The sequence below is a fragment of the Coptis chinensis genome, chromosome 2 (genome assembly GCF_015680905.1).
Source record: "Coptis chinensis isolate HL-2020 chromosome 2, ASM1568090v1, whole genome shotgun sequence".
In the NCBI taxonomy this organism is placed as follows: Eukaryota; Viridiplantae; Streptophyta; class Magnoliopsida; order Ranunculales; family Ranunculaceae; genus Coptis; species Coptis chinensis.
In genome coordinates, this window is record NC_141457.1 from 86,075,015 (window position 1) to 86,218,009 (window position 142,995).

The window sequence follows — 142,995 nt, forward strand, 5'->3', positions numbered from 1 at the left end:
ATGAAAATTTTAATATAAGGGGTTATTTTCAGTATGTGTGGTTGTTTCATATTGATCCCACCTTCCCAACTTGTTTGGGGGTGGTTTTATCAATTCAAGCTTTATTTTTATATAACCCTACTGTTAGAATTTATTGCGGAGTCAAGGTGAAAATATGGCCGTTTAGGCATATCTATGAGTGAGAATCATTGTAGGATGAAATCTAGATTAAATAGGTACATTCAATCATATAATCAACCTAAAAGATACTGGGTTTGAATTAGAATCAAGAAAATGAGTTGTTTCCGTTTTCGGGTTTGGAAATTTTAGGATTTCCGGAAACTGTCGTAATTAGTTTTGGCAACTTTCCGACCCATTTTAGCAACTTAAAACCTATATAAACTTGATACAATCTATCCTCACAACTCACACTACACCTAAACTCCATCACGCACCTTTCACACCCGCGATTCCCACGTTTCGTCTCCATTTCTGCAAATCTGCTTTCGGGCCGCCAGCGTACGGAGGAAGCCGCTCGCTCTACACTTCGACGAGAAAATTTTGCTTTCGAGGCTGGCCGCCAAGTCAGCAGCGACTTCGGGCTAAAACACTGGAATTCAAAATACAAAGATGACTTCGGCGCCCTAGTTAGTTAAGCTTTCAGCGCCGACTTCCGTGGACCAGAAATTTTTCAGTTTTTTCGGCGTAGTACCCGGTTGTTTTGCAGCTGTTCGAGGCGTAGTTTTGAGATGACATCTCCTATAATAATACCGAACAGTCTTTTCGAAGATTTGTTCCAAAGCACTACTACTTACGGTGCTTGGTTTTGTGAGGTGATCACATCGTTGGTGGGAACCTCTTATGGTAAGACCGGTGAACTTTATTCTCCAAAGACTTGCATCTTATTTTTATAATAACTGCATTTTCTTTGAGAGACGGGACGGAGAATAAGTGTTCTCCATCAACATTGACGATGAACCAATGGAAATTACGAGGTTCTTGCTAGCATTTGTGCTTGGACTTGCTATGCCATTTGAGATACAAGACCCATGGTGCTATTGGGTCGATAATATGCATGTCTACACTTATGAGTCTTTGCCGCGAGGCTTATGGGGCAGGCATTTTTCATTATTGAGGACCAAGGGGACTATAACGCGTTGCCCTTGGTAGCTTTGTCCATGAATATAGGAACTGTTATGTTTTGGATTATGCTAAACATTTTAGGGAATGGCGTTTTCTTACGTGAATGGCGCCACTTGCAGCGTTTTTCCTTGCTTTAGCCACGGGACGGTTCTATGACCTTCGAACTTTGATGTCTAGTTTAGCACGAGCCTATACCATGAGGCATAAGTACCTTCTTATGCCTGTTCTAAATTCGCGTATTATGCTATGTTTCTTTCTTTTTTTGTACGTTTCACGGATTGGATTAGGGTAGACGGTGCGACCCACCAATAGTATTATTCGATCTTTTCCGTGCAATGACTTGGCAAAGGGTGGCGGATACAACCTCACCGGGTTGCACCCTACACCCCATCGGACCAAGTGGCACTTAATAGGTTAGCAACCATAGATGATAAATGGCGTGAAGCACGGCAAATTATCATAGCATGGCAGGGGCTTGAAGGAGCCTCACTTCTTTATAGAAGTAGAGGATGCCGAATATGACGAATAACGATTGGGAGTGGAGGTAAGTTTTTTAGTTTACGTTAGTGTGCGCTTATGTCCCAAGCAATTTCATTCTTTTAACCCCATAATGGGTAGAACTTCATTATAGAGTTGAGTCAGTTTTATTTCCTATATTAGTGCGTTCTAACTTTGTTTTGCAGATGTTTCGAATTTCCGCGGCGTTTCAATGGTATTTTTTTACTACCCTCTTTATTTAAATGCTTTGAGGACAAAGCATGCTTCTTGTTTGGGGGCATAGAAACACGTGTAATTAAGACATCTGCTAGGATATAAATATATATAATATGCATTTGTTTTCTAGTTAAAATTTCAAAAATTTAAAAATATAAATAAATAAGTTATGCTATACACTTAGGAATATTGGTATTGTTTCTTTCTCCATGCTCTTAACAATCTAGAAGTCTCACGTAGCTTTTGCGTCAGAATAATTGTTAGAAACTTAGGTTAATATATAGGTAATAATCTTTACATCTATCTATAAATATATTACATGAGTATCTATGATTGTTAGCGATAAGAAGTTTTCTGAAATCTAGGCTAGAGTACTTATTCTACAAATCTGTGAGAATATAGCCTAAAAGCCTTATATGAGTGAAACATTTGAGAAATGACACAAGGGAGAAGTAAAATCGGATAGAGAAATCACACGCCCACTTGCTTGATCACTAAACCATATCCTAAGCGAGAATTTAGGCCCTCTTTTGGATCGATATAGCCAGAAATTCAAACCTATGAATTATTTTCCGCTAATTAAGCCCCGACTGAGCCTTTCATTAGCCCTTCCATAAACCACAATTCCTTTACCCATTTACAAAAACAAAAAAAAAAAAAAAAATAAATCAACCTACCCAATTTAGAATAAGTCGAGAATAGAATGATGAAGAAAGAAGAAAGAAAAACACGTGTAAACAAAAATTAGTTAGTGCTTCAGAAAATAAAGAAAATAAGTTTCCATCCAAAGAAAAGAAAAATAAAATATAAATATAAATAAAATAAAAACTCCAAAAATAGAATAAAAGGGAGTCAAAAGCCAAAGAAAAGAAAAAGAAAAATATGGCTAAGGATGGAAACAAAGTGTAGAAGCAAAAGTAAATAACAAGGTTTTCTCTAGTTACATAATATGAAGACTCTATTATCTCAGACTTGTCCTTTAGAATATCCATTTCCTTCCTTCTTAAACCATCTCCTAATCCCCGTAACACCTAATAAAGACCTCTAGCTCAATTAGGAATAGGTTAGTGTGATAGTAAGTGGTAGATGTGTTTGATCGACTCCGGCTTCCTGTGTGTCATTGAGATTGTAAGGTAAAGTGTGCCCACTGTACACTGGAGTAGCGAAACTTGAGTGGAAAAATCAGAGTGTTGTTTCTTGACTATTATTGTGAGAACCTACTTAAGGGGCTTATTCCGAAGTTCTCGAGAAACAAACACCGCTAAACATTTTATAGTACTACTCATTTGTGTATATGTTTATTGTAGATGATGGATTATTATGCATATATTAACTTAGGTTTCTGACTTGGTTATTCTTATTCAATTGCTAGAGAGATGTATAGATAGTTGAGCATGAATAAGGAAACAATAGTTTTATTTTCTTAGTCGTTGTAGTATAGATGAAGTTTGTGAGTACCTTCTTTGGAAAACTCTCACGAGGCTATAACTTCGTCCACTAGGGAATTCCTAGTGGTTTAAAGGCCTTGTTGCATATGGTCAATGCAATCACACTCGATGAAACGAGTAGTTAGAACTCCATTTTTGGTCACTTATTCTAATTTCTCATCTTTGCTTGAGGACAAGCAAAAAAATGTTGTTTTGGGGGTGGTTTGATAAGAGCCCAAAATTGTAGTTTTAACCCCTTAATAATCATCTTGTTAGACCAATTATGTGAATAATAAGTAAGAGTTAATACTGATTACGTGTTTTATGCATTTCGGGCTTCAAAGTCCATTATGTGCAGAAATGTGCCACTTTAGCGAGATAAAGGAGCAAAAGTCAGCAGAACTTCCGAATGCCATATCTTTGGACTCAAACCTCGGATTGAGGCCTACCTTATGTCAAAACGACTGGCTCGGAAAGAGCTTTGCAATGGTCCAAGGCTTGACCCAATAAGAGGAGCAAAAGTGGACGAAAAGTCTGTGGAAGCCAACTGCAGCTGAAGAGGCCTTTTTGGACTGAAAGAATTGGGTTTTGGGCCTGATTCTCTGGCCCAAAACATGGCTCCAAGCCCATGCACGATTTTTGGATCTGGATGGATAAAAACAAAAGCTTGCCTCATTGTTAATGGCAGTGAGGGGCAGTTAGGTTAGGTAGATAGTGAGACCTTGATTAGTTAGCCTCCATTAATTAGTTTTAGAACTTAGTTTAATTAGTTTCAATTCATTGTATTAGATTAAACCTTTAAATCTTGTTCTTCATTTGATTATATCAATAAAGTAGTATTCTTTATCAATTTCGATTTTGTCATTTCCAATTCTAGATCTAATTTCAATTCCTGTCCTTATTTCATTGTAGTCATTAATTTAGATTTCATTATTGTTTAATTAAGTAAATTTCAATGCTTTATATTATGTTTAGATTTAATTTAAATGGAAATGATTGCCGAATGATTCAAGGCTAAACCTCCATTAGAGGGGGTTGAGAAACCTTGATGAAAGCTTGATTCCAATTATCGGAGATTGTCGTAATTTCCTTTCCACTCTAGAAAACGTTTAGTTCACCATGAGAATGGGTTTAATCGTTCACATGCTAATTATTAATTGGTAGAAATGCCATGTGTAATTAGGGATTAGGAAGAACCGATTGTTAGCGTAGCGATTCAATTCGGATTCACGACGACTTCGTCGCTAGTGGATTAAGTTGAGTTAAGGTGGAATCAATCCCCTCTAACTCCTTAACATCGAATCAACGTAGCATTCCCTTAGTTGTCGGATAGTCGACTAGTTGCATTTAGGTGGGTAGTGGCATCGTAGTCTAATTCCCCTTCGTAAAGCTCTCATTGACTTAAGACTGATTTCTTAGACTTAGAAGACAATCCATGCTAGGGAACTAGGAGTGGAACGAACTTCCTACTCCACTTAGTGCAATTCGCATCGAGAGTAGAAGATTTGATAATAGACTAGTAAAAGTCTAGTTTTAGTTTACTTACGGATTGAATTCATCGTTCATTTCGTAGGTAGACTATTCATTTTACTTTTATCAGGGTGGGATGTTCGTTTTTCCGTACTGGATTGTTCAACTTTCTATTTGTGTTGTTTAGGCCGTTTAATCGTATTTCGATTTGGGTTGACATTATCTATGAATTTAGATTCATTCGTTTGCATAACTTACGTCATGCACGCACTTCGAATCATTTTCTATCTTCTTATATGTCATCCACGGTTGGAATAGAGTGTTTTAGGGTTCATTGGATTGGAAATTCTCTCCTAATCATTTTCATATCTCATTCACAAAAATCGGACCGGTAATGAAGCGGCAATTTTAGTTTGAAGTTGCGCTAAAAATCGAATTTTTTTGGGAATTGAATTGGGCTTGGGCCCAAGCCCACAGTACAACCCAAGAATGCATCGCGTTCTTCTTCTTCATCTTCCCACTTCCGCCATTAACAACTTTCAAACCCTAACATAAAAAAAACAAACCTCAATACACCGACGCCCATAATACAATCCCAACTTCAAATCTTCTCCAAAACATTCCTCCACCAATCCTAACACTTTCCACCACCGAAAACCACCAAAACTCAAAGAATTTGGAACTGCTGCGCAACCACCGTGCCACCAGCACTGTTTTGTTAGTGAGGGAGTCTAAAACTCCATCCCCACATTCAATTTAAACCCCCAAATCGTCCTAAATATTAAAATGGCTCAAAGACGTAGGATTTTGCCGGAGCACGCGTTTACTGCCTACCACTTCGGGTCGTTTTACGGTAACGAGATGGTTAGGAGAGATTGGAGTGGTTTGTGGTACTCGACAGACGATTTTTACCACAAAGATTTGGTCCGACAGTTTTATAGGACGAGGGAGTTGAATGGGAATAGAATTTTTGTTAAGGTGACTGGGAGGAGGAGAGAAATATCTACTGGATTGTTGGTTGAAATTTTAGGCATTCCGCCTAGACGCCATCTCAATGCCACATTACAGGATTCCCAATTTACTGGGGTCGAGCCTTTGATGAACGCGACTGTTTCGAAAGGGAACTACAATGCGAGCTCGCATTGTGTTCGCCAGTCGTCTCTCAGAACCAACCAGCTGGTTGTAGCTCAGTAGATTGGTTGGAATGTCATTGTGAAGGAGAAAGTCAGCGACATCGGTCTGAACTGCCTTCACGTTCTATGGATACTCCAAGAGTAGAAGTATGAATTCTGTATTTTGGAGTTTTTGAGTAACATGATTAGGGGAGTTGGGAAGAGTATTGCACCTCTCTCTGTTTTGATAACGAAGATCATGATGACCTTGAGAGCGACTCCGACGTCTGATAGAATTTGCCTGAAAGAGCACCGAAATCCTAATATTTATACGGAGTGTATCCAAAATGTTTGGAGGTTGCCTGAAGATAGGGTAGTTGAAGAGAATGAGGAGGACACGACATGTTTTGATGCTGATGCCTTGGAGAGGTGTAGGTCGGATGCAGAACGCATGACTGTGATTCATCGTGGCATGCGTTCTCTCAATACTATTTGCGAAGACCTCGGACTCGGCAGGCTACCATGCATCATAACCGAGACTTCGTGCCCAAAGACGAGGATGGCGTTAAGGAACAGATAAGGGCGAGATGGAAGCTTCAGGCGCAGTTCGAGACAATATACTTGCACGCTTTCCCCCGGCGGGTTCTTTTTCGAGGGAGCGATCCGTGAGGAAGTCTGGCGTCGTCGCCAGGGGCGGATGGTTACGCCCATCGGGAGCTCGGGGAGCCATCACCTTTCCATGTGCCTTCCACTACCAGCAGCGAGTAATTTAGGAATATTATGAGTTGATGTTGTTTTGTATTTGCTTTTTATTTACTTCAGATGTTAATTTATGAATTCCATAGTTAAATTTGAATTTGGTTGTTAAATGTTGTGTGAATTTCAATTTTAATATAATATGGTTCTTTTCAAATTGTGCATTATTTTTATCGTTAATCCCACCTTCCTGAATTGTTTGTGGGTGGTATTATTTACTCTAACATGATTTGTGATATGATCCTCCAGTTTAGAATTTGTTTTGGAGTGGGGGTTGAGAATATTGCCGATATGGGCATGGCTATGAATAGATATTGTGGTTGGATGAAATCTCGATAAGTTAGGCAGTTTCTATCATAAATTCACTCTAAAAGATATTAGGGTTACTTTAGAATCAAGAATAAGAGTTGTTTTCAATTTCGGTTTTGGAAATTTTTTGTTTTCGGCAATTGCCTTAAAGTTTTTTGGCAACTTCCCGATTCGTTTTAGCAACTTAAAACCTATAAAAATTTCATTCATTCGACACTCATAACCAACTGATAATACGTAAAAAATGACAGTTTTACTAATGAATAAAGCGATGAAACTCTAAACGCAAATAAAACTAAAACTGAACTATACTCGTGATTATCAAAGATTTCTACTCTTGATACTATTGAAGTAGAGTTGGAATAGAAGATTCGTTCCACTCCTAGTTCTTTGAAGGTACTAATGTCCATTAAAGGTATTGTAGAATGCTATGGTCATTGCTACGGCAAGCCATGGCCTCTATCCATTTAGACACGTAGTCCACGACAATTAGAATATAAATGAAACCGTGGGAAACTGGAAAGGGACCCATGAAATCAATGCCCCATACGTCAAAAATTTCTATCACCATGATTGGATTTAATGGCATCATATTACGCTTCGTGATTCGCCCAAGTTGTTGGCAACGAATGAACGTCTTGCAATGCACTAGGGCATCTTTAAAAAGAGTAGGCCAATAAAACCCACATTGAAGAATTTTAACAGCTGTTTTCATACCACTAAAATGGCCACCACACTCTTTGTCATGGCAAAATGAGAGAACCTCATTATATTCCCATTGGGGAATACAACAACGAATAATCTAATCCGCACAATACTTGAAAAGGTAGGGCTCATCCCAGTAGTATAGCTTAACTCTGGCCAAGAACTTCTTACGTTCATTTCTCGACCAATCATAAGGAATAACATCAGACGCTAAATAATTCACAATGTTAGCATACCATGGTGCAGAAAAAATAGCATACAGATGCTCATCCGGAAAAGAGTCCGGTATGGAGTCAGAATCACTATCATCGTCGTTTATAAGTCTAGATAAGTTGTCGGCAACTACGTTTTCGACCCCTCGTTTGTCCTTTATTTCTAATGTGAATGCTTGCAGGAGAAGAATCCATTGGATTAATCTCTGCTTAGCATCCTTCTTTGCGATAAGGTACCAAAGGGCTGCATGGTCCGTGTAAACTAGAGTCTTAGAACCAACCAAATAAGGACGAAACTTATCTAAAGCATAAACGACAGCTAAGAATTATTTTTCAGTAGTTGTATAATTCCTTTGAGCATCGTTTAGAGTTTTACTAGCATAATAAATATGATTGGATTTATTATCTAGTTTCATCCCAAGGCGGCACCAAGCTGCATAATCACTAGCATCACACATGAGTTCGAAAGGTTTAGACCAATCGGGAGGTTGTATAATGGGTGCAGAAGTTAAGGCGGCTTTTAAAGTTTCTAAAGCCTATTTACTGTTAAAATTAAAATCGAAGATGGCCTCCTTTAAAAGCAGATTAGTTAACGGCCTAGCTATTTTCGAAAAATCTTTGATAAAGCGCCTATAAAAACCTGCATGGCCAAGAAAGGCTCTAATATCACGGACAATCCGTGGTATAGGTAGAGTCGCTATCTTATCTAGTTTGGCCTTATCTACTTCGATGCCATCACTAGATACGATGTGACCTAGTACTATGCCTTTTTTCACCATGAAGTGACATTTTTCCCAATTTAAAACGAGACTTTTCTCTTCACATCGTGTTAAAACTTTAGACAGGTTAGACAAGCATTCAGTGAAAGAGTCTCCATAGATAGAAAAATCATCCATGAACACTTCCATAAAACGCTCTACCATGTCACTAAATATATGAAGCATACACCGCTAGAAGGTACCAGGAGCATTACAAAGGCCAAAAGGCATTCGTTTATAGGCGTATGTTCCAAAAGGACATGTGAAGGTAGTCTTTTCTTGGTCATCAATATCAATAATAATTTGGAAATAGCCAAAGTAGCCATCCAAAAAATAATAAAAAGCATGACCAGCTAGACGTTCAAGCATCTGATCTATAAAGGGTAAAGGAAAATGATCATTTCGTGTCATGGCATTTAAACGTCTGTAATCAATACAGATCCTCCATTTCATAGGACCATGCGTGGCAACATATTCACCCTTGGCGTTACGTACCATGCTAATCCCTGATTTCTTTGGAACTACATGAATTGGACTTACCCATTCACTATCAAAGATTGGGTATATGATACCCGCATCGAGTAACCGTAAGACCTCTTCCCTGACCACTTCTTTCATGACAGGGTTTAAACGACGCTTAGGTTCGCGGGAAGTCTTTGTGTTATCCTCTAAATGGATACGATGAGTGCACACATTAGGGTCAATTCCCTTAATGTCGGCTAGGGACCAACCAATCGCAGAACGATGTTCCCTAATCACCTTGATCAACCGTGTCTCTTCCTCCTTAGATAACAGAGAAGATATAATTACCGGATGACTACCATCCGGATCAAGTAAAATATACTTTAACTCAGGAGGAAGAGGTTTAAGCACCGGGGTGGAAGGAATATCGATAAATGCTTCTGGAGGGTCCTCATCTTGAGTAATGAATACTTGCTTAGGCAGCAGGTCTTCAAACTTTGTATATGGAGCACCCGAAGGGTCTACGATTTGTGTAGACTCGAAGATAGTGTTGACTTCCTCTACGTAGGAGTCATCGACAAAATCTGAACTTCCAAAAGAAAGGAATTTATGTATATGGTTTTCTGGAAACGTGTTATTAAAGTAATCTTGAGCTAAGCTCTCGATCATGCTAACCTCTCCATCTATAGACGAATCTGGTAACTGTTTCATCATTTTAAAAACATTTACCGCAACAGAAAGATGGCCAAAAGACAAGGACTTCGAACCATCGCGGCAGTTTATAAGCGCATTGGCAGTCGCCAAGAAGGGACCCCCTAAGATGATCGGAACAGAGTCATTAGCGACTTCTGTATTGAGGATAACAAAATCAATAGGATAGTAGAAATCCTAGACCTTAACAAGCACGTTTTCAACCACACCCTTAGGGTGCTTAATAGATCGATCCGCTAATTACAACGTCATTTTAGTAAGTTGCATCTCTTGTAGACCTATTTGTTTGTATAGATAATATGGGAGTAAGTTAACACTCGCCCCCAGGTCTAGTAAAGCGGTCGTTGTGTGGGAATCTCCTAAGGTGCATTATACAGTAGGACGACCAGGGTCCTTGTACTTAACGATTTCATTGTGTTCCATTAAAGTTGGAAAATGTTTAGTTAAAATAGCGTCTTTAGGAATATTTGTCTTACGCCTTTTAGTGCATAACTCTTTAAGAAACTTAGCATGGTGAGGTAATTTTTTAATTGCGTCCAGAAAAGGTAAGTTTATCGTTCGATTTTTAAAAACTTTCCTAATCTCGTCGAAGTTTGTATCCCTGTTTAACATAGTTAATTTTTGGGGAAACGGTGGTTTCTCTCTATATTTAGCGTATGGATCAACTGGATGTCTAACCTTTGCTTTCTGCTTCTTAGGTTGTGGTTTAACTGGTACCTCTACAGGGGTAGGCTCTTCAGTTTCTATTACGGTATCTAGTACAATCTTCGGTGTAGGGACAACTGGTGGGGTAACTATAGGCATAGTTCCTTTGTTATCAACCACTCTCCTAGAACGGAGAGTGGAGATGTCATTTAGCTCACCTACATTTTTATTTTCCGTACTAGTATTACCATTTACCTCAAAGGCTGTGTTTGTTATTTTAGGATTAGCAATCGCTTGACCTGGAAACACACCTTTGGGTTGTACTTTCTCGTGAGCTAACTGTTGTAAGGAAAGTTGGATGGCTTGTAGAATCTGTTGTTGAGATTGCATAAAGGTATCAAAACAATCCAGTTGTGGAGTAGTATTTGCTACTGGTTGTGTGACAGGAACTATGTCACGTTGATTATTAATGGGTGGATTTTGGTAGTTATTATTTACCGGAACGATACCTCTATTAGTATTATAATTATTATTGTTATAATTATTATAATTACCCTGACCTTGTCCTTGTCGTGGTTGAGTTTGGTTGCTATAATGATAATTACCCTGACCTTATCCTTGACCTTGTCGTGGTGGGCCTTGGTTATAATTGTTTGCTAGCCTAATATTTTGATAATTAAACCCTGGAGGTGTTACTTGATGATTATTTCTCCAACTGAAGTTAGGATGTTGTCTCCAAGGGGAGTTAGGAATAGGAAAACTATTAATCGAGCAAACATTATCTTGTTGTTACTGTTGTTGTTCATAGGCGAAAGGACAATAGGAGTCGGGATGCTCTGGACTCAAACATAAATTACATGGATTGGAGTTGACATTCATGACTGGGATAGGCGTTTGTTGAATAGAAATAGCCTCTACCTTTTTAGTTAGAGATTCGATTAAATTTTTAAGTTCCGAATAGAGTTTACTCTCAAACATACCGTGGCCTTCTTTTGTTGTAGAAGAACTAGCGCCAAGGGAGATATCATCACTACCCCAGCCAGTTATTATTACACTTAGTTTGATCTTCTAAAAATTTATAAGCCTCTGAGGCTCCCTTACTTAGGAAACTACCCACATTCATTATGTCAAGCACCTCCTTGTGGTGGTGTAACAATCCCTTGAAAAAGGCATGAACTAGCATGTCTTTCACGAGGTTATGGTGTGGAGACTCTATAAGTAGATCGGTGAAACGATTCCAAGCCTCTGAAAATGATTCATGAGGATTCTGTCGAAATAAATGAATCTTGGAAAGCATTTCATCGGTCTTCAGTGGTGGGTAAAAAATTTCCATAAACAGTTGAACAAGTTTAGCCCACGAGTCCACAGAATTTTTGGCTTGGGCGATTAACCAAAGAAGACGCTTTATCGGCTAAAGTGAAGAGAAATACCCTTAGTTTAATTTGTTCAAAGACCAACCGTAGGATGGTGGAATATAGTAAGGACTTGGTCAATCCTACGCGTAATGTAAAGCCGATAAGGCTTTTCATGGTCTAACCCATGAAAAATGGGTAACAAATTAAATATATTTGGGGGGATTTGGAAATCCCCCACTAGGTCTGATAGAACGATGCAAGATTTAAGGCTATCGTTCAAGGCTTTGTAAAAGTCAGGGAGAGGAGACTCTCTTTCTTCAGCCATTACTTCAGGTGGTGTGTGTGGTATATTAGTTAGAGGTGTAGTGAGTGGTATACTAGAAAGGCGTGTTTGTTGACGTTGCTTGTTGATTACGTTAGGCATTTTTCTTCAGCCAGACTTTAATATCATGTAAGGCTAAGCCAATCTTAACGAAACATAACAACACTCCAAACAATCCTGATATGCTAGTATGAACCTCTAACAGGAGATGCGAGGTGTGGAAGAAAAGAGTACCTGAATGCATCTTTGCTTCGCTTATGAATAGTGTCTTGTTTACGCGTGCTCAGTGTGTATAACAAGTTAAAACACTGAAAACTATGAAGAAATGGAAATTTGAAACAAACCTGTGGAAATCGGGCAGTTTCAACAAAGGGCGTAGGTCGCACTCAAAATAGGCCTAAGTAGGGCGCAAGTAGCGCTCAGGTTCAAGCTGGAGTTCCAGGTGCTTGGGTGCAGGGCACGCTCCAATTTAGACTTGGTAAACCTCGAGGTCCAGGCGCTTTAGCGCGGGGGGCACTCGTGTTTTGCCTTGGCAAGGCGCGGGTCGCGCTCAGCCCAAAAGTGGATTTCCAAGCGCTTGTGTGTGGAAATGGAGGAGACCAGATCCTCATTTTCGTGCATGGGCTGAGGGTCCATGTTCTGGGCCGGAAAATCGAGCCCAAAGCCCAATTTCTTCAGTCCACAGGGCCTTTTTCAGCTGGCTTTGACTTCAATAGACTTTTTTGCTCCTCTGATTGGGTCAAGGTTTAGACCATTGGAAAGCTCTTTCTGAGACAGTCGTTTTAACATAAGGTACACCCAATTCCGAGGCCTGAGTCCAAAGATATCGATCTTGGAAGTTCTAATCGACTTTTTGTCTCAAGTTTTACGCGGCCCGTCTTGGCCTTTAATCCCAGAACTTCTTAGCAACCAACCTTTGCTCCTTTGTATCGCTAAAGTGACACATTTCTGCACATAATTGACTTCAATGCCTGAAATACATAAAAGCACGTAATTAGCATTAACTCTTATTTATTACTCGCATAATTGGTCTAAAAGTATTATTGTTAAGGGGTTAAAACTACAGTTTTGGGATCTTATCAAACCACCCCCAAACAGCATTTTGCTTGTCCTCAAGCAAATATGAGAAATTAGCATAAGTGACCAAAAATAGAGTTCTAACTAATCTCGTTTCCCTGAGTGCGATTGCATTGACCATATGCAACAAGGCCTTAAACCCTTAGGAATTCCCTAGTGGACGAGTTATAGCATCGTGAGAGTTTTCCATTGAAGATACTCACAAACTTCATCTATACTACAACGACTCAGAAATAAAACTATTGTTTCCTTATCTATGTCTCAATTATCTATACATCTCACTAGCAATGAATACATAATAACCAAGTCGACACCTAAGCTAATATATGCATAATAATCAATCATCTACGAATAAACATATATACAATGAGTAATACTATGAGATGAACTAGCAGGTCCGTTTATGAAAACTCGGAATAGCATCCTTAAGTAGGTCCTCACATAAATGTCAAGACAAAAACCACTCTGATTTTTCTGCTCAAGTTTCGCTACTCCAGTGTGCAGTGGGCACACTTTACCTTACAAACTCTATAACACACAAGGAAGTCGAAGTCGATCAAACACATCTGCTACGTACTATCACACTAACCTATTCCTAATTGAGCTAGAGGTCTTTATTAGGTGTTGCGGGGATTAGGAGATGGTTTAAGAAGGAAGGAAATGGATATTCAAAAAGAACAAGTCTGAGATAATAGAGGCTTCATATTATGTAACTAAAGAAACCTTTGTTCTTTACTTTTGCTTCTACACTTTGTTTCCATCATTAGCCATATATTTTTTCTTTTTCTTTTTCTTTGGCTTTTGACTCCTTGATTCTATTTTTGGAGTTCTAACTCTTTATTTTCTTTTCTTTTTTATATTTTTTTTATTGGGATGGAAACTTACTTTTCTCATCTGAAGCGACTAACGAATTCTTGATTTCAACGGTTCTTCTCTTTTCTATTCTTCATCTCTATTCTCAAACTTATTCAAAGAATTGGGTAGGTTGATTTTTTTATTTTGTTTTGTTTTATAACAGGGTAAAGGATTTGTGGTTTATGAAAGACTATAGAAAGGCTCAGAGGGGGGACTAGCGGAAAATAATTTATAGGTTTGAATTTATAGCTATATCGATCCAAAGAGGGCCTAAATTCTCGCTTAGGATATGGTATAGTAATCAAGCAAGTGGACGTGTGATTTCTCTATCCGGATTTTACTTCTCCCTTGTGTCATTTCTCAAATGTTCACTCATATAAGGCTTTAGGCTATATTCTCACAGGATTTGTAGAATAAGTACTTTAACCTAGATTTCAGAAACTTATTGCCAACAATCATAGATACTCATGTAACATATTTATAGATAGATGCAAGGATTATTACGTACATATTAGCCTAAGTTTCTAAAAACTATTATAATCCAAAAGCTACGTGAGACTTCTAGATTATTGAGAGCATAGAAAAAGAAAACAATACAAATATTCCTAAGTGTATAGCATACATTTTATTTATATTTTTAAAATTTTTTTTTTGAATTTTTTTTTAACTAGAAAATAAGAGCATATTATACATATCTATATCCTAACAGATGCTTTAATTACACGTGTTTCTATGCCCCCCCCCCCCCCCAAATAAGAAGCATGCTTTGTCCTCAAAGTATTTAAATAAATAGGTTAGAGAAATACCATTGAAACGCGTGAATTTCTGGAACATCTGGAAAATAAGGTTAAACATACTAATATAGAAAAGAAAAAATGACGCAACTCTATAAGAGTTCCACCCGTTATGGGGTTAATGAGAAATAATTTGCTTAGGACATAAGCAGACAGTAACTGAAATAAAAACTAACCTTAACTCCCGTTCAAGCATTTTCCTCATTTCCCTCTCCAAAGAGAGGAGGTTCCTTCGCATCCTGACATGCCATGATAACTTGCCAAGCCCGCCGCCGTGTGTCATCAACTTGTGCTAACCTGTCTAGTGTTACTATGTCTGATGGGGTGTAAGGAGCAACCAAATGAGGTTGCACCTGCCATCCCAACCAAGTCATTACTAGAAATGAGCGAACCACCCAATTGGTGGGTCTCATGACTTTAACCCTTTTCCAATCCGTGAACTGGGTACAGAATTCAAGTAGACAACTGAGCATGATGCGGCAAACCAAAATAGGCATAAGAAGATACTTATGTCGCATGCTTTGGGCTCTCTTAAGACTAGCCACTAATACTCGGGGAATGTCATATCGGCGACGTCCCTCAGCTAAAGCAAGGAAAATGTCACCAGCGGTACTATTTGGAGAGCTAAACTGCCAATCCCCTAAAATATTCATCAGGATGAATAACATAGTGGTGCCTACATTTAGGGACAGGCTGCCAAGGGCTATGTTGTAATGCCCTTGGTCCATTACACGAAATACCCCTCCCCATAATACTCATGGAAATATGTATAGTCATAGAGGTATGCATTATCGGTCATATATCCCCACGTGTGAATAGGATCAGGTATTGGTATTCCCGAAACTAATGCTACCACATACTTATTGAATTCTAGTGGTGTGTCATCAATCGTGACAGAGATTTCTTGTTCTCCATCCTAGTTACAATAGAACTTAACATTATTGTAAAAAAATTCAGTAAGCTTAGGTGAAAACGAGTCGTCTTCACTTACCAGAAGATGCCTCCATCCGAATTGCATGATCCTCTCACGGAACCAATGTCCATAAGACTCGCTCCCCAACAAGTGTTCGAAAGACTGCTCCAGTATTACTATAGGAGAATTCATCACAAAACTACTCTCTAGAATAGCTGCAACGATCCTGGAATAACCCACAAAAAATTGGAATTTTTCTTTGCCACGGGGTTCTGGGCGCGGGGTGCGCTCCACCTATGCCTGGGTAAGGCGCGGGGTGCACCTTGGTGATTTTTGAGTTCCAGGCACTTGGGCGCAAGGCGCGCTCACATTGTGCCTGGGATGGGCGTGTGTCACACTCATGATGAAAACTGGAATTCCAGTGTTGTGGGTGCAGGTCGCACTCATCTCAGGGCTTGGTAGGCGGGCCGCCTCGATGAAATTGTCGGCGATTGCCTAGGGCGCGGTAGCGCCTCCAATGGGCAGTTGGCGTGCTCGAAAGCTGCTGATAATGCTAAAATGGATAAGAAAGATGGGAATCGTGGGAGTGAAAGGTGAGAGATGAAAGTGAGGTGTAGTGTGGCTTGTGAGTGTAGAATGAATGAAGTTTTTATAGGTTTTAAGTTGCTAAAACGAATCGGGAAGTTACCAAAAAGTTTTAAGGCAATTGCCGGAAACAAAAAATTTCCAAAACTGAAAACGGAAACAACTCATATTCTCTATTCCAAAATAAACTTAATATCTTTTAGGTTGAATTTAGGATAGAAACTGCCTAACTCATCGAGATTTCATCCTATCACAATATCTTTTCATAGCCATGCCCATATCGGCAATTTTCCCAACAATCATTGCAAAATTATATAATAAATTGGTGGTTCATATAAAAATCATGCTAGACTAACTAATAACACCCCCAAGCAATTCGGAAAGGTGGGATTAACAATAAAACAATGCACAATTTGAAAATAACCATATTATATTAAAAAATGAAATTCAAACGACATTTTAACTACCGAATTTAAATTTAACTACTGAATTTTAAAAAAACTTAATATCCGAACTAATAAAAACAATAAAAACAACTAAATAACATTGAAACACCAAATTTTTCGAAACACCTAGCCACGTGATGAAGATAGACCCTAAGATGGAGATTGGGCCTGGGATGAAGAAGGGCCCGAGCCATCCGTCCTTTGACGACGACGCTCATGCCTCTCAGACTCATCTGAAACAGAACCCTCCAGGGGGTGGCATGCGTCGTAGAATCTCTACTTGGAACAGGCGTTGTGCTTCCATTGCTGCTTTCATTTCTGCATATTGGGTATTGTGACGCTGAAGGAGTGTCTCCATGTTACACAAGAGATCCTCCTGACCCTTTTTGAGGTTTTCAAAACTCGTTTGAAGGTTCTTTTGTTTATTTCGAATTATAATCTGCCTATCCCATACATCTTCACAAATAACATAAATGCAACGCACGCCAGTATGCAACACTGACATGCGTTCTGACTCAGACGTACACTTTTTCAAGGCATCTTCATCCAAGCATGTCATGTCCTCCATTTCCTCATCCGAATCAACCAACCTATCCTCCAGCAACGTCCAAGTCTTTTGGATGCACTCCGTATAAATAATTTTATTTGAATGCAATTTCAACATAATCTGCTCAGTTCTTGGTTTCCCCAAGACAACATTATCTTCGTAATTAAAGCAGGGAATGGTGCAATACTCTTTCCAACTCCTCTAATCATATTTATCAAAAACTCCAGGATACAGAATTCATACCTTGTATGATCAGATTTTCTCACTACTGACTTCTTCTCTCTTCACCTCTTTCTTTTCTTTTTCACCCTTGTCTTCTTATACTTCATAACCGCTAACTGCTTCCCGATTCCACGATCTCCACCTCTCCCTTCCATAACCGCTAACCGTCCACTACGGCCTCAAGTATCGCGGCCTGTATCCTATGCTCTCACTCTCTGGTCTTTTAAGTTACCTCGGTCTCTGGGACATGTCATCCCCATGGTCATGAATTTGGTAGATACAAATTCCCCCTCTCGGCCCCCCGAACCTTGTGAAGAACTTCGTTAGGGGGTCCGAGATATCCTCAATTTTATTGATCCGCGGCCCCTCCTTCTCTTGCTTCATGATATCAGCGTGTGCTTTATCTTAACGGGCACGTGCTTGCTCTACCCTCTCACACGCGTGCTTCGCACGCCTGCACGCGTCATGATTACCTACAGAACCTGACTCCTCGTTCTTCGATATCCACGTGGCGCCCATCCTCTGGTTCATTTCTCTTGGCTTTTGGGTCGTACCCCCCGAAAAATTACTCTTTTACCCCTGATGCTTCAAATCCCGCTCAAACCCCCAAACCCTTCATCTTTCCCATTATTCCTCCATCCTTCATTCCCCAACCTCAGCACCTCTCTCCCTTCTTCCTCTTCCTCTGCTCTCCTTGTCCCGTTCTTCTCGTTGGCATCTTCTTCCAGTGGTCCTCTTACCGGTTACTGTCCCCGTCTTACACGCTTTTTCTTCCTTGCTTACAGCTACGTTGAAAGTCAGGTTTGCTCTTCTTCCCTTTCACTCTTTTCCATTCTTGTTTTTTTTTAGTTTCCGATCACCGTTCACCTCTTTTCCCCGCCCATTAGGCTTTGTGCTATCGTTATCTTGATCGCATTTTTGGAAATCACTGCTTCTCTGCCTCGCCCGCTTTCGAATCTCATGTCTGCTTCGGAGTCTTCGAACTCCCCCGTCGTCCGATCTGATCGATCGGACACCCCGCCCTCTAGATCTAGTAACACCATCGCAAACGGGTCAGAGTCCCCCACCTCCGGGTCGACAAGCCCTGCCGCTATCCCCTCTACCTCGGGGAGATCGTTTAAGCTTCCCCCACCCCCTTCATATTACCGCAGACCCAACCTAGACGCGGTCAAAGCCGCTTACGGCATCCCTGATGATGTGCTGTTAGAGCATGTGTCGGGCATAACTCATTTTCCCCATCTTGTAGAACCGCAGCGTGGGGGGCACGGTCGTTCTGATTGGGCAAATAGTGGCCGGCTTAAGGTTCCCCTTGTCCTTGCTTGACGTAGAAGTATGCAATCATTTCAACATTCCGCCATGTCAAGGCATTGGCAATTTATGGCGTGTCATGTACGCTGCCAACTTTTACAACAAAACCAACTCTCCCCAAATCAAACTCCGCGATATCATTGCCCATTACTTCATCAAAAAGAGTACCAAGTTTGGCAGTGTAGGCTATCAATCCTTTTGTAGTCGTCCGCGGAAGAAATCTTTCATTCTTCACATCACCACCTCTGATAAAGTGTGGCACCATTACCCTTTGTATGTGTCCGGGAACTTTCTGTCAGCGGACATACCTCCTGAGGTTTCTCTAAGGCACTTACACTTCCTCAAGAGCGGTAAGTGTAGCTGATCGGTTGGTGTGTCCTTGTACTTATTCTTCTTCCGTTCTTGACATCGCCGCTAACTTTCTTTGTCACAGGTTGGAGGCCCGATTCTCATTCCCAACTTTACAACGGCGTCTACTCCGCAATCTTCCAGAAACTCCGCGATCTGGGAAACGACCAGTGCGGCCTTCTAGGCATTGATCCTAAAAAAGCCACTCCGCTCCTTCTAGACCCAACCCTCAAAGACTTCGGCCCATACCAAGGCCCTTTCTACCGTCTGCCTCCACCTAAAGAGAGATTACCCAAACCTTCTCCCCAAGACTAAGAAGAGGGCTACGCCAAGAAAATCTCCCATTCACAAGCCGAGGCCCTAAGAGCCCCCAGACGGTCCAAAACCTCTACCGCTACTACTCGGACTCCATCCACCCCAAAGCAGGTGTCCCCGCTCATATTCTTCCCCTTGCCGATTGGGAGGGCGATTTTGCGATCTCCAACTCCCCTCCGCCCACCCAGAACATCGATGTCAACAAACTCAAATTGTGGGACAGCGACCCTGAAGATGAGCAGACCGACTCGGCGACGCAGGGGCCACCCGCCAAGAGATGCAGAACTGCGGGCAACACCTCCACTCCTGCTACCCCATCCGCCCCAGTCGCTGCGGCCCCACGGCCGTTGGTCCCATCACACTGTCATGGCAAGGATCCCGTGCCCGTTGGGCCTGAAGTCTGGCATCCCGAGTTCAAGGCCAGGGATCGCCCCGTCACCACTAGAGACTCCGCTTTAGACAATGCTGCGGTGGCTGCCTCTCTGTTCTTCACCCCCCATCTTCCACGAGATCAAGCCTACGGCGACTCGGGAACGTTTGCTGCCCATCACGCTGCTATCTACACTGGGTGGGAGAAGGTGAGTCTCATCTTGATTCTCTTGACTTGCATCCTTACTTTGTGTCACATCTAACTTCCCTTTGTGTTCAGCTAAGCCTGGATGTAGGCTACGTCATCCGGGGATTGACCAACACCTTAGACACCCTGGAGACGGTAAAGCAGGAGATCCATGGGCAGGACGGCTGGAAAGCAAGATATGCCAGGCTGGAGAAAGAGCGCGATGATTCTCGTATCGCGGCTCTCAAGGCACACAACGACAATAAGGCCACGGAAGGGGCTCTCCGTCAGCAGATAACGGACCTTCAGGCTAAACTGATTAGTGAGAAGGAAGCAATGGAGGCCGCCGCGCAGACCACCCTTGACCGGTCCCTGGCAGCTGCCTCTGACCGCTTCCGCGCTCTGGCAGAAAAGAAAATTGCTAGAGAACTAAAGCGTCAGCTGGCCGAACTCACCGCCGCTGGGAGACTTCTTCCCTCGCCGCCCCCTGCCCTTGATCAAGCCGCCGAACCCCCTGCTACCTCCCCCGGCTGCCGAAAAGGAGCCGGCAGATCGTATCCGGTGGCAAACCGATGAGGTGGTGAACATATCCGAAAGCTCGCCCCAGAAAGAGATGCTCGAGGACACCTCTACTCAAGCACCAGCCGAGGAGCAGTGATCGGAGTTCAGCCCTTTGTTTTACATCTCAATATCTTTTGTACAAGTACTTGTTTTTTACTTGTTGTTCTGGATACTATGCATGCCCCGTATTTCTGGGTGTTCCCAGCGGGCTCATGCCTTTGCCAATCTCGATGTATTTCAGATATTTTTGTGCAATATGTTTTACCAACTTGCTCATTACGCTTGGCTATCTGCGATGATTTATTTTTGGGGCAACACAGTTTGCCCCAAAATTTGTTCGGACCATCTTGATCCGCAGATGGCTTCCCATCTCACCGTCTCTGGCAGTCGTGAGGCTATCCTGGGGCAGCTCAATTTGCCCCCAGTTGGTTTCGGACCTCGTCGTCCGTGAAGGGCTTGTCCCCTCCGTTATCTCTAACAGCCGTGAGGCTCTTTGGGGGCAGCTCAGTTTGCCCCCAGTTGGTTTTGGACCTCCTCGTCCACGAAGGGCTCGTCCCCTCCGTTATCTCTAACAGCCGTGAGGCTCTTTGGGGGCAGCTCAGTTTGCCCCCAGTTGGTTTTGGACCTCGTTGTCCGCAAAGGGCTCATCCCCTTCGCTGTCTCTACAGCCGAGAGGCTGTTGGGGGCAGCTTAGTTTGCCCCCAGTCGGTTTGTGTGTTCACGGCCATTATGCCACCACATTCTTTGGTCTCAATTTTTTGATTCAATGACAAAGATGGGTGACACAAAACATCATCATACACTCAAATGATACTCTGGTGATTCAAGAGCTTGTTTTTAATTAAAATAACACTGTATAAAGCATCACTCATAAAATTTCTTCAACATTCTTATGTTCCAAGGTCTCGCGATGTCCTCCCCCTTCGCAGTCTGCAACCGATAGGTCCGGCGCAGCGCCCTTCGACCCGCGATTGTATGGCCCCTCGGTTGGGGGCCTGACTTTCCGTCTTTCTCTTTTCTGGTGGCTGGGGTCACTCTTCTAAGAACGCGGTCCCCCACCTGGAACTGCCGTGGCTTCACCCTCTTGTCATATTGCCTCTGCAATCTCCTGTGGTATGCCTCCAACTTGATGCGCGCCATATCCCTCCTTTCCTCTGTAAGGTTCAAGTCCGCAGCTAATATAACTTCATTGACTCCTTCTTCTATGGCTCTGGTTCTAGTTGTTGCCTCCACCATCTCAACGGGAATCACCGCCTCCACTCCATAGGCCATGGCAAATGGCAACTCTTGAGTGGAAGTTCGTGGTGTGGTTCGGTACGCCCATAGCACCTGATTCAACTCGTCTGCCCACGCCCCCTTTCGATCCTCTAACTTCTTCTTCAAATTATCCATTATAGTCTTGTTAGAGGATTCTGCCTGACCATTCCCCTCTGGATTGTAAGGAGCTGAGAATCCTTGCTTCACCTTGAATGCTTGGAGGAATTCACGTACTTTGCCCCTAGTGAACTGAGTACCGTTATCTGCAATTATGGTATGCGGCAGCCCAAATCTGCAAATTACGTTTTCCCACAAGAATTTCTTGACTTGCTCCTCCTTAACCTGCTGCAGTGCCACACCCTCAACCCATTTGGTGAAATAATCCGTCGCGGCTATCACGAACCTTCGTTTGCCACTGGCCAAGGGGAGCGGTCCAACGATATCCAGCGCCCACATGGCGAAAGGCCAAGGGCTAAACACCTTATGCAAAGACTCAGCAGGAGCGTGTATTAGCGGTGAGAATCTTTGGCATTTCTCACATCTCTTTGCATACTCCGTTGCGTCTCGCTTCATGTGCGGCCAAAAATACCCTTGAGATAATAATCGATGTGCCGTCGTCCTACCCGCAGAATGACTCCCACAATCCCCCTCATGAATCTCACTCAAGACCTCTTCTGCCTGTTTACGCCCAATACATTTCAATAACGGTCCACTGACATTGCGTTTGTATAAATCATCATCTATCAGAGTGTATCTTTAAGACACCTGTTCCATTCTCCTTCTCTCCCGTTTGTCCTCGATCTCTGACCCCGCAAGAAAACTCTTTATGGGTTCCATCCACCCTGTCTCTTTCTCGGTGACTCCCAAAACCGCTTCACCCTCTGATGTACTTGGTTTGCTCAGCACCCTAATTTCAAAGGCTCTGCCTTCGGTTCCTGGTAGCACCGCCGCAACATATGCTAACGCGTCGGCGTGTCTGTTCTCACCGCGGCCCAGGTGAGCGAATTTGATCTGAGTAAACTTGCTAGCCTTTCTCTGTAATAGTTCTAAATATTTTGCCATCCTAGGGCACCGGATCTCAAACTCTCCGTTCATTTGACATATTACCAGGTTGGAATCTGAATACACCGTCAATTCACTCACTCCGAGATCAGCGGCCATTTCCAACCCTGCTATCACCGCCTCGTATTCTGACTCATTATTCGAAGCTGCGAACCCCAACTTCATCGACAATTCTAACCGGTTATTCTCTGGTGTAACCAACACCACCCCGATTCCACTTCCGATGTCGGTCGCGGATCCATCTGCGAAGACCCTCCACCCGTTTCTCATATCCCATGGGTCGAATGGGTCATGACTAGGATCGCCCTCTCGTTCCATAACCATTTCTTCTCCCCATGTAGGGTCCTCGGCTGGGAATTCTGCCAGGAATTCTGCCATAGCCTGTGCCTTCTCTGCGGTCCTGATCTGGTACTCTATGTCGTAAGAACTCAGCACTACCGCCCACTTCAACATTCTTCCTGACTTGTCCGCTTTCAAGGCCTGTTTGAGTGGCAAGTTTGTCACCACCACTACTGAGTGAGCATCGAAGTACGGTTTTAATTTCAAAGCTGAGAAAACCAACGCCAAAGCAAATTTCTCGATCCTGCTATTTCTGGTTTCTGCATCTAACATGGTCTTGCTCTGAAAATACACCGGCCTCTCCGTCTTGTCCACCACCCTTATCAACACGGAGCTGATTGCGTACTCTGATACCCCCAAGTATAGATACAGTTTTTCACATTGCCCTGGTCGCGACAGGATAGGGGCTCTTCCCAAATAAACCTTTAACTCCTGGAAAGCTTTTTCACACGCCTCGGTCCATTGGAAGTCAGTTGTTTTCCGCAAGAGTAGGTACAGAGGTCTACACTTGTCCGAAGATTTTGAAATGAACCTGTTGAGAGCCGCGATTCTTCCTGCCAACCTCTAGACCTCCTTCACATCCTGGGGTGATTGCATCTCTACCAAAGCCCTGATCTGGTCCGGATTTGCTTCTATTCTGCGGTATGTGACGATATAACCCAAGAACTTTCCCGACGTCACCCCAAAGGTGCATTTGTCCGGGTTCAACATTAGCTTGTATGTCCGTAGTATCGTGAACGTCTCCTTCAATCCCTCCAGATGTTCCTCCTCGGTCATACTCTTTTCCACCATGTCGTCTATGTAGATTTCCATTCCCCTTCTGATTTTGCTCTCAAACATCTTCTCTCCTATCCTCTGAAAGGTAGCCCCGGCGTTCTTCAAGCCGAAAGGCATTCGGGTATAACAGTAAACTCCCCCTTCTACTATAAACGCGGTTTTGTCTTGGTCCGGCTCATACATGAACACCTGATTATATCCCATGGACGCGTCCATGAAAGAGAAGAACTTAAACTCCGCAGTTCGATCCACCAACTCATCTATCCGCGACATTGGGTAGCAATCTTTTGGACATTGTAAATTGACATCCGTGAAATCGACACACATTCTTACTTTCACTTTCTTTTTTGGAACCGCGACAATGTTGGAGAGCCCTTCCGTGAACTTGCATTCACGAATAATCCCCACCGCTTTCAACCTATGTATCTCCTCTCGTATCCCCTGCGCATACTACGGCTTTAAGCCTCTCATCTTTTGCCGGATGGGCTTGGCCCCTTCTCTCATATGCAACCTGTGACAAGCAAATTCTGGATCCAGTCCCACCAGATCCTCTACGGACCATGCGAACACATCGTTGTTCTCAATCAACAAGGCGGTCAATTTTGCTTTCCAACTCTCCGGCAAATCGGCCCCAATAGACACCAGTTTCTCTTCTTCTCCAGTACCTACGTTCACTGTCTCAACCTCATCCATTGTCTTGGCCCCCACTGGCACTTCTGGGGCCGTTACCGCGATCTGTGATTGCTACGCCTCGTGTCCGCCCTCTTTCCGTGCCCCCTTATCTGGTGCGCGGATCAACTCTCGAACCACCACCTGGTGTATTTTCTGAGCCGCGGCTTGGTCCCCTCTTATCTCATACATTCCTCCCTTAGTCGGGAAACGGATCACTTGATAGTAGGTGGATGGAATTGCCTTCATCTCGTGAATCCATCTTCTTCCCAGGATTGCATTAAATTGCGAAGTGGAGTCCACGACCATGAAACGGGTGAACACCGTTATCGGACCTGCAGTTACTGGTAGCTCCAGTTCCCCTATAGGTTCGGTCATGCTACCGTTGAATCCAAACAGATTGGTCCGGGGAGGCTTCAATTGTTTCTTCTCAATGTTCATTTCCTCCATCGCACCGCTAAACAACAAATCAACTAAGCTTCTGCAGTCTATTAACACCCTTTTCACCATGTAGTTACCCACTGCTATTGTTATCACCAGCGCATCCTCGTGGGGAGAGATTACCGCTTCCAGATCCTTTGGCGTGAATTCTATCTTCCCATCCCCTTCCGTGGTTCCTGGAACTGGCCGCGGAATACTCGAGACCTCATTTATCTGCTGTAAGCTGGACGTCCTCCTTACTTTGTCCCTGTGAGCATTCCTTCCTATTGTTTCCCCACTAAAGATGACATTGATGGTTCCTAGGATCCTCGCTACGGCTGGCGCTTCTTTGACCGGATGTGCCTCCCTGATGAACTCTCTCAGCAACCCCTTTTCTATCATTCTCTCTACCAACCACTGCAATGCGAAACACTCATTGGTTCTGTGGTTTCGGATCTTGTGGTATGCGCAAAACGGCTTCTCTTCCAATTCTCTAGGCGTGCTTCTCGGACCTTCAAAATACTGCATCCCTTTGATTAGTGGCAATATCTCCTCTAAAGTTTTGTTCAAAGGAGTTGTCGCTATATCGCGGTATGGTTTTCTCTCGCGAATGTCTCTCCTAGCCATGTCTCGACCTCTCTCAGCTTTGTGTGTCTCTTCCCTGTAAGATCCCCCCTCACAGGCCGCAGCTTTTCCTCTGTCTTTCCGGTCGTTCTGTCCTACACTATGCACTGATTTCTCCGTCTTCCTAGGCTCCTTAGCAGTTCTCTACAGTATATCCTCATATCGTATGTACTTCTCGACCTTTGGATACAACGCATGTAACGTCATGACTTCGATTTTGGATACAGATTCGTGGACTCTAGTACCCTGCTTCAACCCATGCTGGAATGTTATTACTGCGGTGTGCTCATCCAAATTCTCCACCCTCAACGTCTCCTCCTTGAACCTACACAAAAATTCCCTCAGTGTCTCGGCAGATTTCTGTTTGACATTGAAGAGGTCCGCGATATCCACAACTCTCCGTTTCTGATGAATGAAATGGTCCACAAATGCCTGTTCCAACTCCTCGAACTTATTTATACTGCGTGACGTCAATCGGTAATACCAATCCGAAGCTCCCCCTTTCAGACTAGCGGGGAACATCATGCAGCGGAGTTCGTCATATTTACTCTCTTGCCACAGCGGCATCTGGCGCCTAAAGTGGTGTAAAGTGGTCCAGCGGGATCACCCTTCCCGTCATATCGCTCGAACCTCGGTTGCGTAAACCTCTTCGGTACCTCGGAATTCCAAACAGAATCTGCTAGCGGGTTCTGATTAAGTCCGGCCACCACCTTCTTCACCGCCCCTTGGCTTTCTTTTTCCGCCGCCCGACTTATTTCTCTATCCTTTTCAATCATTGCCTGGATCACCTCTAGCGTGACCCCTCCCTCAAGATCACCTCTTGGCCCTTGAGGGGCTTCCTCGCTCTGTTCCCCCACCTCGCAATTCTCTAGCTCTCTAGTCCCCTCCCCTCTTTGTGTAGTTTCCCTTTCTCTTCTAAGATCTTCATTCTCCTCCCTCAATCTCGCTACTTCTTCCTGCAAGAGTCTGGTTGCCTCCGCCGTCGCGTCTTGAACTTCCTCTGGTGTTTCTTCCAACTCCACACTCAAAGCCTCTCCCTCATCGATTCCCTCTCTCACTTTTTTTGGTCTCCCTCTCCCTTTCTTAGCTATCGTTGCCATCCTATAACCCTTTCTTATTGTCTCTAAATCGTAGGTCACTCCGGCGATCCCCACAGACGGCGCCAAATGTATGATCAGATTTTCTCACTACTGACTTCTTCTCTCTTCACCTCTTTCTTTTCTTTTTCACCCTTGTCTTCTTATACTTCATAACCGCTAACTGCTTCCCAATTCCACGATCTCCACCTCTCCCTTCCATAACCGCTAACCGTCCACTACGGCCTCAAGTATCGCGGCCTGTATCCTATGCTCTCACTCTCTGGTCTCTTAAGTTACCTCGGTCTCTGGGACATGTCATCCCCATGGTCATGAATTTGGTAGATACATACCTCTTCTCTTACAATATCCAGATAACGTGCAGACATGTCAAACCGATGTCGCTCACTTTCTCCTTCCCAATGACGTTCTTACCAATCCACTGAGCTACAGCCAGTTGGTTGGTTCACAGAGATGACTATCGAGCACAATGAGAATTCGGATTGTATTGACCTTCCATGAGAGTGTCGTTCATCAATGCAGGAACTCTAGTTTACTGGGATTCTTGCACGGTGGCGTCGAGGTGGCGTTCAGGCGTAATGCCTAGAATCTCAGCCAACTTCTCTCTCGATAATTCTCTCCTAACCCCAGCCACCTTCATGAAAACTTTTCTACCATCCAACTCTCTCTTCTTATAGAATTGTTCAGCCAAATCGGAGTGGTAGAAATTATTTGTCGAGTACCACAACCTATTCTAATTCCTCCTAATCATCTCGTCACGAAAAAACGGTGCGAAGCGGTCGGCCGTAAAAGCTTGTTCCGGCAGAATTCTTCGTCTTAGAGCCATTAAAAGTTTTGAATTGATTTGGGGGTTTGTATGTGGTGTAGAAAACGATGTGAAATAACCCTACTTAAAAAAAACGATGGTGGTGGGAGTGCTGTTCCGCGGCAGTTCAAATATTTGTGGTTTTTCTCTAATTTTCGGTGTTGGGGATGGTGGTGGGAGTGTTTTGGGTAAGGTTTTGAATTTGGGCGTGGCTGTATTTAGGTTTCTCTTTTGTTTTTTTTTATTTTAGGTTATGGTTTTGAATTTTGTAATGGCGGTTTTGGAAGGTGAAATCGCGACTGTTATGTTGAAGATGGAGACGCATGTGCGTTGCACGTGTGTGCGAGATTGGGCCCAAGCCCAATTTGATTTTTCGATTTTTCGCACAACTTCAAACTAAATTTGTCGCTTCGTTACCGGTCTGATTTTTGCGAATGAGCTATGGAAATGATTAGGAGAGAATTTCCAATCCAATGATCCATAAAACACTCTATTCCAACTATGGATGACATATAAGAAGATGGAAAATGACTCAAAGTGCGTGCGTATCGTAAGTTATGCGAACGAATGAACTCTAATTTCATAGATAATGTCAACCCAAATCAAAATACAATTAAACGGCCTACGCAACACAAATGGAAAGTTTAACAATCCAGTACATAAACGAACACTCCACCCCCAAACAAATTTTTGGCAACGAAGTTTAGAAAATTTGTTTTAAAAGCGGGTCTTTTAAAGTCAGATTCCTGAGACTTCCTAAATTACTATTTTTATGATTTTAACAATTTTTATTTTTTATGAATAAGATTTAGTATAAGAAAAACAATAAAGCAATAAATGTATAATTCACACCATAGAAGAACATGACTCAAAATCCGAGAAAACATGCAAGAGTGGAAAATGTGAATTATGTTTAACGTGGACTTAGGATCTGGTACTTACAACCACACACTCCATAAGGAGGGCCCGGTTACCTTAATGGTGCACTTACCAATATATGGAAATGAAATGAAGTACACTAATGAAAAAGGTCAGTCCTCATAGACAGGGTCCTGTAAAAGGACTTCCTCTACATCAGGGGACAATAGCTCTCGAAAATATTTCAACCGTTGGCCATTGACTTGAAAAGGTACCTTGTTGTCCTTGGGATTTACCAAAGTGATTGCCCCATGAGGGGTGACTTGATAACTTAAAAGGACCGGACCAACGGGTTTTTAATTTCCCTGGAAAAATATATAGACGGGAGTTGTAAAGCAAGACTTTTTGACCTACCACAAACTCTTTACACAAGATTTGCTTATCATGAACACGTTTCATGTTAGCTTTATAATCCTTCGCGAGATCATAAAAATCACTACGGATTTCTTCAAGCTCATTCAATTGCAACTTGCGCTTTACACCCACCTCATCGACATTGAAGTTAAGGCTTTTTATAGCCCAAATAGCACGGTGCTCTAATTTAACAGGCAAATGACAAGGTTTCCCAAATACAAGTCTAAAGGGAGACATACCTATAGGAGTTTTGAAAGCCGTCCTATATGCCCATAAGGCATCAGATAGACGCTTTATTTGACCAGTCTTTCCTATCAGAATTTACAGTTGTTTCTAATATCTTTTTTATTTCCCTATTAGAAACTTCTACTTCTTCGCTAGTTTGTGGATGATACAGAGTTGCTACTTTGTGTGTAACTCCATACTTTTTCGCTAGAGATGCAACAACTCTGTTGAAAAAATGTGTTCCACCATCACTAATGATGGCTTTGGGAATGCCAAATTGACAGAAAATATATTCTTTAACAAAAAACACAACTGTCTTATCGTCATTCCTACAGCAAGCCATGGCCTCTATCCATTTAGACACGTAGTCCACGACGACTAGAATATAAATGAAACTGTGGGAAACTGGAAAAGGACCCATGAAATTAATGCCCCATACGTCAAAAATTTCTACCACCATGATTGGATTCAATGGCATCATATTACGCTTCGTGATTCGCCCAAGTTGTTGGCAACGAATGCACGTCTTGCAATGCACTTGGGAATCTTTAAAGAGATTAGGCCAATAAAACCCACATTGAAGAATTTTAACAGCTGTTTTCATACCACTAAAATGGCCACCACACTCTTTGTCATGGCAGAATGAGAGAATCTCATTATATTCCCATTGGGGAATACAACGACGAATAATCTGATCCGCACAATACTTGAAAAGGTAAGGCTCATCCCAGTAATATAGCTTAACTCTGGCCAAGAACTTCTTACGTTCATTTCTCGACCAATTATAAGGAATAACATCAGATGCTAAATAATTCACAATGTCAGCATACCATGGAGCAAAAAAAATAGCATACAGATGCTCATCCGGAAAAGAGTCCAGTATGGAGTCAGAATCACTATCATCGTCGTTTATAAGTCTAGATAAGTGGTCGACAACGACCACAACTACGTTTTCGACCCCTCGTTTGTCCTTTATTTCTAATGTGAATTCTTGCAGGAGAAGAATCCATCGAATTAATCTCTGCTTAGCATCCTTCTTTGCGATAAGGTACCAAAGGGCTGCATGGTCTGTGTAAACTAGAGTCTTAGAACCAACCAAATAAGGACGAAACTTATCTAAAGCATAAACGACAGCTAAGAATTCTTTTTCAGTAGTTGTATAATTTCTTTGAGCATCGTTTAGAGTTTTACTAGCATAATAAATAACAGTGGATATATTATCTAGTTTCTGTCCCAAGACTGCACCAACTGCATAATCACTAGCATCACACATGAGTTCGAAAGGTTTAGACCAATCGGGAGGCCGTATAATGGGCGCAGAAGTTAAGGCGGATTTTAAAGTTTCAAAAGTTTGTTTACAGTTAAAATTAAAATCAAAGATGGCCTCCTTTAAAAGCAGATTAGTTAACGGCCTAGCTATTTTCGAAAAATCTTTGATAAAGTGCCTATAAAAACCTGCATGGCCTAGAAAGGCTCTAATATCACGGACAATCCGTGGTATAGGTAGAGTCACTATCTTATCTAGTTTTGCCTTATCTACTTCGATGCCATCACTAGATACGATGTGACCTAGTACTATGCCTTTTTTCACCATGAAGTGACATTTTTCCCAATTTAAAACGAGACTCTTCTCTTCACATCGTGTTAAAACTTTAGACAGGTTAGATAGGCATTCAATGAAAGAGTCTCCATAGATAGAAAAATCATCCATGAACACTTCCATAAAACGCTCTGCCATGTCACTAAATATATGAAGCATACACCGCTGGAAGGTACCAGGAGCATTACAAAGGCCACAAGGCATTCGTTTATAGGCGTATGTTCCAAAAGGACATGTGAAGGTAGTCTTTTCTTGGTCAATAATATCAATAATAATTTGGAAATTGCCAGAGTAGCCATCCAAAAAACAATAAAAAGCATGACCAGCTAGACGTTCAAGCATCTGATCTATAAAGGGTAAAGGAAAATGATCCTTTTGTGTCATGGCATTTAAACGTCTGTAATCAATAGAGATCCTCCATTTCATAGGACTATGCGTGGCAACATATTCACTCTTGGCGTTACGTACCATGGTAATCCCTGATTTCTTTGGAACTACATGAATTGGACTTACCCATTCACTATCAGAGATTGGGTATATGATGCCCGCATCGAGTAACCGTAAGACCTCTTTCCTGACCACTTCTTTCATGGCAGGGTTTAAACGACGCTGAGGTTCGCAGTAAGTCTTTGCGTTATCCTCTAAATGGATACGATGATTGCACACATTAGGGTCAATTCCCTTAATGTCGGCTAGGGACCAACCAATCGCAGAACGATGCTCCCTAATCACCCTGATCAACCGTGTCTCTTCCTCCTTAGATAATAGAGAAGATATAATTACCAGATGACTACCATCCGGATCAAGTTGAATATACTTTAACTCAGGAAGAAGAGGTTTAAGCACCGGGGTGGAAGGAATATCGATAAATGCTTCTAGAGGGTCCTCATCTTGAGTAATGAATACTTGCTTAGGCAGCAGGTTTTCAAACTCTGTATATGGAGCAACCGAAGGGTCTACGATTTGTGTAGACTCGAAGATAGTGTTGACACTTCCTCTACGTAGGAGTCATTGACAAAATCTGAACTTCCAAAAGAAAGGAATTTATGCATATGGTTTTCTGGAAACGTGTTATTAAAGTAATCTTGAGCTAAGCTTTCGATCATGCTAACCTCTCCATCTGTAGACGAATCTGGTAACTGTTTCATCATTTTAAAAACATTTACCTCAACCGAAAGATGGCCAAAAGACAAGGACATTGAACCATTGCGGCAGTTTATAAGCGCGTTGGCAGTCGCCAAGAAGGGATGCCCTAAGATGATCAGAATAGAGTCATTAGCGATTTCTGTATCGAGGATAACAAAATCAGCAGGATAGTAGAAATCCTGGACCTTAACAAGCACATTTTCAACTACACACTTACGGTACTTAATAATCGATCCGCTAATTACAACGTCATTTTAGTAGGTTGCATCTCTTATAGACCTATTTGTTTATATAGATAATACGGGAGTAAGTTAACACTCGCCCCCAGGTCTAGTAAAGCAGTCGTTGTGTGGGAATCTCCTAAGGTGCATTGTATAGTAGGACGACTAGGGTCCTTGTACTTAACGATTCCATTGTGTTACGTTAAAGTTGGAAACTATTCAGTTAAAAAGGCGTCTTTAGGAATATTTGTCGTACGCCTTTTAGTGCACAACTCTTTGAGAAACTTAGCATGGTGAGGTAATTTTTTAATTGTGTCCAGAACAGGTAAGTTTATCGTTAGATTTTTAAAAACTTTCCTAATCTCGTCGAGGTTTGTATCCCTATTTAACATAGCTAATTTCTGGGGAAACGGTGGTTTCTCTCTATATTTAGCGTATGGATCAACTGGATGTCTAACCTTTGCTTTCTATTTCTTAGGTTGTGGTTTAACTGGTACCTCTATAGGGGTAGGCTCTTCATTTTCTATTACGGTATCTAGTATAATCTCTGGTGTAGGGACAACTGGTAGGCATAGTTACTTTGTTATCAACCACTCTCCCAAAACGGAGAGTGGAGATGGCATTTAGCTCACCTACATTTTCATTTTCCATACTAGTATTATCATTTACCTCAAAGGCTGTGTTTGTTGTTTTAAGATTAGCTATCGCTTGACCTGGAAACACACCTTTGGGTTGCACTTTCTCTTGAGCTAACTGTTGTAAGGAAAGTTGGATGGCTTGTAAAATCTGTTGTTGAGATTGCATAAAGGTATCAAAACGATCCGGTTGTGGAGTAGTATTTGCTACTGGTTGTATGACAGGAACTATGTAACGTTGATTATTAATGGGTGGATTTTGTTAGTTATTATTTATCGGAACGATACCTCTATTAGTATTATAATTATTATTGTTATAATTATTATAATTACCCTGACCTTGTCCTTGACCTTGCCGTGGTGGGCCTTGGTTATAATTGTTTCCTAGCCTAACATTTTGATTATTAAACCCTGGAGGTGTTACTTGTTGATTATTTCTCCAACTGAAGTTAGGAAGTTGTCTCCAAGGGGCGTTAGGAATAGGAAAACTATTAATCGAGCAAACATTATCTTGTTATGACTGTTGTTGTTCATAGGCGAGAGGACAATAGGAGTCGGAATGCTCTGGACTCAAATAGAAATTACATGGATTGGAGTTGACATTCATGATGGGGATAGGCGTTTGTTGAACAGAAATAACCACTACCGTTTTAGTTAGAGATTCGATAAAAATTTTAAGTTCTGAATCGGGTTTCATCTCAAACATACCGGCGGCTTTAACTATTGTAGAAGAACTAGCGGAACGAGAGAAATCGTCACTACCCCCAGTTATTATTATGCTTAGTTTGATCTTCTAAAAATTTATAAGCCTCTGAGGCTCCCTTACTTAGGAAACTACCCCCATTCATTATGTCAAGCACCTCCTTGTGGTGGTGTAACAATCCCTTGAAAAAGGCACGAACTAGCATGTCTTTCGCGAGGTTATGGTGTGGACACTCTATAAGTAGATCGGTGAAACGATTCCAAGCCTCTGAAAATGATTCATGAGGATTCTGTCAAAAGAAATGAATCTTGGAAAGCATTTCACCGGTCTTCAGTGGTGGGTAAAAATATTCCATAAATAGTTAAACAAGTTTAGTCCACGAGTCCACAGAATTTGGCACTTGGGCAGTTAACCAAGACGTCGCCTTAGCGGCTAAAGTGAAGGGAAATACCCTTAGTTTAATTTGTTCAGCACTAACCGTAGGATGGTGGAATGTAGTAAGGACTTGGTCAATCCTACGCATGTGCTGATAAGGTTTTTCATGGTCTAACCCATGAAAAACGGGTAACAAATTAAATATATTTGGGGGGATTCGGAAATCCCCCACTGGGTCTGATAGAACGATGCAAGATTTAGGGCTATCGTTCAAGGTTTTGTAAAATTCAAAGAGAGGAGACTCTCTTTATTCAGCCATTACTTTAGGTGGTGTGTGTGCTATATTAGTTAGAGGTGTAGTGAGTGGTATACTAGAAAGGCATGTTTGTTGACGTTGCCGGTTGATTACGTTAGGTGTTTTTCTTCGACCAGACTTTAATCTCATGCAAGGCTAAGCCAATCTTAACAAAACACAACAACACTCCAAACAATCCTGATATGCTAGTATGAACCTCTAACAGGAGATGCGAGGTGTGGAAGAAAAGAGTACATGAATGCCTCCTTGCTTCGCTTATGAATAGCATCTTGTTTACGCGAGCTCAATGTGTATAACAAGTTAAAACACTGAAAACTATGAAGAAATGGAAATTTGAAACAAACCTGTGGAAATTGGGCAGTTTCAGCAGAGGGCGCAGGTCACGCTCAAAATAGGCCTAAGTAGGGCCCAGGTAGCACTCAGGTTCGAGCTAGAGTTCCAGGCGCTTGGGCACAGGGCGCGCTCCAATTTAGCCTTGGTAGGGAGCGTGTAGCGCTCAGGGAAAACCTCGAGGTCCAGGCGCTTCAGCGCAGGGGGCGCTCCTGTTTTGCCTTGGCAAGGCGCAGGTCGCGCTCCACCAAAAAGTGGAGTTCCAGGCGCTTGGGCGCGGATCGCGCTCCAATTTTGCCTGCCCAGGGCACGGGTCACGCTCCGTGTAATTCTTTGAGGATTATTTTTAGTGCTGAAATGGACAACCACAGTTAGAATCAAACAAGGGTGGGTGGGCTATGCTACTTCGGAAAACTAACAATTCTACAGAAAACAATACTAAAGTGAACTAAGATGGCAGCGGCGCCATTTTATAATACATAAAAACTGATAGTTTTACTAATGAATAAAACAATGAAACTCTAAACGCAAGTAAAACTAAAACTGAACTATACTCGTGATTATCAAAGATTTCTACTCTCGATACTATTGAAGTAGAGTTGGAATAGAAGATTCGTTCCACTCCTAGTTCTTTAGCGTTCAAGTTTCCTACGACTATCAATCATACCAAAGTCAATGAGAGTTTTACGAATTATACTACAAAATGTTACGGAATACTAAAGTTTGAATCTAGAATAAGAATTAAGGGGGAATTGAATCCACCTTGAATCCAACTTAAGAAACTAGTATAGATTGTTGTAATCCAATTCTTATATTCTTACAGTAAGAATTGGTCGTTCTAATCCCTAATTATACATGGCATCTCTACCAATTCATAACTAGCATGTGAGGACGTCCACACATTCTCATGGCGAATCAACGACCTTCTAGAGTAGAATAGACTCTTACAATGATTCTATACTACACAATCAAGTTTTCATCAAGGCTTTATCAAACCCCTCTAATGGAGGTTTAGCCTTGATTCATCAAACTATCATTTCCATATGAAATTGAATACGATATAATATAAAGATTCTACCTTTATTAAATTTAACTAAACAATAATTGAAATCTAAATTAACAACTAAGAAATCATTAAATAACAAGAATCAAAATCAATCTAAACAATCATTAAATAACAAAGATCAAATTTAACAAGAACTAACTATTTTATTTATCTAATGAATGATAAACAATGATTCAATACTGAATTTAAAACAAGAATAACAACTAATTAATTAATTGGCAAACTAGATCTAGAACTAAGCTTTAATGGCTACTCTAATGGCTACCTCTATCCTAACCTAATTGATCCTTAAGAGATAAGTCTTGTTTGTGGAAATGGAGGAGACCAGATCCACATTTTCGTGCATGGGCTGAGGGTCTATGTTTTGGGCCGAAAAATTGAGCCCAAAGCCCAATTTCTTTAGTCCATGGGGCCCTTTTCAGCTAGCTTTGAATTCAACAGGCTTTTCATCCACTTCGGCTCCTTTGATTGGGTCAAGGTTTGGACCATTGGAAATCTCTTTCTAAGACGGTCGTTTTGACATAAGGTGCGCCCAATTCCAAGGCTTGAGTCCAAAGATACGATCTTCGGAAGTTCTGATGACTTTTGTGTGATGTGTCTGCCCGTCTTGGCCTTTAATCACAGAACTTCTTAGCAACCAACTCTTTCTCCTTTATATCGCCGAAGTGGCACATTTCTGCACATAATTGACTTCAATTCCTGAAATACATAAAAACACGTAATTAGTATTAACTCTTATTTATTACTCGCATAATTGGTCTAAAAGTATTATTGTTAAGGAGTTAAAACTACAGTTTTGGGCTCTTATCACCCACACTACACCTCACTTTCATCACTCACCTTTCACTCCCACGTTTTCCATTTTTCTTCTCCATTTTAGCAACTTATCAGCTCAGAGCACGCCAGGGCCCTAGTGTAGCGCTTACCTGCGCCCTAGGCACTATCAGCCAGAATTTCATCAGAGCACGACCAGCTAAGCGGTAGCGCCCATCCCAAGCAAAAAGTGGGCGCGCCCTACGCCCAAGTGCCTGGAACTCAAAAATCACCAAGGCGCACCCCACACCCTACCCAGGCATAGGTTAAGCGCACTACTGAACCCCTCAAGGCGGTGAAAAATTTCAATTTTTATGGGTTGTTCGGGATCGATCGCGTACCTGTTCTAGAGAGTAGTTTTGTGATAACTTTTCCTATAGTAATACCGGAGCAGTCTTTCGAACACTTGTTGGGGAGCGAGACTTATGGACATTGGTTCCACGAAAGGATCATGCAGTTCGGATGGAGGCATCTTCTGGTAAATGAAGACGACTCGTATTCACCTAAGCTTACTGAATTTTTTTACAATAATGTTAAGTTCTATTATAACCAGGATGGAGAACAAGAATTCTCCGTAACAGTTGATAACACACCACTAGAATTCAATAAGTATGTGGTAGCATTAGTTTCGGGAATACCAATACCTGATCTTATTCACACGTGGGGATATATGACCGATAATGCATACCTCTATGACTATACATATTTCTATGAGTATTATGGGGGAGGGGTATTTCGTATAATGAACCAAGGGCGTTACAACATAGCCCTTGGTAGTCTGTCCCTAAATGTAGGCACCACTTTGTTATTCATCCTGATGAATATTTTAGGGGATTGGCAGTTTACCTCTGCAAATAGTACCACTGGTGACGTTTTCCTTATTTAGCTGAGGGACGTCGCCAATATGACATTCCCCGAGTATTAGTGGCTAGTCTTAAGAGAGCCCAAAGCATGCGACATAAGTATCTTCTTATGCCAGTTTTGGTTTGCCGCATCGTGCTTAGTTGTCTACCTGAATTCTGTACCCAGTTCATAGATTGGAAAAAGGTTGAAGTCATGAGACCCACCAATTGGGTGGTTCGTTCATTTCAAGTAATGACTTGGCCGGGATGGCAGGTGCAACCTCATTTTGTTGCTCCTTACACCCCATTAGACATAGTAACACAAGACAGGTTAGCACAAGTTGACGACACACGACGGCGGGCTTGGCAAGTTATCATGGCATGGCAAGATGCGAAGGAACCTCCTCTCTTTGGAGAGGGAAATGAGGATGATGATTAAACTGGAGTTAAGGTTAGTATTTATTTCAGTTAGTGTTTGCTTATGTCCCAAGCAATTTATTTCTCATTAACCCCATAACGGGTGGAACTCTTATTGAGTTGCATCAGTTTTTATTTTCTATATTAGTATATTTTACCCTTGTTTTGCAGATGTTCCAGAATTTCACGCATTTCCATGGTATTTCTCTACCCTAATTATTTAAATACTTTGAGGACAAAGCATGCTTCATGTTTGGGGGGGGGGGCATAAAAACACGTCTAATGAAGGCATCTGTTAGGATATAGATATGTATAATATGCACTTGTTTTTATAGTTAAAAATTCAAAAAAAAATTAAAAATATTAATAAAAAGTTTATGTTGTACACTTACGAATATTGGTATTGTTTTCCTTCTCTAGGCCCTTGATAATCTAGAAATCTCACGTAGCTTTTGTATTATAATAGTTTTTAGAAACTTAGGTTACTATGTAGGTAATAATTATTGCATCTATCTATAAATATGTTACATGAGTATCTATGATTGTTGGCAGTAAGTTTCTGAAATCTAGGCTAGAGTACTTATTCTACAAATCCTGTGAGAATATAGCCTAAAACCTTATATGAGTGAACATTTGAGAAATGACACAAGGGAGAAGTAAAATCCGGATATAGAAATCACACATCCACTTGCTTGATTACTATACCATATCCTAAGCGAGAATTTAGGGCCCCTTTGGATCGATATATCTAGAAATTCAAACCTATAAATTATTTTCCGTTAGTCGCCCCTCTGAGCCTTTTTTTAGCCTTTCATAAACTGCAAATCCTTTACCCTATTACAAAACAAAACAAAATAAAAAATCAACCTACCCATTCATTGAATAAGTCTGAGAATAGAGATGAAGAATAGAAAAGAGAAAGACCTTTGAAATCAAGAATTTATTAGTCGCTTCAGATAAGAAAAGGAAGTTTCCATCCAAATAAATAAATAAAAGAAAATAAAAAGTTAGAACTCCAAAAATAGAATTAAGGAGTCAAAAGCCAAAGAAAAAGAAAAAAATATGGCTAAGAATGGAAACAAAATGTAGAAGCAAAAGTAAAGAACAAGGGTTTATCTAGTTACATAATATGAAGCCTCTATTATCTCAGACTTGTCCTTTTTGAATATCCATTTCCTTCATAGGTCTTTAAAAGTAATTTTTTTCTATGAAGCAAATTCTTGTTGTGTGATACTAGGGATGTAAATGGGGTGGGTTTGCCATCTCTGACTTTAATTTCACTCTCTATACCTGTAGTGGCATGATACCGTCTGGAAATAGCATGGGGATTTGGGCCGGACTTAACATAACCAGGGGCCGACATGGCACTGATTGGGATGGCAGCGCGGTGAGGTGGGTCATGTCGAAACCCTACACATGGAGGGAGGGACCATGAGATAGGAGACAGTGGAGGGTTGAGATGAAAGGAGAGTGGATATAAAAAGAGAGAGAAGAGAAAAAAAGTGGAGGAAAAAAAAAGAAAGGAGGCTGACCAAGAGAGAAAAGGAGAGAGGTCTTGAAAGGAAGGAGGAGGATAGCGGTTTGTAAAGGGTAGTCTAAAGAAAGGGTTTGCCCTCACTATTTTTTGTGTTGTAACATTTTTTCGGCCGTCTGTGGGGACGACAAGATAGAAATGGCACCAAAGAAGGTGGTGGGTAGGCCCCGAAAGAAAGAGAGCCTGAGACAAGCGCCGGAGGGTGGTGGAAGAAGGAGAGGGAGGGAGGGAGGGAAGAGGAGGAGGAGGCGGTGGCTGAGAGAAGAAGTGGGAGGCGAGAGAGGAAAATGAGGGCTGAGGGAGAAAAAAGAGAAGGGAGGAAGAATCTGGGAGTGAGACGAAGAAGAGGAAAACGGAGGGAGAAAAGGGAGGGTGAGGAGCGAGGACCGACCTGGTGGACAATCCGGTGACGGATTAACAAGATGGAGCGAGTCCAACAAATGATTAACAAATGCAATGAGAGGCGAATCTTCAGCGGACAAAGGGCCCAAACGGCGCGGCCGATCAGTGGTGGCGGGGTTGAATCGCGACCCCTTTGGCGGATGATATGGACGTCCGAGGTACCAAAACGCTTCAACCGGCCGAGGTTCGAGAGGTATATGGCCGCGGGGACCGGCAGATCACATCCATCGCCAGACAGGCAGATGCCTCTCGGCAAGAGCGAGGCAGGTACGATGGTCTGCGGCGGTGCATGATGTTCCGGCCAGCCTTAAGGGTGGGGCCTCCGACCGGTACTATCGATTACCCTCAAAGAGCATAACGAATTTCAAAGAGCTAGAAACGGGCATTTGTGGACCATTTTATACATCGGAAGAGGAGGGTGGTAGAGACGCGCGGCCTATTCAATGTTAGACAAAGATCCGCGAGTCGGTCGGAGTATTTTGTGTCGCTTCAAGGCGGAGACCTTGAAGGTGGAAAATCTGGACGAGAGAACGGCGGTAATAGCATTCGAAAGGGGGCTGCGACCCGGAACAGCGGTCCATCAATCTGTGGCTAAGAACGAGATTGCGACCTTGCATGAATTGTACCCGCTGGTAGAAAAATACATCAGGTACGAAGATACCATGCAGAAGGAATCGAAGAAGGGAGGCAAGACAGTATCAGCAGTGGAGAAAGGGGGAGCGGTAAGACTGGGGGAAAAGACCGGGGCAAAGAGAGATACCGCGGACAATCGTCGAGGCCGGAAAGAGGGAGGGAAGTAGTTCGAAGAGAACAGAGAGAGAGGAAGCCATACCGCGAATTGGAGACCGTCCCGCTGGTGAGACCGTTGAGTGAGATATTGCCGTTGATAAAAAATGTGCAAGGATATGAAGGGCCGCGAACCACTCCGGCTGAAATGCCTAACAAGCCATACTGCGACTATCACCAGGTGCACAATCACGAGACCAACGACTGTTATGCCTTAAAATGGTTAGTCCAGAGATTGGTGGAGAAAGGGATGCTGAGGGAATTTGTGGGTGAACCTCAAAATAGGGGCGAGGGTCGCGGTGGCGGGCGAATCACGGGAACTATAAATGTTATTTTCAGCGGGGAAGCAGCGAGCCATAATGCCCGCGAGACAAGGTCGGAAGGATGAGTATCCGGCCAGTCAATGAGTCACACCGAGGACGAGATCTGAGAGGGACAATGGAAGAGACAATTATATTCTCAAAGGCAGACCTCCGAGCCCGTGGACACACCGCATGAGGATCGTTGGTTATTCTGATAGCGATGGGTAATTATGTGGTCAAAAGGGTTACGGTAGGCTGCTTGGCGTATGCCGTGGATTTCTTGTTGGGGCCTTAGAGGAGATGAGAGAACCCGGGGCAAGCGAGACCTCCGTGAACAAGCTTTATGCGGATTCAATGGGGCGTCAGCGAACCTATGGGGAACTCTTCTTTGCCGCCGGTAACAGCGGGGGCGATGGCGGTGTTCTCAAGGTTTATGGTGGTCGATTCCGGCTCGATACAACGCGCAACAGGGAAGGAGATGGATACATGAGATGAAGGCGTCGCGTCGGCGTAAACTATCAAGTTATTCGATTCCCTACCCCGGCACCTATGAGGTCCGAGGAGATCGATGGCATCAAAATAGTCACGAGAATACAATCAAAAAGGATGTCCATGAGACCGACGGAGGATGAACGGCGAGCTCGGGAAAAGAGGGCGCAAGCAATTGAGTGGGGCCGTGGAAGAGGCGGAGCAAGCGCGGTGCCCAAAAACTTTGGATGAGATAGAGGCGGTAAACTGGGGGGGGGGGAGGAAAGAAGTTCACGTCGATAGGGTCGAGTTTAGCGGAGGAATGGAGGGAGAAACCCGTACAATGTTTGGTGAGAAACAAAGGCGTCTTTGCGTGGGGATAGAGGATATCACTGGTTTAGATCCGAATTAAGCTTGTCATCGCCTGCACATGAGGGAGGGGCGAAGCGGGTGAGGCGAAGATGAGGGGTGTGAGACCAAATCACGGCGGAAGGAATCGAGAAGAAGTTATCGAGTTGAAGAATCGCGGGTATTATAAAGGGGCGTGGCATTCCGCGGTTGGTTGTCAACATAGTCGCGGTCCCAAAAGAAGAATGGCAAGGTCGGGATGTGTGTGGACTTCACGGATGTGAATTTGGAGTGCCAAAGGGGTTATCCGATGCCGCGAGTTGACGAATTTGGTAGGCGGAGACGGCGGGGTTCGGCGTGTTCTCATTTATGGGCGCGCGTCGATGGGGTACAACCGGTGGCGATGTATGGTCGGACGGGAGAAGACCTCGCCGTAGTGGAAGGAGGCACCCTCGCTACACGAGAATGCCGTTTGGGTTGAAAAATCACGGGGCCCCGTTCGGCGCTGGCGGAGAAGATGAGGGCAAAATTCGCAAAGGCATTGAGGTATACATCGATGATATGGTGGAAAAGAGCATAATGAGGAGGAGGAACATTCGGAGGGTTGGAGGAGGCGTTCGAATATTGCGGACCCACAATTTGAAGCTCAACCCGAAGTGTACATTTGGAGTGACCACGGGGAAGTTTCTAGGGTACATTGTGGCGGGCGAGGATAGAACCAGAACCAGGCAGATTAGGTCCTTGGTAGAGATGCCCTCGCCCATGAGACGATAAAAAGGAGGTCGGTGGTTTGGCTGGAAGAGTCGCAGCTCTCAATAGATTCATATCGAAGTCGTCAGACAAATGCAGGCCGCTGTACCGACTGTTGAGGAACTCCGCGGATTTCTCATGGACAGCAGAGTGTGAGCAGGCATTCCAGGGGCTCAAAAGGTATTTGGGGGAGATCCCATTGTTGTCGCGACCGGAAGAGGGAGAGAAATTGTATCTGTATCTCGGGGTCATAGATTACGCAGTCAGCTCAGTCCTTGTTCGAGTAGTGGATAAGATAGAAAGACCGGTATACTTTTGAGCAAGGCGATGTTGGATCACGGAAACCCGGTATAGTCGGCGTGGAGAAATCGCCCCGCCTTGATATTTTTCGCCCCGAAACTAAAGCCCTACTTCGAAGCACACTCAGTGATCATGGTCACGAACTTGCCCCTTAACAGGGGGCTCGAGGGGCGAGAAATCGGGGAGAATGTTGAAATGGGGTTTGTGATCTTTGAGTGCATATGAGATCCGGTATCAAGTGAGGACCTGCGGAGATTCGAGCCCCGGCCGAGTTCTTGGCGGAGTTCCCATGAAGGACCCTACAGGGGGGGAGGAGATGGTGTTGGAAAATGAGGGAGAAAAGGAACCGGGATAGCGGACCCATGGGGCCGGGTAACGGTTGGAAGTGTTTGCCGACGCAGATTGATACGGATCTGGCGGATGGAATAGGAGTAGTATTGGTTACACGGACAATACAGAGCTAGAGCCGACGATGAGATTGGGGTTAGCGGCATCAATAACGAAGGCGAGAATATGAAGGCGAATCGCGGGCATGGGAATGGCGGGAGGACTTGGGGGGTGAAGGAACTCACTGTGGTAACTCGATTCAATTTGGTGGTGTGTCGGCGAATGGTGGATTCAGCGGCCGCGGTGTCCAGGATGGCGAGATACTTGGAGGTCCCTACGGGGGTGAGGCGTCGAAGTTCTCGGCGGTCCGGTTTGTACATTTGAACCATGGAGAGAACCGCAAATCCCGCTGATGCCACAGCATATGTGGCGCGACCATGCGGGATCGGAAGGAAGAGGACTATATAGAGGTGAGAAGCTGGACGGAGCCGAACCTGAGGAGGAACCGGTGGAGGTCATGAACACCATGAAGCGGCGAGGGGTGGATGTTGCCCATCAAAGCGGTTTTGGCGAGGGAAGGGAGAATGTTGATCGAGGGGAGAGGCGAAGGTTGGAGCAGACGGCTTCGGAGATACACCTTGGTGGGGGGAGAGTTATATCGGAGGAATTTCAAAGGGACCTTTGTTGAAATGTTTGGGGGCGGGGCGGCTCGGGAGGTGCTTTCGATGGAGTTACGAAGGGGATTGCGGGAGCCACTCGGCGGACGACAAGATGACCGCACTGGCGGCTTGCGAGGTTACCGGCCTCACATGAAGAGAGACGCGGTGGAATTCTCCAAAAAATGCGAGAAGTGTCAGAGATTTTCTCAGTTGATATGGGCCCCAGCAGAGCCGCTGCACAGTGTGTCTAGCCCATGGCCATTCGCGATGTGGGCCCTCGACATAGTAGGACCGCTGCCCATGGCCCGCGGCAAAAGGAGGTTCTTATTGGTCGCGACTGATTACTTTACAAAGTGGATTGAAGCCACAGCGCTGCAGCAAGTGAAGGAGGTGCATGTGATCAAATTCTTGTGGGAAAACATCATTTGCCGTTTTGGGTTGCCCTATGTGATAATCGCGGATAATGGAACCCAGTTCACTGGCTCAAAGGTTAGGGGCTTCCTGCAAATGTATCACATCAAACAGGGATTCTCAACCCCATATAACCCCGAAGGAAATGGGCAGGCGGAGTCCTCTAACAAAACCATACTCAACAATCTCAAAAGGAAATGGAGGGCAAAGAAAGGAACACGGGCCCGACGAACTAAGTCGAGTACTTTGGGCCTATCGGACAACCCCGCGAACGTCCACTGATGAGACCCTTTCGCATTGGCATATGGAGTAGAGGCCGTGATACCAACCGAGATGGTGGCGGCGACCACTAGGACCGCAGCTGTGGAAGATAAGTCAAATTGGGGCATTTTGGCTAGAGACCTGAACTTGGCGGAGGAAAGGAGAGACCTGCAGTGGGCCGATTGGAGGAATATCACCGCCGCTGCGAGGAAGCGATCTGGTAAAAGCTTCGAGAGTGAGGAGATTCGCGGTGGGAGACAAGGTGCTTCGGAGAGTGACTCCCAGCACCAAAAAGGCCAGTGAGGGGAAGTTGGGCCCGGCTTGGGAGGGGCCCTACGTGGTGGTCGGGATAGGGGGAACCGGCACCTACAGGTTACAAACTTTGGAGGGAACAGCGGTGGATAAGCCGTGGAATGTAAGGTTGTTGAAAATCTTTCATGAGTAAATGTAATGAGAGAGACTGAAAACTGCATGAGCTATTTGTACATATATAAAACCGTAGCACTTTTGAGGTGAACTATTATTGTTTGAGTTTTGAGTTTTCATTACCCTCGAGAGTGAAGGAAGGGGGGGATGAGGCCCCAGGGGGCGAGGTCAAACCTTAGAGGGGCAAAAAGGAGTTGCCACCCTAAGGTAAAGTCTCTCGGGGCGGGGTGGGGCGAGTCACCCTGATCCCCGGAAGATTGGGGCAGCGGAAGCAAAGAGGCTTCCGCGCAAGGCTGGAGAGTGCCCGGAGGTGGAGAGAGCGTGAGCTCAATCGGGGCGTGGGGCGGGCAAGTCAAACATCCCCAACCGGCGGGAGGGATCGCTTAACGGAGGCCAGTTTTACTAGGACAAATACACACACAAAGAAAAAAAAATGCAAGGAGGCAGAAACAATTAGATAAAAGGAGCAAAACACAACATGTGCATCCCGGTGGTGGGAGGGAAAGTACGATAACCGATGGCGGAAAGAGTATGACAACACATAGCATTAAAAGACGCCTAGCCAGGGCACAAACAGGCTATATTCAAGGCGCAGTACTTTCCAGAATCACCGAATCGGCGGCTTCTTCTATGATTAGATCCGCTGCCATGTCTATAGCCTCGGCTACCCGTTCAGCGGCGTCCCCCCCGGAAGCGAGTCCCGCGACCGCACAGCGACCTCGGATAAGCGGGCGATGGTGGGAGCTTCCGGAAGAAGCGGCCTTCCTTGGTGAGGCGGTCAATCTCCTCCCGACGACCTTCTTGGCCACCCTCTACTACCGGCACAGGCCCGGTAGATATCCCGGAGCTTCGTCCATGTCGGGCCTCATCTTTGCGATGGAGTCTTGCCGAGCTTCTTGGTGCCGAGAAAGGGAGTCCGGCGGCGGCGTGCTTCTCTTGAAGGACTTCGCTGGCGGAGGGCGGCAGCGTTCATATCGCGCCAGTGGGCGGCCTCTGCGGTCCTCAGCTCATCTTGGGCCCGGAGCTTGTCCAGGTCCGCGGCCGAGTTCTTCTCTGCTAGGTCGGCCACCTCCTTATCAAGTTCATCGATCCGCGCCCTGGCACCAAACAGGCCGCGGATCATGAAGGATATATCCAAACTCATCTGAAGAAGGGAACAAAAGTCAGAACACTCAAAGAGAGAGAAGAAAGAGATCAAATGCAAAGAAAGTAGTACCTTCTCCCAACCGGTGTAGAAGGAAGTCCGGTGGGACTCAAAGGAGCCACCTTCGGCGTATGCCATATCTGCGGGGAGGTGAGACCCGTAGAACAGGGAAGAAGCCACGGCAGGGTTCTTCAAAGCTGAGAATCCTTGACCGTCAAGGTGCGGTTCCGGAGCTTGAAGGAAGGGCAAAATGGAGGAATGGGCTCGTCGGCCTCCTTGTCGGTGCGGGATGCCACCTCCTTCCCGGGTCGCTGTTCCACTTGAGAAGGCGCGGTAGGTGGGATCGCGGCCTTAGATGGAGGGCCTTCTCCAGGGTCGGAGGGCCGTGGCCGTTTTGAGGCTGGGGGAGGAGATGGAGGAACAATGGTGGATTGGGGGGCAGCGGCTACAACGTCCTCATCCGAGTCGCTATCAAAGAGTTTGCGTTTGTTAGCGCCCATGCTGGAAGGGGGAGAAGAGGTGGAAGAGGAATGAGACGGGGAGTATTGGTCTTCCCAAGTCTTCAGGGAACGATACGGAGTGGGGGCTGCGGAGCGATGAGCGGTATGGCGAGCAGGGGGGTTGCGGTGTGAAAAGTCGGCGGTGCGGCGTTTTTTCTTGGGGGGAGAAGTGACACGGGGCTTTCTTTCTTTAGGGGGGGGGGCGAAAAAAATGGGGCGCTATATTTTCCGATGGTTGCCAACTCTGGATCAGATAGTAGGGGTAGCGGCGGTGGGCGGGTCAATTCGAAAGTATCCGCGACCGAGCGGCGCCCAAATCCGCGGATCTTACGGAATGTCGAGGAAAAGATGTTGTCGTAGAGTGGTCGCGATCGAAGTCGGGCCGCCAACCTGAAAAAGACAAAACAACAAGTTGGATTATAGCGAAAGACATATTTCAATGGGGATAGATAAAGAGCGGGACTCACCATGGGGAGGAAAGCGGATGATGGAGGTTCAACTCAGTGGAAGGTCAGCGGAGAGGAATTTTCCGGATATGTAGAGAGGGTAATGGTGCCACAATTTGTCGGAGGAAGTGATGCGGAGGATAAAGTGCTGTTTTTTAGGGCGGAGGCAGAATGAGTGATAGCCCACACTGACTTCTTTGGTACTCATCTTGAGGTAGAAGTGGGCGGCCATGTCGCGAACCGTTATCCGAGGTACTTCCGAGCGGTTGTAGTGGTTCGCGGCATACATGACCCTCCAGAAGTTGCCAATACCTTGGCATGGGGGGATGTTAAAATGATTGCACACCTCGACATCAAGACGGGTGAGAGGCAATCGAAGGCCGGCGACAATCTGGCCGACCGTGGCCACGAGACACCCTGGCTTGTGGGGGACCAAATGTGGGTAATAAGTTAAATCAGGCACGTGCTCTAAGATGACGTCAGCGGGTATCCCGTAGGCCGCTTTAACAGCCTCAAGATTAGGTCTACGACTACGTGGTGGTGGCGGCGGAAGGGTAAAGGCTTGCCCGGAGGTAGAGGGGGCCTCGGTCTGGTCAGGGGCAAGGCTGCGGTGTAAGGAGGAGGAGGAGGTGGCGGATCTAGAGACAGACATCGAGGACAGGGCGGAAGACACACAGTCACAACAAGGCAAAAAGGGAAATGAAGATGAACAGTTTCAAACACAAAGAGGAAATGCGCACTATAACAATTAAAGGAAGCCAGAGAAAGAAGGAGACCAACCTGAGGAAAAGATAGAGCAACCGGAGCAAGAATGTCAGCCACAGGATTTGAAGAGAACAACCGAGCGAGCGACCGGAGCTAGGAAGACAGAAGAAAGGTGAAAGAAGAGGGGAAGAGGAACTGGAAGACGAAAGAAGGGCTAAGTGAGAGAGAGAAGAGAAATCGGGCGGGCTTTTTATAAGAGGGGGAGGGCAAAAGGGTAATGGCAGGGGTGCTGAAATCGAGGGGACACCCAAAGGAACCAGCCAGTGAAAGACACGTGGAGGCACACGAAACGAAGAGGCAGAAGGTGAAACCGCATGAACACTCATGAATCCAGCTGTGATGGGAAGAGGGAAGACCACGGTCGGCAGGAGGAAGGTAGCAAGCTCTCGACTCCCCGATGGAGATATCATCGCGGACTCGAGAGGGGGCATCTGTAGTGGCATGATACCGTCTGGAAATAGCATGGGGATTTGGGCCGGACTTAACATAACAGTGGGGGCAGCGCACGCACACCAGATTGGGATGGCAGCACGTGGTCGCGGTACGGAAACCCTACACATGGAGGGGAGGGGACCGCGAGATAGGAGACAGGTGGAGGGTTGAGATGAAAGGAGAGTGGATATAAAAGAGGAGAGAAGAGAAGAAAAAAGTGGAGGAAAAGAAAGAAAGGAGGCGGCCAAGAGAGAAAAGGAGAGAGGTCTTGAAAGGAAGGAGGAGGATAGCAGTTTGTAAAGGGTAGTCTAAAGAAAGGGTTTGCCCTCACTATTTTGTGTTGTAACAATACCCACCCCACCCCCCATTAACCAACATAACCAAAAAAAAATTATACTTATAATCACCTAACTAAACTATTTTTCTTCTTTATATTAAAAACCCTTCATAGATTTTGCATTAGCCTAGTGGAAAATTGGTCATGGTTTTAAGAATGAGGTTTTGAGTTTAATTTATAATCTTGCAATATTTTGATAAATATACATAATATAAATAATATATGCAAATTATATACAATACATACTTAATTGAGGCGGGGTCGGGTAGGGGAACCCAATCCCCGTACCCGCCCCATACCCGCTTGGAAAGAGTCGGGGATTCTCCATACCAACCACATTAGGGTCGGGTCTTCATGGATCCCCGTCCCCATGGGTAATATTTACATCCCTATGTGATATTGTATATTGGTGAGAAAGGCGTACATGTACGTACAAGAAACCTTTTGCGCGAAAGGTTGGATCTTAATTTATTTGTTGATTAGGGTTGGCAAGGGGTTCTAAGGACCGACACTCACTTCACTATTCTATTGGAGTGTTTGCAAGGTCTGAAATTTTATTGAAAACTGTGAAGGGTGGGTAAATGAAAATTTTGATTATCTTATTTTAGTTTTATAGAACCTTAATTGTTTATTTATTTATTTTTATAATCTTAATGAGTAATTTGTGCAACTCTAGTTTTATGCCTAAGATTGTCTATAATTCTTTCTTCTAGGTGAATTATTTTCCTATATCCCACCTAATGGTAGTTGCTCTGGTGGTCTCAAGCTAGTAGGCACACATTTTAGTTACAGAGAAGGAAATCGATTAAACACTCAGAAAAAAAAATCATTTTTTTTGTAACAATTTAAAAAGTTAGGCCATTTTGATTGCCAGAGCAATATTATCTTTACGGTTGACATCTAATTAATAATTTATATTACAATAATTTTGTAAGAATCTTATATTAGTAACGTATACAATTTTACCTTTAAAAGTCTGATATAATCTACGATTATTTCTTCTAGTTGGCAATCTCTTCTCTGCATTGCACCTAATATCTTTTGCTGGTTTTGAGAAAAACGAATCCAATTACTGAAAAGTAAACCCATTAATTAAATACACAAAATTGCATAAAAAACACTCTGCTGATCCCAGAAGCTTTTTTCTCTTACTTTGCTCCCATTCTATATGTTAAGTATATGTAAGAATTTCAACATAAACAATTTTGTACATAAAATTTGATATTCATACTCCATATATAGAGCTACAAACTATGTTTATATCAGACTTTTTGAGGTGACACGTCTAATTAATATGTGTGATGACTCACGTACTATCTAGATACAATAATCCCAAATGAGAGGTATTGGCGTAGGGAAGCCAAAAAAACCCACTTGTCCGTCTGTACACTTCATTACAAATCAATTTTTATTTTTTGGCTTCCACTAACACCACAACAAATTATGTTTTCCAGTTTTCCTCTTTCCCTTTCTTAATTTGTTCGGCTCCCACTATTTTGCAGTATACAAGTAACTTTTTATGTTCAATTACTGCTATATCAACCCATATTGGTATTTTGGGCCTAGGTTTTGACTTTTGAGTAATTTCTTTTTTTTAAAAAAAAATTGAAATTGAGTCCTAAACTAGGGAGACTAGAAAAGTCCTTGGACTATCAGAAACTCTTACTTATACTAAAAATTGAGTGAGACAAGTAAGCACACTACCTAGTTTGTAATTCTATATTTAACTATAAAAAAAAAAAGAATTACAAGAATAGAAATAAGTACATATTTCCCAGAAAATTTGCATTAGCCCAATTCTCAAAAGGCACACCATCATTTAAATAATTATAAACTCCACTACTAGTTAACAAGTCTCAAAGCCTCTATGGCTTTCACAAATTCATCATGAGTTGAAGCATAAGCGCAATCTATAAACAACTTCTAAATGTAGGAACGCCTTGTATCCATGCTTGAGACTTTTGATACTACGTTCTTTTTTAGATGCCAAAGGCAGAAACTATGGTATGAGTCAGGAGAAACCTTTGGGATATTTGTAACCTGCCCATGATGCCTATCAGAAAAATATATATATAATTCTCCTTTGAGGCGAAACAACCTTCTTCAAATTCTCTAAAAACCACTCCCAATTTGCGTCATCCTCTAAAACTACTATTCCAAAGGCCAATGGAAATATCCCTAAATTAAGAATTGGAATACTTAGTAGCAATCATATTTAAGTAACAACACAAAAAAAAAATGTACATAATTTGATGCTCAATTATTAAAGCATAATTACAGACTCTATAACTAAAACATCTTAAAATGAATTTTGAACATACCTTGATCAGCATTTTTCGATGTTGCCAATAACAAACAACCCTTGTATTTCGCCTTAAAAAAGTGTCATCCAAGCAGACCATAGGACAGCAGTAATTAAATCCATGAATACACGCCTCAAATGATATAAAAAGTACGCCTCACAAACTGGCGTGTATTCTTGTCTAATTCCAACTGAATATGACTACCAGGGTTGGTTCTCTATAAAGCATATGTATACCATTCCAACAGTGTATACGAAAAAACATCATCCCCATATACCTCCTTCATAGCCAATTCTTTACTTGTATATGCATAATAATAAGTCAAATCCAGTCCATAATCTCTTTTGAATTATTTTATTATGTCTTTGGCTTTTAACAGCGGGTAGTCCTTCACTTGATCAATAACAACACTCTTCACAAGTTGACTCGTCATCCTAGGATTCAATGAATCCTTAAAACCAGCACCACATGTATGATTAGGTTCCATTTAAGTAATTTCAAATAATTGGGTAATATTAAACTTCGCAGTTGCATGAATTCTCTAAGGACACCCCATCTCCATATAGTTTCCACAAACCGTCGTCACAAAATAGGGGCTATTCTTTTTCACTTGTAAATAAATTCATTCTCATTGCAATATTTCAATAAAATATTCCTAAATTCAACCGCACCACCAGAAAACCTTTGTCCAACCCTAGTAATCAATGTTGCCCACAAACTAGATTTCAAAGGATTGCGTACGTACTTCCGAAGTTGGTGCAAACAACATGCTACAATTCTTAACCTCATCACAAATCAAATTTTGAATTGAGTCATCCAAACCAACAAAAATCTTAAAGGAGGAAATTCTTTTTGCACAAAGAAATAAAGCAAATGATTGTAATTCCGAATCAGTATCAATTGAAGACTTTTTCTCATCACGAATAAAATAAAGCTTACAAGCCAATGGGGTAACATCTTGCCATTTCTCATATGTTTTGCGCTTAAGTGCGCTAACTATAGAATCCATACCCGCCCCACCAGGGTATTAGATTCCCCATACCCGCCCCACCCCCCATTAACCAACTTAACCAAAAAAAATAAATTATATTTAGAATCATCTAACTAAACTATTTTTCTTCTTTATATTAAAGACCCTTCATATATTTTGCATTAGCCTAGTGGAAAATTATGTTGGTCATGGTTTTAAGAATGATGTCTTGAGTTTAATTTATAATCTTGCAATATTTTGATAAATATACATAATATAAATAAATATATGCAAATTATATACAGTAATACATACTTAATTGGGGCAGGGTCGAGTAGGAGATCCCAATCCCCATACCCGTTTGGAAGGAGTCGGGGATTTCCCATACCCGCCCCATTAAGGTCGGGTCTTCATGGTCCCCGTCCCCATGGGTAATATTTACATCCCTATGTACGTGATACTGGTATATTGGTGAGAAAGGCGTACGTGTACAAGAAACCTTTTGCGCGAAAGGTTGGATCTTAATTTATTTGTTGATTAGGGTTGGCAAGGGGCTCTAAGGACCGACACTCACTAATTCACTATTCTATTGGAGAGTTTGCAAGGTCTGAAATTTTATTGAAAAATGTGAAGGGTGGGGAAATAAAAATTATGATTATCTTATTTTAGTTTTATAGAACCTTAATTGTTTATTTATTTATTTTTATAATCTTAATGAGTAATTTGTGCAACTCTTGTTTTATGCCTAAGATTGTCTATAATTCTTTCTTCTAGATGAATTATTTTCCTATATCCCACCTAATGGTAGTTGCTCTGGTGGTCTCGATCTAGCTAGTAGGCACACATTTTAGCTACAGTGAAGGAAATCGATTAAACACTCGAAAAAAAAAAAAAAAAAAAAAAAAAAATATTTTTTTGTAACAGTTTAAAAAGTTAGGCCATTTTGATTGCCAGAGTAATATTATCTTTACGGTTGACATCTAATTAATAATTTATATTACAATAATTTTGTAAGAATCTTATATTAGTAACGTATACAATTTTACATTTAAAGGTTTGATATAATCTATGCATGATTCTTTCTTGGCAGTCTCTTCTCTGCATTGCACCTAACATCTTTTGGTGGTTTTGAGAAAAAGGAATCCAATTACTGAAAAGTAAACCCATTAAATGCACAAAATTGCATAAAAACACTCTGCTGTTCCCATAAGCTTTTTTTCTCTTACTTTGCTCCCATTCTATATGTCAAGTATATGTAAGAATTTCAACATGAACAATTGTGTACATAAAAATTGATACTCATACTCCATATATATAGAGCTACAAACTGTGTTTATATTAGACTTTTTGAGGCGACACGTCTAATTAATATGCGTGATGACTCACTACCTAGATACAATAATCCCAAACGTGAGGTATTGGTGTAGGGAAGCCAAAAAAAACCCCACTTGTCCATCTGTACGCTTCATTACAAATCAATTTTCATTTTTTGGCTTCCGCTAACACCACAACAAATTATGTTTTCCTCTGTCCCTTTCTTAATTTGTTCGGCTCCCACTGTTTTGCAGTATACAAGTAACGTTTTATGTTCAATTACTGCTATATCAACCCATATTGATATTTTGGGCCTTGGTTTTGACTTTTGAGTAATTTTTTGTTTTTTAAAAAATAAATTGAAATTGAGTCCTAAACTAGGGAGACTAGAAAAGTCCTTGGACTATCAGAAATGATTACTTATACTAAAAATGGAGTGAGACAAGTAAGCACACTCCCTAGTCTATAATTCTGTATTTAACTATAAAAATAAAAAAAATAATAAAAAAAAAATTACAAGAATAGAAATAAGTACCTATATTTCCCGGAAAATATGCATTAGCCCAATTCTCATAAAGCACATCATCATTCAAAAAATTATAAACTCCACTTCTAGCTAACTAGTCTCAAAACCTCTATGGTTTTCACGAATTCATCATGAGTTGCAACATAAGCGCAATCTATAAACAACTTCTAAATGTAGGAACGCCTTGTATCCATGCTTGAGACTTTTGATACTACGTTCTTCTTTAGATGTCAAAGGCAAAAACTATGGTATGAGTCAGGAGAAACCTTTGGGATATTTGTAACCAGCCCATGATGCCTATCAGAAAAAATATATATATAATTCTCCTTTAAGGCAAAACAACCTCCTTCAAATTCTCTAAAAACCACTCCCAATTTGTGTCATCCTCTGAAACTACTATTCCAAAGGCCAATGGAAATATCCCTAAATTAAGAATTGGAATACTTAGTAGCAATCATATTTAAGTAACAACTCAAAAAAAATTGTACATAATTTGATGCTCAAATATTAAAGCACAATTACAGACTCTATAACTAAAACATCTTAAAATGAATTTTGAACATACCTTGATCAGCATTTTTCGATGTTGCCAATAACAAACAACCCTTGTATTTCGCCTTAAAAAAAGTGTCATCCAAGCAGACCATAGGACGGCAGTAATTAAATCCATGAATACACGCCTCAAATGATATAAAAAGTTCGCCTCACAAACTGGCGTGTATTCTTGTCTAATTCCAACTGAATATGACTACCAGGGTTGGTTCTCTGTAAAACATATGTATACCATTCCAACAGTGTATAAGAAAAAGCATCATCCCCATATACCTCCTTCATCGCTAATTCTTTACCTGTGTGCGCATAATAATAAGTTAAATCCAGTCCATAATCTCTTTTGAATTATTTTATTATGTCTTTGGGTTTCAACAGCAGGTAGTCCTTCACTTGATCAATAACAACACTCTTCACAACAAGTTGACTCGTCATCCTAGGATTCAATGAATCCTTAAAACCAACACCACATGTATGATTAGGTTCCATTTTAGTAATTTCAAATAATTGGGTAATATTAAACCTCGCAGTTGCATGAATTCTCCAAGGACACCCCATCTCCATATAGTTTCCACAAACCGTCATCACAAAATAGGGGCTATTCTTTTTCACTTGTAAATAAATTCATTCTCATTGCAATATTTCAATAAAATATTCCTAAATTCAACCGCACCACCAGAAAACCTTTGTCCAACCCCAGTAATCAATGTTGCCCACAAACTAGATTTCAAAGGATTGCGTATGTACTTCCGAAGTTGGTGCAAACAACATGCTACAATTCTTAACCTCATCACAAATCAAATTTTGAATTGAGTCATCCAAACCAACAAAAATCTTAAAGGAGGAAATTCTTTTTGCACAAAGAAATAAAGCAAATGATTGTAATTCCGAATCAGTATCAATTGATGAATTTTTCTCACCACGAATAAAATAAAGCTTACAAGCCAATGCGGTAACATCTTGCCATTTCTCATATATGTTGCGCTTAAGTGTGCTAATTGTAGAATCCAACCCAATACAAATAGCAAGTGTGTCATACATATATGATATCACAACAAAAACATGATTATCCTTTTGAATTGCATGTGAATCATTTGTATATGAAATCAAAGACAACTTAATATTTTGCATTTCAACTGCACGACAGAGAAAAAAAAACACATACTTATTATGTCTGTAGGAAAATATAAACCGAATAAAATCATGATTTTATGTGATTCCCGTTGCATATTTAAATGAAAACTAAGAAGGTAAAGTGTTCAATATAGGAAAATTTATAATACCATTTAAAAAAAAAAAAACCACAGAAACACAATATGCACTTATATGAAATACAAGTGAAATAACAATATAATGCATTTTAAAATGAGAAAAGAGTTTGACATTAATAATACCAAGGTTTGTACTGACGGAATTTCTGTACATTGAGATTGTGGAAGAAATAAATTTGAAATAAAAAGAAGGAATTTAAGTGAAGAAAATGAATCACAGAAACTGTGAATAGAAGTATTTTTTTTTTTTTTTTTTTAATGAAAAACGATTAAAGGGTAAAAAGAGAAGACGAAAAAGTTTGAAAAAAAGGTTTGGCAGGCAGTCTCGAGTCATATCCCCAAATTCATAAACATTTTAAAAAATAACAACTTTTAGTAATGAAAATAACCAAAATGATATTAAAACCCAAAAATAATACTTCTAGGTCTTTAAAAGTAATTTTTTCGGTGAAGTAGCTCTGTAGCGGTCAATTTCTTGTTGTGTGATACTAGGGATGTAAATGGGGCGGGTTTGCCATCTCCGACTTCAATTTCACTCTCTATAGCTGCCCTATCCCCACTCGAGAGGTAATTGAGGATTCCCCATACCCGCCCCACTAGGGTATTAGATTCCCCATACCCACCCCACCGCCCATTAACCAACTTAACCAAAAAAAATAAATTATATTTATAATCACCTTACTAAACTATTTTTCTTCTTTATATTAAAGACCCTTCATAGATTTTGCATTAGCCTAGTGGAACATTGGTCATGGTTTTAAGAATGAGGTCTTGAGTTTAATTTATAATCTTGCAATATTTTGATAAATATACATAATATAAATAAATATATGCAAATTATATAAAATAATACATACTTAATTAGGGCGGGGTCGAGTAGGAGATCCCAATCCCCATACCCGCCCCATACCTGTTTGGAAGTAGTCGGGGATTTTCCATACCTGCCCCATTAAGGTCGGGTCTTCATGGTCCGCGTCCCCATGGGTAATATTTACATCCCTATGTGATACTGGTATATTGGTGAGAAAGGCGTATGTGTACAAGAACTTTTTGCGCGGAAGGTTGGATCTTAATTTATTTGTTGATTAAGGTTGGCAAGGGGCTCTAAGGACCGACACTCACTAATTCACTATTCTATTGGAGAGTTTGCAAGGTCTGAAATTTTATTGAAAACTGTGAAGGGTGGGGAAATGAAAATTATGATTATCTTATTTTAGTTTTATAGAACCTTGTTTATTTATTTATTTTTACAATCTTAATGAGTAATTTGTGCAACTCTAGTTTTATGCCTAAGATTGTCTATAATTCTTTCTTCTAGGTGAATTATTTTCCTATATCCCACCTAATGGTAGTTGCTCTGGTGGTCTCTAGTTAGTAGGCACACATTTTTACAGAGAAGGAAATTGATTAAACACTCAGAAAAAAAAAATCCCGTAAAGGTAATATTGCTCTTGCAATCAAAATGGCCTAACTTTTTTGTAACAGTTTAAAAAGTTAGGCCATTTTGATTGCCAGAGCAATATTACCTTTACGGTTGACATCTAATTAATAATATATATTACAATAATTTGGTAAGAATCTTATATTAGTAACGTATACAATTTTACCTTTAAAAGTCTGATATAATCTACGATTCTTTCTTCCAGCTGGCAGTCTCTTTTCTGCATTTCACCTAACGTCTTTTGGTGGTTTTGAGAAAAACGAATCCAATTACTGAAAAGTAAACCCATTAAATACACAAAATTGCATCAAAAACACTTTGCTGATCCCAGAAGCTATTTTCTCTTATTTTGCTCCCATTCTATATGTTAAGTATGTAAGAATTTCAACATGAACAATTGTGTACATAAAAATTGATATTCATACTCCATATATATATAGCTACAAACTGCGTTTATATCAGACTTTTTGAGGCGACACGTCTAATTAATATGCGTGATGACTCACTATCTGGATACAGTAATCCGGAACAAGAGGTATTGGCGTAGGGAAGCCAAAAAAACCCACTTGTCCATATGTACGCTTCATTACAAATCAATTTTTATTTTTTGGCTTATGCTAAACACTAAAATACTCTCTCATATACCACCACAACAAATTATGTTTTCCTCTTTCTCATTGTTTGTTCGGCTCCCACTGTTTTGCAGTATACTAGTAACTTCTTATATTCAATTACTGATATATATCAACCCATATTGATATTTTAGGTCTAGGTTTTGACTTTTGAGTAATTTATTAATTTTTTTAAAAAATTGAAATTGGGTCCTAGACCAGGGAGACTAGGAAAGTCCTTGGACTATCAGAAACGCTTACCTATACTAAAAATGGAGTGAGACAAGTAAGCACACTCCCTAGTCTGTATACATATATAAAGTTACTAATTCAATCCACCCTTTCACAAAGAAAAGCTCTCCATTCATAGAAAAAAAACCTCTGTTTTTTACTTCTATTTTCTCTATATAAAGCCTCGTTAACATCATCAACACCTTCTCCCTTCAAATATAACCAAACCCACCCCAAGTTGTTTTTTTCACAAATAAACCAACCCCGTCTTCATATATTTGCAAAAAAAAAAACCCATTCTTTCCCTCACTTCAACAACAAATCAAACAGGTTTGTTTATGAACAAATAACCATGTTTTTTTCCTTGTGTTTTCACTATGTGTTTATAGTGATGAATGCAGGTATAGAGTAACATAGATAGCTTGAACTTGAAGTCATGTTATATGTTCTAACGCATATTTGGTAACATGCAGAGTTTTTCAAACGTTAGTAAAACTTTGTTGAAGAGTTTGGAGTTTGAGTGAAATGGGACTAGTGGTAAGAGTTCGAAGAAGGCTACTTGAGGAAATCTTGTCGTGCCTTCTTTGTAATAATCTGTTTGAAAATGCTACAACCATTTCCGAATGTCTCCATTCATGTAAGTTTGTTAATGCTTTTCATTGTCTTCAAAGATTGTATTTTAGCAAATAGCAGGGTTATTATATACTCATGTTTTGGGTAATTGCAATTTTTTCTGTGTTGTTCTTGACTGGAACTTTAGTGGTCTGAGTATCTGTTTTGACGACATTTTTTTTTGGAACTGTGTTCTTCATAATATGCAATTTTTCTGGTTTAGTTTGTTTTTTGATTTGCATGTAGATTTCTTGCTGTGTGTTGCAGTCATTTTATATTTTTGTAGTCTGTCTTTTGTAATTTGCATGTAGTTTTTGTGTTACTGATTCAAGTCTTATTACAAGATCGAAGATTAAGGAGTTTGTGATATTTTTTTGATATTTCATTTCAATTGTTTCTTTTTAGATTAGATGTTAATGAGACAGGTAATCTTACCTTATGGAGGCAAAAACAATTTCATTTCTTGCTTTTTTTTATTTTAAGGCTATTACCATGATTCTTTATTTGGAAATGGAGTTGTGGGTAATTAGTAAAGTTATTAATTTTTCGTTTTAGGATGGTTAGATTTTCTTAAGACAATTACGCAAATGGTTAGATTATAAGATGTTGATCAATAGTGTTTTTCTTGTTCTGAATTGGGTGAACGGCAGAAGCTGGTTTTCAAGTTTTGTGTCTTAATAAAATCTTTTGAATATGGATAGATGAGGGCATTGTTAGTGGGAATGAATAGGTGTGTTGCTAAGCATGCGCTTAGTTGGTTATGAAGAAATAGACTCTGTTTCTTTGTTGTTGCTGTCCTCTTTTTGGCACTATCTTTGTTTTCATATCTAAAAATGTTATTTATTTATTATCACCGCATGAACATCATAAGCAAAATGCAATTTATCTTACTTATAATTTAAGTTGGGATGCTTCTAGTTGTAGGCAATGTGTGTGTGTTATTGCTTGCAGCAGATGTGCTTTCATTAGACACAACTAGCTAGCATTTTTGCGCTATTTGGATAATGGTCTAGAAAGTTCTGTTGTTTCAAAAGAAAAAAAGAATTAAACTTAGTTTTCTAGTTTATGTGTGGCTAGACCTTTTCAATGTTTGCTCTCCCAAAGGCTCAAATCATTTTTTTTTCCCTTTGGGATTTTACCAGGTTAATAGAGATGTTATATTAAATCTAAGGAATCTCATTTCATTTCATTAAAAGAAAACTGTCATAGCCCTGAAAAACTATACTTTTTACGTTAATTTCAGGCCGGAAAATTTTAGGCTTTCTTACTATGTTGATGTAGGAAATTCTAGCAAGCTATCTGGTTAGAGGCTTAGAGCATCCTCTTGGATTTTCCCTAACCCAAAGAATCTTAAGTACATGAGATGCTACTCTCACAGGAACCTGTAGTCACAAGCTAAAATCCTACATCTATATTCCTACGTACAATTCATTTTTCACTAATGCGCTCGTAATGAGTCAACAAGAGTTCAAATTTGGTAGACTCTTGGTGTTCGCCTTTTACTTCAGACCACCTCATCGAAGTAGTGCAGTATGCCTTAGCATGAGCGTACTTAAATATGAACTGAACTCCGAAAGTGTTGGATTGTTAGTTCTTTTGTGGTCTAGCTTCTTGTTGTTAGACATTGATATGTCTTTATTATACAGTTCTCCTTGTATCTCTTTAACTCATGAATATCTAATACTTCCTGTTATGTTGAGACCAGTTTGCAGGAAATGCATCTATGAGAAACTAACGAATGAGGAAGCAGATTGTTGTCCGATATGCGACGCTGGACTGGGTTGTACACCCATTGAGAAGCTCAGGTGAAATATTTTTCCCAGTTTGATGTTGGCTGACATGCATGTTCAGTTGTTTACTCTCTTTAGTCACTATTTGGGAACTTTACAGTTTTGCTAATTCTGCTATGCCTCTTCATGGGAAATTAATTATACATATTGATATGGAGCATTTGGTTGTCTCTGTTTTTTGTTTCTGGTCAGATAGTTCATTATATCTGTCTACATATTCATCCTCATCTAGAAGAACACAATATCTTAAGAAATCATCCATTATATTTATGGGCTAAAATTTGCATGGTTAGAATTGGGAGCTGTTCGTGTATAACCCATTGGGTGGCATGTTGTTATTGTTACTTCTGAGTGACCATCTCGAGATACTCATAGACAAGGTCATGAAGTTCTCCATGGATCATCTGAGCTCATTTCCAAGGTTTTTATCTTCAGCAAGGTCTCACTTGTTTTTGCTGACGGTAGATTGCCTATTCAATCACACATTATGAAATGGTTTAATATAGTCTTAAAATAACTCTTCCAACTAAAAATATTACACTCATTCTATGACAATTATGATTTATGAGATTCACATGTCATTCTGTATTTGACCAGATAAAAATAAAAGCCAACAGGATCCTCTTCTCCACCGATTTTCGCGTTTAGCAGTGAGTTGCGCTCATTCTCACATGTACATAGTACATTGTTTTTTCAATCATCTGCAGGGCAGATCACAACTTACAAGAGGTAAGGGACAAGATTTTCCCTTCTAGAGAGGGTAAGGTTACAGGATCAGAAGTCATTCCATCAGCTTTGTTGGACTCTAGAAGGAAGGAGCGTTCACTGTCATCGTTGGGCATCAGTACTCCCCATTCAAATATACAGCTTAGCTTGCCAGGAAGACGAACGAAAGCTGCCGCTAGAAAGGCTGCAGCTTTACGAGGCTCTAATTTTTCTTCTCAGGATCCCATCGAAAGAATGGAAGGTTCTCTGGATAACTCACCAGACACTTTAAACGATACTGCTGAAGATATAATACAGGTAAGGAAGGCACAGATGTTATTCTTTTTCCTCTTATAGAGAACCTTTGAGATGCAAACAATTATCTCTTTGCTGACAACATGGAGTAGTTCTTTCTCGTACTATAGTTCACTGAAAGCATTTTCACATGCTTGATTATGTATGCCGTAGAATTTGTCCGCTACTGGTCTGTCTGACCGCCTCGTATCCAGTAAGCACTCAGAGGATGCGGATGAACCAGAAAAAGTTCATCTTTGGGAGTCAGGCTTCCAAGATGATGCTGCAAATGGTTCAGAACCACCTGATGGCCCAAGCAGTGAGGTGCACATGCCCACAAAAGAAGGCAGGGAGCGTGCAGACACATTAACAAAGGTCCAAGATGGCAGTAATGGTACTCATCAACCTTCTCCGGAAATGGTGAATCGTAAAAAAATCAATAGAAGTGGACGAAAAAGAGGAGCTTCTTCCAAGGATCAGGGCACCTCAATTCAGTATGTACTTGATTCTGGGGCTGCTCAGCGGAGAGGAACTGGTCCGGTTTGGTTCCGACTACTTGCTTCTGAAGACCAGTAAGAATCCGTTTTCTCATAGTAGTGTTAAGAAAAGTAAAAAACCAACGTCTGTACATCAAATTGTCATCTTTTCCTATGCAAGTGCTTGCGCTCATACTTTCACATATGTTTATTCGTATTTTATGTTTGTCTTGTGATATTCTACTGTAATTTCCAGGGAAGGAGATGCCCCCTTACCTCAGATATCCAAGTCTTACATGCATCTTAAGTAAGTTCTTTTGAATCCACCACATGCTTTTATGCTCAACACTTTTCAGTTATTCTTAAAGTACTGAAAAGTACTCGTCCTGTTCGTCATATTGTAGATCTGTATAGGTCCGTGAAAAAGGTTCATGTTGTTGACTACAATGCTCATATATTGAGTTCTCCTTTCTGTCACAGGAATGGTGATTTACCTATTTCAAAAATCCAGTCGTATCTCATGCACAAGCTTAATCTTGGAAATCTAAATGAGGTGATTCATCTTAGTCCCTTCTTCATGAATTAAATGAAATTGAGACCTTAACTGATAATAGTATGTCAGAAGCAAGTTTGTAACAGTAGATGAAGTAATTATAGAGTTAGGTGTCTTGTTTACTTGAGATGCACAAAATGCAGAGTAACTAGACGCGTTTATTTCCTTTTGAAGTTAATGGATGATTTTAGTACTGCCTCTATTATTGTTTAGTTATTGGCCCCAGGTCCTAAACCATTATAGGAAGTATTCCCTTATTCAAGGTGTACAAGGTTTTTGTTACTGCTTTAGTGAGTGCATCCTTTAATGATCTTATTATCTTCTGGATGCTAATTGTTTTGCAATGATCGATGGATGTATCTAAAATCATTTTAGGAGCAAACGGTTCTTCTCTCCATCGGTTGTTTAGATCTCATATTCTTCCCCTCCACATTAATAAGAATTGTTATTGAATTTGGGTTTAAAGTTGAGTGCACCTTAGCACTATATATCTTATACGTTGAAGATTGCAAGTCAGACCTTGTACTAAAACTATTCCTAGTACAAAAATATAGTAGTAATAGCTATAGTTAGGGAACAGAATATGATTTGTATGTATCAATGTATGCTCTTATCCTTTTTTGTTGATTTGTTCTTTGAAAACCAACCTGAGAAATCCTCCAAGAACGATTGACAAAATGTTTGCTAATGAACTCATGAGCAATTGCCCCATGTTGAACTTAATCCTTGGTTATAGGTGCAGGAATAAAAAGTTCAGTACGTGCACAGACATGCATAAAGTCCTCTACATTTTGCTTTCACCGTACCCAATATATTCCCTTTGATGGCTGAAGTTCTCTTATTGGTTGTTGAATTTTCTCGTAGGTGGAGATAACGTATCATGGTCAGCCAGTTTCACCGGAAGTGAGACTTAATAGCCTAATACAGTGGTGGTTACGTACTGCAGCACCATCACACAGAGTACAGACAACTATAGGCTCCTCTGCTGCGGACTTTGTATTGGAGCTACACTATCAACGAAACTATCAGTACTATTGAGTACTTTCTCATTCAATTTAAACCTATATTCCCAATAATTCAGATCTTTATTGATCTTTTTTGACTTGAACCATTATTTTCCAGCATAAATTTTGTAAGAATAATTTCGAACGTGGGTTGAAGTTCACAATGTTTATGTGATCACATGCCTATGTCAAAACATTACAGTTCAGAGCTAATAATGATATATTGTCATGTCTGCAATTGTGCTTTATGTTCATACTCTCTATAACACACCGAAACTTTTTTCTTTCAATATGTTGTACATCTACACGGATGTCGTGTAAGTCTGTTGTAAGATACTAGTATTTGCCGTGCTGTACGTCACAGATACACACGCCTTCAACGCACATCCACATCCCCTTATGGCACAGATACGGGCGCCTTCGGCACCCCCCTCCATTTCTTTTAAAATGAGCCTATCTATACTCATGTTTCCAGAGTCCAACAACCCACCCCAACACTACAGGCCTTTTGTGTATGGGGTAGGTGAGGTGAGAAAAACTTTTAAACTCACCCCAAAAAACTTGTTAACTCACTCCAGAAAAACATTTTAGTAGCTATGGTTAGGGTCTTAGGGAGTGGCACAACCACGTATCACCTTATGAGGTGGAATTTGTCAACCCACTCCACCCTTCTTTGTTATATAGAAGACTATAATTTAACCTGTGGCTATGCCACTCTAGCCATATGGTGAAGCATTCCGGTACAAATGCTTCTAGTAACTAAAGCCAAATCTTTACTTTTGAAAATTTTGTCCCACAATTTTGAGTGATGTACATGTGTAATGTAACATAGAAATTTTCTAAGTGTCTATCAATCCTACCAAATTTTTTGAATTAAAATAGCAAAAAACATGTTATTGCATTCCTACTTTACTTAAAGAGATAAGTAAATTGTTTAAAGTACAATAAAGTATACTAATCTTAATTATGAGGTACATACCATCTAATAGAATGGTTTTAGTAGTCGCTTCTACAGTTGAAAAGGAAATGAACAAACATATATGCATGCAAAGAGTCCTTAGAGTAAAGCAGATGATAACGGTTAAAGGGTGGCCTAGTATATTGCACAAATGGTATAAAAGACTTGAAGTATAACCTCGGCGCCTACCTGAAGTAAAAAGGACCAACGCCACTATATATCACTCATTATATATTCAATAATCTAGTACTAAATCACCCAACATTAAGCTGACCAAGTACCGCATGTCACAATGAGCTGACTGAATTCACCAAGTGTATTTTTTGAAGCACCCAATTTCTCTTAAGATATGGCGAAAATTAAGGGAGAAAGAGGAAAAGTTTGGAATGTATGAATAAAAATTGCAAATTAAGGGGGGAGAGGAAGTTGTCATGGAAGTGGTACTGTCACCTTATAGCTATGGAATCCATCCATATAATGATATAGAAAGTACAGTGCTAGACTATGTAGGAACCGTTATTTTAGAATACAAATTTCTATAAACCGCGAAAACCCACGCGCAGCGGAATTAATGGGGTTCACAGTTTTTGATAGAAAACATACTTTTTAGAATCGGCTAAGATGTAATCTCTGAGAATCCAATAGCTATGAATCTGAATCAACAATCAACCCCTTGATCTTCTGTTGTATTCTTTTAGAATAGATTGGATGTTGTGTGGGCAACGATTTATCAACCCCCTTCTTTCTCACAAAGCTAGATCTAATTTTGGATCTATCTTTCCTTGCCTCTCTTTTCAATCCAGAAAAATGAATAGTGAATAGTTAATTTCGGCCAAGAGAGAAGGGATCTATTTATAGGCTACAACAAGGACTATGAGGAGAAATTAGGGTTGGGCCTCCCGACGGGCTTGGGCCTCTCATGTTCGCCCAGAACACACAGCCTAAGTCTGTCAACAAATGACTTATTCCACTAAAGGTCATTGTTGCACTACAGCCTTAATCCCAAATTATGTGTCAGCGTTTATAGGCTCCATATTATATGCTCGTTGATCTCCCCGTGTTTAAGATATCGAATGCCTGTTGATTAAGTCAAGTTACTGTGCCTACATCAATCAACTTCTTATGTCCTTGAGTAGTACCACTCAACCTCATTGTCATGTCGGAATAAATCCACCTGTAGAGTTTACATGACAATCTTTTTGAGCTCCTCAAGGGGACATCATCAACCCGACTTTCTGCGGGCCACGGATTCCTTCTATAATCAATAGCACACCTTACATACAATGTCATTATCCAATCCATCGAGTTTGTTGATTCACAAATGAATCTCACTCATTAATGATTAAAAGTAATGTACAATACACATAAGTGCCCGTTATTATATCTGCATTAAGAGGAAAAGCATCCATAATAATAGAGGCGTTTGTTCTCTTATATAGTCAGTATAAAGAGAAACAACCTCACTTGGTCCTGTTCAATACACACAAAGTGTACTAGTGTAATCCTATAGTCAAGATAAACTAATACCAGATTATACTACAACCGTACCAATGGTTTATCCAAATCCATTTAGGTTGTGAACGATTACTTATACTTTATAAGGTACTGATGATATGATCTTATGTGTGTTCACACCATATCATCTACAACATAAACTATTAGACACATGCATATAACTAATAACATATATAATATGCATAACATTTGCCCATATGATTCTCATTTAAAATATAAAGAATTAGAGTTAATACAAAAGTCATGTTTTTAGTATATAACTCTATCAGACTATTGGATCAAGTTATAGGCAGTGGCCTAAGTGTCTGTGTGTTGGATTATTCAGCTTGAGCAATCCCAATTTTTTATGGTTTAAACCTTTCAACCAGAGCATAACTGAAGCTAAGATAGCTTAGGCAGCGATTGATCACACACATCTATAGTCTGATCGAATTGGTACCTAAAAAATATAAAAACCAAATAATTATCTAATATTGATAATTAAAAATCAATCACAAACATACCACAATACTGAAATCAGTCAATTGGCTGGAAGGGTATCTCCAATGAAACATGTTGTTTGCGGCAATAGAGCCTTGAACAAGTCAGCGAAACAATTCTTACCCTATTAGAAATCATTGGAATATTCTCCCTAATATTGGGATATATCGTGGTATTTGAATTGATGGGAAGACATATTCTGGGAAAAGCTACCATGGGCTCAGTGTTGGGATTACTTTAATCCTACATCTTTAACATGTTAATCTATTATTGATCAAAAAAGAAATTAAAATAAAAATACCTTCAAAGCCGCCGGAATTGAAGATTGACAGTAAATAGAAACTTTCCAAAACTGAATCCAAGTCACTTAGTCTTCAACCTTCTAGTAGTATTCACCACACAACACACCACAAAACACTTTTGCTTTTCTCCTACTTTTAGTTGTACTTTTCCTGGAAAGACTAATGGTCCCTTTCTCCAAAAAGTCATTCTCTTATATAGAGAAATTTTGAGAATACCTAAATGTGTGTAGTGGGATCCACTTAGGATTCCAAGTCTTATCTTAAAAGGACAATTCCTTGTCATATAAGTACTTGTACTTGATATATTAAAACACTTTTATATATATATATATATATATATATATATATATATATATATATATATATATATATATATATACAATATATCTTTAATATGGAAAGTGTCCATTAACAAATCTATATTTACAATAAGGCCCTTGGAACTTTTAAGAAAGTCCTTTCCTACCATTAATTATATCTAAGTCCCTCCACCTTACTTGTATTCACAATTAGACCATTTGGAATTTGTTCTTCACTGTCACACCTATGTCTAATTGAGCCAATTTGACATTTAACATTAATTGAGCATTAAGAAACTATTTCTTATACCGGTTGGGTTTTAGCTCAATTAGTTATGTCACAATTTCCTAATACATAACTCCGTAGAGTGGTGGATCCTTTATTAGAATTCGTGATTCAAGACGTCATTTTCATTACCCAAAACGTCAAGTCTAGTCTATGAATAGACATTACTTTTTAACGTCTCAAAGTAAGAAATTTGAGACACAATGAATTTTCACAATTTCTCAAGTCTAGGGATTAATTGGTAGAGTGAGATTTGCACACTAACCTTAACAACGAATTTATAGTGTGTTCTCACTTTGATCTCCTCAGTGTCAATCATGTGACTACACCAATATACAAACTTAGAGTCATACTTAAATTATTGAGATATCATCATCCTATCATATAGCAGTTATGTATATTACAGTCTTATAAGTGAAGCGTCCGACTTCACCCCTAACTGTGAGTATTCTAGGTAAATAGATACAATCAAATCTCCCGCACATAACTCTTCATATGCTTGATTGTTCTAATTCTATTAACTATGGAACTTATGGTTTCATCATATGATATTAGTTCACCCATATGCATAATAATAAGATTCGTGTATTTAATTAAACATCATCATGTATAATCAATAAATGTTCATTGGCTTTGTAAAGGCCAAGTATCCCAACACTCAGGCCAAGCTCAAACATTTTTGCTAATAGATCAAATTACATGTGTTTAGTGAAACTTGCTGTTTTCAGCAATAAAGCCTTGAACAATTTCCACTTAGGCTCTGAAACACTTGGAGATCGAGAAGGGTTTTTCTTTTCATAAGAAACCGATCGAATAAAATTTCTTTGTAAGTAGTTGAATATTTAGAGAAGGAAATAAAATGTTTATACATAAAAGCCTTTTTTGTTGGGTTTAATTTAGCTGTCATTCCTTTTTGGGTAGAAAGAGTTTCAATCCGGAAGAACTGCTTTGGTTGTTTTTAGTAGTACTAAATAGAACTCTTAAAGTATTTTTTAGCACAAATCCCGAGGAAATTAAGACCACCCCTTAAGCCCAACTTTGTTTAAAAACTGAGTTGTTTTGTATTATTGAATACTAGTATATTGCCTGTGCCATGACACTTTCAAATTAGGACAAAAAAAACTCAACCAACCGAATGATAAAAGCCTAGCCCACAAAGCAGCCATTGTTGACCAAATCAACAATGATCCAATACTCTTTCAAATTAACATTTTAAACTGCACATATTCTAAATAAGACTTTGGATTTGTTATGTCATAACTTGTGAGAAACAGTTGTAGCTGCAGAATGGAGCTCTGCGGGCCACACCAAGCCTTTTTATTAGAAAAATGTATTAAAAGAGGCCCAACCTACGATAGACCAAATCACGGCCCATAAAATAAAGCCCAAGCGTTTGATAAAAAATAAAAAAGGCTCACTCTTCTTCTTGTACTTGTTTATTTTTATCTCTCAGCTGAAAATCAAAGATGCAGCAGGTAAAACCCTAGAAACCCAAAAGTTATTTTGATTATTTTTAAAAAAATGAATATGAATAATTGGAATGATTTGTTTTAATGAAGGGTGGAGGATCAGAGATAGAAGTAACATGGGAAGATCAGCAAAACATTAACAAATTCGGAAGACTGAACAACAGATTTCACGAAATTGAAGATGAAATAAAAAACGCAAAGGTACAACCCATTATTATTTACTTTGATAGATCGAGTCGAACATTTTCTAATAGGTTGCATTTATGCAGGAAAGAAACGAGAATTTTGAGGATGCTAGTAATGAGTTGATCCTCACGGATGAGGAGGTAATCAGATTCCAGATAGGAGAGGTTTTTGTTCATATGCCCAATGAAGAAGTAGAGAGCAGGATAGAGGAGATGAAAGAGGTGACAAGTAAGAAGTTGGAGAACCTGGAGGAAGAGAAGGAATCCGTGCTTGCACAAATGGCTGAGCTAAAGAAGATTTTGTATGGTAAATTTAACGATTCAATCAATTTGGAGGAAGATTAGTTGCTTTGGTAAATCCGTATTCATCTTACGGTAAACTCGATAGAAATTAAGTTTTCGGTAATTGGGTATATTGATTTTAGGAGTTCAGGTCTATATCTGTTGTGCTTTATGTTTTAGATTTGTGTAAAATGCAACCTCAACTTTTTTAGTATGACCTCGTTCGCATTTTGATCTTTCTTCATATTTTTTTTTATATTCTTGGTAACATAAAATCCATAATTTGTCCGTATTTTCTCCTTGTTGCTTAAGATGCATGGGATAGTTTGAGGTTTTGAATTCCATAATACGTTAATAGGCTCTAAATACCCATGTAGATTTGGAAGAATTACAACGTCTTCGACACTTTGTGGTGAAACAGCATCTAGATAATTTTGACATATTTCCTACCAAATTCCTAAAAACTTGAAATTTCAAGCTTTTCCGTTAACTTTTGAAATTCTGAAAGGCCCAGTGAACTTCTTTTTTTCGTTGTTGCGTGTGCAGTGGGCTTAGTTATAGCCTGAAGCACTCAACCCCAAGTTATGAAGTTATGAAGTTATATGACCGTTCACATTTCCCACCCAATGCTTGGGATGTTTTGCTCGTGTTAATCTAGTTAATACTTAATACATCCTTAGTATTTGTAGGATCTATGCTGTGCGGGTACTGTGTATGGCTGGGGTGCAACTTGAACTCGGGGTGAACAGAACATTTTTGGTAACAACATGGATTGTCTGATGCCGCGTAGCTGCCAGTTTTGAAGTACACCAAGTAACAGAGTTGGGCATCAGCCTGGCCTCTGCCCCCTCAAGTTCTCATGTTCTAATTGTGGAGTTGAGACTGCCATCAGAGCTTGGATTCCAATAGGAGTTGAAACAAAATTAGGTAAATACCACCTTTGGGCACTAGAGCATCTCTAGGTGGTAGTATCACCTCCCAAATTCTTCAAATTTACTTCCAAAACTCAGAATACTTTTGGTGAAAGCAAATTCGGTCACATTATCTGTCTAGCCACATTTTTGTTTGCAAATTTGGGATTTCGGATGCGGATGTAGCGTGCCAGTGGTAATGTCGTGCGCCAATGCAAATGTCGTGTGGGTTTTTTTTTTTTCACTTTTTCAATTTAGTGTGACATTCGTGCGACAGTGGGAATGTCGGAATGTCGCGTGGGTTTTTATTTTTTTAACTTTTTTCAACTTGGGGCGACATTGGGAGTGTCGAGCGACTGTACTAAATGGCGCATGGGGTGAAATTTGCAAATAAAATTTGCGGCCATTTAGAATTGGTCAAAAATTTCATCCAATTTCTTCAAATTTGAAGGTGATACTATCACTATCTAGAAATGCTCTTAGTGTTTGGACTTAGAAGTTTGGAACTTCGGATATAACCTATCGAGACGATTGCTACTGCACCTAATATGGTGTAAGAGCAAAAACCTACAAACTTACAAAGAGGGAGGTCCGCTGATAATTCAAGAGGGTACATTTACACAACTCACGAGAAGCTCTATTTTGTTGGCTTGAACAACAATGGTGCGGTTGGTCATACTATCCTCATCCTCTATCCCTTCTCTCCAAAAAGTGGACAACATATTTAGAGAATAACAGCATGCCATTCTCAACATTAGGCCGAATTTGAAGTTTTGAACAATCTAATTTTAGGCTTGACAGCAACTAGTACTAGAGGGCTACAAATGGTTCACTTAAGTGTGGGGTTTTTTACTCTCCGCGCTATTAGGGGTTAGCAATTCGGGATACGGCAAAAGTACGATACGAAAATAATTATTGACTCAAAAAACAGTACGGTAAAAAATTCACAATACGGCAATTATGCGGTGTTTAATTAATATGTGTTTTAAACGTTTGGTTGTAAAAATTTGGAAATAAAAAATTCGTGATATTATATTAGTAAATATTAATAATAGTTGTCATTCTTTACAACATAACAAACATATCCAAACAATTTAGCTACCAAAACATTGAAACCAATTGAACGGTCTACATAGGTACTTTCATTTATTTGTTCTTAGATTGAAATTACACTTCAAATTTTAAAATACGTATACACTATGGTATGACAATTTAAATATTGTCCAAAAAGTATAAAAACAAAATTTTAGGATTAATGTATCACTAAAAATGTAAGAGTGGGGGACTTAAAGTAAGAATGAGGACACAAACTACATAAAAAATTAACAAAAGCGCAACGGAATTTTTATTCATTTTTTTTAGAGTTGAATTTTTGAAAAATTCATCAAAAACCAAATAATTCGTTTAAAGACAAAAAATCGTGAATTATTTCAAATCTTTCAAACATTCTGAAATATTATACGTATATCTCTTAAAAATTCGACTCGCGAATTATTGACGAATAATTCGGTGAATTGGTAAGAAAAGATATGTGAGAGTCCACTTTATTAATTGGAGGGTAGCTTTCCCAATGTGAGTATGCGATCAGACTTTTCACAATTTAGGCCACACATCCAACACTGGGAACATCAAACTAACATTATACTTGTATCAAGCTTCCAAGTCACCAAATGTTCTCGACCCAACTGGATTCAAGGACAATTTATGTCACTGTTCGCATATTTGATACGCACTTTAAGTCTTTAATTAGCTGGAAAAGAAATGGGATCCAGGAACATTGGATTAAAGGAAAAATATGTCAAAAGAAAAAGAAAAAACAGAACAAATTGTTGTCAGCATATTTGATATGCATTTTAAATAGCTGGAAAATAAATGAGGTCCAGGCACATTTACATTTTAGTTTTTACCGTAGATGTCTTTGATCAATCGTTTGTTTGTGGATGGCAGCAAGGTTAGCTTTTGGTAGAGGTCTGCCAATGTTTTCACTGTATACCGCCATTTTTAGAGTGGAATAGCGGAAATGTCTGCATTTTTCAAGACACAACTTCAGGCCAAACTTGAGGTTAAATTACATGAAAAACATAGGTGGTAGTAATTTTTATTTAGATAAAACAAAAAGGACAAGTAAACACTGGACAACTAAAGGGTTTACCTACCTGACCCTTTTCTAAGTGGCAAATGATATATGTGTTTTGCAAGTTCCATGCAAGATGCAACTTACTTAGAATTTTGGAAGGCAGAAATCATTAAGCAAAGAGAGTGTAATATTGAAACCATGGATCGGACTCATTACAGTATCATTAAAAGAGGACACACTGCTGAACTCAAGGAAATTGTTACGAGAGATAATCTACTTACAGAGGTTACTTTTGCTGTTCAGTACGGGAAAAAGGATATTACCCAAGAGATCTGCAAAATCTGCCCACCACTCATATTCCATCGAAACTTGAAGGAGACACCGCGTTGCATGTGGCAGCAAGGGCTGGATTATCTAAGATAGTTAAGTTACTCATTTTTTACGTTAGACATATCACATAAACGAACAAGATGTTGAAAGTGGAGTAAGAGAAGAGAACCCTGATCACAAGCTAGTGAGGATGGTTAATAAAGAGACGGATACGGCGCGGCTTTGCATGAGGCTGTAAGAAATCATCATCTTGGGGTAGTGAAATTGTTAACCAAAGCAGATCCTCACTTTGAAAGTTTTGCTAATAATGCTAGAGATACACCGCTTTATTTGGCTGCTGAGGAAGGAATGCACGATGCTGTCTAGCAGATTTTAGAGACTTATTCATCTTCAGCTCATGGAGGGCCTTATGGTAGAACTGCATTGCATACAGCAGCAATCCACAACAGATTGGGTAAGTTTCGAATTCATTTCGCTCCCTATATAGGCCCTCTGTTGGTGGAATACTAGGAGTGAATTGGGACTTGGGATCAGCTGGTCTCAAGGCTGATTTTGTGCGAATAGCTTAGGGTAAGATGATCAATGTTCCAGAGAGGTAAGATGAAACTTTTGTTTTTCAAATGTCTGTCAAGAATTTCGAGAATAATGATCTAAACTATCTCAAAAATCGCGACTTTTATCTACAGTCCCGCAATAGTAGAATAATAATTTTTTTATGTACCTCTAGGTCTCTTTGTTCGTTTTTGTCCTATTTGAATTTGTTTTTACTATTTTACCCGCAATAGTGGAACAATAATTTTTTAAGTACCTCTAGGTCTCTTAGTTCGTTTTTGTTCTATTTGAGTTTGTTTTTACTATTTTGCCCATATATTTTCATATCTAAACTATTTTAAAAATCGCGACTTTTATCTACAGTCCCGCAATAGTGGAATAATAATTTTTTATGTCCCTCTAGGTCTCTTCGTTCGTTTTTGTCCTATTTGAATTTATTTTTACTATTTTGCCCATATATTTTCATATATTTACAAAAATAGGTTGATTGTTGGTAAACTATTGCGGCTAAAAAGAGAGAAATCAATAGATGTGCCTATGAAACACGTGCATAGCACATGACATCTTTCTAGTATTATTGAAGATATGGAAAATTCTGATGAAAACCACTCATATTGTACCTTTTGATAAGCCCCTTCTCCAGTCAAATTCAAATAGCTACCGCGACAAATTTGACTTCCACATAAACAAACATAAGCTTCATACTATTTCTTACTCTGCAATAAAAAAAATAGTGATATCATCAAATGAGGAAACCATCTTCAGACATGATGAGTCATGACGAGATATAAACGGGATGTTCTTTGTCGACACTACATCAACCTATTTCAGTTTGATTTTGGGATGGAAATTTTGGGAGAATGAATTTGGGTTATTCCAATTTTTGATTTCCAATAGTAGCGGAGGAGAGAGAGAGCAGCGAGAAGGTAAGGGTTTTTTATTGTAGAAACGAAAAGAAAAATGGTATGTTTGACTTTTGCTACGTGGGCATGACACGTCACCAGCCACCTCAGTGTGTTGGTTGACTATGTCGATATCCTGTGTCAGTGTAGTATTACTCTATATATATATAGCCTATGGAACACTAGAATCTAGGAATACACATTAAATTCTAGAGACTCCTAGAACTTCTAGATTTATCCATTAATGACCACACACATGAAACATCTAGAGACACTTGACTTACAACATATTGAAGTTCTACAAACCTTGAACTTTCTAGAATTTGATCCACTAAATTATAAATTACATTTCCAACACTCCCCAAAATTTGTAATTTCACACCAAAATGAAATTTCAAAATATATCTTCAATACTCCCCCATAATTTGGAATTTCCAATTTTTGCTCCTTCTTTGACAAGTGCCAGCCGCCTTTAATTTGCTTGCAAGTTTGCCCATTTGATGATTCTATTTTCTTGATTGCCCACATATTTGATTGCTTCTTTGACTTTGATCTCTTCATGCTTCAGTTGAAATCTTCAAGACTTACGATCATTTACTCCATGATACTCCAAGAAAATATTTCTTCTCATCCCATGCTTATTTTGGTCAAATTGTTTTACGTGACTATTTTTTTTTTACTTGATCTACCGGTATCATTATTATTCCTACTAGCATGATGTATGTGCTCCGCACGTGTTTTTTGTTGTTGAATCTAAATGACATACTTGTCCTTAATATTAATTCAAATTTATTTGAACTTTTTGATTTGGGTTTGTGTAATTTAATTAACATAGCAAAGACAAAACTGTACATAAAAAAAAATCGAAGAGTCACATATAAACAAATAATAAACTACTATTGCGGGACCAGTTCAGACCCGCGATCTTTAAAGTAGTTTAAGATAATCATATTGGCTTTGTTTGCCATTTTCGGAGGGGAAGCATTTTGTTTTGATATTACTCCAAAACCGGCATCGGAATTTGTTTTTCTAGGAAAATAGATGCATCTGCTTTGTGCTATCCGCCATTTGAGGAAACAAGTTTGTGCTATTACCCTCAAATGCAATTTGCTAGCTTGCTAGCATGACATGGTCAAGATTTTACTCATACCAACATTTTTTTGTAGTAGAAAATTGAAATTTGGGAAGAAAATTTGGGCTTGGTTTTTGCAAATAATATGGTTTAATATCACTCAAACATAGAGGAAAACAAACTTTTTTTTTATACCATATTAGAGCGCAAGCGGACGCATTATAATTTTAGTATATAGACTTAGATTTGTGGAGAGGATTAGAATTGAAGATGCACACCCATATGCGGTAGTGCAGAGCTCCTATTTGAGCTAATGAACGAAGTAGGAACAAGTTAATAAACTAGCACTTTGTATTAGAGAGTGAATGGGAGGAGATTGTTACAGTAACTCATATGGCTATATTTTTATAGCCTATGGAACACTCTAGAATATAGTAACACCCATTAAATCCAAGAGACTCCTAAAACTTCTAGACTTATCCATTAATGACCAGACACTTGAAACATCTAGAGACACTTTGACTTATAACATATTCTAGGAAGTTTTTTAAACCTTGAACTTTCTAGAATTTGACCCACTAAATTACAAATTACATTTCCAACATATATCTTTTACTATTTTAAAAATCCTGATCCTGGCCTACAGTCCCGCAACAGCAGTTTATAATATTTTATGTATAACTCTTGGTCCACATTTTGGACAGTTTTATCGTCCCTATTTAAATTATTAAATTTCAATAGTTGTTTTGTCAAAATATGATAATAAGTGTTGTGTTGCAAGGGTATAAAGGAAAATCGAAAAAAAAAATAGTTGGCTGCTACATGCTTCCAGCAAAAAAAAGATTGTGGGCTTTATATCACACACGTGTGTGTGCACGTGCATAATACTAGTACTTGTAGTATACAAGGAAAGCTAGACGTACTTAACTAGATGATTGACATTTGACAATAATAGGAGCACGAACAGACTTAAAAAACTAACTTGCATAATTTTATGTATGCAAAATCTAGAGTACGCATGCTGCATGTGTACTCTTCTATCTGAGCTCTCCACCAGCAAAAGGTGAGGGTGTATTGCCCCACAGAAGTCTTGAATTTAGAGTCCTGAATCCAGCGCACTCTTGAATAACTATTTTATGTATATCAGTATAAAATTAAACTGTGTAAACTGTGAAACTAACATACAACATTATGGATACTATGGTTGTGTCAACATAGGTATTGCCAAGATGCTAGTAGACAAGAAGCCATGTTTGATCAAAGAAGTAGATGAAAATGGGTGGAGTCCACTTCACTGTGCTGCATACTATAATTTCCCAAAGATGGTAACTAAACTTTTAAAGTTTGATCGTTTAATAGGGTAGGTTTCAACCAATGATGGCACAACAACTCTTCACATTGCTTCAAAGGAAGGAGCTATACTTGCAGTCCATCGAATCAGTCATTTTGCTCAGATTCTTGGGAGCTGCTTGACAATGAAGGCCAAAATTTTCTTCATGACACTATGGAGACACATAATATGGTTGATGGTGATCTCTTCAATGAGTTTGATAACGATGGTAACACTTTTTTGCATCTTGTTGTCATCACATACAAGTTTGAATGCTTCTTCAAACTCATTAACAATGAGTCGATGATAGACTTAACAAAAATGCTATAAACAAGGAAAACTTGACAACATTATTAGACATCTTGTACAAGGTATATTTGTTACTGGCTCCACCATCTAATTGTATCTCAAATACAAAGTCGTTGAAAAAATTACTTGAAAAATTATCTGAAAATAACTAACGACCATTTGTGGTAGGAGGAGTTTATGATAAACCCTGATCGATCAACACTACCAAATGTGCAAAATGTTGCCACGGTAAGTTGGTAGATGATATCCCCTTTTGGAATTTGTAGTAATGGCCACCGCTCTCGATCTCTTTCAATCCTAAGGGAGTAGATATACTCTTCCTGCGGAGAACAACAGTCATTTCCACTTCCCCCTTCTTCCTTAAGCTCTCCTTTCCACTTAGATTTAACCCAATTAGTCTTCCACAACCTAAATGTTAAATTCCATGTTAGTGGTGATGCTAGGAGAGTTATGACATTGAGATATTGAGAGAAACCAAGAAGAAGAACAATGGAGAAGAATAGATATTGATTGATTGAGAGAGAGAGATTGATTATGGTTAGAGTGATTGAGTTATTGTGCTCTACCTAGAGTTATATATTGTGCTCTACCCAGAGTTACATATTTATACTAACCTACCTTGGGTGTGAAGTAACCTAAAATATGAGAATATAAACTACTAGATATGGATGTCCAAACTTATAGAAATGTGGGATTTTACATATATGACATATTCTAATACTCCCCCTCAAGCTGTAATGTTGCAAACTATGCAAATTACAGCTTGAATGGCAGAAAGAAAAGATAAGAATACAACTCCCCCTTTCACAAAAAACTGCCTTTAGTTGAAGAACTCAAACAATTGTTGAGATGAGACGTTCTGGAAAGTGAAACTGTCAATGTAGACAATGGCCTAGCTAACCTGAATACTGAAGTTGTACCACAGGCACAAACTGGAAACAGAACACCTGTGAGATGACTGCAACCTGATATATGAATATGAATAGTGAAGTGATGATGATATTGTAACCTGAGAGATTGATGAATACTGAATAAGGCAGTGATGATGTAACTACAACCTGAGAGATTACCTGAGATATGTATCTGAATAGTGCAGTAATTGTGACTGCAACCTGAGAGATTGATGAAAATTGAATAGGGTAGTGATGATGTGACTGCAACCTGAGAGATTAATACTGAGTACTTGGCACCACAGCGGCATAAAAAGAATCAAAACCTAAAAAGCTGAACCATCATTGATAGCAGCATATAATAAGCTCCTCAATAAGAAGGCTAAAACATAAAGTCGGTGAAACACCATATAACTCAGAACCATGACATTAAAGGGAGTCAAACTCTAAAAGAACTTATCAACCAATAATCAGGAATTATACCAAATCATATTAGTTTAGACGAGGAGAAACTGTTCAAGAATACGGAAAACTGGACCTGAGATACAGAGACGAACAACCCAGAGCGCGTGCGCGCCTTCCACTAGAAACGAACTTTGAATACTGAAGAGGGCATGCGCGCCTGTACGAAGACAATCTTGAGCGCGTGCGCTCCTTGATCAATATGGAGACAGAGAGATTACCTAGCTTTCGAACCATGGAAAATAATTAGACAGAGAGATTGCAGAACCTTGAATACTAACTTCGAACCATGGAGAATAATGAGACGAGAGATTGCAGAACCTTGAAAAGTGCCTTGAGCATGACGAACAGTACCGTGAACAGTACGATGAATAGTATGATGAACAGTGACGATGAACAATACCGTGAATAGGAGCGATGAACATTATCAGTGAACAGTATGATGAATAGTACCAGTGAACAGGAATGATGAACAATGCCGGTGAAGAGTAAATCCATGCAGAGAAATATTGAAACTTGAATCGAGATAAAAGAACTTCTTCTTGTGAGAAAGATTAAAACTTGACTTGAATTGAATACTGAAAATTGAAAAAAAAAATGATTTTGATTTTGATTGTTGGTGAGGGATTCCTCTCCTAGCATACCACTAGACTTTGATTTGAACCTGACACTCTGATACCATGTTAAATTCCATGTTAGTGGTGATGCTAGGAGAGTTGTGACATTGAGATATTGAGAGAAACCAAGAAAAAGAAGAACAATGAAGAAGAATAGAGATTGATTGATTGAGAGAGATTGATTAGGGTTAAAGTGATTAAGTTATTGTGCTCTACCCAGAGTTACATATTTATACTATCTTATCTTGGGTGTGAAGTAACCTAAAACATGAGAATAGAAACTATTAGATATAGATGTCTACACTTATAGAAATGTGAGACTTTACATATAGAACATATTCTAATACTAAACCTTACCATTCCTAGCCTCCACAACCCCAAACTCTTTGATTCCAGTAGATCTACTAATTGGAAGTGATGAAAAAGAAAAAAAAAAACTTCTCCTTTTTGTTGGTATGTAGGGGTTTTTATAACTCGTAAGATGATCAACGTTGGTCTCTTTCATCGTTGGATATGGTGGTGGGTTTTGGGGCTGTCTCCTTTGGTATAGTCACCTTCCCACATTTTGCTTATCTTATCTTATCTGAAGACTTTAAATAAGTTGGATTTAGTTGATTTTTGGTATGCAGTTGGTTGTGTTGGTTTCAATTTAGCTTTACTTGGTCTAACATCTCTCTATCGACGACAAAACCATGGGTTCAGCCCCTTATGTCTACATTTCTGGGTTGGCTCCATGATTTGTTTGTTCAAAGTTATGGCTCTCTCCCATTTTCTACCCCCTCTCCGGATTGTTGGTTTGGATTTCTTGGTCAGGCCACCGCTAACTAGTTGGACCTTTGGTGGGGCATTCCAGTTTAGAATTGCCAATCTGAGTATTTTGTTGTGGAGTTTTATGTTGTACGACCTAATAACTCGTGAGTCGTCATCTTGGGAGATCCAACACGATGGAAGAATGAGCAACTGTGAAGCTGGCCCAGAGAAAAAGATGGAGTTTCCAATGTGGTCTTGGTGCTGCTGGTGGTTGCTTGGAGCTGGTAAGTCTATGTCGAGACTACTATATATTTACAGCTTATGTTTGTTTCAACTGTACTAATTTCAGCTTGATGCTAATTGTTATGATTGTAAGAATTTAGCTATTAATTAATACAATCAGGGTAGTTTTATCGAAAAAAATAAAAAAGTATACAACTATATGTCGTCTATAAAAATGACTAAACAGTAAACATAGCATAAATTGACAAGGCAAATATAACACCCCGTCTTTTATTTTATTTTTCCTAGTATAATAATAATAATAATAATAATGGATAATAAATAAAATAAAATAGGATAAGTATTAGTGGAAATAGGAGACGTGGGTTTATAGGATAAACCCTCTTCCTTTCGGGGGTTTTTAAAACAGAGAAGAAAAAGATAGGGTTTGTAAAACACAGAGAGTTTTACATAAAAGAGAATTTCACAGAGAGGAAAGAGAGAAGTTTCTTGCTGGAGATCTTGCTGACAACAGGAGGAGCAAATAAATTCTGTATTGGTGAGTAGTCTAAAATAAATCTTTTTAAATCTTCATGGATTAACAACTGATTTTATTAGTTAGTTAATGGTTTAAGTTAGTTTGTTTAGATCCAAGAGATAAAAATCTACTCAAAGTTATGCATGATATATTGTCGTTTTGTTTATCTATTTGTTTCATTGGTATGGTTAAATATTTCCCATAGTAGTCCGTATGAAATTTATTGCATTGCGTGAAGTAGTTACATTCTTGACTTCCTTGTTTTGAAGTATCTAACGTACTTGTACATGTGAGAGAAATGTGGAGTTGTGATACTGATGTTAAGGGTAAGACCTTTGGATACATGTTCATGGGAATATATATATTTGGTCTTTGGTTAAACTGTTGGTTAGTGACTGACTCGGAAGTGCTGTACATAGAAGTTTAGAGATGTCAAATTTAAAACATGTTACATATCTAAATTAGAATGTTTGGAATAAACTCAAAGACCACTATTTTGATGGTTTGAGTGTTGACTACACTTTGTTTTATATGGGTGGGGTGGTAGTAATAACTGTTGGTCTTTGGGCTGATGTGGCGTGCTTTTGAGATGTCAGAAAGTATAAGCTTAAGCTTTTCCTTGTAAGGTTCTTTTTTTTGGTAACTGCTAGTTATTATTGCGGAATAAACCGTTCTGTACAAGAAGCAGTAAGATCAAACAACAATAAATTACATACAAAGTTTGGCGGTTTCAACCACCAAAAGAAAAAACCATCTTCCAGCAATTCCAATAATCCTGTTGGAACATTCACTTTCATACCCATTAGATTCGATAACCAAGCATCATCCTCAGCACGATCAGATGCAAAATTGGTGAATGCGTCAACCACAAAGTTAGCTTCCCTGTAATTCCATATCAGTTCAGTACATACCATTGAACTGAATAAATGTGAGTAGTCTTGAATTACATGAAGGACCTCCCAAGGAATATCCAGTGATGAGCACCTAATGCAATGTTGAATGAACTTTGAATCCGTTTCCACTAGAACACGAACCCCATTTAGATGCAGAAAAGATAAAATCCTCAAGCCAAAGTATAGTGCTCTCGCTTCAGCCATAAGAGTGGAAGCATGTAAGATCGGTACTGCCAAACCAAATATAAATCTTCCTTCCCAATCTCTGAGAATACAACCTGCTCCTGCAGCACCTGGATTTCCTCTAGACGATCCATCAATGTTTAACTTTAACACACCCACAGGTGGTGGTATCCATTTAAGGGACACCCACCTCCTACATATTACCGTTGATGAAGCTGCAGAAATTACCTCACCGTTGTCCTCTCGCCACATATTCTCCACTAACTCTTTGGCCTTCATCATATAATGAATAGGTGACACCGTGGCATCCTCAAATCTAGATTTATTTAGAGCTAGCCATATATTCCAGATAACAGCAGCTGTAATCGATAAGCACCAATCCGCATCCCCGTGTTGTGACGCAACTGTCATCATTCTCCTAACCCAATCAGCAAAACTGTTATCGATATGTTGTGGGAAAATACCAACACCAAACCACACAGCTCTAGCGAATGGACATCCAATAAATATGTGTTCCTTCGAATCATTACCATACTCACAAAGAGAGCATGCCGTGTTTACATTAATGCCTTTCGTTATGAGAAAATCAGCAGTTGGCACTACCTCCTGTATACATTGCCATAAGAAAATTCTGATTTTGTAAGGAATTGTAACCCTCCAGATTTTCTTAAATATAGGATCAGTTTGAACGTTGTCATTATGTAACCATTGGTGCACTTGAAGATACACCGATTTAACCGAGTAACGACCATATTTATCAGGGGCCCATATTCTATAGTCTGGATGAGAATGAATAGATAAAGGTATAGAGAGAATACGAGCCGCATATTCCAGAGACCAATAACTCCGAATCTCCTCCACCTTCCACGTCTGGGTAGTCGGTTCAATGAAATCACTGACACGATTGAGGATGCAATTACTCGGCTGCAAATGCAAAGGAGAAGGTGTGTCAGGCACCCATGAGTCAAGCCACGCCCGAATCGCAAGACCATTGCCCACATGCCAACGGATACCCATTGCAAGAAGAGATTTAAGCTTCATAATAGTTTTCCAAATCTTAGATGCTGACCTCAGACATCTTGCTCTCATAAAATCAGTCCTTGGGAAGTATTTTTCTTTCATGCATTTAGCCCACATAGAAGTGGGCGAGATAAGCTCCCAAGCTTTTTTGCCAAGTAGAGAAATATTCTGAATTTCTAAATCTTTAATCCCTAGCCCACCATCATCTTTTGGTTTACAAGCAAGTTCCCATGAAAAATAATGAAGCTTGTGTTGACCTTTCTCATGATTCCACAGAAAGGCTTTCCTGTACCAGTCAAGATCTTCAATAATATAAACAGGCAATCGGATACATGACATAATGTAGACTGGAAGCGCAGTTAAGACGGAGTTAACCAACGTGAGTCTACCTCCTCGAGATATAATAGAGGATTTCCAGCCCGCAAGTCGATCTTGGAACCTTTTAATCAAAGGTTTGAAATGTTCCTGTTTCGCTCTTCCAATAGCAGCAGGGACACCTAAGTAGGTGGGAAAGGTTGTTGTCGTTTTAACATGATGATTCGCCCGAAGAGAAGTCACCAGTTCCGTCTGCAATTGGTTGTTATGAATCATTTGGGATTTATCTCTATTAATACTCTGACCAGAAACATGTTCATACTATTCCAGAATTTTCTGTAACTCAGAAGCAACCACCACATCGGCTCTTAAGAAAACCAATAAATCATCCGCATACATAAGATGCGATAGAACTGGAGCAGATCTGGCCACTCTAATCCCTTGAATATTCCCATTAGCCTGTGCATATTGAAATTGTCGTGATAGAACCTCAGCACACAAAATGAAGATATATGGTGAGATAGGGTCTCCCTGACGAATGCCCCTTGACGGTCTGAAGAAACCATAAGGCGATCCATTAAGAAGAATGGAAAAGGGTGGTGATGAAATGCAGAACAAGATTCGATCCACCCATGTTTGCTAAAAACCATATCTAATCAAGACATTTTCAATAAACTTCCATTCGAGCCTGTCATATGCTTTCTTCATATCGAACTTAAAGCATAGAAGTTATTTTTACGATTCCTTTTGCCTTCAATGAAGTGGAAAGCTTCATGTGCCATCAACACATTATCTTGGATAGACCTACCCGGTAAAAACGCACTCTGATAAGGACTGATGATAGATTGGAGAATAGGCCTCATTCTGTTCACCATAATCTTTGTAATTATCCGATAAATCACATTAGTGAGGCTAATAGGCCTGAAATGCTCAGCAGCAGTAGGATAAGCAGTTTTCGAAATTAATGCAATATTCGTATGATTAATTTCCCTAACAAATGAACCATGATTAAAAAACTGGGTAACAACACTTACAACCTTAGGACCAACAATGTCCCAAAAATGCTTATAGAACAAAGCATTAAAACCATCAGGGCCCGGAGACTTCAAAGATCCAATTGATTTTAAGGTGCGAAAAATCTCGTCGTGTGTAACTAGCTTCAACAGAGAAATATTATCTTCATTTGAAATCAGATTGAGAGGGATTGTTTCTAAAAAGTTAGAAGTAGTATTTGGTTCATCAGAGGCAAACAAATCAGAGAAGTAGCCTTGTAAATGTTCACCAATGTCATCCCACGAAGTGAGCATCTTACCATGGCCATCATGAATACTTTTGATATTGGATCTGCTTCGTCTTCTTGACACTGTTGCATGGAAGAATTTTGTATCAAGGTCACCTTTATGATCCCAATCATACCCTGCCTTCTATCCCCAATTCAAATGCTGCTGCCTCAGAATTAAGTCATGATGTTGTAAAAGTTTCATAAGGCAGAGGTATGATCAGTTGAATTAAGCTTATCTTCCAATTCCTGAATCTGACTTTTAATCTGCTTTAATTTGTGATCCAAGTGGCCAAAGGTCTTAACATTCCAACTCCTTAATAACTTCCTACAAAAAGCAAGATGTCTGCAAAAAGAGAATGAAGCAGAACCTTGAAAACTCCCATCCATCCCTGCTTCAATAACTTTCTTACAGGATACATCAGTTAACCACATCTGCTCGAATCGAAAAGGTTTTCGTAACCATTTCATATGGGGGTTCAGCTTGATACATAAAATTTTATTATCCGATTCCTTGTTTGCAATATGTTGAACATAAACATTAGGAAATAGAATTCTCCAGTTAAGGTTACAAACAACCCTGTCTAGCCTTTTCAACACCTTGTTCCGACCTTTTTTATTATTGCTCCAAGTAAACATTTGCCCACTAAATCCCATGTCCATGAAAGAACAGTCATGCAACATCTGATTGAACTTCTGCATTTTACTTCCAGTACATGGTCGTCCACCCCGTTTCTCCTCATAATGACTAATATCATTATAGTCTCCCATACACATCCATGGTTCTAAGTTAACAGGCTGCAACTGTTTTAACATATCCCACTGAACTTGACGAAAATGAGCTTTAGTACTTGCATAAATCCCAGACAAATACCATACAACACCATTACTTTCATTAATAACTGCATGGATAATCCATTAATCCGAATACAAGACTTGGACATCAATATCACTATCCCACAGAAGCCATAGACCTCCAGATAAACCTCTTGCAGGTACAATAAACGACTTATATACACCTAACTTCCTAATAATCTTATTAGATTTAAACCAACCAGCTTTAGTTTCACACAAAAAGATAAAACCCGGTCTCTCATTTCTGATGTGATCTTTCAAGCACATAACCATCAAGTCGAGACCAACTCCTCGACAGTTCCAGCATAAAATACTCATGGTGCACCTGGTGGCTGTTTACGCCCAGCCACCCTTGCCATCCTCTTAACACGTTTCTTAGTCGGGAGAGGACGATACTGTGAAGAAGCATGTGAACGTAGTTAAGGTAAACCTGCTCCAACGGTTACCTTAACTACACAGATGAAGGACATGATCAAGGAATTCAACCAGCTGAGTTTGGTGGGTCGGGTGTTGCAATCAAGACTAAATTTCAAATCGGTTAAACAAGGACTGGAAAGTTTGTGGCCGAAGAAAGCAATATCAAAAATTTGAATGATGAATAATGATGTCTTCCAGATTTGGGTAACAAGTCAAGATATGATGAATTTTCTTATAAAGGAGCAACCTTGGATGATCTCTAATACTATCTTCCAAATTGTTCAATGGGAAGATTATAATGAAAATCCAGATACTATTTTTGATAAAGTTGTTATATGGATGCATATGCTTCGATACCCGGAGATTTTCATGGTACCTGGAATTATTGAAGTGAATCTGGAAGAGGCTGGCTTTGCTCAAGATAATATCAAGGTTATTGAGATGTATAAGGCTGTTGGTCAGGAGGAAGCCATTGCTAGAGCCAAAGTCCTGTTGGATGTGACAGAACAAGTACCACCTGGGTTGATGTTACCCATGGAGGTGGATGGCACTATATGGATTCAGTTCGGTTATGAGAATATACCAACTTTCTGCTTTAAATGTGGATTTATTGGTCATTCTTATTATGCTTGTTCTTTGTCTGATCCTGAAGGAACATCGGGGGACCTGTATGTTGATAAAACAGAAAAGTTTGAACTTTATAACCCAAGAAGCAGACTTTTTAAAAAAATCATGAACCATAGAGCTAATCATAAAATTAGCTTTCATCATAATGAGAGGGTAGAGTCCTTCATTGCTCAGCAGATTATGCCGCTAGCTGAACATAATCAGTTTCTATCGTTATCAGCTAAGCATCATCCTACTCCACCTCACCTTTATACTAAACACTTCCTTGAACCCCAGAATACACATACAGTGCATGTTGGCACCAATGTTAGAGCTCCTTTGATTATAGAAGATGCTTCCCCTGATCAACATGATAAACATAAGCCAGAGATTACAGGGGCTTGGAAAATGGATTTTCATGATCATAATATGCTCTCTTCTAATATGGTGTTAAATCAAGCTATTCAGGAAAAAAATAACTATCAAGGCCCAATGCACATGGAACCACCTATGGGATCTAATGCCTTTCTACAGTTTGTGGAACCTGAATCTCAGCTTTTCCATTTTGCACAGTGCCAAGAAGATGGCGAGCATAAGAATTCTGAAGATGTTTGTGAGGTCAGCACTTTACCAAAGGACTTGCATGTAAAGGTTGGAGCTGCAGCGTTGGCGCCTGGAATGAGTTATTTCAAGAGATTGGAGGTTGAATGTGCCAACAACAGGTGTTGGAACTCCAATACTACTTCCACCAAAAGAAGTTGGCAGTCCAAAATTGATTTTGACAACAGAAGCTGAACCCATTGTATCTCCACCATCGTCAACTTTTTCCATCTACATTACCAAAAGAACCATTAAACAATAAATAACGAATATTATTCAAAATCACGTAAACAAGATCAACACTAACATCAAGTCCGGATATCTTTGTTAGTCATCGCTTCCCCAATCGATATCATCATCATCATCAATATCAAAGCACATCGGTAGTTTTATGTACGGGGAAGACAAAAACCCGTGACAATGAAACATCATTCCAAAACATATTATAGGTATTACATATATGATATTTTAAAAGAAATATTATATAATGCACCGGTTCTCGACTATCAATCTCTTCCTCAATTTTACTTGAGTTATCCCGATTTTCTTTTTCCTTCTTTTTGGACGTACATTTCTTTTCTTCTTTCTAATATTTTCTTGTCCACTATCCTCGAGTCATCTCCTTCTACTTCTTCGTCATCTTCACTGCTATCATCCACAATAATATTCTTTCTCTTCTTTGAGCCACGAAGTAAGGTGCTAATTCCCTAGGCTCATTCGCCAGATCTAGTTTCTAAATCATGATAATAATCTACTATATATAGATCGGAAACGAAAGATCATAGACATCCGCATTATGACTAAACAAACTAACAAATTTCTTTTTTATCATCTCGAGCTGCTAAACACTGATTTATTTGGAAACTTCAGAAAATCCCCTATAAAAAAAAAAAAAAAAAAGATAATCAAAATGTGATGCTAACTATTTAAAATTATAATTATAAGAATATTAAGTTTATATCTTACCTGATATATTGTTAGGATAATCAATATCTTCGAACCTCCAATTGCCTTTAATCTTAAAACCATACAATTTCGCATTCTTGTAGTTCGAAGGCATCCCATAAAACCGATAATTCTGGTTGTGATGGTTATGATATCCCAATGCATAACTTTTTGAAGAGGCCTTGTTTTGCCGCAGAGGCTTCAATAACTCATACAAAAGGTCTGACGACATACTATTTTGATAAACCTTACAAATTCTCGCTACACGTGCAAATATAGCCCAATAGCCAGGAGATAATTGTAAGGGATGTACTCTAGGGGTGGGAATTTGGCCCTAACGACCCTAACCCGGCCCTGACCGACCCGACCCTAAGCCCTATAAAGCCCTCACAACTAAAGCCCTCACAGAGTTTAGGGCCGGGCCGGCCCGGCCCTAATGCCTTCTAGGGCAGGGCTAGGGCTAAGATTCTAAAACATAGGCCCGACCCTAACCAAGCCCTAACCAAGCCCTAACCGGCCCTGTTTCATACTTTCATTATAAATACACATACCATAATTGTCCAACTATTTGTTAAATATTTTCAATTAAAATAACATTGCCCTTTGTAATTTATCACTTACACCCAAGGGTACTTCCAATAACTTGTTTTATATAACAAAAACTTGTCAACTTAGTAGCCATGAAGAACAATGAGCACTAGCCTAATAAAAAATAAGACTTTATTCCTTTGATCATCAAGTCAAAGTCCATAACTTATTATTCTCAATTTCTTTTCTCACTTATTTCTTATAAATTATATTTTTATTCACATCCAAGCCAAGTCTAAAACTAAAGGTTTCTTTCCACACCATTAAAGCAAAATACAGAGCAGACATTTGTAACATAGAAACCAAAAAACACCCTTTGTCAGAAAAATGACATTTGTAATCTCAAACCTTTCTCCATCACTTGTTCAAAAGCCAATATTTTCATTTCCATATACAAAGCTTGAATCACTTTTAAATTAGAAGAAAGGTAATATTATATTTGTTTGAATCTATTATAGAAATAATTTATGATATTACAAATAGTTTAACAACTTCCATGACCCTTAACCAAAACTATTATGTTTCTTCTTTATATCTATTACTTCTTCCTTTAAAATGATAATATAATTATTTGTCTATGTATTTCAATGTTAAATGTAATTTTAGTGAGGTTTGAGTACAAGGAAGAACAAATTCCGAACTCTCGATGTACTTCAGTTCATTAGATTGTGGATGTGCATTTTAAATTTTTGGACTTATACAGGATTATTACTAGATTGGTTGGACTTTGAGTTTGTAGATTATTGTACATTTTGTAATATAAATGAGTTTTAAAAACTGATGTAGTAAAAATATATATATATATATATATAGGCCCTAAAGCCCGGCCTAAAGCCCGAACCTAAAAAGCCCTTAAAAGAGGGCTAGGTCGTGGTCGAGGCTTGAGGTTTAGACTTGTGACCCGCCCCGACCGCCCCTATCTTGACTTTAGGGCGGGCCGACCAAACCCTAATATCTGAAGGGCTTTAAATGTTTAGGGCCGGGCTAGCCCGACCCGGCCCATTGCCCACCCCTAATGTACTCTCCATCGAGCTAATAACTCGGAAACTGATTTCCGAAATGGAACACTACAACCAAGCCAAAAATGTGAAAATAATAAAATTATCTCATCCTTTTCACATTTTTGGTCGATATCGCTACCAACATACTCAATAGAAACATCATCTCCGATATCATACTTTTCTCTCAAACTATCAGCATCAATTCCCTTCGCCACCCTATTCATATTAAAATCCCCCTTATCACCCCATCTCCTCTTCAAGTTATAATTCTTCTCCATTATCAAATATTTTCAATACTGTCAAAAAAATAAAATAGCATCGATTAATCCTTCTCTCAAAAACAAAGACGAGTTTCTTTGATAATAAGATCTAAACACATGGTTTACTGTCTCATGATCACAGAGATCCAAATCCTAATATACATTCCTTAAAAAAATAAAAAAAAAAAAAACTTACTGTTCATAACTTAACGATTTATTATTATTATTATTATTATTTTTAATGAATAAAACAAAAAAAAAAAAAGTGTGTTAACATGAATAGAACTTACCTTGCTGCACAGGTAAAACAAGAATATGAAGAAGAAGACAGAAACTTTTATTCTTCTCTTCTCAAACCTAACTTTCTCAATCTTTTAAGTCTTTCTCAATCTTTCAAGTCTGTGAGTATTTAAGACATCAAGTTCTCTTTTATATTTACATTCTAATTTAGAGAATACTAAACCAATAGGACTCTCTTCTCTCTGCTGAAGCCCAATACATTCAAAACTTGGTTTCCTAGTTCGTCTCTTATTAGCTTAGTTCAATCACTCTATCCGATACTAATGTGAACCAAGTTTAAATTAACAACACAACAGTTATATAGATTTTTTGCCAATTCTATTCAAAAAACAAAACAAGAAAATCTGTTCTAGCCATTTAATTACCGCTGGAAAGAATTGCCGATCATTTGAATTGCCGCTCGAGTTGCCGATCGCATTGACGATACCATAAAAGCCGCTCACATCGCTTCCATTGCCGATCCTTCGATTGCCGATGCTATGAACTGCCGATGCTGCTCGATAATTTGAATTGCCGCTGGTGTGCCGATCCCTTTGGATAGCCGCTGAATGAATTGCCTCTACTTGATTTCCGCTAGCTGTAGAAAAATTGAATTGCCGCTGTATTTCTAACATATGCAGTTGCATTTGCCGCTGGATCTACTTGATTTGTGGCTGCTTGATTTGCCGCTAATTGAATTGCCGCTGTGTTTTTGAATTGATTGAACTATTTGTTTATTACGGATTCAGTTGAATGTTGAACTCTTCGACTTCAACATATACTTCACAGTTTTTGTCGGCAGTGTTCTCTAAAGATAGCCTTATTCTACATTGCTAATCTTCCAATGTAGTGTCTTTGTTGAGATTGAAGAGAAAGATAAATGAGAGGTGCAGCACCAATTCCTGTTACATCAATACTACCCTCCCCATATATGGCTGACACGCCAATCCCTTCGTCCTATATCAACCATCGATTACCATCAGACAAGTATCAGAAATATGCCACAAAGTACTGGGACATTTTCTACAAGCGACACCATAACAAGTCTTCAAAGACCGGCATTACTTGGAGAAAGAATGGGCCCATTACTTTTCAACCAATGTGGACTCTACTAATCACTCTTCACCAAAAGTTGTATTAGAGGTTGGTTGTGGAGCTGTCGCATGAAGATTTTAGAGAAGATCAAGTGAACGCGTTTGTTTGTGATCTGACGAATGGTGATCTTTGTGAAAGAGTTGTGCCTTCTTCAGTTGATGTTGTGACCTTGTTTCTCCATGAAAGATGCCCTTGGTATTGCAGAACCTGAAAAAGGTTCTCAAGCCAAGTGGTCATGTTCTTTTCTAAGATTATGCTTATTGGAGGAGAAGAGTTCTGATGTACTGCCAATAGCTCTTCAATCAGTACCTTTGCAAACTGAACAGAAGCCAGTTTCTTATGATATTGCAGAGAAACCGACCTTCACTTTGCCTACTGAATTAGAACAAAAAATAATTAGTATCGAGTTGATTCTTGGCAAACCCCTCAGCTTTGGTTTTAATGAAGCAAAACAATATCAATGCTGTGAGAAACTGCCATTATCCTCAACATCCGCGATGGTACGAGTTGTGTGATTTATTCGGGTTCTACATGATAGATGAAGCCAACATTGAGACACATGGTTTTTATGAATCGGAAAACTTTAAGCCTCCTACATCAGAACCGAGTTGAGTTTATTCTATGCTGGATCGTGTCATAGGCATGGTGGAGAGGGACAAAAATCATGCATGCATTATTTCTTGGTCCTTGGGAAATGAGGCTGGATATGGACCTAATCATGCTGCTTCAGCTGGTTGGATTCGGGGAAAAGACCCATCAAGGCTAGTACACTATGAGCAAGGTGGAGCCAGAACCTCATCAACTGATATAATATGTCCAATGTATATGCGTGTTTGGGATATAGTTAAGATTGCCAAGGATCCAACAGAAACTAGACCGCTGATCTTGTGCGAGTATTCACATGCAATGGGGAACAGCAACGGGAATCTTCATGAATACTGGGAGGCAATTGATAACACATTTGGTCTTCAAGGAGGCTTTATCTGGGATTGGGTTGGTCGGCAAAATATCCATATAGCTTGCCTTGCCGATCCCATGGAACCCACTCGCATCGGTTGCACTTTTCGTTATCGCCATTGTTGGCGGATAACAAAAATAATGTAACAAGAATGACTGCAGACATGTTACGAGCGGCATGTTGAGCGGCCTGTTACGAGCGTACTAGTAAACCCACTCGTCATTGCATTGCTGATTGTTACGAGCGGCATGTTAAGAGCGGCATGTTGAGCGGCATGTTACGAGCGGCATGTTGAACGGCATGTCTTCCAGAATTTATATTTCTTCCAAGACTATTTTTATAGACTATTTATATATGTTCGTAGTACAAGACTATTTCTTCCAACTGTTCAGATATTTGCTTACCACTTCTACTTTACTAATCAATTTAATAATATAACTTACTACATCCCAAAAATCCAATTACCTTTTCTTTGCCACCGCCCCCCGCCCATATAACAAAGAGAGGGCGATGTTCCGACCCCCACAAATGTGGCCCAATATAAGCCCAACTATAAACAAGCCCACGCTTAGAGCCCAACTATAAACAAGTCCACGCTCAGAGCCCATGCTCAGAGCCCAACTATAAACAAGCCCACGCTCAGGGCCCAACTATAAACAAGCCCATTTTCGAGCCCATGCTCGAGCTTAACTATAAACAAGCCCACGCCGAGCCCAACTATAAACAGCCCCACGCCAGAGCCATGCTTTCGAGCTTATCTATGAAAAGCCCATGTTGAAAGCCTACATTCCACGAAGCCGACGGTTCTCCGCCAGTTCTCAACTTCATTCCACGAGTTGGCCGGATGTCCGGTTCTCAACTTCAATCCACTTAACCGGTTTTCCGCCAGTTCTCAACTTCAATCCACTTAACCGACAGCGGTTCTCCGTAAGTTCTCTAACTTCATCCACGAGCGAAGCAGTTCTCCGCCAAGACTAACTTCATTCCACGAGTTGGCGGATGTCCCTAGTTCTCAACTTCAATCCACGAATCGACAGCGGTTTTCCGCGATTCTCAACTTCAATCCACGAACCGGCAGTTCTCCCCGCCAATTCTCCAACTTCATCCCACGAGCCGGGCGGTTCTCCGCCAAGATACTCAACTTCATTCCCGGTTGGCGGATGTCTCGCCAGTTCTCCAACTTCATCCCACGAAGCCGACAGTTCTCCCGCCAGTTCTCAACTTCATTCCACGGTGACATATGTCGCCGGTTCTCAACTTCATCCCACGAGCGCAGTTTTCCGCCAGCTCTCCAACTTCATCCCATGATTGGGCCAGTTCTCCGCCAGTTCTCAACTTCTTCCCACGATTGGAATATTGGAGAACGAGGAAGTAACTATCACCAATGCTACCTATAAAATCCAACCTTCGTCATTTTTCCAGAACTACGCAATCGAGACTTGATCCCAAGCAATATCTTTGGGTACGTAGGCAACTTCAAAACCGAAGTAGTTCTCCAACTTCATCCCACCAGCTGACAGTTCTCCCGCCAGTTCTCCAACTTCATCCCACGAGCTGCCAGTTCTCCCGCCAGTTCTCCAACTTCATTCCACGAGCTGACATATGTCCCGGTTCTCAACTTCATCCCACGGCCGAGCCGGTTTTTCCGCCCAACTCTCAACTTCATCCCATGATTGGGCCGGTTCTCCGCCAGATTCTCCAACTTCTTCCCACGATTGGAATATTGGAGAACGAGGAAGTAACTATCACCAATGCTACCTATAAAATCCAACCTTCGTCATTTTTCCGAACTACTTAATCGAGACTTGATCCCAAGCAATATCTTTGGAGTGCGTAGGCAACTTCAAAACCGAAGTCCAGTCTCATCTTTCCCCAATCACCATCTCCTTCACCATCTCCAAAAAACATTACTCACAACCCTCAACTGGTGTGTTTTGGCAAATCTTGCTGAAACAATGACTACTGAGGTCATGTAGGAAACCGGCCTAGAGAGGAATTAAGGTATTGGCCTTGTGGGTGGGTTGTATTCATAGAATGTGGCGGAAATGACCTAAGGTACATAGGTACTAAATGGTGGGTGTATAAGAAAAGTAATTAATTAATTAATAAGAGAAATTGATTTGATTGTGCGAGTGTGCTTGGGTTTACATTTGAATACCTATAGGATATCTACATATGTTATATAAAATTTCTAACTTCCGTTTACAGGAGGGTAGGACTAAATAATCTTTTGGTGCAGGGACGCTGCCCTACCCTTATACCGAAGTGGATATCGGTGAGATTTAATTCAATTATTAAGTAATTAAGATGGTTATTATAATGAGTTAATAGAATGGAAGTTTTGCTTGGGAAGAAACTATGCCGGTTGAAATGACGGAACTACCTGTCTTCCAAGCTGAGAATGATTAAGTTATGGGAAAATATAAAGTGATTGTTTCGATAATTAAAGTATGACATTGTTTTTATGTGGTTAGTCTACTCATACCACCAAATTTCATTTTGCTAACCCATGTTTGCTTTGTTTTGGCAACGTGGGTGTGTTCTTGGGAACATAGGTGGAAGGCAGTGGAACCACGACGTTTGATTTGGATTTGTTTCTGGAGCAGTCCGGGAGTTTATTTTATTACGTCTGATCTTTTTGGAAGTATGTAATAAACGTAGTTTCATATTCTTTTTGACTTGAGGATTTGATGTTAAGGACTTGGTTATTTTGTTAGTCTTCTTTGATGATTCTTTGGACGAAAGATAGCCTTTTAATAAAGTGAAGGGGAATATTTTGGAGATTATTGTTGTTAAGTTGATTCTTTATGATGTGGGTTTTCGATTTTGGCATGTGTTATATCCACCCCGTCATAGCCTGAGTTTTTAGACAATTGAACATAGCGATGTTTGAAATATTTATATTTCAAATATTCACTTTGTAATTGTTTAGAAATCCGGGCTGTGACAGCAAAGGTGTTTGATATTACAAATTCTTCAAAACTATTTACTCTGACAATACTGTTGTGCCTTGATCTGGCCATCACTTTTGTATCCGGCCTCCTGCCACTGAATCAAAGTCGCTTTCGTCCTTCAATATACGCTTTCTCATCAACTCTGCATACTTTCATAACTATGTCCCTTTTGCCCCTTTGTTATACTCAAATTTTATAATAACAGAGTAAATTGTTAGTGTTTGGGAGCAAACAGCAAAATGTAATATTTCTTAGGCTCCAGCTACCCCGAGAATATCCTCATAGGAATGAGGGTCCGCGAACCGTTGGATATGTGATCCAATGGTTTGAAAATCAAAAACAAAAAGGATGAGAGAGAAAATGAGAGGATGTTGTATTTCTAAACCGTTGGATCACACATCCAACGGTCGTGGACTTCGTCCCTATGAGGACATCCTCGGGGTAGACAACCTCTATTCTTATTATTGGGCATGACGAGTTGAGACCGGCAATGTATAAGCTTACCGCATCTAGAACTTGCCGGCCTTTCACATTCACGGTCTTGTATTCACTCTAGGAACATAAATTAGGAAAAACACTAGGCTTTTCTTTGAAATCTTAAATGTGATTTTTTTTTAGATTTTTAAGATTTCAGTATTCAGGAAATATGACTTTTCTGAGATTGATTTCAATACTGATACACCTAGCCAGTGTTCGTGATTCCAAACGAAACTTCGGAATTCCGTCTAATATTTCAGTTTTTTAAAAAATCGGAATTCCAAATATAGAGTTGAAATTTTGATTATTTTGAAATTAGTTGAAATTCCGAATATAAAAAAGTTGAAATTTGATAGAATTCCGGTTTTTAGATTTGTCGGAATTCCAAAAATTCTGAAATCCCGAACAATGCACCTAGCTGATTACTGACCAAAAATAACGGTGAAGTTTATGCAGAGGAGAACAAGATAGGTAAAGTTTATGTAAGACCTTAATACAGGTAAACAAAATTTTAAAAAATAAAAAATCCTCACATAATAATAAACATTTTATAAAATTTAAATCACTTCAATTCATCCCTCAAACGGCTTAAAGAAGATGTGATCTACAAAATTGACCTGGGAATATGGGATGAGAAGGCTTAGTTCTCAACAATCGCCCCTCCAATCTCCATTGGCGTTCTCATCCCAGATCAATTTGCTCATACATGCTGCTAATAGGTTTTAACTTCTAATCCCACTCATATCAAAGAAAACTATACACGTAAATTATGGAAAAAGGAAAACACATAAATTATTTCGGCAGTGGATTTCCGACTTTTGTTTGAATTAGTACAGTTAGTAGCATGTGTAAACATTCATGGAAGACACAAAAACAATTTGTACTGTGTAAAATTCATCCTTGTTAGATCGGAGTCCAAACGTCAGCTAGAACCATCAGCAGGGGCGGATCCAGGTTCCTCAAGGTAGGTGGGCTGTTGCAACTTTTCTTCAACACACTATTTCTTTAGTTAATACTTAAGAGCACTTCTTCAGTGCGCAGGTCGTAAGGTGCGCAGGTCGTTTGGGCCTTTGGATTCAGTACTTCTGCCTCGCAATACACACGCACCCCCGGATGAGTGGCCGAGATGTGATGGCGCACCATACATCTCGCGCACTGAAGATTTAGCCAATACTTAATACTAGTATTAGTCTTACATTCTAGATAAATGAAAAGTCTTACATTCTTCTTGTAACAGTATTTTCTCTTAATGTGCCTTCACATCTTCTCTGTCCTATATAAACATTATAAAATATTTTCTAGATAAATGACAAGTAGTCAATAAGGTCTAAGCATTTAGACATAATCGGTCTAAGAGCGATATACGATTAATCGGTAATTGATTAATCGGTAATTAATCAGCAATTTAATCAGTTTTATATTATTATATACATATTTAATTATTTATACTTCAAAATATAGAATGAGCAGCAAACGTAGCAAAACATATCAATACATATCAATAGCAAACCAACTTCACAGACAAACAAGTACAAAGCATTTCACTTGCTTACCATTTCAAATTAACATCTTTTTACTAAAAATGCAACGCACGTATTATCGGAAAAAAAAAATGCACGCACGTATCATCGGAAAAAAATGCAACGCACGTATTATCGGAAAAAAAAAATGCAACGCACGTAAGAAAAAAAATAAAACGGAAGACACCCAGGCAACCTAAAAAGGCTACAAAGTAAAGAAAGAAAGAATTGAAGACACCACACGCAAAACTATATTTCTTTCCCATTTGTTCTTCCTGCTCTTTGCTTCTGCAAGTACAACAACAAGATGCTCACCACCAATTCAACACTTGGGCATTTATAAATAAAACAATGTTTATCAAAACATATAAGTGGATGTAAATTCCAATTTCTATTTTTGCAAACATCCGAAATTCTAAACCTCCAAGTGTTGTTCACTCACCAGTGGGCAGATCTTTGGTTTCAACAACCACTTTAGCAGCATCTTTTCCGTGTTCTTTTGGATTTCTTCAGGAAGATGGTACGGAGGGTTGAAAATTGTTGGGTTCCGATATTGCTCATTTGTCCGAGAAATCGGTTTTCTCGGTCGAGATGACAAATCGCCGGCGGGGTAATAACTGAGAAATCGGGATAAAACATAGGATTAATCCATTGTGCCTAAAAGTAGTTAGATTAAGATGTGCATAAAAGTAATTTACTTTTAGTTAATAGATTATTCTAATCCATTGTTTGAAATATTGAATACACATGTTAAGATAAAGTCCTCTCTCAAACACGTACATTAAGACCACCCACACATCACCAAAGCTATTACACAAGTTTCTGTTTTATAATTAAGATACTTTACTCAAAGCAAAAAACCCATGGATCCCTATTTGTTCCAAATCATAACAAAAGGGGATATTAGTACACTCAGGCAAACTCCTTTAAACCTTCTATACCAAAAAACAGCCATATACAATTCAGCACTTCATGTTGCTGTGCAGTTTGAAAGAAAAGAATGTGTGGAAGAGATTCTCCAAAGATGTCCACTGTTATTATGGAGTACAAATCTGAATGGTGATACCGCTCTTCATTTTGCAGCAAGAGAAGGTTTATCTTCCATAACTGAGCTTCTTTTGATCCATAGTTCGAAAAGTGTTCATGAAAATGAAGGACTAAAAGATGGGGTGAGACTGCTATTAAAGACGGCTAATAAGGAGAAAGACACTGCCTTGCATGAGGCTGTGAGAAATTGTCACCAAGATGTAGTAATATTGTTAACAGAAGCGGATCCTGATTTTGAATATTTTGCTAATAATACTGGTGAGACTCCACTTTTTCTGGCTGCTGAGAAAAGATATTGTGAAATGGTGTCTCAAATACTCGGAACTTGTCCATCCTCAGCTCATGGTGGTCCTAATGGCATGACTGCTTTGCACGCGGCAGCAATGAATCACAATCCAGGTATTACGCACTTTTCCATAGTTATATGGATCTTACAACTCATGTCATCGTCAACTTCATCTTCGTTCAGTCCCAGCTGAGGTACCCGAAATCAGAATGAGACTTGTTATCTCTAGTAATATTTTTTCTCAATACATCATTTCTTCGTGTCAAAGAGTAACCAAAACTTGACTATTAGCCACTAATTAAGTTTCATTTCATAAACTTCTTGTTCTCCTTGTATTGTATCAAATTCCCAATTATCAGGTATTATGAGGATAATGCTAGAAAAGAAGCCAACTCTAATCAGACAAGCTGATCACCATGGATGGACTCCTCTTCACTATGCTGCATACGCTAACTCTTCAGGAATCATTATTCAGTTATTGGAATTTGATAGGTTTCTAGCCTACATACCTGAGGAAAATGGCATGTCACCTCTTCATATTGCAACAAGTAAAGGATATGCTCGTGTGATGACTGAGCTCATTCAGCGGTACCCAGATTGCCAGGAACTACCAGACACTAGAGGTCGAAATTTTCTTCATATCGCAGTTGTGAGAAAAGAAAAGTTGTTGATTGAGACTGTTCTCATAGAAAGCACAATGACAAAATATATCATCAATCAGCCAGATAATGATGGAAACACACCTTTGCATCTTGCTGCCATTTATAAAGATTACGACATTGTGAAATTTCTCAGTGAGGACACTAGAGTGAATAAATCAACCATGAACAAGGAAAAACTAACACCTCTGACCATCTTGGAAACAAAGGTATCTATCTTCTATAGCTTGATAGGAAATAAACCACTTAATAATTTTTTATGTTAATGCTTAAAGACTAGTGTTCTATTACAATTTAGTAATTTTGTCCTCCACACAATACTGATCTAATCCTAGATACACTACACCATCGAGTGTGTTCATTACTCAGTCTAAAAACTAACGCATTCAAGTTAGACCCATCATTCTTGTGATGAGCATTGTTACCATTCCCTGTTAAACAGTTTGGATATCAGCGTAAAGTGGTAATTAACATCTTCGTTGACTTGTTTGAAACAGACTGGGCCTGGGGATGACCTTACTTGTGGCAGTAAATATTGGGAGGCTATAGCCGCATTGAAGAGTAATGGTGCCTCTCAAAGTTGGCGTGAAGGTATCTTTAAAGAAGATCTCCAAGAACCACCTACTTGGTCTCGGCCTGAATTACAAGAGATGCATGGAAAATACAGAGAGAAAATAACTCAACAAATACAGAAAGTAAGTGAGAGTCATTTGGTTGTGGCTACGCTTATTGCAACTGTCACGTTTGCAGCAGCATTTGCGTTACCGGGAGGATACAAAAATGATGGCCCAGATGAAGGGATGGCAACTCTACTGAGAAAAACATCTTTTGAAGTTTTTGCTATATCAAATACCATAGCAATGGTTTTCTCGTCTCTTGCTGTTTGCATCCACTTTGTGATGAAATTAATCGATCATGATGAAAAAACACATTCGCTACTTATCAAGGCATTTTTATGCACCTTCGTAGCTATCTCTGCAATGATGTTAGCATTTGTGACTGGCACGTACGCGGTCTTAGCTCATTCATCAGCACTCGCCATTTCAGCTTGTATAATTGGTTGTAGCTTTTATCTTTTCAGTTTTTTCCTTCTCCACAAGTATTACAAAGATATCAAAATGGCATTCAACATTTGAATCACATGTATCTATAGAGCCTTTTGGAGCCAAATAGCCAATACATAACATTTATCTTTCCTGCCAATCTTAAGTTTCTAATTCTTGCTTACATTTTCCTCTTTTGTTTGAGTTTCTTTCCTTATATGGCAGAGCACATAACACAGATTGAATCCAATCTCAACACCAATAAATTCTGCGGAGGATAGTAATAAAATGTATTGCCCCATCCAAGGGTGGATTGAAATGAACATGGATGTCTCCTACCGGGATGAGCAGCCAGGATCAGTATAACTCATTGCAAATAACGTAATGGGAATTCTTTTGTGCAGTGTCGAAGTATGTTCAAGCTATGTCAATGGAAGAAGCAAAGATCGTGGCAATATAAACTAGTGTTTAGCAGCTAGTCACCTGAAGTTCAGTTCATAGAAATCATTTTTAGAAGTATAGTAAGATAACAATTCAGAGTTGTAAACTGTAATCAAGTGGGTAGTCATAACTGCTCTGTCAAAACACAGGAGTACTAGCAAGGCTTTAAGCAGGTACCCAAGGACAAAGAACTCAGAAGAACGAAGCAAGACCCTAGAATTCCAAAATGATAAAATGAGGAAAGTTACTTGACATTATCTATTTGAAAAAGCAAAACCAGTGGATAATCACTGGTTTATTAAGAGAATGCAAAATCAGAAGTAAATGGAATGTAGTGACTTGCGCTCATCTTAACTGTTTCATTCCAGTTACTACCAAAGGAGTTTTAAGTTTCTAACATTACATTACCAGGGAGGTGCACAGTTCAAACACATAAAAGTAAAGAATGACAGTATGAAAAGTAGCACATTGTGGATTCATGACAATCAAAAGAACAAGATATCAAAGATTTGCTTCCAAACTTCCCCATTAACAATTTCCCAAAATAAAAATGATATTGCTTTTACTGCTATACATCCAATGCAGAACCAAAATTCCAAGAAACAGCTCTTACATCATTTTCAACAGAACAACAGCTTCAAACAAATTTCCTCAAATATAACAAACTATGCAAAACAGGCACAGAATGAATTGAAGAACTTGCAAATCCTTCAAATATAGATCACTTACTGCACACACGAAGAACTCCCGCAAACACCATTGTCTTCATAATGAAGCATATTGACATTAGCCCAACAGATCAACTTCAGCTTAAACGAGTATAACCCGCTCGCATTGAACTCCCAACAACTGAAACCAACCCTCCATTAACAGCTTCCTCCTCATCAAGAAACAAATCATCCGTCCCCCTAAATGCGGCATGAACACTTACAATAAAAGCTCCAACAATAAGTGAAACCAACACATTCAATCCAACATGAGTAAAAGCTAAAACAAGAACAGTAACGAAACTAAGCACACACAACACTACTCTATCATTAAACTTCCAGTTAAAAACCACCACCTCCTCATCTCTAAAAAAGTAGAAAAAAAACCATCCAATAAACACAATTAAAAACACAATCATTGATATGGGGTGCCATAATAGACTTAGAAAAAGTATAATCAACATTATTAATGTATAATTAACACGAAAATGATACACATTTGTTTTTATTCGAGTCATGGCTTCGTTGTAATTATATGGTCTGGAAAATGTAGATGGGTCTACTAATTCTCGCCATGGGCGGCGTGTTGAGATTATGGATTGACCATTTTGTTTTGCGTTTGTGATGAATTGCAAGGTGGAAGTTGAAGTTGAAGTTGATGCTGTAGGGATAGTTCCGTAATTTGGTTGCGAAGGTTTTGACATTGTAAGACGAGAGACTAAACCTTGAATTTGGGTTTTATTATTATGTAGATTGCAGACGAAGACTCGAAGAGTGATGATTCAATTGTAATGGATAATGGGCTTGTTGTAGGCCCACATATTAGTTGGGCCCAGTTGATCATCTCATAATTTCCTCGAATCAGCGACTAATCCTCGCCAGTATCACATTTGAGCCTTCGTCGCTGCACATGCTCCTCATTTCTTTCTTCTAATTTCAATCAAAGGCAGGAGAGATGGATAGTAAAAGTAACATATTTTGTGTCTTAAATATAGTATGACATAATAGTTCTTTACAAGGTTTTTGCTTTATAGTTTTTTCCACTCAAGTATGACGCAATGTTTTCAGCAAAAACACATACAAAAATCTCATTTAACCAAATAATAGATGTATCCAACCTTATGCATTGATAGCCTGTGTGAGCTAGCTTCACCTACTTGGTTGATTTTACTGTTTATGATCTTCTTACTTCTGAGATCATCTACACAAACACAAGTTTCATCCTGAAGCTCTCACGCTAATGCTAAGTTACATTGACATGGATACATGTGTTTGAATCCGACACGGATACGAAGTGTCTGACACAACGAAATATCAAATATTGAGGTATCATATAATATGTGTCTTTGCCGTGTCGGACACGGACACGTGGACACGTATCCAACACAGATTAATTTTAAAATAAGATGTGTCCGTGTAACATAGCTCTAACGTTATTCTTTCACAGTTGAATCGATATTTAGAAACTAATTTGGTCAGATCCGATTAGTGTGACAATGGGCTCAATTACCAATCAGGCCATTGCTACGAAAAATTAGGTGCACAATCTCTTCAACATTTGTAGAGAGAAAGGTTTTAGTGACAGTGTCTGAAGCTTCTAGCAAGTTATTTGCAGTAAGAAAAGTTCTCTTCGAGCAAAAAAATTCATATCCAGAAGGGAAGAAAGCTAAGTCAAAGGGAGGGGGTTAGCTCAGGCAAAGGAAGGGAGAATAGGAAGGGTAATTGAGAGCCAAGCGGACAAGCATACCTAGCTAGATGAAATATTGTCATTGGCCCAAATACTTCATCATCAGGCTCTAAAAGCACCACCATTCACGGAATCAACCAGCACCATCATTGTTCTGTAATAGAAAAGAGCACACTCAGTTAGTAAAAGAAACAAATTTAGTCATTGTACACCAATTCTTCTTCTAACAAGTAATAGAACACTGAGCTTATGCTTAATGTTACGGTTCTTGCAAGAATCCCAGTTTTACCAAAAATAATATGCTTATGCCTGTCCTTACCCCCTCCCCCCCCCCGCCCCAACATACAAAACAACAACAAAAGGCTTAAAGAACTAAAACAGTGATTTTACATATGTACTTGTCTTTTTCAGTAACATATCCAGGAGCTTCTTTAAGGATGGACTCAATGACATGATGCCAATAAATGCAGGGGCACATTCTTTATGCATAAAAATGAAAATTTAGATAAATGCAAGAGGAGGCGACCTGCCACACATAATAATGGCCAGCTTAGTTTGTTTGATGATAGTGACACAGTTTAATGCGTAATTATTTTCACAAATGGATGATATTTATATAGAAAACACCTTACCATATCTTGTAAAGGTATGGGGTTTTTAAAAAGAGACGACACTATAAGTCAAGGTTTTGCCTAGCAAAATAGTTCAAAAGGCATGCAAGCAGTTGCAACATTTCATAGAACAAACTTCAGAAACTACTGACTCCACAATCAACATTGATAATCCCACCTTTATGAAGCTATCTGGAGCAGGACCCTTCACCTCCATTTCTTTCAACAATTCTTGAGCTTCTTTCATCATTCCTGTTTTACAAAATTCATCAATCATTATGGTATATGTTCTCACGTTAGGTTTCAAAAAACTGGCAGAGAGGTTATCAATAATTTCCCTTGCCTCCTTCAGTTTCCCCATTGCACACATGATTTTAACGATCACGTTGTAAATCACGATAACGGCTTTTAAACCCTTGCTTTCCATGACATTGAAAACCTCCAATGCATCTGCATAATGATTATTGTGGCATAACCCATCCATTAATGTGCTATATGTGTAAAGATTTGGCATGTGCCCATGTGTTATCATATCTTGGAATAGTTCATGTGCAGTCACAACTCTCCCAACCTGGCATATCCCTCCTATAAGGGTGGTATACATAATAGTATCAGGTGTGAATCCTTTGCGACACATATCCCAGTGGACTCGCATGGCCTCATCCAATTTCTTAACCTTGCAGTAGCCATTGACCAAAATGCTATAACTAACAACATCAGCTTCAAGATCCCTAGTTGGCATCAAGTCGAAAACTTTTACAGCCTCTTCCATTTGGCCTTGTAAGCAATAGCCATCCATAAGAGCATTAAAATTGACTACCTTTGGCTCCTCACCTCTCCGAATCATAAGCTCAAATATTTCATGGGCTTCCTTGACCATCCCTTCTTTGGAAAGAGCATCCATCAAAATATTATGTGTATACATCTGGTGAAATTCCATGATCCACCATTTCATGGAAAAGTCATCTGGCTAACTTCCATTGACTTGAGCTGCATAAACTATCCATCAAAGAGTTGTATGTAATGACATCGGATTTAATACCTCTTTCAGCCATTACTTCCAATAGATTAAATGCTTCATTTATCTTTCCTTCTTTGCTAAGACCATCCATCAAAATGTTGAAGGATATTATATTCGGCGATATGTTAGATCTCAACATTTCATCAAACAAATTCATGGCTTCTTTCGACTGACCAACATTACAAAGACTACAAATCAAAGAGCTACAAGTGACAACATCAGGTTTCACACCTCTCCGACACATCATATCTAATATCATACGTGCTTCATTAATCCTCCCTTGTCTACAAAGAGCATCAACCAAAATGCTAAACGTTACTACATTCAGTGAAACATTCACATTCAACAAATTCACACCATCTCTCAACTGTCCACATTTGCACAAACCATGAATTAAAGAAGTGTAAGTGTACACATCTGGAACAAACTTCCTTCCAATCATTTTTCGAAAAAGAACCATAGCTTCACTCACTTGATTTTCCTTACAAAGACAATCTATAGCCATACTATACAGTCTCACATCAGGCATAACATTATATTCTCTTCTTCAACAGCTCTCATTAACCTAACAATAGCATTACCATTCACATCCTTCCTAAACCCATTAATCACTACTCGATAAACAACCTCCTCACTTCAAAACATTAACAAAAAACTCTATCACCTTATCTCCATTCCCCTCCATCAAAACACCCTTAATCAAAGTAGTAACAGTAACAACATTAGGTTCAAACCCAAGTTTCAAAATGCTTCCAAATACAGATAACCCCAACCCCAAGTTACCAGTATGACAAAAACAGTTAATCAAAATGGTAAGTGTAACTATATCATGTCCAATATCAGCGTTTTTATTAATGAAATTACACTAGAGAAATGTTGTAACTTTACTATAGTTCCTAGTAACTGAGTGAAAGTGAAAACTGAAGGCTTGGGGCGTTGTTTGAACAAACCCAATGCTTCGTTAAGTGTAAGTGTTCTTGATGAGTGAATATGATTGTGTTGTTGTGTTGAAGTGAAATAGTGAAAGTGAAAGTGAAGAAGAGAGTGAACTAGTTACCTTTAAATGTAGAAACTAGTCTTGAACTCGCCATGAGCGGGCGTTCAACGCAGTTAAATGGGCAACTGGCTTTTAAGTGTTTGGATTATTAGATTACTAGCATGTGTCCTGTGCTACGCATCATTTGGCCAAGTTGTAAATAACTAAAATGAAAATTGTTAAAAAAACTAAAGAGAAACAATTTTTTGTAAATCTCTCACTAAAAAAAGAGAAACAATTTTCTAAAAATGGGAAAGATATACAATTCCTATACATAAATTTTAGCTTTTAAATTAAGAAGACTATCCTAAAATTATTGAAGAAGGAGGTGGTTCAATTTTAATAGAGATTAGGGAGCCAATTGTAATTAATAAATAGGAGAGATATAATTTAAATAAATGTAGGGAGGTGGTTCTAAAATCTTAAAATTGAGATATTAGAAATACACTGTTCGGTTGAGAAGTGTGGTTCCTACAAACCCGGCTATCATTAGATTATTATATGATTTTTTGTCGGCAGCATCCGAAATATCGGTTCCAATGTCCAATATCACACTCGAGATTCCGATATACAATTTTATAGTTAGACCAAATGGTTATTAGATATGGGATAGATATTTACCAATAGTGGTGTTCAGTCTTCCAGATGATACCGTATTGAGAATTTTCTTTTAACGTTTGGCTATTGTGTTGGGAGGCAAACTCATTTGTAATGCCGGAATGCAACTAGTATACTGCTAAGCAGTGGGGGTGAGCGGAGTGGGAGAGGAAGATGGAGGAGTGGAGATGGAGAAGGAGGAGTGGAGATTTAGAGTGTCTGGAGGGAGAGGAAAAGGGAGAGTGAGAGAGACGAAGAGAAAAAACATAAGGGAATAGATGAGGACAGACAGACAGAAACCAACCAAATTGGTTTTTGTCCGCATAATCCCCCCCTTCTCCCAAAATGTTCGCTCCGCTCACGGATAAATTGTACCCTTGGAAGCTTTTGGTTTTAGGTTTGTTTGCAGACCTATATACAACACACATTGAAAGGTCTTCTTGATATAGATAATGCATAAGTCGAATCTATGTTTTGTATGGCGTACACTTGTGGATATTTCCTCGCAAAGGTACCTCGGTCTTCCACATATTTTCACGAGGACTAGTTGTTGCGGCCTAAATATGAAATAAGTGAAAGTTGTTATCTTTTAACCTAACATTGTAACTAGGGTGATGATGCAAGAAATATAAATGTTATTGTCTACCGATTATACCGAAAATCTCACTAAAACAGACTCAACAAAATACACTTGTGCTTTATGATGTGGAGGAGAAGAAGACACTGCACTACAAAGGTCATAGATAGCTTTGGTAAAATCCTATTAAAATATATTAAAATAAATTAGTGAGCTCAAAAATATCTTAACTCCCCATAAGTGTGCAACTTTTTGCGTTAATCTCCCATAAGAATATATTTCTCACATACTTTGGTCTGGTTAGATTAGCATAAGTTTTGTTGTTAGATCTTCCATTTTTGTTGCCCTAGGTTTCAATTTGACGTACGGATGGTAGCAATTATGTCGTCCGTCTTCCGAAACTTATTTTTAACAACTCTAGACAATGTTACAAATTTGACCAGCTAAATTTAAGACCCTTCTACAAAACCCATTAGAATGGTCATTTGGTGCTTAGGGTGCTATAGCACCCCATTGGACTTGCTCTAACTCAAAATGTTGCACAATATACCAGCCATTTCTCATTCATGAAAGCTCACACACACAAAAGGCAAGTGGTGTCTAGGTATAAAATTCAACAGTGCGCCCTTAACACTTGATGCACTACTCAAAATATCTAAAATCACAACCCAAAATGAGTTCAATTTAAGATAAAAGAATGTAATAGGTTTTTGACAATATGAATGAACAGGGCTATGGTGTTGGGTACTTGGGTTCACACCACACTTCAGTCACACACTCACACTGTCATGGGCAAATATCGTCAGGCTGATATTTCAGCCTGTTATATCAGAACTAACTCGAAATGTATGTGGTTAGTATTCGTATGTTGCAGGTTCAAGCGGGAAAAAGAGGAGAAAGAAGAGAATGGACACGTGCCAGGAAGTGATAGGGCAAGACTACAACTAGAACACTATATAAAGACTGAAAGGAGAAAAAAAGATTCATTCGATTCATTCCATAAAAACTTGTAAAACCAGAGCAATAGAGAGAGAGTTTGAGCGACTTTGTAACCGCCATTACTGATGAATATAAAAGCTTAAGTTTTACTTCTTTTTTATTCTCAATTCAATCCAAACCATTTCAATCCATAACTGATCTTAGAAGAAGAACTTGATCACTACATTGGCGCCGTCCGTGATTCAAAGACAAGAAAAGCTGTTTATTTTCTTTTTCTTTGAAGATCGAATCCATTCGTAGAAATTTGAGATAAAGAAGAAAAATTGGCGATTGTGTTCAAGGAAATTCTATAAGATCAGTGAAGTGTTCATTTTCTTGTCTAGATGCCTCCAAAGCATGCTACAACAAGTAAAACGATGATGATTAATGAAGAAAGTACTTCTTAAGTAGCATCCAAGAATGAGGAACGCAGAACAAGGCGATCGGTAAGTAGATTGATAGAAGAAGTAAAAGAGATACATGAAGAAGAGGTGTCTTTAAAAGCCTTGTTGAGAAAGTTTGAAGAATTGGAAAAGCATAACAAAGTTTTAATGGCTGAAAACAAAGCTGTGAGATAAGAGAATGAGAAGCGTGCAATAGAAGCTATGTATGAGAAAGATGGCGAGGAGTCGAGTTCAGGCACTCCAATGGTGAGGAAGAGCCATCTTGAGGAAGTGAGAAAAATCCACCTCGAAGAGGTGCAATCAGTAGCGAAATCAACACCAAAGGTGGTGCAAGAGGAAGAGGTAAAAACACCAATCATGAAGGAAAATGGTGCAGGAGATGATGTAGAGGCAATTTGGGGACCAGCTCCTGAAAAAGGTTTCAGCTTCGATTTGTAAATTGGCAGACGATGTAAGTAGAAACCCGTTGAAAAAGGAAGTAGAGAGAGTGTCGTTACCTCCAAAATTCAAGAAACCAAAGTTCACCCATACATGGACCATCTCTTTAGCTATCGACAACAGTTCTCGATATATCACGGAGCGAAGTATTGGGATTTCGTACTATGTCGGTCATTTTCTTCAAGCCTTAAAGGCAAAGCACTGAAGTGGTTCTGTACAATACCGGAGAGGACCATTTTGTGTTTTCATGAAATCGAAGAAAGATTCCTCACCAACTATGGTCATCAGAGGGTGAAGCCAAAATAGGTGTCGGTCCTATTCCAATTGAAACAAGGGAAAAAGGAGTCTTTGAAGGATTTCTTGGCGAGATTCAAGGCCGAAACTCAATTAGTCGAGAGGCTTGACGAGTCTGAAATGACAGTCGTCATGGCATTTCCAAACAGGTGTGATATCTGGATTATATATGCACAAATATCTCTTACGAAAAAAAGTTAAAAGTCTACAAGAGTTATATGACAAAGCTGATAGAGATATTAAAGTCAAAGAAGGGATAAATGTAGCCACTATGCAAATTGTATTGCAAGTGTCAGAGACAGGAAAGAGGGACAAAGATAATGGAGATCGACACGAGAGTCGAGACTCCTTGAGGTCAGATAATAAAATACCTTAGGAGTATTATACAAATCGGGATAATCAACCACAACAAAGAATGAAATATGCATGAGAGGACATTGAAAGAAAAGCTAGATCCCAATAATTTTATCTCCATCAATACCACACCGGAAGATATATTAAAGAGGATCGCAAAAGAAGATTTCGTGACATGGCCAAAATACACTCAGGGAGATGACGAGCAGACCTTATTGTCAATTCCACAAGATTGAGAACCATGAGACAAATAGATGTTTGCAGTTATTTAAAGAAATTGACAGCCTAGTTGCGAGAGTTTAGGGTTGATGTCAAACCCACAAAAACTGCAACCATACACGAGAAAACCTTGGAGTAATAAATATGATCTACAAAGGGAAAATACTACAGAAAAAAAAGCATGAGAGATAAAATAAGAAAGATTTCAAGGGTAAAAGAAGTGATTGAGGTAAATGTCGAGCCTATTCCAGTAAGTTAAAGTCTGGTATCGGGATGTCATGGGCAAATATCGTCATGTCAATATTTCAACTCGTAATATCAAAACTAATTCGAAATGTCTGTGGTTAGTGTTCGTATGTTGTTGGTTCAAGCGGGAAAAAGAAGGGGAAGAAGCGAATGGACACATGTGAGGAAGTGATAGGGCAAAACTACACTTTGGAACATTATATAAAGACTAGACTGAAAGGAGAAAGAAATATTCATTTGATTCATTCCATAAAAACTTGTAAAACCTGAGGATTAGAGAGAGAGTTTGAGCGACTTTGTAACCGCCATTACTAATGAATACAAAAGCTTAAGTTTTATTTCTTTTTTATTCTCAATTCAATCCAAACCATTTCAATCCATAACTGATGTTAGAAGAAGAACTTGATCACTACACACACCTTACTCAGAATGCCATTGATATTTTTAACGAGGAAGTGAGCCAAGTTCCCTGACCTTGATTCACTTAGAGAAAAGTTTCCTGACCTTGACTTTGATCTGGCGGTGCTGACCCGCGCGCTTGCATCACCCTTTTTAAAACTGGAAATAATGTCGAGTGACACTCGTAAGCAGTGGCGGAGCCAGGGGGGGCCCAGCATACACCCTGGCGTACCCTCACTTTGTCTAAAAAAAAAAAAACTATAGTTATCAACTGTTAAGCTGGTGAGAGAAGAAAAAAAAGAAAAGAAAAGTGGCGTGTGTTGACTATGTTTGTGAGAAAGAATGTGTGTTGATGTCACGTGATGTATTTGGTAAGAGACAAAAAAAAGAAAAAGAAAAGTGGGCGTGTGTTCACAAGAAAGGAAACCAAAAAGAATGTGCTGACGTCACCTAATTATGTACTTGATATACCAATTTGACTCGGTTTAAACAAATCGTACAAAAAAAAAACAAATAAAAAACCCAATAGTACTTGTGTTTCTTTTATCTCGTATTTACCCACCCATATATAAACCCAAACAGAAACCATCTTGTATCTATTAAAAAAAAATAGAAAGAAAAAAACCCCCTCACCTACTCTACTTCTCTTCTCTTCCATTCTCTATTACTCTATATTAAAATTTAAGTATTCTACTTTTCTACCCAAACAAACAATTTTACACCTACCGGTTTTGTGGAGGTAACTAGGTAACCCTTATATTATTTAATTTTTTGTCTTCTTTTTGTACTTATTCCTAAACTATACTATTTAGATTTTTATATGTTTGTGATTATTATTTTATTTTGTGAACATTATTGATGGTTTATTTTAATTCGTGCAATTTCAATTAAATTGATTGGTGGTTTATTTTAATTGTTTAAATAGCTATGCTAAAGTATTTGGTCAAAGAAAAGTCGTTACCCGCTCAACCAACTAGTAACACAGATCATGTTGTTAGTGTTGAAGTAGGATCCTCTTCAAAGCGAAGTCACCAAGAAACTGAGGAAGGTGGTGTTGAACAACCTACGTCAAAGCGGGTTCAACATGGAAATCGTGAAGAACTTAACTTGTCTAGTCTTCCGGGAGACCCTGGATTGAGGAACAAGATTTCAGATTATCATCCTAATGATCGTGATTCAGTGAGAAGAACATATTTGCTTAGGGGTCCTTGCCAGCTTAATCATACTTTTCCTCCAAAGACAATAGGCAAGAGGAACCGTCGCTTTCGGAAAGAGTGGTATAAAGAGTTTAGTTGGTTGGAATATAGTACTCACAAAGATGCCGCGTTTTGTCACTATTGTTATCTCTTTAAATCTGATCAGGGGGCACAAGGAGGCGGAGATGTTTTTTCTTACAAGGGGTTTACTAATTGGGAAAGGAAAACCAAATTAAAAGAGCATGTTGGAGGACCAAATAGCGCTCATAATATTGCTTATAGGGCAGCACATGCATTGCTAAATCAAGAGCAGCATATCGAAACATTTCTTGAGAGACAATCTGACCAAGTTCGAAGGGATTATCGAATACATCTAACTGCAATAACTGATTGTATTAGGTTTCTTTTGAGACAAGGTTTAGCTTTCTGTGGCCATGATGAATCAGAGGAGTCGATCAGTAAAGGCAATTTTATTGAACTTATACGATTTTTAAAAGATCATAACGAAGTCATTAAGAACGTTCTTGATAATGCTTCTAAAATCGGAAATTGACCTCACCGATATATACAAAAAGAGATTGTGAATGCAATTGCTTTGTGGAAACTACAAATGCTATTTTAAAGGATTATGGAAATTCATTGTTTGCTATTTTAGTTGATGAAGCACGTGATATATCAATTAAAGAGCAAATGGCAGTTGTTTTGCGTTATGTCGACAAGAAAGGTTGCGTGATTGAGAGATTTTTTGGAGTTGTGCATGTTAAGAAAACTAGTGCAGTAACACTTAAAAAGGCAATTGATGAGTTGTTCTCTAAGCATGGGTTAAGCATATCTAGACTGCGTGGACAAGGGTATGATGGGGCCAGCAATATGCAAGGTGATTTGAATGGCCTAAAACACTTATAATGAAAGAGAATGAGTCTGCATTTTATGTTCATTGTTTTGGCTCATCGGCTTCTTGATTAGCCCTTGTATCGGTTGCAAAGAACCATGAGTCAATTGCTAACCTTTTTAGTGTTCTCTCTAATGTGGTAAATCTTGTTGGAGCATCATGTAGCGGCGAGATATGTTTACGAAAGCAATGAAGGCTAGAGTTGTTGCGACCTTACAAAGCGGAGAAATTTCAAGTGGTAAAGGGTTGAATCAAGAGACTAATCTTAAACGATCCGGTGACACTCGATGGGGCTCACACTATTATACACTTCTTGGCATGATAAACGGTTATGGTTTGATTACTTGATGTGCTTGATAATATAGCGGAAGATGGTTCAAGCTTCGGAACAAAGAGGTGAGGCTTACGGATTATTGAGTTGGTCAGTCTTTTGAATTTATCTTAAATTTGCATTTGATGAAAGCGATACTAGGAATTAGCAATGATTTGTCAAAGGCTTTGCAACGTGAAGACCAAGACATTGTCAATGCTATGGCTCTTGTTAAAATAACAAAGGTACGCTTACAGACGATGGGAGATGATGGGTGGGATAGTCTCCTAGTTGAAGTTTCTTCACTATGTGCCAAACATGATGTGGTTGTTCCAAATATGAAAGAGAGGTATGTGGCTCAAGGGAGGTCTCGACGAAGAGCGGAAGGAAGCACCAATTTACATTACTATCGTGTTGGATTATTCTATCACTGTATTGATTTGCAACTTCAAGAGTTAAACGACCGGTTTAATGAAGCAAACACAGAATTACTTCTTTGCATGGCATGTCTTGATCCTTGTGAGTTGTTTGCTGCTTTCGATAAGCAAAAGTTGATCCATTTTGCTCGACTTTATCCCGATGATTTTTCAGAAATAGATCAGATGGAATTAGCGGATCAGCTTGAGAATTATATCATTGATGTGCGTCCGATACTAAGTTTGGTAAAGTAAAACAGAATTAGCAGCCTAGCCAAAATAATGGTTGAGACAAAGAAAAGACATTGTGTACCCACTTGTGTATTTGTTGATTAAGTCATTTGATTTTACATTTACTCTCAAGCATCGTGGAGAGGGCATTTTCTGCTATGAATATCATAAAGAATCGTCTGCGCAATCGGATGGCGGATGAATGGTTGAATGATTGTTTAATAACATACATTGAAAAAGAAGTTTTTGATAGCATTGATACCGAGTTGATCTTGCAACGCTTCCAAAAGATGAAGAAGGATGACAAAAAAGAAGGACGCCGAGGACAACTATGAATAAGTATATATTTGTTTAGATTGAATTATTTTTTCTTTTCTTATTTTTTTTTATATTACATTTATTGCAATTATTTTATATGATTTTTTTATGTTCTAAATATACTTATTTTGTGATCGGATTTGAATTTTTAGTTAAAAAAAAATTAGCGTGTTTTTTTTTTGGGTTATATTGACATACCCCCCCACCACTAGTTGCAATTAGGATTACCCCCATAATAATTGAAATTAGGATTCCCCCAACTTGATAGTCAATAGGAGTCAACCAACGGTTTCCGTCGGTTGGTGGTCAAGGATCATGAATTGTCTTAAATACCCCTTTTACGTGGAAATTCTGAAATTAGCCATTGACAATCGTTCAAAGCCCACAACTCAAGCCCACAACCATTTTCTTAGACCCACTCCTCTAGTTCGTCCGTTCTTGTTTCGCTTCATCATGCATACATTTGTCAATGGAGCGGACCTTGTTCTGTTAGAAGCGTCGCATGGACAAGTTAGATCCTATTTGAGAGTCAAATATTTGCAAGCATGAAAAGACAATTAACTTAAGGTGGTTCAAATTGTTAAACAAAGTATTTACCAAGCTACCAAAAGGCATCTATGTAAATACGAAGGTGTACTTCTAGGCGGACTTCGTTTACGTCCACTTGCATTACCGTGCACCGGACCGGTGAAGCCGTAAAACACGAAGAGAACTACAAGACCGTTGCAAATTGAGGAGGATGACTAGATTCGAGCATCACTAACCATGAACAAGGTGCAAAGGATCAAAATCCAACAAGTAAAAAATAAAAACAAAAAGATCAAAATCCAACGAGTCATTTTTTTAATCAGTCAATGGAGCTGCTTCTGTTGTCTTGGAACCGAAGAATGAAGAGCAGACTCAATATGGAGAAACTTGTCTTGTTGTCATTGAGGAAGACTGAATATTCCACGAGGTAACACAAATAATTCATCATAAAAACTTTATTAACTATACTTAAAAATTATAAAATGAAGAAGAATCTTCACACTCAATAATCTCACCGTGGAAAGAAATAGAGTTGAAAGAGTTTTTTAATGGAAATCACAAATGATCCCAACAAACAAGAAAAAGGGAATTACAGTAACATGTGAGCTAGAATCAGTCACTTACCTCAAAACAATACTGGATTTGATTCTTCAACTTCAAGTTTGGTTTAACGAGATATAACAAGAAGATGAGAAGTGAGCTCTAATCAGTTTGGTTTGAGGAATAGAAAATAATTAAGTCAAATAAACAATGTCTAATTTCGACTTTGGGTTTTGAACAGTGTCAATGGCTAATTTTGTAATTTCCACAGAAAAAGGGTATTTAAGACAATTCATGATCCTTGACCAGTCAACTAACGGAAACTGTTGGTTGACTCCTATTGACTGTCAAGTTGGGGGGGAAATCCTAATTTCAATTATTATGGGGGTAATCCTAATTGCAACTAGTGGTGGGGGGTATGTCAATATAACCCTTTTTTTTTAATGCTTGGTTTATGGGTGGCTCACCCTCACTTACATTCCTGGCTCCGCCACTGCTCGTAAGTCAGTTGGGAAGCTGTCACTTGAGTGCTGGCAAAATGTTCACAATTTCACAGTGCTGTTGTAAACGGTTCATTCTTATTAATCGTTTCATAGTACCTCTTCTGCTTGAGCAAAATTTGTAACTTGGGATCTTCCAATGGGGCATGTTAATGGTGGAACATACTCTCCAATTACCTTAGAAGGATCAAATTTTAGGGCCAACGGCAATTTGATCCTGTCTGAGGTACCTTTGAACATCATAGCAACACCAGCATCATTTCTTATCACAACAAATAAAATCACAAACCTAAGTGGTTGTTTTGTTGGGTTCAGCTCAAAAGAGTCCAATTATAGGCATGTGGTGTCTATAGGCAAGCTCAAGGACAAGGTTCACAAGCATTTTTAGATTCAAAATTTGGTGGAGTACACATTGGGCTGGTAATAAAGGCAGTGATATTGAATTAGAGACCCAGATGATGGTGTTAGATAATTCAGATTCTGGGAGGCCTTATATCTTTATGTTACCCCTTATTGAGGGATCATTTAGCACTTCCCTCCAGGGCGGCACAGACGATACCTTGGATATTTGTGTTGAAAGTGGCTCTACTAAGGTAGTTGCTTTATTGCCTATGATCTATTGGTTTTAATTTCTTTAATTTGCTTATAATAGTACTATTTTTTTGTTTATTTGGTCAAAAAAAATTGTAGGTGACTAGTTCAAGCTTTAAGAGTGTTTTGTACATGCATGTTGGAGAAGATCCTTATAATGTAATTAAGGATGGCATGAAAGTGGTGAGGCCGTGAGGGAACATCTAGGCACATTCAGGCTATTAGAAGAAAAAACCCCTCCAGGCATTATAGATAAGTTTGGGTGGTGCACCTGGGATGCATTTTACCGCAAACCGCATCCTGAAGGTGTTTGGGAAGGGGTGAAAGGTCTAGTAGAAGGTGGGTGTCCACCAGGTCTAGTCATCATTGATGATGGGTGGCAAACCGTTTGCCATGATGATAAGCCCTTGAGAGATCAGGACGGCACCTATGAACATGATACTTTAGATCGTGAATCACATAAGCATTACAGGCTCGTGGCTTTTGAAGAGAATAGCAAATTCATGAATTACAAGAACAAGAATAAGTTGATACGGTTGAAAAAGGCCGACGGAGAGCAAGCCAGTGAGGAGCCAATGAAAGGCATGGGTGCGTTAGTTAAGGACATTAAGGAGTCCTTCAAGAGCATAGAGTATGTATATGTCTGGCATGGTTTGTGTGGTCATTGGGGTGGTATAAGGCCCAATGTCCTCAGGATGCCTACTTCAAGGGTCATAATGCCTAAGAGATCGCCTGCACTCCAAATGAATATGCTAGATCTAGCCATTGATGAGATGGAGAAGTATGGCGTGGGGTTGGTCATGTCAGAGTCAGTGCACGAATTGTTCGAAGGGCTTCACTCACATCTTGAATCTGTTGGGATTGATAGAGTGAAGGTTGACTACATTCATGTAAGTTCTACAACTGATCTTTTTTGTAGTATCTTCACTTGGAAATGTGACTCTGCCTTCGTACTCGAATTTGCCAAGTGTCATAAGGAGATCCCCGTATAACAGAATCATGAATGCAGTTTTAATAAATTTTGGGTTGATGCAGTTCCTGGAGATGGTATCTGAAGACTATGATGGTCAAGTGGAGCTTGCTAAGGCTTACTATATGGCGCTAACTGCCTTGGTAAAAAACAAATTTCGAAGGGAATGGTCTCATTGCTAGCATGGAGCAGGGGAACGACTTCTTTCTCCTTGGAACTGAAAGCATATCACTTGGTCGAGTTGGTAATAACTTCAATAATAGTTGTTTTGTTGTAGTAATGTTTCCTCGAAATGGTCCAAGTAGTTAAAAAATGCTTCCAATACGATGTACTCATTCTTCCTTTTTCAAACTTGTAGAAGATGATTTTTGGACTGTTGATACAATGAGTGATCCAAGTGGTGCATTCTGGCTCCAAGGGTGTCACTTGGTGCATTGTGCTTACAATAGCTTATGAATGGGGAACTTTATTCATCCTGACATCCTTGTGCAGAATTTCATGCTGCCTCCAGGGCGATATCAGGAGGGCCAATCTACATTAGTGACAATGTTGGAGCGCATGACTTTCAACTACTAAAGAGTCTTGTATTACCTGATGGATCAATTTTAAGGTGTGAATATTATGCACTCCCAACTGGAGATTGTCTCTTCAAAGATCCATGGCGTGATGGGAAGACAGTGCTCAAGATATGGAACCTTAACAAGGTAAGTTCCAACTTCCAACACCTAAAGCTCACGACTTTGGTTAATATCCAATAGTACTAAAGAGAAATGTTTGCTTAGAGAATAACCATGTACCATTGAGCGCTCACCATTCAGAAATGTTAGCCTTCTTTCAGTAACTGTTTGTCCTAAATATTATGTTCAACTTTACCATCAAAATGGAACTAGGCCATTCATTACATCCCTGACGGTTGTGCACATGTACTAAGAAGCAAAAAGGTGCGTGCTCAAATTTCTTGGATAGAGTGAACTTCAACTAATAATTTGCTCAAATTGTGCTATGTAACAGTATACAGGAGTCATTGAAGCATTTAACTGTCAAGGGGGAGGATGGTCTAGAGAAGCCAGAGCTAACATAAGTTTCCGAGTTCTCTCGCATTGTGGCCTCCACAATAAACCCAGAAGACGTTGAATGGAAAATTGGAAAGGGAGGGATTTCAGCTGATGGAGTAGAAGCATTTGTTGTCTATGCATTTCAGGCAAAGAAGATGGTCCTTTTGAAGGCATCAGAACATATAGAAATTTCACTGGAGCCATTTACCTATGAGATTTTTACAGTTTCTCTTGTGCAAAATCTTGTTGAACGAAACGAAAGTGTTCATTTCGCAGCTATTGGATTAGTGAACATGCTTAATACTGGTGGGGCAATACAATCACTAAGCGCTGACGATGCCACAAATTTGGTACAGATTGGGGTGAAGGGAACAGGGGAATTTAGAGTATTTGCATCAAAAAGGCCAAAAATTTGTAGAATCAACAGCGACGATGTATCATTTAGGTATGAGAAATACATGGTGGCTATTCAGGTTCCATGGCTAAGTTCTTCAAAGTTCTTTTTTTTTTTTTTTGATTGGCAAGCCTGTTTTTAAAATGAGATCAGACCTCTGGTATCATCATCCAAAGATTTTACCGGTACTAGTCGGCACCTGCTCAAAGTTCTCTTTAATAGACTACTACTTCTAATCTCAAAGTCTGCTGCTAATTAAGAGTTGGGCGAAACCAACAATTTGGTGTATAAGCTCTGTTTTCTTTTTCTTTCACATTCTGACATTTACACAACTGATAGTCTGATACAATAAAGTACTCCTTAATTGTAGTCAGACATTTTTGTTTCTGTATTGCACAATAGCTCAAACTCGTTCATTGAGTGAGCCATCGTGTGTTGTTTGGGATGAAAAAAAAATCAGATGGATAATAGTTATAATACTATTCTTCGTTCTTTCAGACTACGCTGCTAGTAGAAAATTCAGAAGGGTATGCATGACCTGAATACCTGATTAGTGATTAAACCTGTGCAGAATATCAGATCAAGTTACAACTTACAAAAGTGGATAGAAGTCATAGAGCTATTCAATAAACAAGTAAACAACTGCACCCCACGCTTTAATCTATTAAAAACTACCAACAAATTATGCCAAGGAATTCTTAACTATAAAGTCTCTTGTTCCAAATAATTTGAGACAGAAATGTGAACTGGAAGAAACTATTTCTTAAAGGGGCCCTGCAGAAGTTACAAAATTCTACAAGATTTCACCTTTGATAATGCAGTGAATTTTGATGTGAAAAGAATGGTATTCTTCACCCAAAAAGAAAAGAAATGAGGGAATGCATTTCAACCACTTTTGCTTCCTTTCCATATAAATTGGAAGAAATGCTTACAGGAAAACTTGTCGGTATTTTGGGCTATTTGGCTATTTAACAAATCATGCAGTATGACTACTAAGCTGACTTCGCCCAAGATGAGACAGTCTCGAAGATGCAATTAGAGGCGCTTCTTCATCTACGTTTTGATCATCAGTAGAGAGATTCCCTCCATTGCCTCCTGCATCCTTTATATCGGGCATGTAAACATCAGACGACTTCTTCTCCAACTTCCACTCCTGCAAAAGTGGAAACATTAACATCATGATGACCAAGGAATGAAAATCAATAGCAGAAAATAAATACAAAACCAACACTAACAAGGGCTGGGTCGCATTGAACTGCATTACATGATGAATTGTATGGATAAGAACAAATGGTGAATTACATCTACAAGTTATAATTCGCTCCTGTTAATACTTCTTCGTGCAGGCCAGATGTATACTTCTTCATTCAAGGTCAGGATGCTAAATGCTTATTTAAATCCAGTATAGAGAAATCTATTGGCAGTCTATTGTACATACAACTTAATCTGTCACCGGAACATGAGTTAAGAACTTATATTTTGGAAGCTTTGGCTCATATGCTCATCAGACGGGATTCTCCAATGTATGCACATCTCTATCAGTGTGTGTGCTTAATAAAATAAGCTACCAGCGAAAACTTTTAGCCCTAATGAATAATGAGACTGATAAGTGACAAGATAACAGTAGAACTGAGTAGACCTTTGACACTCTGTCTGGAATACTTTCAGCAGTAATCTGAGATGCACGAACATCCCTGACCTTCAAGTAGTTGTACATGACAACACCGCATAATGCTGGAAAGAAACCCATTCAATTCATAAGTACATTTTGAACTAAAATGAAGAATATAGGATAATGCTTCGACAACTAATGCAGTAAAGATGGAAAAAGAAATACCAATTGCATATCCGATAATATTCAGCCCAGTAATAGTCGACTCGGGAAATATAACTGTTGAAAGGGCTATCAATATCCAATCCTTTAAAACACCAGCAACTCTAATGGTGACTGCCCCTGTTCTACCAATAACTAAGAAAATTGAGAAGTTCAAGGCCAGAGCACTGAGTGCATTTGAGAAAAATATCCAGAAATTGAACTGAATTTGCGAAACTTGCATTTCTGGCTTTTCAAGTAAATACCATGGAACAAATAGAAAGACAAAACTGCAAAGGAAAACACAAGGAAATGAGCACCTCAAGGAAATACAATAGAAGTAAAGTAGTAAACAGTACAAAAAAATAGGAATTATCATAATAATGAGTTTCCATGGAAGTATGGAACAGATCATAAAAAATATGGTGAGGAAGATAACAAGTTCTGGTGTTCCAATAGTAACTCATTGTTTTACACTGTTATGATACAAGGTGAACTGTGCAAACAATTTGCTATAGATGTATTGAAAAGGATCAAACCCCTGAACACAAAAACAGTTCAGGCAACACATTTCTATGTTAAGAGATATCAGTGTTGGTATCCAGGCTGATTTAAAACTCTGAGCTTTCGGAACCAATCCATCCAAGTCCAGAATATCAATACATACAATATTTAAAACACTGAGATCTTGGATCCAATCCATCCAAGTACAGAATATTTATACATATCAAGATCCATTGCAATAATAGTTGGTTTTCCATATGCTTGATCAACTTCCAAGTGTAATAGTTCTTACTAATCAGTCCATCCACTGCCTCTTCAAATGTAAATTGGTAATTCTCAACATAACAATACACTTCAATAAAGTTTATGGTTTACCGACTCAGAAAGTAAGATAATCAACAGAAAGTAAACTCTAATTCGTTGTTTCAAGCCTCAACTTTGTTCACTATCTATATTCATGCTTTTCAGAATCACTCTGAAATTACACGTGAAATTTCCTATCTGGATTAGCACCTTGTTTCTGGCAGAGTCAGAATAGTAACCCACTTCAGTAAATCATGCGACGTACCACTTCAAGAAAAAGCATGTAGTTTGATTCTGTAGTGTTCTATATGGAGTAAAAGTAGTATCCTCGTATTTCACTCTAATTTGTTATAAGTGTGACTCCTGACGACCTTGACAGGGGGCAAATTTACAATGGTTCAAAATGTTTCCCTTTTCCACTATATGTAATTATGTATTGGTTTAGAGAATATTATCCTCTCCAGAGTTGATACACACATACGCAACCTCACTTGAGGCTACCTTCTTTCTTAACCAGAGTTAAGAGAAAACAGATCTTAACACGAAACTGGTTAACTTTCTCCCATTTTCTATCCCGTCATGGTTATGCGTTAACAATTAGAGTTTTGTGTCTGAGAGTACATAAGAACATGAAATAAAAGGTGAATCTCAAAATAGAATACCTGCATGGAGCTATGTAGTACAAGCTGGTTATAGGATTTAATGTCAATCCCTTCTTCTGGAGAAGGACTTGGGTCAAAACCAGTCTAAGAGCTTCAGCAACTATGCCCGTGACCTGGTAAAGTGTACCTACTACGTTAAAATGAATTTCCCCATATGAGGAAACGACAACTCCAACGCTGACGAGCACCATGTTCAAGAGTACGTCACACCTTAATTTGTCAGTCCCACATACAACGGCCATGAAAAATGTTGCAACAGGCACTGTTCATGGAATTAGAATAACCGGTAAATCACCTTTTATGAACAGTAAAAATATTAAAATAGGAAAGACCATACTAGTTATATTTACATACTTAGAGCCTTGAGCATCTGTATGAAGGCCACAGATATGTGCAAATAGGCAGTGTTACCAAACCTGTGAAAGGCAGAGAAATTGTGATTGACAAAAAAAAGGAAGAGAAATTCTGTTCACAACCAACTGTTAGGGCAATATAACTGTTATCATCATTTATGACAATAGATAAAGTGCTAAAATCATCATTTATGACCATAGCTAAAGTGCTAATCTGCGATTAATGATTATAGGCATGACAATAGCTATAATCCTGAACAGAGGATTAAACTCGGCTTAATTTAGGAATGCATTATCTGATTGTAATGGGTAAGGCTCATTACGTCTACCTCCCCCCCCCTAGTCCTTTATCCTTTAAATTTTTCTAATAAACTGGTAGGGGTCTGCCTAACCCCCCTCCCCTGGAGGTTTCCTCAAAAAAAAAAACAAAAAAACTCAGTTTAATTAAATTATTGTGAAATTGTGTTACATATCCTTTAATGTTTATCACCAACACAGAATACATAAATATACTAGAACCTTGTCCATTGCACAATTTGTCACAACAAAAGAGAATTAAAATTACTAGATGTGATACTTTAATGTTTATCACCAACACAGAATACATAAATATACTAGAACCTTGTCCATTGCACAATTTGTCACAACAAAAAAGAAAATTAAAATTACTAGATGTGATACACGGGACTTAAAAATCATCAAGTAAATGGAAATTCTCGGGACAAAACAAGTGATTGCTGAAGGGGATTTGGAATTCAAATATTTCATACCCAAAATCAATTTCTGCATGTGGCTCCTCACATAAGAAAAGAGGGAAGATCATCCCAAGCAGATGTATACCGCGCAAGAGAGGTGATGAAAGCATACATCTCTTTACAGAATGGGGAATATAGGCAGTTAGTCTACAATAACAGTTTCAAAATCCAAACCCTTTACAAATGTCCTGTTCTGGCCTAGACATGTTGTGCTTTGGGCTTCTAATGTAACTGACCATTGTATCAATCAATAGAAAAGAAAAACTACTTCAACAAGAACTTGCTAAATAGCTAATATAGCCACATCGGAAAATACACTTAGTACTAACAAAACTAGATTGACTATAGAAAAGTGCCACATTATAATCAAACAAGAAATTCAATGCTACAATAATAAGTGTTTACCATAGACTTGACGCGAAGAATGCACTTATGGGAATGACACAGGTCGCATATCTGCAATCCAGAAAAATGAATAGAATGATAAGAAAGATTCATTGGACAATAACAAGACCAAAAGAACACAAAAATATAAGAGGAAGGACCAGTACAAGAGATATTAAAAACCTTACATTTCAAATGTCATTTTGACAGGTGATACAACCTGCATAATTCAACAGGTTAAAGCTAAGGCATTAGAACAAGTATAGGGCAACAATACAAAGTGGAGAACCTACAAATGCAGACATCTTGAGCAGTATTGTGACAGCATTTTGTTCATGTATAAGGGATGCATTATATGCAGAACAAGTAAACAACATACATTTAATGAAAATATGTGATAGCACTAATACGTCATCTTATCATGTTCTTTATACTTGGAAAAATGTACAAAAAAAGAACTTCCAAACTTGAACATGTACAGCGTGAGTACAACGACAACAAACTTGGAGAGGTATCCTTAATAATGATATATTGACATATCAATAGTGTGCTTCTTTGCTACTGGTTTCTAGCAAATTATGGAAATATCTTTCCCCGTCCCCATTGGTTGTTACGTGACTGGTCTTTGACACATCAACACACCCCAAACAAAACAAAACCACCACACCAAAGCTGTGTGTCCGGTAATTTGGGTGGTAGGCTGCTACACATCTGAAACATGTTTCATGATCTTTCGTTTTTTTTCTTGGTAAAATAGTTTCAGTACTAATATATTACTTTTTATAAATAAAAAGAAAATGTAAACTACACTGAGACATTCCCTCCTATAATCCCAAAGGAAATCTACACATTATAGGATCAAGATGGTAAGACTATATCACCCTATCTTGCCATAAGAGCATCTATCCTACTCCTCTTAACCATAGAAGTATAGGAAAATACCTCCATACTAGCAATTCACAGCTACATATGCTACACAGCAGTTCCTTGACACTTAGTTTCAAATAGAAGAATACTGCTAGGCCAGGATGTTCGTACTTTCCTCTTCTTTACGTCTTTCTTTTCTTACTCCCTTTTTGCCTAAACTAAAACTAGTGACTCTTTCAACTTGATTAGTTGGATACATCCGTTTCTCAATGTCTTCATGTCTGAATGTCACATTTAAGTTTTGGAATTTCAAATAGCTTTCGAGACAGATTAGCTCTATGTCTGGCCATCAGTTTCTTCAACAACTGATGTAAGTCTCACGGTGGGAGAGGATTATTCTCTACCTTATTTATAACATTATCCCAAAAAGTTACTTATGATATCTGGTTGTGTCCATCACGACAAGACTTGTCTACTTTTATATGTTGCTAGTGACTGACAAGCGAAAGAGTGAGAAATACAAGGTCTAGTGATTACACACAAGTAATTTCCTTCTCTCGTATGAATGATATTTACTGCAAAAAATAGATCAAACACCAACTCAAAAGAAATTATAGTAAATAGAAATGAGAACCATACCTTAAAGACACGGATAAGAAGGAACGCAACCGCTCCAGAAAATCCCATATGAATCATAGTAAGTGTAATTGGAAATGGAAAATCGAAGTATTTTGGAGATAGGACCCACTGCAAATTTCAGTAACTAGATGGTTATAATCTTACATTGCACAAATATGACAGGCTAAAGAAAATATTAAGCCAAAACTGTAAACTATCTAATGAAGCCAAATTTATTTATCGAAAAAAAAAGATGAATCCAAAATTTGAGAAACAAATATAAGGAAAGACAAACATAATAGGTATAGAACTGAGATACAGCTCAACGACTAATCCAATAAATTATTTGCTGAAAAGGAATACACTTAAATAAACATATGGAATTCACGTCGAGTTTGATATATAATTGGTGATGGTTTTCGTGTTCATTCAAGTGACTGAAAGAATATCAACCAATTTGCATTCTATTGAACTACATTTCATTAATTAATCAAAACGCAGCAATACATAAACAATCACAACAAGAAGCCCAACAATGAAAACAATAAAGATGGTTTACCTTATTGTACAAAATAACTCCTGATGAAAGCAATATGTAGACTAGTAAGTACAAATACGTTAACAATAGTGGTTTCCCAATCATTGTGTCCCTAGTTTAGTGAATAACTTCTCCACTTGAAACTGGACATTAAGATTCCAGTAATCTATCTGAATCCTGTATCAAAGTACATCAGCTCAACCAATGACCCTTCCAGTTTACTAGTCGATTGTACCAAGCATTTATAGTAACATGTTAACCTGAAAAAAACAATATATATATACTAGAACATAAGTACCAAGGTAACAAAAAAAATGATGGATCATATTCAACACTTAAAGTACAGATCTTGAAACAAAAGAAACAATAATAATATTACATTCTATGTATATATATATATATTTCCACATCACATTAGAGTTATACAGATCCATAAGTAACATAATCATCAGATCTATTTACAAATCAAGAGAGGCAAATGAAAACATTACTTGAAATTTTTGTAGATCTCGAGGAGAGAAAGATTTAATTTAGGGTTTTGAGTCCAAAAAATTATTAATTGGGAGAAAGAAAGAAGAGAGTGAGGGAAAGTGATGACGAGGTCTATTTATTTGTGTCTGAAAACTCAAATGCACGAGTTTCAATCTTTCTCATTAATTATTATTTTAATTAAGACAACCAGACAGCTTTCTTTCTTTCTCTTATTAATAAGTTTGAACTCGTTCACTGCCCACCCACGTACCCCAATTATGGATACATTTATTTATACTAATCACTATCGATTTAACTTCTGTTTAATGTGGAGTTGGAGTGTTGGACAGAATAATATATTTTCGTTAATTTTATAACTTAGGGTGAGAAGGAGCTATCATGGGTTTAGATTTCACAAATACTGCTCTAACCATGATCCTGTACAGGAAGTATTGGATCGAGGATCAAAAGAATATACATTTTTCTTCACTATTATCCATGTTGAAATTGATTGTTGAGTTAGTGATATTATAAACAAGGCCAGAGTGTCAAATTTAGCACAAGCACACACATATATTCCTATAATCTTATGTCACATTATTAATCACTAATTGATTAGTATATTGTCTTAGGAGAGATGTGGAAACTTGTTTAGTCAGTAAGGTATATTAGTAATTTAGTATTCTTATCACGACATAGGTTCCAAACCCGCTTCAACCCACACTACTGCCCACTTGCCTTCTCGGGTAAAAAAAAAAATTCTTTTTAATATTACAGTTGTAAGAAATACGATATTAATGAAGGCATTGCGACGAACTTACATATTTTACCTTACTATGCAGACACTGACACTGATAATTTTCATGAAAACTAAATGATAATGGCTGGACTGTGTATAGAGGTTGGACTTTTTGGCTGCATTTAGCAATGCACTTGATAAGCTTGCTTTTCGTTGAGCCCATACAGCAAACTTTCGCCACTAGTACGAATGTCTAAATTTGAGTCCTATTAGTTCATTTTGATGAGATTGTTTTTGCTACTAATCATCCAGTAAACGCATTTTATTGAAATCAATTCTCCTGCAACCAGCACAACATAAGACTGCAAAATTACACCTATATCCGAGACATACATAATGTAGCAAGAGGCTGCATTTGCCACCCAAAAGAGTAGTTCTTTGGCAGACTGCAGTTTTCCACACTACATCAAATAGGTTAACAAGGTGCAATGGGCAACAGGGCAAGTGATTACTGATTAGTAATATACTTGCTGTGTGTGTCTCCAGATAAATCTGTAGAGACTACAGTGAGCCGGTCCGAGTTGCTAGAATAAGAGAAAAGAACTAGCAGAATACTACCATAGAGGCACAGATTTATATAATTGTCGAAATCTACATTACATTAAAAACCAACACGCAGAAATCTGTTTTAGTGAATCACCTGGGCAAAAATGTGCAGTGGAGACCAGGGTACAAGTTTCTGATTCTTACAATTCAACGAGTGCAAAACCTATAGTTCAGCCAGAGAAACAGCTGCATTGGATAAGCAAAAGCTGCAGGACTGATACTAGTCATAAAGGTGGCATACGGATCAGAAAAGCAAACTTCATTACAAAATTACAAGAAAATGGTCCTAGGATATTTATGTGTTCCAATCTTCAGCTACTATAAGCAATCAAATAGGTCCAAGAAAGTCACCTGCCAAACTGCCAATTGCTTTAAATTGCCTTTCTGACTCGACCCATTTTGTTCCAATCACCGCGAACCGGACCTCCACATCCTTTCCGATCTTCAAAAGTCTGTCATTCATAAATACTGGATTTTCTCCATGAACGTACTGGTAGTCTGGCATTGTTTTCGCTGGAACAAATATCTGTTCCACAGGACCACATGTCAGGAAGACCCCTGCCTTTGAAACACTGTTTACAACTCCCTGTAAGATCTCTCCCTTGAAAGGCTTGAAGGTGATACAGTTGAAAACAACAGGGAAGAGGACGCCGCCACATTCCTTCCGAACTTTCCCTTCACCTATCTTATCTAAAGTAGTCAAAGCAACAAAGTAACCATGATCAGAGGTGGCCTTCCGACTTGCAAAGTCATCCATCAGGCGTACCATTATGGCTCTTTGAAGCATCAACCCCTTCGCATCCAGATTATCGGGAGGAATAACTACGTTCCAACTCATTTCTGCTTTGAGATACATATTTGCTCCTGTCATAAACTCAAAATAAGTCAAGATGGACTGTTATATTGAACATTACATTAAAAGCTAATTCAAGATTGAAATACTAACCATATACTATCAAAACAATTGGATTGAGGCGCCTACTTGCATAATAGATTACAATTCTTAAAAAAAAACCATTAACTGTCTCCAATTTTGCTCTCTTCAGGGAGAGTTGCATCAGAAATTCAGCACCAATCCACCTAGATTGAATTGATGCTCTCTGAGGAATCCACAGAAAACTGGACAGGCTCTAATGTGGCAGGCAAAACTTGCGAACACATGGAGAGGATGATCTAAGGAGATATCATTCCTGTTTGCTGGTAAACTAACATGATAGCAGACCACTTGGATTCTTTAAAAGGACCTGTAAGCTGTCTTTACTTTATCTTCCGATCCTCACTAGTCTAATTTGTCCATACTTAATTTCTCCCACATCCTCTATCGGAATGCAACTGGTGGAAATGACAAGTCAAATCTACTGTATGCCAGGTGTGACTAATGTTGTAGTACAGCTACTGTATCGATCTCTCCGGAGGCTAGTGACAGAGTTCATATAATCATATTTGATATAAGGTCTAGTGCCTGATATACCACACACATAAAAAAAACTTCTGCCAATCTCAAGTCTTAACTAATATCTGTCTATCTTAAACTCTAACAAGAAGTCCTTCATCATTCGATTCCAACAAAAACCTTTACATTGTTTTTGAAGGAGTGAATTTTGCAATTACACAGGTAAGAAAAACCACAACAAAAAAGAACATGTTCATATCACTAAGCTTTTCCTAAACATTCTATACAATCATACATATAATTCTGACCTCAAACATATTTTGATAAAATCTCCCAACTTTACTTATTTCACACAATTTTTCCAAGAGTTGATCCTCATTTTCTAATGCTCTATTCTCAGTAAAAAATCACTTTTGCTAGTGACTTCTTGAAAATCAGTGTTCTACCCATTGATGTATCTTCTTCTACTTGTAAATGTTACGATTATAACATAACACCCATATATCATTCTACACATGCAATATATATATAAACCAAAACCATATAATAAAATTACCATGAAAAAAAAAAGCATATGAGAACTAGAAGTAAAAATTAGCATCATAATATGGACATTGTCTCAAAATTAGTTTAAGAGTGTGACTCTTCCATGACCAAGTAGTCTCTGGCAACCCGGCTTGGGCATGACTCGTTTTTGGCTCGCCAAAGCTCAGCTCTTGCTACAATATGAGCCAAACCAGGACACAGTTTACACATTGTCTGAAAACTGAGCCAAAACTAGCTTAGTCGAGCTTCAGTGGTAACCTAAAGCAGTGAAGTTAACCATTTTGAACCACAAATCTGTTATTTTTTTTAAGATACACTATACTTGTACGTGTTACAAGCTGTTGTTTAAGCACATGAAATGTATTTTTGGTTTTAGAAAAATGTGAACTTTAATTAGATCCATGAACTACTTTCAAGTTTCAACCTTAAACCCTCACAAAACCTCAAAACTGGTTTAAGACACAGAAAAAAAAAAAAAACCAAGCGAGACGAACTGAACCTTTTACATGATGAAACATCTCAATAAAAAATAAAAACTATAGAATGTATAGTTAGCTGGGGAAAAAAAAATGGTCACCTTGTTAGCCAAAGGAACCAAGAGCTTTTTCTGCGAAGAAGGAAAGAAGCAGGGGAGAAGAGATGTAAACAAACAAAAGAAGGGGAAATTAATAGGAAAAAAAGTAGTGGGTGGCAGCAGGGGAAGTGAGGAGTTAGCCAATGAACAGTTTCTGTTTCTGCCATAATAATACGTGCGTACGGCAGATTCGTTTCTGTTACCAATGTACGATAAAGAGTACGAAGGTAGTGTTGCTATTGGTTGGAATTTGTTGGGGGTCCATAAACCACCTTAGGTTGAGTCCGTATTTGTTTTATGGATACACGCAATTGGCCCATCTCATTTAAGCCCAAGAACACTTTCAAGAAAAAGAATACCGCATTCTCCTCCTTGCCCTTCTCCAACTCTTTGATCATTGCTTGATGCATTCGATTGAACTGTAACTCGAGGAGATTCATTCAATGGAGGATTTGTTTCAACTTCACCGCTTGAAATGTTCAATTGATCTTCTTGTCTTTCTTGGTTCTGTGGTTGCTAGACTTGATGACATTGCTGTGGGCTTCAGGTTGTTTTCGTTGTCTGGAGAGACGGAAAAGAACCACTCTTGCATAGTTTGGATAACAAGGTTTTAACTAGTACACTGCAAAGCGCATGAGTTTGAACTCGAAAAGGAAGAAGAACCTAAATATTTCATTTACAGTACAAGATAATAAATCGACTAAACAACAACGACCCTTAAAACAGTTAAGAACAGTCAAACATACATAAAAAGGGAAGAAATACAAACCAAATCCTCATTTTGGCCAACGGTTTTGAGTCGAAGCAAAACACTAATCCAAACAACGAATTTGTAGTGGAAAATTTCAGTTTGTCAATATTTGTTTGCAAAAATTTCTAGTGAGAAAATATGGAATTTGCAGTTTTGCCAGTGTTTGTTTATATGGTTTTTTTCCATGACAAATAATTTTTCAATTTTTTGGAAATATATATTTTTTTGTTTTAAAAAACAATAGAGTCTAAAAAAAACTAAAAATAAATATAATTAAAAATAATACAACTCAACATTAAACATTAATAGTAATAGTGTCTTTTGAAACAACCATAAAATAAAGTCAAAGTGCAATAGACATTAACAACCATTCTTATCCAAACACATATAAAATGTCACTGTGTCTTGGATAAATTTTATTTCTATATTTTTCCACTCGGATCACGTGCTATGGCTTGATCCCAAACCTCATTGCTAGCTATAATATTCTGTTCTTCATAACTCCATTCAAACCCATGTTGCATAGTTACACTAGCAATATCGCGTGCTATCCATCGTAAAGTCTTCACTCGCCGAGTTACATGACTAATAACCAAGTCGATACCAAATGTAAATGTATTTTGGAGTATTTCTTTTGCACGCTCTTTTGATATTGGAATAAATCCGTTCTCATTCTTATGACCTAGAAGTAGCTTGTCATGGAATGTATCGATAAAAACATTGTCCATCTCAGTTACCATATTTAATTAATAAACATACAAATTTAGTTAATATACTTAAAACAATGATAAGTTAAGAAAGTGCATTAGGTTAATTAGTAAAACAAACTTGGTCCAAATGTCGTTACAGCCACATAAACATAAATTTCCTTAGAAGACTCCATAGACACATCAAACTAGTACAACTACAAGACGAATAATAATTTGATCATTATAGCAATTAAAATAACTAAAAACACCATGACCAAGTAGCGGACGAGACTCAATCGTTGCGTTGCTCAGCTACATAACCTCTCATATTTTCTATGTGAGGTGCATGTGGAACGTGAGAAGCTAGCACTTGGAGAGATTGTGAATTTGTCAATTTGGTCTCTTCGATGGGTCCTGTGCACCTACGAATAATGGATTCCGAAGACATCTTACGCTGAAGGTGAGTGGCCAATCTATGTTCAACTTATTTTACGGACTTACATCCATAGTAATTTGCGTTACTAAAACCATTCACTTGGGCTTTACAGTCATCCCAATTTGTATATACTCCGCGATTCATTCCCTTGAGTACTATGTAACACACAGATTTTCTCATTCCTGTGATCATATTAGAAAATGGTCATAGAACATACAATTATTTTTACAACATACAAAAAGTCATAGAAAACAATTATATATATAAAATAATACAGGCCACATGCATAAAATAAAATCAAAACGCAACTATATATGATATTAGTGATTACTTGCTAAATATGCTAAATACGCTAAATACGATATCAGTGGTCACTTGCTAAATATGCTAAATATGATTTTTACTAACAACATATATGATACGTCCACAATTTACTAAATATGATGTCAGTCACTTGCTGTTCATTTACTACTATATATATATTTTGTACTAACTTGGTGTATATATTTTTTGTACTAACTTAGCAACATCACACACATTTCTGCATCCACAAATGGGCAGCACACACATTTTCCACCAACACTCCAAAGTTTATCTATAAAAGGGTAAAGGAGATGCACCAAGGGATAGGTGATGAAGCAAGTGATGTGACCAATGCACAGTTTGAAGTGGCCCAAGAAAGACATGTTGCTGCAGTGGCGGAATTGAAATATGTGAAAGATGAGTTGGAAAAATTGCGGGTCGAGTATTCTTCTTTGGATTTGGAGAAAGAGATGGCTTTGAAGAGAGCAGAGGAAGCTGTTTCCGCATCCATAGAAATAGAGAAGACAGTGGAGGAGCTAACTCTGTCAGAAATTAAATTACTTCTGTCAGCTTGGATGCCTGCAAATTTCTGCAAAGATATGGGAGCATAGGAACGAAATTAAGTTTGGAAATTAAGTTTGGAGCAGGAATAAAGAACAGAGCAGCATTGATCACTAATCAGAAGAACTGAAGCCTTGTGGGACAGAACCAAGCTGCTATCCAAAGCCAACAGGATAACTCCAACCCTCCTACAAGAATGATTTCTAATACTAATTCAAATACTCAACTGTATGGCTGTACTTATGCTAGAGGGGATGCTATCTCTGACAAGGAAAATAGTTGAGGGAGCGCGCGCGCTAGACCTGTGCTATGGGGAGATTAACGAAGTACCCAAGCTGCAGCTTACAAGAGATATACAGCGAAATCTGTAGAGGAAGTTGAGCTAGTTGCAGCCGAGGTGGCAGCCCTACTTACAAAGCTTAAGATAATACCGAGGTGGAGCGTTCCAACAAACAAAGGATGTTCAAATCATGATGTCAATTAATACCTAGATATATGTTTTTGAGGTATGCATAACCAGTTAACCTCTAGGTGGATAAACAAGCTTAGACCAACTCCAACTGTTATAGAAATATAAAAGTAAGGCTTAGAAGGGCCACTGAGATCAACCTACAATATACTAAAGTTGTTAACACATTTGAAACGCAATAACCTACTCATAGTAATAAAACACTATAATAACCTATGATATACCAAAGTTGTTAACACTCTGCACACACAATACACTCAGCACACAACACACTCAGCACCTCCACTAGCACACAGAAGTAATGAGTTCATAACAACAAGTCCACTTAAATATAGTTAACAACAAGTCCACTTAACATAAATCCATAATAAAATCATAATGTCTATTACAAAAACACCTTACTAAAATCATAATGTTTATTACACAATCATAACAACGATTACTTCACACCGTTATCTTCCCACATTGGAATTAACAACTCATCCCTAAAATTAGTCCACCTAGTGGCTGGTTGCATATCGATATTCATATTTGGAGCATTAAGAGAGTTGTCATCCTCTTCTTCCTCATCACTGAGCTCCTCATCACTCAAAGTACTGCTAGGATCTTCTTCTCGCAAGAAATTGTGCAATGCACAACATGCAAGGATTACCTTTGTGTGTGTCGCGGGATCGTGGAAAGCTGGATGCCTTAGATAAGCAAATCGCTTCTTCAAGATCCCGATTGTCCTTTCAATAACAGTTCGCAAGGACGAATGGCGAAAGTTATATTGTTCTTTATGATTTTCAGGTTGAACTTCACCTATCTCTCTAAGATGATACCACACACCACGGTAAGGCGTGAGAAACCCTGGCACTAAAGCGAACCCAACATCCACAAGATAGTACTTACCATCAGGAATAGTAAATTTATGCCCTGGACGAGACACTGCACTCCTCAATAACCTTCCATCATGGCAGGATCCCTCCCACCCTGCAAGCACGTATGTGAATCTCATGTCAAATGTGCAAGCTACCAACACATTTTGGGTGACTTGACCTTTCCTATTACGATACCTAGCCTGTTGCGCAATGGTAAATAAATTTGAAAGTGTGTGCCATCAACCGCACCCACCGCATCCTAACAAAAAAAACTTGATTAAGATTGACTAAACTACCAAACCTTGTAATCAAAATGATCCTAACAAATTTTCCAAAAATTGACTCACCTTAAAATAGCAATGCCAATGATGTGTGTTGGAATACTCGCGAGAAGAGTTCTCAGCGGTAGCATTTCTCACTAACTCTCTGAATAGACGAAGGATTGCAGGCAACACAACATGGAAATAGCGGTGTATTGTTTCTCCCGAACGGAAGAATTGAAATGTTTCATTCCGATTACGCATATCATGCCCAACTCTGTTGAGAAATAGGGCCACTTGCTCTTCTACCGTAACATGTCTGCTATCAGCTAGGCCATGACCACGCAAACGATTGCACAATCGACAAAACACTGACCGTCTCATCCTCAACTGCTCATGGCAGAATCGGTCAGTGGTTGTATACATCCTACGCAAAACAATTCTCCGCACTTGATCACAATTCGTACGAGGAGCTCTAATAAGAGTTGGTGGAGTCCTACGCCTAGGCCTATACCTCCCCATATACCTTCTCCTATACCACCATGTCATCATCATATGGGCACCCATAATTATAAGTAGAAATGCCACTAACCTACGCTCACGTTCGGTCATCATTCTACAATACCTCAAAAAATAAAAAAAATTAATGAGGTATACAAATTATTAATTGTGTGTCCAATATCCACATATACAAAATCATATATCCACGTTCTTGAAATTATATAGATTTCACAATATGATCTATGAAAACATTTGGCATGATTATTAACAATTAAAGACATATTAATTTCAGCACACTCAACACCTCCACTAGCACACACAAACAAGTTCAAAATAATTTCAAAAGAGATAGAAGTAACGAGTTAATAACAAACACGGTCCCAAAACACAAGAGACAGAGTTCATAAGTTCATAAGTTCATAACGAGTTCATAAATTCATAACACAGTACCATCAATTGCACCCACTGCATCCTAACAAAGAAAACTCATTGAGAAAACTCATTAACATAGTAATAATATCCAAAATATCAACATAGTTAGATACATGACCACCCCAAGATAGACCAAAGCCTCACAACCCTGCTTGGTCAAGTTTCCCTTCTTTCTTCATTATTTTTAACTTTGATCGGACATTGTCAGATACAAGAGTCATATTTAGTCGTCGATTTATTTCATTAGCAATTCGCTTCAAGCTCGCTGTCTTCCACCCATTAATGGCAATATAAGTGTTCCTTCCCCCACTAGAAGCTTCCTCCAATAACACCTCAATCAAGATCGCTTCCATATTGGCATTCCATCTAACTCAGGAATTACCACTCATTGGATTAACACCACCACTAGCCATACCTAATTTGAAACAAATAATAAAGAAAATAATCGGCTTCCAAAAAAAATAATTGTTTGGATTCACAAATAATAAAGAAAACACCGACATCTGTATGGAAAAAAGCACCCAATAAAGCAACATGCCAACCGACTTTTCCGCTTAACACTAAACAAACTACCAAACAATTAAAAAAAAATGAATAATTTAGTACGTTAAGTATGCACTAACACTTCATCCAAAGTCTCAGTCTCACATCACTTCCACCTCAAAACTACAAAAGTAAAAAAAAACCAGACTACACCTCAAAACAGTAGCACACATATGTATAGTACTTCATATTTGTGAAGACATTTGAGGAAGCAGATTCAAAAGGTGATGGGAAAATTGACTTGGAGGAATGGAGAGACGTCGTTACTCGAAAACCAACAGTCCTGAGAAATCTAACCATCTCTTATTTGAAGTAATTCTCTAACCTTTGATTGTAGTTTCTATAGCATGCTTAAAGCAACCTAGTATTTGAGGCATTTATGCGGTGAACTACCTAAAGTTTCATGTGTTGTGCGTCCTGGTATACAATTAATACTGATTAATAATGAGAGCGAGAAAGAAAGTGACAACTTATTGTTGCCCTATTGGGAAAATACGGGGTGGCAAAAGAGTTTAGGAGGGGAGCTGGATTCTATTTTCCCACTTTTAGTGGGAAAATTTCATTTGCCGACAAATAGCAAATAATGTTTGCCACTACCCTTAAATGCAGCCAAACACTGGCAAATGGTGCATCTAGTGGGAAAATAAAATTTGCCACCCCCATTTGCCACTAAACAAACACAGCCTAATAGTTTTTGGTTTTTGGGGTTTTGGATTTAAACATGCAACAACATGAAACACCAAGCAAAGCCCGATTTCATCGAACGTTTAGTAAGATTCAAGCTCAAAATTGTTAATTTTGGACAATTAATGCATATTTCATTTTATATAAAAGTTATTGTCAAAGAAGTGTCTTGACAATGCTTGACCTCGTCCTACAACTGTCTGGGGTGTCCATGTGTCTGTCTGAAGCTATGAACTTCGAAACAATTTAGTTTTGGTTTTTATAGACAAAAAAAGGTTATAAAGAAGTTTCTAAGTAATGGCTCTAATCTTACAGATTAATGATGTGAAGGATACAAGACATGAACTCTCAAACTCTGCTTCACAAATGATTCTTCCCTCTAAGCGACAAGTAGCTAATTGCAACCAATTTGACGTAATATTGAAGCAAAAAAAATTACATTTAAGTCATAGTAACAAGGAAATAAGTAAAACATAATGTACAATAATTTACACCATATATCAACGTCTACGACTCTAGATATAGATGCAAGTCCAGCAAGGAGTCAAAAAAGATACGGTTGCATAAAAGGACGGTGAGTAAAAACACCTAGTTCCGGTCAACTTCAAATTAAAGGATCTCCATGAGATAACAACAAAAAAGAAATTTCTACTAAAAGTCAAATATACTTCAAGGCATTAAACTAGTTACATTATCCATTATACTACTTGTAAATATCAAATACTCAAAACAAAATCTCTATCAAAGTACTTTACCTTTGCCTTAGTCTTGAAGCAAGAACTCACGAAGCTCCTCCAAACATTTATAAATTGGATCACCTTTCGCAAGCACAAGCAAATCCACCAATAAGGCCTTAGTTTCAGCATTCACCGAAAAACCCATCTTCCCCATTTTTTTAAGAAATTGCACTGCCTTGGGAATATCATTTTCCTTAAGTAACCCTTGAATCATGACATTGAATGTGAGATCATTCGGAGCAATACCCTTTTCATCCATCTCAACAAAAAAATTCACAGCCTCAGTTAGCCTCCCTTTCTTGCAAAAACCAATGATCATTGTGGTATAGGTTATACAGTCAGGCTGCAAATTTTTGGAAGGAAAGCTACTGAAGAGCTCCTTTGCTTCATCTAGTTTCCCAACCTTGCATAACCCAGCAATAACAGTGTTATATGTAAAGTTGTCAGGTTTTAAGCCCTTGCAAGTCATATCTTCAAAAAGATGCATGGCCTTACGTAATCTCCAAGCTTTGCAGTAACCATTAATCAATGTGTTATAGCTAACGAGATTTGGCACCAGACCTCTGTCCTGCAATAAATCAAAAACTTGTACTGCTTCTTTCATTTTACCATTCAAACAATATCCATCCATCAATGTATTGCAAGTGATTGTGTCAGGTGCTACCTTTCTCTGAATCATCGTCTCCAATAGCTTGTGAGCATCTTCAACCCTCCCTTCTTTACAATAAGAATCGATCAGAACGTTATATGTGTACACATCTGGTGAGATTCCTTGACTGGTCATGTCATTGAACAAGTGAGTAGACTTTTTCCATTGCTTTGAAATGCATAGGCCACGAATCAAAGAGTTATATGTAATCACATCTGCCGCAATTCCTTTACCAGACATTTCTTGAAACAGACCGATAGCATGGTTCACCCGGTTTTCCTTGCAAAGGGCATCAATAATCATATTATACATCCCTACTTCAGGCTTTAGTTTTCCCTTTTCCAATTTCCTTAACAGCCTAAGAGCAGCATCAGCATTCATAGATTTGCAAAGTCCGTTGATCACGACTCCAGAAGTAAATTCATTGAACGGATACCCATTGTCCACAATCTTCTCAAGTAACTCGACAGCTTCTACTAGTTTGCCCTGCACAGAGAGTCCCTTAAGAAGAGTGGTGGATGTAACTATATCAGCTGTAACACCTTTGCCAGACATTTCCTGGAACAGACGGATAGCATCATTTACCCGGTCTTCCTTGCAAAGGGCGTCAATAATCATATTATAAATCTCTACACCAGGCCTAACTTTTGCCTCATCCATTGCCTTGAACAGCTTAAGGGCAGCATCAGCATTCATAGCTTTGCAAAGTCCGTTGATCACGACTCCATAAGTGACTTCATTGGCCAAATACCCATTGTCCACAATCTTGTGGAGTAACTCGACAGCTTCTACTACATTACCTTTCAAAGAGAGCCCGTTAAGAAGAGTGTTGTAAGTAATAACATCTGGCTCCAACCCATGTTTGAGAATGTTACCGAAAACAGCGAAACCGAACTCCACCCGACCCAAGCGGCAATAACAGTTAATCGATATAGAAAGGGAAGCAATATTGGGTTGGGTCCCAACTAAATCCATCTTGTTTATCATATCTAGTACAGTGGAATAGTGTTTCATCTTGACAAGGGCACCTAACAGCTGATTGAATGCGTAAATGGAAGGCAAACCGTGTCTCGTCCGAATCATACGATTGAACAGACCCAATGCCTTGTCAAAGCATAAGTTACCAGATTCACACCTTTCTCTAAACGAATAATAGAGTCATGTTGGGTAGTGGAAGTTTTGGAGCGAACCGATGAAAGAGAAAAAACGAGGGAGCTACTTCCAATTATAGACGTTGTAGTTACCTTTGTTGGGAGAACAGCAGCTGCTACTCTTCTTCTCAACATCGTCCCCATCCTCGAAATTTTAAAAAAAAAAATGTATCAAGTGATCATTTTGGACGGGCCTTTTCTCACCCTTATTATAGCTAGTATGGGTCGGATCATTTTGGTGGGCGTTTTCGATGACCAGGCCCGAATTATCCATAATAGCAATCCGAATGCAATTCACTATGAGGGGGCGGAAACAGGGACTTGTCACCTTTACGGAGCCAAAAACCTGTATCAGCCTAATTCATGGCCATCAAGATGACATGTCTTCGGGACCGAGACAGCGTAAGGTAGGAGAAAGAGGGAGCACGTAATCCAGTCCGCGAATCATGTAAGGGGCTGAATCACGGAGGGCATAGGGACCCGAGTGTGGTCCGGTGATGACCCAAAGGGGAGGCGAGAATAGTGAAGGGGGCACGGAGTACGATAGCAAAGCCGCGATATATCAAAAGATAGTTGGACAATTAGTGGTTGTGGGACTAGAAAGAAGATCGTGGGATAAGGGAGTGGTTAGCGGTTAGAGAGAGAGAGGTGGTTAGAAGATATATAAAAGAGGAGAAAAGAGGAAAAGAAGAGAAAAAGGAGAACTACGGCACAGCTTGATCCTCCCTGAAGGAGGTACATAGGCAACCCAATAGGTTCAGCTGATCCATGAAAACCACGAGTACTTATCGTCGTCAAGAGAAAATCGAGGAGAGAGAGGTGTAAGGTGAGAGGGTATGAACTGGGTTCATACAAAACCCTTACCCAATGAAAAGGTGACAATCAGGATAGCTTGTAACTCGGTGACAATCAGAATAGCACTTGCTATGGAGATAGCTTCTGAGTTATGAACTTCGGACGGGATGCTTCATTTCGTTCATATTACAAAAGTCACCAGACGGAATCAAACGTCCCGTCTCGATATATTTCTTTTTCTCCAAATGGAATAAAACATTTCGTCCCTGTATACCAGGCGGAATGAAACATCCCGTCTCTGTCTAAATCATACATATTGCCAGTGGAAGTAAGAAGGAATGAGGAGAATTGGACATTTTTTTTAGAAGGATAAAAAAAAAAGGAACATAGTTTAGAACATTTTTTTTTTTGATAAAGAATATAACCATAATAAAACTAAATTATAATTTATGAATTTTTTTTTAACATAACCTCCTTTATTTTATTGACATATTCATATACAAAATCTGCAAATATTTTCCTAAATATCTACGATTAAAAAAAAAAATACAAACAACAATCTCAAACACCATAGTATAAGTAACGACACACATTTATTACAAACAATAAGAATTTAACTACGAATAACTATTGAGACCTCCTCCTCCTACCATAAGCCTAGCTCAAAGAGCTCTCGCCCCTATGTCGTTGTCGCCTTTCAGGTTCAACCTAAGGTGTGGCCCTTCCTAACAAAGCAGCTTCCTCCAACTCTTGTACATGTCTTTGAAGCAGCAACGTTCGATCTCGCTCAGGCTGTAAGTACTCAAAACTTTGACGAGAGAACTCCATGAACGACTCACGCATGACATAAGTCAGAGAGATGTAGTTAAAGAGCTCCGACCTTACTTCCTCTTGATTAACAAAACAAATGCATCTTACATGCTGAAGTGAATAAAAATAATAAATCATGAATAAATTTAAATCATACTAACCATGGCTAACTGCTCAAACTGTTCTGACAAATCTGTGACCAATGCAGTATTTGTTGGTGGAATAGGTATGCTCATCTCTTGCCCCTGAGAAGTAATCATGCTCCAGTGCCAAAGGTTAGACTCATCAATTATTTGTGGAGTTCTTTGCGGCATCTCAATATCATGAAACACCTTGGGCTGTGACTGTGGCAACTCCATTCCTTATGGGAAATGAATGTCATGCATCAATGCTTCGGAAGTAACCCCGACAAAGTTGGGGCCCCGGTATAACGCACCTAGCAAGAGACCTTAGCCAACCCTCTTCCAATACAAATCATAGTCTCCCGTGAAAATGTAAGCTGCTGCGTATAGCCAATCATTTGGGTTTGCTCTATAGTGTGCAAGAGTTGCAAGAGGAATATCATAGGCTGTCATATATATGGGTGGTGGGTAAGGTATAACAATCTCACCAGATACTTGATGCCAACATCGGTCCCCAAGGTACCATGCAATTACTAACCCTACAAATATCACTCGTCACTGAAAAAGAAACCTTGCTCTATGACACATATATGACAATCTATGGTTCTCAGTGTTCTCTGGAACATCTGGAATATTCTCATAAGGGGTCTGAAAGATGAAGGAAGAGGCCCAGGGTTGACACTCAATTCGTATAGCTCCTAAAAGCTCAATCTGTTGACGAATGTTATGAATATTATGAGATAGATCATTATACCCCCTCTGCCTACGATGAAGCCCTCATGCTTGAAGACGTGGAATTAGGTCATGAGTCTCATTTTGTTGCAACGACTTAGACACAAGATGCATTACGTGAAAATATTCGTACCACCAATACTGAATCAATAAATAAAATACAATACCAACATAAATATAAACTCGCCAACATCCATAACTAGATAAATAAATGAGATGAAACAATAACTTAATAAATAAGACTTACCGGTATAATCCAAACAAAGCCGCACAAATTGCCTTTAACGACTTTAATCTCAACTGCAAGGTCTAGCTAACGGTAAAGGTACGCCAAGATCGATTGGCCCCTGTCATAATCCCACATCTTCTTTACGTGTAAGGCAACGGCCATCCACCCGATACGTAAGAAACTATCAGAGTTTCCAAATAGTATCGTAGCAACAAAGTAAAAGAGGAAGGCACGTACATATTCTTCGATCGACTCAACGCCAATGTGATAGTCCAATGGCTTCTCCTTTAGCCTATTTAAGTATCTCGAAGTAAACCAACTCATATTTATACCTCCTCCTTTAAAGTGGTCAGCCGATAATCTAAAGAACACGTCTTCCTCATCATCTTCTGCAATATCAAAACCTTCAAAAAAACTCATTACAGTAGTAAAAGCCTCCAAATTTTCATCAAAAGGAACGCCATCTTCATAACTAATACCCGTGAGCATGGCAAAATCATGAGGGATAATCTCAAGCTCACCCCATGGGAAATGGAACGTGTGGGTAAATTGTCACCACCGCCCAACTATCCCAAACAACAATACTTGATCATTTTGTCCCAAATTTGAATCTAACAAGCTCCCAAATGATGTGGTGGCTACGGTGTTAGTAACCGTGACAAAGTTAGGGTCTGTCTTTGATCTCAAACAATGCCACCATGACACGACATTTGAAAGTGCGCAACGCATTTTCCATAGGTGTATTGCCTACATTTATTTTACACACAATACAACAAACTATTCAACGCGATATAATTTTTTTAGCGCAATGCAACAAAATTCAAACTAACTACTGATATAAACTAACAAAAATAATAATAATTAAAATAAAAAAATTCTAAAACTTGAGATGCTGCCACTCTATTTGCTACGTGTTGGACGGATGTTGACGCTAATGGTAGGTGTTAGTCGACTTCACAACATGGTGGAAAGTTAAAGGCAAGCTGAATTTCGTCCTCTTTGTCCACATTTCGAGTCGTTAACGACGATCCTTATTTTTTATTTTTTTATTTTTTTTTGTAATTTTGCATTTTCCAAACCATATACTACGCTCTTAATGTGGTGAGACAGGTGGGGAATCATTGGGGGGGGGGGGGGGTTGAAAAGTCATTAGGTGAGAAGTTTAATTGAAGAAATTGCAACAAAATCAGGTGGAGAATATGAAGTGATCTCGTCTGTTTCAAGTCTGTTAAATTAGACTAATGGGATGGGATGTTTCATTCCGTCTAGTTATAAAATACCAGACAGGATGTTTGATTCCATTTCGATGGAAAACCATTAAGACGGAATGACCCAAAATTTTAAAGTCACCTCTGTATTGGGCAACCCCCCGTAGCTTCTAACCAGAAAAATAGCAATAGAGGAAATAGTCCTAATGGAGGTCAAAATTTGTTGCTTGCATTGGGAATGCTATAAAAAGAAGCAATAAGATACAGAGGCTTTCAGATTCATCTCAAAATGCCGAAAGTGGAGATACTGCAGTGTGTTGGGACCATCTTATGGTGCATTGAGTTTACCCAGAGGTAATGATGCCAGAAATAGCATTCTCAAGAGGACAAATTTGTTGACGTAAATCCACATTAGTTAAAGAAAAAACAATTAAAGTGGGACGTTCAAAAAATATCAAACACGAGAAAACCAACCAATTACATTTTTTGTAGTAATGTGGATACATAGTTTATACCAACAAACTTGGGTTCACAATATAAAACACTAGAATTTCAACAGACGTTGAAAAAGGTGCATGTTCGCGTTGATGATAATCATAGGGGATAGATTCTCACAGCTTGAAGTTAGAAAAATCACAATCAGTGATAATACTGCAGGCCAGATAATACTGTGTTTGCAACTTTGCATCCACATTATCGTGGATAAACCGACATGCGCAGTGAGTATAGGTTTTCCCCACATGGATGGAATAATGGAATTTCCAACCTAGTAACACAAGATTACAAAAAAGTTCACAGAGAGAGTCGAGCCTGGGATAATTATAGAGAAATTAGAATAGCAACCAACTACACTAATTAATTTTGGATGCTTATTAGGCATTTAAAATAGTTTTGTAGCATAAACAATAGGTTACTTAAGGTCCCTTTTTAAGAATTCGCCTTGGGCCCCAACAATCTCAGAGCTGGCCCTGAGCCCTATAAAGCCCTAACAGAGTTTAGGGCAAGATAGGGCAGGGCTGACCCGTTCCTAATGCTTTCTAAAGCAGGTCAGGGCTAAGATTATGAAACATAGGCTCGACACTAATTCAACCATCATTAACCTGGCCCTAATCAAACCCTAGTTATAGTTTCACTATAAATGCACATTACCATAACTGTTCAACTCCTTGTTAAATATTTCCATTTAAAATAGCACTGTCTTTTATAAATTATCACTTATAGTAGGGGTACTTCTAATAACTTGTCTTATATAAAAACTTGTAACCTTAATTGTTTATATCTCACAACTCACAACTCTCCATCTAACCTAGCCGCCAAGAAAAATAATGAACACTAGCCTAATAAAAAATAGATTGACGCCAGTAAAAGCTTATTCTAAACTCTTATTTATTTTTATGCTTTTCAATGTTAAATGTAATTTTGGTAATGTTTGAGTACAAAGAATAACAAGTTGATGTCAATGAAAGCTCATTCTAAAATGTGTCGTGTGCGTTTTAACTGTAATTTTGAAATACAAGTATGAGTCTCTATGTACTTTAGTTCATTAGATTGTGGACATGCATTTTAATAATTGTTGGACTTATCAAGAATTATTACTAGATTGGTTGTTGTTCCAATTTCAAAGTGGTGAGACTTTGAATTTGCAGATTTTTGTAAGTATAAATAAGCTTTAAAATTGACGCAGTAAAAATAAGAAAACATACAAGCCCCGCCCTAAAACCCTTAAAGAGGGCTTAGGATATGGTATGAGATTGAGATTTAGACTTATGACTTGGCCTGGCCCTATGCTGACTTTAGGCCCATTTCCAACCCCTATAGCCCCCTATGTGGGGATATTTTATATTGAAGCATATGCAAATATCGTAGATATATTGTGATATATTGACAAATATGTACAAATCTGATCCATAATTTATACTCTATGCATACCCATTACCCAACTTTGATCCTATGAACACCCTAATCTAAACCACGCGAATAAAGTTAAAACCCCACATTTCATGTTGGAGTAAATAACTATGAAGTAGTTAAACTCAATCACACATTTCATAAAATCAAACCAAAACCACCTAGTTTACACTCTATGATACTCAATTAAAACCTTATACATACC

The 142,995-nt window shown here is 39.1% G+C and overlaps 13 protein-coding genes, 2 long non-coding RNA genes and 1 pseudogene across 23 annotated transcripts; 5 read left to right on the plus strand and 11 right to left on the minus strand.

Moving 5' to 3' along the window:
- Positions 1–21,471: 21,471 nt before the first annotated feature.
- LOC147518531 (uncharacterized) lies at positions 21,472–23,538 on the minus strand. Its single transcript, XM_086593948.1, has 2 exons — positions 22,630–23,538; positions 21,472–22,542 (listed from the first exon to the last, which is right to left on the minus strand). The coding sequence occupies exons 1-2, from the start codon at positions 23,536–23,538 to the stop codon at positions 21,472–21,474; spliced, it is 1,980 nt and encodes a 659-aa protein (XP_086450074.1).
- A 1,248-nt stretch (positions 23,539–24,786) lies between these two features.
- On the minus strand, positions 24,787–25,758 carry LOC147518532 (uncharacterized). The gene has a single exon (XM_086593950.1). It carries the CDS (start codon positions 25,756–25,758, stop codon positions 24,787–24,789), a length of 972 nt encoding a protein of 323 aa, XP_086450076.1.
- Positions 25,759–25,899: 141 nt separating this feature from the next.
- Positions 25,900–26,277, minus strand: LOC147518533 (uncharacterized). The gene has a single exon (XM_086593951.1). It carries the CDS (start codon positions 26,275–26,277, stop codon positions 25,900–25,902), a length of 378 nt encoding a protein of 125 aa, XP_086450077.1.
- A 31,173-nt stretch (positions 26,278–57,450) lies between these two features.
- On the plus strand, positions 57,451–63,112 carry LOC147518534 (E3 ubiquitin protein ligase DRIP2-like). 2 transcript variants are annotated; one of them, XM_086594781.1, is made up of 8 exons: positions 57,451–57,762; positions 57,906–58,069; positions 59,750–59,849; positions 60,542–60,857; positions 61,008–61,405; positions 61,566–61,616; positions 61,790–61,862; positions 62,727–63,112. In XM_086594781.1, the coding sequence occupies exons 2-8, from the start codon at positions 57,958–57,960 to the stop codon at positions 62,898–62,900; spliced, it is 1,224 nt and encodes a 407-aa protein (XP_086450907.1). In that variant the 5' UTR covers positions 57,451–57,762; positions 57,906–57,957; the 3' UTR covers positions 62,901–63,112. The 2 variants fall into 2 exon arrangements, with proteins under 2 accessions (XP_086450907.1, XP_086450908.1); XM_086594782.1 differs by lacking the exon at positions 57,451–57,762 and having other exon boundaries at positions 57,934–58,069; positions 60,547–60,857.
- A 4,952-nt stretch (positions 63,113–68,064) lies between these two features.
- On the plus strand, positions 68,065–68,878 carry AIP3 (ABI3-interacting protein 3). The gene is made up of 3 exons (XM_086590335.1): positions 68,065–68,181; positions 68,266–68,376; positions 68,445–68,878. Exons 1-3 carry the CDS (start codon positions 68,173–68,175, stop codon positions 68,703–68,705), a joined length of 381 nt encoding a protein of 126 aa, XP_086446461.1. The 5' UTR covers positions 68,065–68,172; the 3' UTR covers positions 68,706–68,878.
- A 1,273-nt stretch (positions 68,879–70,151) lies between these two features.
- Positions 70,152–75,670, minus strand: LOC147518536 (uncharacterized). The gene is made up of 2 exons (XR_015211820.1): positions 71,912–75,670; positions 70,152–71,577 (listed from the first exon to the last, which is right to left on the minus strand). It is a non-coding gene; the product is annotated as an uncharacterized LOC147518536 (long non-coding RNA).
- A 7,825-nt stretch (positions 75,671–83,495) lies between these two features.
- On the minus strand, positions 83,496–84,508 carry LOC147518537 (uncharacterized). The gene is made up of 2 exons (XM_086593952.1): positions 84,475–84,508; positions 83,496–84,196 (listed from the first exon to the last, which is right to left on the minus strand). Exons 1-2 carry the CDS (start codon positions 84,506–84,508, stop codon positions 83,496–83,498), a joined length of 735 nt encoding a protein of 244 aa, XP_086450078.1.
- An 11,297-nt stretch (positions 84,509–95,805) lies between these two features.
- LOC147518538 (uncharacterized) lies at positions 95,806–96,431 on the minus strand. The gene is made up of 2 exons (XR_015211821.1): positions 96,292–96,431; positions 95,806–96,137 (listed from the first exon to the last, which is right to left on the minus strand). It is a non-coding gene; the product is annotated as an uncharacterized LOC147518538 (long non-coding RNA).
- A 281-nt stretch (positions 96,432–96,712) lies between these two features.
- On the plus strand, positions 96,713–99,044 carry LOC147518539 (protein ACCELERATED CELL DEATH 6-like). Of its 2 annotated transcripts, XM_086590337.1 has the most exons (4): positions 96,713–97,154; positions 97,236–97,295; positions 97,542–98,050; positions 98,339–99,044. In XM_086590337.1, the coding sequence occupies exons 1-4, from the start codon at positions 96,713–96,715 to the stop codon at positions 98,975–98,977; spliced, it is 1,650 nt and encodes a 549-aa protein (XP_086446463.1). In that variant the 3' UTR covers positions 98,978–99,044. The 2 variants fall into 2 exon arrangements, with proteins under 2 accessions (XP_086446463.1, XP_086446462.1); XM_086590336.1 differs by having other exon boundaries at positions 96,713–97,295.
- A 789-nt stretch (positions 99,045–99,833) lies between these two features.
- On the minus strand, positions 99,834–101,766 carry LOC147518541 (PRA1 family protein E-like). Its single transcript, XM_086590339.1, has one exon. It carries the CDS (start codon positions 100,734–100,736, stop codon positions 100,131–100,133), a length of 606 nt encoding a protein of 201 aa, XP_086446465.1. The 5' UTR covers positions 100,737–101,766; the 3' UTR covers positions 99,834–100,130.
- LOC147518540 (uncharacterized) lies at positions 99,834–104,402 on the minus strand. The gene is made up of 3 exons (XM_086590338.1): positions 102,509–104,402; positions 101,780–101,873; positions 99,834–100,233 (listed from the first exon to the last, which is right to left on the minus strand). The coding sequence occupies exons 1-2, from the start codon at positions 103,283–103,285 to the stop codon at positions 101,853–101,855; spliced, it is 798 nt and encodes a 265-aa protein (XP_086446464.1). The 5' UTR covers positions 103,286–104,402; the 3' UTR covers positions 99,834–100,233; positions 101,780–101,852.
- Positions 104,403–107,144: 2,742 nt separating this feature from the next.
- On the plus strand, positions 107,145–111,962 carry LOC147518542 (uncharacterized). Its single transcript, XM_086593953.1, has 4 exons — positions 107,145–107,361; positions 109,819–110,553; positions 110,745–110,966; positions 111,445–111,962. Exons 1-4 carry the CDS (start codon positions 107,145–107,147, stop codon positions 111,960–111,962), a joined length of 1,692 nt encoding a protein of 563 aa, XP_086450079.1.
- A 1,859-nt stretch (positions 111,963–113,821) lies between these two features.
- On the plus strand, positions 113,822–117,077 carry LOC147518543 (galactinol--sucrose galactosyltransferase-like; annotated as a pseudogene). The gene is made up of 5 exons (XR_015211822.1): positions 113,822–114,417; positions 114,515–115,305; positions 115,451–115,629; positions 115,744–116,089; positions 116,397–117,077. The product of XR_015211822.1 is annotated as a galactinol--sucrose galactosyltransferase-like (transcript).
- A 439-nt stretch (positions 117,078–117,516) lies between these two features.
- LOC147518544 (putative sugar phosphate/phosphate translocator At3g17430) lies at positions 117,517–124,340 on the minus strand. The gene is made up of 10 exons (XM_086590340.1): positions 124,123–124,340; positions 123,653–123,891; positions 123,115–123,222; positions 121,797–121,828; positions 121,630–121,680; positions 120,471–120,532; positions 120,117–120,378; positions 118,672–118,937; positions 118,474–118,568; positions 117,517–117,987 (listed from the first exon to the last, which is right to left on the minus strand). The coding sequence occupies exons 2-10, from the start codon at positions 123,734–123,736 to the stop codon at positions 117,811–117,813; spliced, it is 1,137 nt and encodes a 378-aa protein (XP_086446466.1). The 5' UTR covers positions 123,737–123,891; positions 124,123–124,340; the 3' UTR covers positions 117,517–117,810.
- Positions 124,341–125,473: 1,133 nt separating this feature from the next.
- LOC147518545 (DNA-directed RNA polymerase V subunit 7-like) lies at positions 125,474–128,890 on the minus strand. Of its 2 annotated transcripts, XM_086594785.1 has the most exons (3): positions 127,964–128,716; positions 125,799–126,311; positions 125,474–125,610 (listed from the first exon to the last, which is right to left on the minus strand). In XM_086594785.1, the coding sequence occupies exons 2-3, from the start codon at positions 126,301–126,303 to the stop codon at positions 125,588–125,590; spliced, it is 528 nt and encodes a 175-aa protein (XP_086450911.1). In that variant the 5' UTR covers positions 126,304–126,311; positions 127,964–128,716; the 3' UTR covers positions 125,474–125,587. The 2 variants fall into 2 exon arrangements, with proteins under 2 accessions (XP_086450911.1, XP_086450910.1); XM_086594784.1 differs by lacking the exon at positions 127,964–128,716 and adding an exon at positions 128,730–128,890 and having other exon boundaries at positions 125,474–126,311.
- A 616-nt stretch (positions 128,891–129,506) lies between these two features.
- Positions 129,507–137,159, minus strand: LOC147518546 (uncharacterized). 5 transcript variants are annotated; one of them, XM_086590345.1, is made up of 3 exons: positions 135,851–137,159; positions 135,205–135,754; positions 129,507–130,018 (listed from the first exon to the last, which is right to left on the minus strand). In XM_086590345.1, the coding sequence occupies exons 1-2, from the start codon at positions 136,916–136,918 to the stop codon at positions 135,212–135,214; spliced, it is 1,611 nt and encodes a 536-aa protein (XP_086446471.1). In that variant the 5' UTR covers positions 136,919–137,159; the 3' UTR covers positions 129,507–130,018; positions 135,205–135,211. The 5 variants fall into 5 exon arrangements, 4 of the variants coding, with proteins under 4 accessions (XP_086446471.1, XP_086446467.1, XP_086446470.1 ...); XR_015211823.1 differs by lacking the exon at positions 129,507–130,018 and adding exons at positions 130,029–132,288; positions 132,377–132,905 and having other exon boundaries at positions 135,205–137,159; XM_086590341.1 differs by having other exon boundaries at positions 135,205–137,159.
- Between the last annotated feature and the right edge of the window lie 5,836 nt (positions 137,160–142,995).

What these genes read in the sequence shown, in the direction of transcription:
- LOC147518531 (XM_086593948.1), bottom strand. Translation starts at nt 23,538, where the DNA reads ATGTTAGATGCAGAAACCAGAAATAGCAGGATCGAGAAATTTGCTTTG. An exon ending in AGAGAAGGAGAATGGAACAG is followed by an intron (nt 22,543 to 22,629) that starts GTGTCTTAAAGA and finishes GGGCGTAAACAG; the next exon opens with GCAGAAGAGGTCTTGAGTGA.
- LOC147518532 (XM_086593950.1), bottom strand. Translation starts at nt 25,758, where the DNA reads ATGGCTAGGAGAGACATTCGCGAGAGAAAACCATACCGCGATATAGCG.
- LOC147518533 (XM_086593951.1), bottom strand. Translation starts at nt 26,277, where the DNA reads ATGTTCCCCGCTAGTCTGAAAGGGGGAGCTTCGGATTGGTATTACCGA.
- LOC147518534 (XM_086594781.1), top strand. Translation starts at nt 57,958, where the DNA reads ATGGGACTAGTGGTAAGAGTTCGAAGAAGGCTACTTGAGGAAATCTTG. An exon ending in TTCCGAATGTCTCCATTCAT is followed by an intron (nt 58,070 to 59,749) that starts GTAAGTTTGTTA and finishes TGTTGAGACCAG; the next exon opens with TTTGCAGGAAATGCATCTAT. An exon ending in CTGCTGAAGATATAATACAG is followed by an intron (nt 60,858 to 61,007) that starts GTAAGGAAGGCA and finishes TGTATGCCGTAG; the next exon opens with AATTTGTCCGCTACTGGTCT.
- AIP3 (XM_086590335.1), top strand. An exon ending in ATGAAATAAAAAACGCAAAG is followed by an intron (nt 68,377 to 68,444) that starts GTACAACCCATT and finishes GCATTTATGCAG; the next exon opens with GAAAGAAACGAGAATTTTGA.
- LOC147518537 (XM_086593952.1), bottom strand. Translation starts at nt 84,508, where the DNA reads ATGGCAAGGGTGGCTGGGCGTAAACAGCCACCAG. An exon ending in TGGGCGTAAACAGCCACCAG is followed by an intron (nt 84,197 to 84,474) that starts GTGCACCATGAG and finishes TTATCCATGCAG; the next exon opens with TTATTAATGAAAGTAATGGT.
- LOC147518539 (XM_086590336.1), top strand. Translation starts at nt 96,713, where the DNA reads ATGGATCCCTATTTGTTCCAAATCATAACAAAAGGGGATATTAGTACA. An exon ending in AGCAATGAATCACAATCCAG is followed by an intron (nt 97,296 to 97,541) that starts GTATTACGCACT and finishes CCCAATTATCAG; the next exon opens with GTATTATGAGGATAATGCTA. An exon ending in TGACCATCTTGGAAACAAAG is followed by an intron (nt 98,051 to 98,338) that starts GTATCTATCTTC and finishes TGTTTGAAACAG; the next exon opens with ACTGGGCCTGGGGATGACCT.
- LOC147518541 (XM_086590339.1), bottom strand. Translation starts at nt 100,736, where the DNA reads ATGTCAAAACCTTCGCAACCAAATTACGGAACTATCCCTACAGCATCA.
- LOC147518540 (XM_086590338.1), bottom strand. Translation starts at nt 103,285, where the DNA reads ATGAAATGGTGGATCATGGAATTTCACCAGATGTATACACATAATATT. An exon ending in CTCCAGATAGCTTCATAAAG is followed by an intron (nt 101,874 to 102,508) that starts GTGGGATTATCA and finishes TTTCTATTACAG; the next exon opens with AACAATGATGGTGCTGGTTG.
- LOC147518542 (XM_086593953.1), top strand. Translation starts at nt 107,145, where the DNA reads ATGTATGAGAAAGATGGCGAGGAGTCGAGTTCAGGCACTCCAATGGTG. An exon ending in GGGACCAGCTCCTGAAAAAG is followed by an intron (nt 107,362 to 109,818) that starts GTTTCAGCTTCG and finishes TTGTTTAAATAG; the next exon opens with CTATGCTAAAGTATTTGGTC. An exon ending in TGGGGCCAGCAATATGCAAG is followed by an intron (nt 110,967 to 111,444) that starts GTGATTTGAATG and finishes ATTTGATGAAAG; the next exon opens with CGATACTAGGAATTAGCAAT.
- LOC147518544 (XM_086590340.1), bottom strand. Translation starts at nt 123,736, where the DNA reads ATGATTGGGAAACCACTATTGTTAACGTATTTGTACTTACTAGTCTAC. An exon ending in GAGTTATTTTGTACAATAAG is followed by an intron (nt 123,223 to 123,652) that starts GTAAACCATCTT and finishes TGAAATTTGCAG; the next exon opens with TGGGTCCTATCTCCAAAATA. An exon ending in TTCTTCGCGTCAAGTCTATG is followed by an intron (nt 120,533 to 121,629) that starts GTAAACACTTAT and finishes TGCCTTTCACAG; the next exon opens with GTTTGGTAACACTGCCTATT.
- LOC147518545 (XM_086594784.1), bottom strand. Translation starts at nt 126,303, where the DNA reads ATGTATCTCAAAGCAGAAATGAGTTGGAACGTAGTTATTCCTCCCGAT.
- LOC147518546 (XM_086590341.1), bottom strand. Translation starts at nt 136,918, where the DNA reads ATGATTCGGACGAGACACGGTTTGCCTTCCATTTACGCATTCAATCAG.